This window comes from Phoxinus phoxinus (genome assembly GCF_949152265.1).
Source record: "Phoxinus phoxinus genome assembly, chromosome: 6".
In the NCBI taxonomy this organism is placed as follows: domain Eukaryota; kingdom Metazoa; phylum Chordata; class Actinopteri; order Cypriniformes; family Leuciscidae; genus Phoxinus; species Phoxinus phoxinus.
Genome location: NC_136881.1, coordinates 41,422,129 through 41,535,425, shown reverse-complemented (window position 1 = coordinate 41,535,425; position 113,297 = coordinate 41,422,129). Strand labels below are relative to the sequence as shown.

Genomic DNA, 113,297 nt, shown 5'->3' with positions numbered 1-113,297 from the left:
GCTAATATAAAAAACATACAAAAGAGTGTCGGGACAATGATAGACTGTGCATGTGCATTTATCACAACTTTACTAGTGAGATATTGGTTTGCTTTATCCAGCCCAGAGTCGTGACTTTAGCAGTGACTGGGGCAATACAATAATCTTTTCAGATTAGATTTGAGGACACTGATTGCAATTTACAATATTAGTGATATAACACAAGAGCTCCCATGAAGCGTTCATTTATTAGTGTTATAAAGTCTTAAACTCTGACCTTTTCTCTTTGTCTTTGAAAAGGTAGCAATCTGCACTCGCACATGACATTGAGTGTCATTTTGTCAAGCAAAGCAAAAGTCAACCAAATCTTAGACTTTTTTACTTATTCCCTCCACTTCTGCAGTTATCTTTCTCTAGTTGCAGTCACTCATTTCCCAAAGTCATCTTGAATGTTACATTTCAATACAACTCAAACATTTTGAGAGATCATCACATAAGCCGATTTCATAAATTGAAGTTGATTTTCCTAAAATGTTTTTGGTTGAACTCACCATTATGGTGATCAGTGTTCACTTTGGTTGGGCACTTGAACTTCATATATATTATTGCAACTATCTGTCTAACAATGCAACAATAAATCACATTTATTTGGTTTCAAATGAAGATCATAAAAAATAGGCTGCATTTAAAAGGTGACCCTAACTTCTAAATAAACCTTAGTTATTATTACTGATTTAATTGGGAGTTGAGTAGTGATGGGATTTATGGCTCTTTGAGGGGATCCGGATCTTGGCGATCCGTTCATTTCAAAGAGCCGTTCAAAAGAACGGCTCTTTTGGCTCTTTTTAAATATTTAGTCAGTTTTAAGAAGCCAACTTGGGGGCATCTCAGTTTATCCTGGAAATAATCACTGGGAGGAATGATGAGGTGAGATTTGTAGTCAAATAATAAAAATTCAGATATCACACACCAATATCTGAGTTTGAATTATTCTGAAATATTGATTATTACCTCATTTGTCATGTGTGGACTATATTCCATAGGGTTCCACAACATCCCTCTGCTTAGAAAGTGACATCACTATTTTGGATTTACCTTTAGTACAAAGTGTGTGTGTGTGTAAAGCTATGTTGACTTATGTTATTCATACAATACCTAACGTTACTCACAAATAAACATCAAAAACAAAGCCGGCTGCAATGAATATCTGTGCAAAACAGCTTTTACTACAAACACTTCCACACAAGAACATTTTGATAAAAAACTAAAAATATTTAAAGTTTTAAATACTAGATAAAATTAGAATAAATAAAATGGAAATGTCTACATACAGTCCACTATTACTACTTTTACTACTGTAAACTTTGCAAATAGGACATCACCGGATGATCGATGATGTGACTTATATGGTTATTTTTGTATGATCAACTCTGGAAATATTCCTTCATTCAAAAAACGTAATTTGATTTAAGGATGGAGATTGCACAGGAAAGTAAAGTGAGTGAGTGAAAGCAATTGGGACATTGCTTAATTTGTATTATCTTATTGGTGTCGTGCTACAGACATAATTTAAATATTAAGCAGGAAACAGAAATCCGATCAGTTATCCAGATACAGAGGCTACTTAATATGAACTAATGTAAACGCATGGTGTCCTGATTGGCTAATGATCCGATCTGCTTGATCAGATCATGGTGATCGCATGTTAATGCCAGTGTAAACACAGCCTTTGTGTGCATCTGTGTGAAACACGCATAGGAAAAAAAGAACGACAGAAAGAACGGCTCGCCTCCAGCCGCGACTCGGCTCCCATCGTTCATGTTTATGAGCCGTTCAAAAGAATCGGTTCGTCACAACTCTAGAGTTGAGCCACCTTTAAAAAGCAATGTATTTATGACTTATCTCACGACGTAAACTGATATTTTATTGTATTTGTGTCACAAACACCTTGTGAATTTTTTTATTGGGTTAATATAATCTATATTTCTGACATCTAAAGATTGATCATGTTTGAGTCACACACACACTTCAACATTCAGCATGCAAAACCCAACAACAGTGGTCTCTCAATAAGTCAAGAGTAAACTAACTAAGCATTTATCTGTACAACATACTATTCTTATTTCACTTTACTTGTTTTTATTTTAAGGCAATCTGTTTGCATGCTTTTTTAAGTAATTCTAACTAAATCGATTTTACACTGTACAACTTACTGTAAGCACGTTGTGGCAAGAGAAAATATGATCAAGTAAGTCGGCTACTTGGTGATAATATCCTAATGTAGCGGTCTGACATCATCCACGGTCTAACATCTGGAACCAATTTGACATGATCACAATATTCCAGGAATTACAGCAGGAGATACTTTTAGCATTTATTTAAATATTCTCCACCATTTGGATTGAGAGAGAGATTGAGGTGAGAGGACGCTGGCACTGTCTGTTGCCGCTTCTCCCTCAAGACAACGCATTTTGTGTATTATTTTTTGCACTCTAGAATACTTTCTACAGTCACTATCTGCTATCTACCAGGTAGTTTCTTTTTTCGGATTATATGGATGTATGGATTTTTTGTATCATACCTGTTGTTGCTGGCAATCTTCTTCGTACAATGCCGAACAGTTCCTGAGCTGTTGCATCAGAGTTTTTATTACTGTTTTACTGGCCCTGTGGTCTTGGTATCACTCATCGACACCAGCATCAAGATCGTCTAAACGGACGATCGTCTAAACGGACAACACTTCACTGCCAAGTTAGCCATCGCCGGACAAGGTAACATCTCCCCGGCTTAGCGAGCAGCCACTTGCCAGCCGGCTGGACAATCTTCGGATCCACACTGTAGCGATATGACGCTAAAGTACTCCATCCCGCAACTGCTTAATTTAAGGCATAACAGCAGTCCAACATATATCTCAGCCATTAAACAACTTAAACTTCAAAGCCGACCCCGCTACATCCATAGAAGCTGCCGTAGAAAATTTGTTTTCTCCCAGTCTAGTGGCTCCATTCCATCTCTCTGGTCAGCCGAGCGCATTGTCGCACGGCATCTACGTCATCAGAACGCCCCTCTACTTGGAATAAACAGCGTTGGGAAGGCCACTTGCATAAGACCCGTCACCACGGAGCAGAACATAAAACGTGGAGTGGATTTCAGTCTACTTCGCTCTCTACAGTACACCACTCCATCTAACATCAAAATAGAACTGTTTAACACACAGTCCCTCACAAATAAATCTTGTCTTATACACAGCCACATATTGGACAGGAATATTGATATCATGTGTCTTACTGAGACCTGGCATCAGCCAGAGGGATTTTTTGCATTAAATGAAGCATGTCCTCCTGGTTATCAATACTTGGAGAAAGCCCGCCACTCCGGTCGCGGTGGTGGACTAGCAGTACTACACCGCAGTGACTTAAAACTCACCCCGCTGTCTCTGCCTGAACTGTCCACTTTTGAATGCCTGGCTTTCAGATGTAAACCACCTTTCACTATGACTATCCTTCTCATTTACCGGCCTCCTAAGCAAAATCCAGCCTTTATATCAGAGATAAATGAATTTCTCACTTCACTCTGTACCACATCTGCAAACATCGTTATACTTGGAGATTTGAACATTCATGTTGACACCCCCTCCTGTCATCCAGCAGTTGATTTCTTACAGCTATTGGACGTTCTAAATCTCAAACAGTATGTTGACGTCCCAACACACAACAGAGGACATACACTTGACCTGGTCATTACTGACTCTGCCCCAATTGAAAATCTGCTGGTATACGATCTCGGAGTGTCCGATCACAAAGTCATCTCAATGGAGGCAAATTTTTCTCATTACATCAAACCAAAACGCCAAATCCATTTCAGAAACATAAAAAATATCAATCCAGACACTTTGGCTTTGGACCTCCTGCAAATCCCATCAGCAACATTTACATCAGTAAATGAATCAGTGGATTTTTATAACAGCACCCTGAGCAGTGTTTTGGACCTCCACGCACCTGTAAAAACACGAACAGTCACTTTCTCGCGTACATCTCCCTGGTTCACTCCAGAACTACGGAAAATGAAAACGGCAGGACGTGTACTTGAGCGGCGTGCTTCAAAAACTGGACTTACTGTTCACAAAATAGCCTATCAAGAACATCAAAAGGCCTACTCAATGTCACTAAAAAAAGCACGGACACAATTCTACTCAAACATCATCAGTAAAAATCAGGGAAACTCCAAGCAGCTTTTCACTACCATAAACCATCTCATCAAACCACAAACTATTTCACACAATGACACATCAGAAGAGAAATGCAACAGTTTCATCACTTTCTTCAGGAAAAAAGTTGAGAGCATCCGCTCTCTCCTCTCCAGCACCCCTGCTCTGTCTGTCCCAACTGCCGACCCACTGCCTGGGACTTTCCAGCCTCTCTGTTGTTTTTCTGAAGTCTCTAAGCAACAAGTTGAGGACATCATCGGCAGGATGAAAGCTTCCACCTGTTCGCTGGACCCTTTTCCCACAGCCCTGGTGAAAACACACATCAGCTCTCTTAGTCCCTTAATAACCAAAGTCATCAACCATTCTCTACGCACTGGTCATGTTCCATCTGCTCTTAAAACTGCTGTTATCAAACCCCTTCTAAAAAAACCCACTTCAGACCCTGAAGTTCTTGCAAACTACAGGCCTATTTCTAACCTTCCATTCTTGTCCAAAGTTCTAGAAAAAGTTGTTGCTGTCCATCTTCAGGATCATCTAAATTCAAATTCCCTTTTTGAAAAATTTCAGTCCGGTTTCCGTTCCGCCCACAGTTCCGAAACAGCCCTGATCAGGGTCACAAATGACCTGTTGATGGCGGCTGACACCGGCACACCATCACTCCTCATCCTACTGGATCTATCAGCAGCTTTTGACACGGTTGATCACAATATCCTCCTTCAGCGCCTCCATCATACTATCCGACTCTCTGACACTGCTTTGAGCTGGTTCCAGTCCTACCTGTCTGGAAGAACAGAGTATGTTTCTTTGGGAGGTGTAAAGTCTGAGACGCATACAGTCACATGCGGTGTTCCCCAAGGGTCGGTTCTTGGCCCGATTCTATTCATCATCTATACTCTTCCCCTTGGCCACCTAATCAACAGGCATGGAATATCATTTCATTGCTATGCCGATGACACTCAGCTGTATATAAAAACCAACCTCATCCCATCTTCAGCCACTCTGTCATCATTGAGCTCCTGCCTTGAGGAGATTGAGGCATGGATGAAGGCAAACTTCCTACAGCTAAATAGCTCCAAAACGGAAGCTATTTTAGTTGGTACATCACACCAGGTCCAGTCATCACCAATAACCCACATCTCTTTCTCTGGTCAAAACATACCACTATCATCGACAGTCACCAACCTGGGCGTAAGATTTGATGCTCAACTCACATTTGACGCCCACATAAAACATCTGTGTAAGACCTCCTTTTATCACCTAAGGAACATTGCTAAACTCCGTCCAACACTTGGTCTGTCAGATGCTGAAAGGCTTGTACATGCTTTTGTATCCTCGAGGCTGGACTACAGCAACGCTCTCCTCTTTGGGATTCCTGGAAAAAGCCTTCAAAAACTACAATACATTCAAAACAGTGCTGCAAGGATCCTAATGAGGATAAGGAAATATGACCATATCACTCCCATCCTTCACTCACTCCACTGGCTTCCTGTCTCTTACAGGATTAACTATAAAATCATCCTACTTACCCATCAATGCATTCATGGCAACGCACCCCCCTACTTAAAGGAACTACTCACAAAACAAAACTCTTCACGCAACCTCCGCTCTGGAAACAAAGCACTTCTTCAACCACCCAGAACTAAGCTCCGCACTATGGGGGATCGAGCCTTCTGCTCAGCCGCACCGCATCTTTGGAATTCCCTTCCAGAAAACCTAAGGGCTCCTCAAGCCATAGCCAAAGGACTAAAAACCTATCTTTTTAAGCAAGCATTTTTTACTTTTTGCTAACTTTTTATTTTATTTTATTCTTCGCGGTTTTTAAACTTTGTTTATACTCTGTAGCACTTTGGGATTGTTTTTAACTATGAAAAGTGCTTTACAAATAAAATATATTATTATTATTATTATTATTAAATATTTATTAAAAGTATTTAAAGCATTTAGCGAGTATTTATAAAGAAATAATAATAATTGTACTGAAAAGTTTAAACTTGTTCATTGAGACACACTCAAAGCTCAAGAATCAGCGCGTGAATCTCAATAACGGTGCAATGCTTTATGCCGCAATGCATTCTGGGCTCATCATACAAAACACATCAGTGGCTCCCAGAAATCATTGCGGCATGAAGCATGTCACCGTTATTGAGTCATTATTCACACACTGATTCTTGAGGTTAAAGTGAAACAGTATCAAATGTGTAGTTTTCACTTCAGTAGTCACTGTTGGATGTCATGCTGTAGGAACATTACTATAATCAATTATTTGAAATTAATAACACACATGATGGCCTAGACGAGATCAGCTGATCAGAGCACTTCATGAAAAAAGATATCATCATTATCATCATCATCATTTTCATCATCATTGTCATCAAGTAGCTGACATCATCTGATCACATCTTGCCATAACAAACAATTACAGCAGCCAGAGGAAAACTAACATCAAACTGTCCAACTAAAGCAAACACTGATCACCATAACGCTGATGTCAAACCAAACTATTAATTTCAATAAATCATCAACATCTAAACCTCTGTTAGCCCTCTGGGGTCTGAGGTGTGTTCTGGGTCCTGGTGGTGTTCTGACATTTGTGCTTATTTCTGTTACTTGTGACATTTTCATGGCTAAAGTCTTATTACACTGCATTCAGCACAAACTCTGCTACAATAATATGTGAGCAGCATGTATGCAATTTTTGTTAGTTTTGAGATAATGACGTTTATGCGTGGTTAGTGAAAAAATCACAGTGATCTCTCCATATGATCACATTGTGAGTTCACAGTGAGCTAAAAGATAACCTCACAGCGCACTCACTGTGTGCTCATATTATGGCCACAATGTGACTCACTCCAGGTAGAAATGTAATTGGACGTGGACTCCAACATCACTCAGATATTAAATATTGGTTGAAAATGAAAATTGGGTTGACGTCTAAACATTTAATGTTAGGCTCCAACGTCATTAAACAACTCCACAAACAGCATTACCAGCTTCACTTTACTAACCAGATTTACTTCTGGCATATGTGTATACAAGTTCTTATATGCTTGTTATCATCAGGTGTCTTTAATAATGGTCAACCATCACTCATTTAATCACTTAATTATCTCATTAACTTTAGCTCTGCTTCAGTGTTCATTTAACACTCCTGAGTGTGGAGTCATAGAAACTCTCAGGAGAGATCATATAACACTGGAGTTTTTGCTGTGATGATACTCTTTCCAGTCACGCCGTCCCATAAGCTGTCAATCTTGCATTGTTGGCCTCTATGAAGCACCTTTGATACTTCCTTACAACAAATGCCATAACTGTTTATGGCATACAATAAAAATCACAGAGAATATATAGTCATTCTCTTCGCTGCCAGGCTTCAAAATACAAGCTGCACTGACAGTGAACTATGGAGAAGATGGCCGTATTCTCTGTTTTAATTATTTTAGCTTGTCTGCATGTCCACAGTGTTAGGAGTGCTATTGGTAAGTCAAATGTATTATATCTATCTATCTATCTATCTATCTATCTATCTATCTATCTATCTATCTATCTATCTATCTATCTATCTATCTATCTATCTATCTATCTATATATCTATCTATCTATCTATCTATCTATCTATCTATCTATCTATCCTGTCTGTCTTTCTGTCTATCTATCTAGATAGTAACTTTGATTTGCTGCTGTGCAACACAAAAGTAAAGATTTGAGAATGGCAGTTGAGCCAATTTATAAACTAAATGCTTAATTTGTTTTGATTATTAACATTATATATTCATGTAGAGTGTGTGTGCCACTAAATACAATCATTTATCTGTTTGTTAAGTCCTGAAAACAATGGCTTGTTGTTTAAGGTTCAACAGAGATAAACTGTGCAAGTGGAAGTAATATCGCTGTAGGACTGGTCGACGAGGGATATGAAGGTGAGATATGCTCACATATATAATATACAGTTTTTCTCAGTCGCTTTGGTGCATTTCTCACATCACTATTTACATTTGCACAACAGTTAATGCAGTTCTCAAAACAATTAGTACAAACTGCAAAACCTAGTTGATAACCTGCAAAAGCGTGTCACTTGCTCAAAATGGATAGCTCATTCATCAAAAGCAAGTATTCATGTCAATGAAAGTGTCAGTGTCATCAAGATGAAAAGTCTTGACACCATTGCTTATGAACAAGATAGTCAAATGGCTTTGTCATGTTTTCATTATGACAGTTTACTCTGTAAATGTTTTCCAATGCAAAAAAGTCAGATATTGGTGACACCTGAAAATGCTCAAGACAGCACTATATACTCTTTGCAATTCTAATTTGTTCACAGCATTGTGCAAAAGAAAAAAATACACCCTTATTTACAACAAACATAAACTCCCTTTGGGTAGAGCTGTGCACAACTGTAAACAATATTGCAGTACATATTGGAACTGAACATACAACATACATAGTACTGTAATCATTAATTCACAACCAGACCATCACAGCGAATATCGTCTCTTGCAATGCAATCCAAAGCAACAACATGCTTGCTCAGATGGTCTCCAGTTAGACCCCTCTCATTCTCAGGGATTATGTCCCTGTAAAGAGTGTCTAACAAAGTCAGCAGATGTTGTGTGTTGTATGGAGCAAGACTGGGGATATGCCATTTATACACACCTGTTCTCCCGACGAAATGTTTGAATAATTGAATTTACAGTGGTTCTCCCAACATTTGGCTGCACCCTTCGACCAGCCTCAGCCGTTGTGAGGCCGTGATTGACAACATGATCCACAATTGTAGCCCTGATTTCATCAGGGATCCGCGCTTGGCCTCTTCTTCCCCTTCCCCTTCCCCGTCCTGCACCCGCACCCGCACCCTCACCCTCACCCTCACCCCTCTTCCACGAGGCTGGCCTTCCTTTTCTGTGTCACAGTATTGTAGAAATGGTACTATGTCCTGCTTAAATTTTAAAAAGATTACATTTTTTTTGTAAAATTTGCTTGACAGATTTTGAGTTCAACATTTTTGTATGTAATGACTCAAGCAATGAAAGGAGGACTATTAGTTTTATATGGAATGACTATTCAGCATTCACAAGTATAGTTAATTTTGACTGACATGATATAAGCAAATGATAATGTTAGAAAAGAGCAGAGAGTTGTATGAAAGCAATTGATGCATGTCCAAAAGCATTTGCAATTTGTTCGAAGGAATGAGAAACTGCTACTATGATGTGCACAAATGACTAAATGTTGTGGAGGTTGAACTAACTGTTGTGCAAATGTAAATAGTGATGTGAGAAATGCACCAAAGCTGAAATATTATTTTATTATTTGTTTTTTATTACAATATTTCATATAAAAAAAATGTTTTATTAATTTTAATTTGTTGTAAATAATTAGATAAAGGACCTTAAATGGACATTAAAGAGTATCACAAGTAATGCAAAACAGTACTGACACTGTGTAGTATTTACACTGTTAGCCCGGACAAGTTGAAATCTACTTAAAAAATGTGTTTTAGATTGTGTGTTAGAATATGTATTTAAATGTGTTTACAGGAGATGTAGAGATTATCACTAATATCGGACCCAATGATCGTCTGGCTCTGGAGAAACATATGACTGCCAATATTCATACAATGTTAGAGCTGGTTTACTCTGAGGGAGACTCGACCGCTACTGTACGCACCACCAGACCCCTGGATGCTGAAGAAATCAAGATGGTCTGTTCCACACTCACTGATCCTATAGATATATATATATATATATAGATAGATAGATAGATAGATAGATAGATAGATAGATAGATAGATAGATAGATAGTATTGCATTTGATTGTTTCATATAGTGTCTCTTTGTATGTTTTGTTCTTTCTAGTCGTACACATATTTGACGTATTGCATCACCTGCTTCGGAGGGGTATGTTTATTTAAACAATAACATCATAAAATAAATAAATAAGGCAAAGTATTATATAAAGACAGATTCAGCAAATAAACCTTTTCTATAAAGTCTTCCTTTTCCATTTCAGCGGACAAACTACCGGATAGTAAATGTTATGGATGTCAATGACCACCCTCCGATCTTCCAGAGCAAGACGTACAGCGCCACACTGTCAGAGGTGTGTATACCGTCACATCTTTATACAGCTGTAGTGTGTGTGGCCTCTGAGGGCCCATCTCTAGTAAACCGTGTCTTTCATTCCAGTCAACGGTTCCGGGTTCAGATGTGCTCAAGGTGATCGCTACTGATAACGATATAACTATAGGATTCAATAGAATTCATTATTCTATACTGGTGAGTCATGAACAATTCCTATATATTTTATAAACACAATAAGCTTCCACAAAACTGCATTACTGTTGAATGTGAAAGTCCTACATAGACTAAATGAGTAAAACGGCATCCTACATTTGACAGTGTTCAAGCCCCAAATATTGTACTGTACCTTACAGATGCTATAGGGTTCTTATCTTGGAAATTCTGCACTTTAATTATATAAAAAAACCTAAAGCTTATTTCGCTAAAAAATTATAATTTTTTTTTTTTTTTTACCAAACTTTCTGTTAATCCATCAGACCAGATTTGAAACCAACAAAGCTGTCAATCTATTTAAACACTGAATATGTTTAATCTCAGAGCTAATGCATTCACTTTTGCAAAAGAAACTAAATAAAATGAAATAACATTGTATAAGCTCAGTTTGTCTATATGAATTTATGCATGTCCCCATTTTAATTCCTCACTTCCTCTCTGTTAACAGCCTCCGGTACCAGCTGACTTTACAGTGGCACAGGACGGGGGCATCATATTGATTAAACCTCTGAACTACAACAATGTTCAACAGTATATCTTCACCGTGGAAGCTAAAGTAAAGACAAACCCTCTGACATCCCAGATAGCAAAAACCATTGAAATAATGTTAAATCAATGTTAACGTGTCAATGTTAACCGCTTTGATTCAACTTTAAATACATTGTGGAAAGTTGAAGTATGTCAACATTGTTGGTATTCATTTGGTGACTCTTGATGTCTGTGTTTGTTTAAAAAAAAAAATTCTCTCCCACAATATATGTACAAATCAAAATTGTGGATGATCTGTGGCAAGAAAGTATTGTTGGCAAATATAATATATTAATAACAAATAACCTCTTTTGATCAGGGATAAAATTAATGAACTACTCTACTTTATGATATGATTAAGTGTGCGTTCTTTTAGGCACCCAAAACGCCATTGTCGTGTAAACGAACATACAAAACACATAACACTGTTTTCAACCAAAAACTTAAAACTTTTTGTGTAAATAACCCCTAAGGCTGTGACTAAAAGTCTTGTGTTTCTCTTTTCTTCAGTGATTCTGCTTGTTAACAGCAGGTGTTCATCACTAATGCTCAATCATCACTTAATCAGTTAATTAGCTCATTAACTTTAACACTCTGTAGTAGAGTGTGACCATACACTGTAAAAATGAAAACATAGATTTTATTTATATTTAATTAATAAAAATGAGGCAACAGATTACAAGCAATATTATTAATTAAATTTAACAAATTAGAATTGAGTAAAAATTAATCAAATTAATTCATTAAATGTTAACCATTTAAAATGAGTAAAATTTACAAAATATATGTTATTGCCAACATTGAAGACACCTGATGTTAACAAGCAGAATCACTGAAGGAGAAAACCATAATTAAAGTCACCATTATGGAGATCAGTGTGTGTTAGTTGGGCTCTTCACCCTTAAATTATTAACTTTAAGTTTTGTTTGGCTGCTGTACATGAGTTATAACAGCCAGATGAACAAACGGTGATCTGATGATGTTGGTTGTGTTTTAACATAATCATTATTTCACAATCATTTGACCTGAATCACTGAACTCAAATGGAGTCCTATTTGTGACTTAATTTAACTTTAGTAACTATAGAAGTAATGGCCGTGTACAATGTTATCCAAATAATTTCTAAAAAGTTTCTTTTGTACAAAAAATAAATAAATAGACATCATGAATCAGCCTGTGCATCTCAACAATGGTGACATTTATATAGCATGTTGCAGTGCATTCTGGGTTGCACCAATCAAAAATCATTCATGGCTCCCATCATGCATTGCTGCATTAATAAATAATGAGGTTATGATCAGAGGTTGTCACCATTGCTGAGAATCATACGCTAAATTTTGATGTCTGTGTGCGTCTAAAAAAAAAAGACACATATATCTTTTATTATTATTGATTTGATCATTTGGATTTCATTGTAAAGGCTAATAATATTATGCAGCTAGAATTACTAAAATAAATGTAACTCATAAATTGGACTGTACATGAGATCAGTGATTCAAGTCAAATGATTGTGAAATTACGAAACACAACCAACACTATCAGATCAACGTTTCTATTTGTTCATCTGCTGTTATAACTCATGTACAGCAGTCAAACTAATTTTTAAGTTATTATTTTAAGGGTGAAGAGCCCAACTAAAACACACACTGATCTCCATAATGGTGACTTTAATTATGGTTTTCTCCTTCAGTGATTCTGCTTGTTAACATCAGGTGTCTTCAATGTTGGCAATAACATATATTTTGTAAATTTTACTCATTTTAAATGGTTAACAGTTAATGAATTAATTTGATTAATTATTACTCAATTCTAATTTGTTAAATTTAATTAATAATATTGCTTGTAATCTGTTGCCTCATTTTAATTAATTAAATATAAATAAAATCTATGTTTTCATTTTTACAGTGTAATTTTCATGAAAATATTATAATAATAGTAAATTCAGTGGTTGGGTGAAGTTTAATGGTGAAGTAAATGACTGAGCTGAGAAACTTTTTTAATTAGGTTAAAATAAGTCACAGTTGGGACGGTGCTCTACAAATCCTCTAGTTAGGCTATTAGGGGTATTTTTAACCCAACATGTGTAAGTGAGTTTGTTTTCTTGCAGGATGTAGGAGGACTCCGTGACACAGCAACAGTTACAATAACAATTGAAGATTTTGACAACCAAAACCCTTCCTTTAGTCACTGTCTCTACAAGGCATCCATTGAGGAAAATCAGGTAAATGACATCAAGAAAAGATTGATGCTTTAACCGCATGTCTGAGCACACAAAACCCTCTTTCTGTCCATGCACAGGTAGGACACTTCTCAGGCGTCACTCCTGCGGCCATACAAGCTCAAGATGGAGACAAAGGCATCAATGCGCCTGTAGTTTACAGCATAACAACAGGTACCCTCAACAACACACTTACATGGCATACGTCCTAATCTAAACAATAATGAAATGTACTCACAATCTGCAAGTTTCTGATAATAACAAAGCATATATTGTAAATGTTTTTCCAGTAATTCCAAATGAATTTCAGAACAGCTTTGAAATTGACCAAAAGAGTGGGGTCATCTCTGTGAAAAGAGTACTAGACAAAGAGGGAATAGAGCAGATTGCGGTTTTCATTCAGGTAGCAGAAGTCTCTGAAGACATTCATGAAAACCATTCGGCTGATCTGAATCTGAAGTACTTCAGTACTTTATTTGAATATATTTTCTAAACAGTGTTTCCTTGTTAAAACAGGCAACTCAGCAGGATGATGCCAGTAAGACAGCTGATGCTGTGGTTCTCGTCTCCATTGTGGATGTGAATAATAACCTGCCGAAAGTTGACCGTTCTTCTCGCCTGGCTTAATACATGAGATGATTTGATAGATGACAGACGTTTTATGGCTAATTTGGTTCTCCAAATAAGCTAGTGGATTTGATTAAAATATCTGGATTAAGTTGTCTGAGATTACCATATATTGATACTCGAAACCATGATCAGCAATGCAGTGATTCCTGACAGCAAGACAGCAACGTGATGACATCATATAATTAAGATCAAGGAAACAGTTAAATGACCAAAAAGTTATAATAAACAAAAAAATAGGTAACCAATTTTCAAATGATTACCAATTATTGTCACATTTGTTTAGTATTTGTACATTTAGTGTCTTTGCATTTTTCAATGTCAAAAGTATAGTAATTAGCAGTTAATTTAATTTTGAAGCAGATTTTCTATATATGACAGCATTAATTCAAGTTTATAAATCCCTTAAGTCTTAAGACATGGCTGTTTAAATTAGTTTTGCATCATAAAAGTGTTTTGAGATTTGAGAAGTGAGTCTGCTTCTCCTGCGATGCATAAAAGCTGTTCAAATTCAAATGAATGCACAGGTCAGACAAACTGTGTACGACTGCAATAAAATGAGATAATTATTCCTTCACAAATAAATATGTCACATGGTTTTTGGGTTATGTTTAATGTTCTTGTTTTCATGTCTTTTATTTTGTAATTCTCACAGTCATGTAATTCCTGTTTGTCATGTGATTCCCTTGCCTTCATCTGCTTGTCTTGTGAATGTGTTATGTTCTGATTGGTTGTTTTAGTCATGTGTTCTCAGTTACATTTACATTTACATTTACATTTATTCATTTAGCTGACGCTTTTATCCAAAGCGACTTACAAATGAGAAACAATAGAAGCAATTAAACTAGCAGTAGGACAACAGTATGTAAGTGCTATGACCCTTCACAGTACAAACCAACGCAAAATTATAATATTTTTTTTTTTTTTTTTTTTTTGATAAGAAAGTGTTAGTAGTACTGGATTAAGTGCTCAAGTGCTGCCGAAAAAGATACGTCTTCAGCAGTTTCTTAAAGATGGCTACAGACTCAGCAGCTCTGGCTGAGCTAGGCAGATCATTCCACCAGCAGGGAACAGTCATGGTAAAGGTCCGAGAGAGAGATTTCGTGCCTCTTTGGGATGGCACCACCAGACGCCGCTCACTTGCAGAGCGCAAGTTTCTGGATGGCACATAAGTCTGTAGTAATGAGTTCAGGTACAAGGGAGCAGTGCCAGTGGTTGTTCTGTAGGCAAACGTCAGTGACTTGAATTTGATGCGAGCGGCAACCGGCAACCAGTGCAATTTCGTGAGGAGAGGAGTGACGTGTGCTCTCTTCGGCTCGTTGAAGACCACTCTAGCTGCAGCATTCTGGATCAGTTGCAGAGGTTTGACAGTGCAAGCTGGGAGACCAGCCAGGAGAGCATTACAATAGTCCAGTCTGGATAGAACAAGCGCCTGAACAAGGAGTTGTGTAGCATGCTCTGATAGGAAGGGCCTGATCCTTCTGATGTTGTACAAGGCAAATCTGCATGACCGGGCAGTGCTAGCAATGTGGTCTGTGAATTTCAATTGGTCATCAATTACAACTCCAAGGTTCCTGGCTGATCTTGATGGAGTTATGGATGAAGAGCCTAGCTGGATGGTGAAGTTGTGATTAAGTGCTGGGTTAGCCGGGATTACAAGTAGCTCTGTCTTCGCAAGGTTTAGTTGAAGGTGGTGGTCCTTCATCCAGCCAGAGATGTCTGTCAGGCAGGCTGAGATGCGAGCGGCTACCGTCGGATCATCAGGCTGGAATGAGAGGTAGAGTTGTGTGTCATCAGCGTAGCAGTGGTAGGAAAAGCCATGTTTCTGAATCACAGATCCTAGTGATGTCATGTAGATGGAGAAGAGAAGTGGTCCAAGCACTGAGCCCTGAGGCACACCAGTAGCTAGATGTAGGGTTTTAGACACCTCACCCCTCCACGACACCCTAAAGGACCTACCTGAGAGGTAAGACTTGAACCACAGGAGTGCAGTTCCCGAGATGCCCTTCCTCTTTAGGATTGACAGGAGGATCTGGTGGTTAACTGTGTCAAAGGCAGCAGACAGATCCAGCAGGATGAGAACTGAGGATTTAGAAGCGGCTCTTGCAAGTCTTAGTGCTTCGATTACTGAGAGCAGAGCAGTCTCAGTTGAGTGTCCGCTTTTGAAGCCAGACTGATTGTTGTCCAAGAGGTTGTTCTGCGTAAGAAAGGAGGAGATCTGGTTGAAAACGACTCGTTCAAGTGTCTGTGCGACAAATGGAAGGAGGGATACCGGTCTGTAGTTTTCTAGATGTGCTGGATTTAGAGTGGGTTTCTTAAGCAGTGGGGTTACCCGAGCCTGCTTGAATGCTGTGGGAAATGTGCCAGTGTGAAGAGAGGCGTTTATGATGTGTGTGAGTGCGGGTACAACAGAGGAAGAAATAGCTTGAAGTAGGTTAGTGGGAATAGGGTCGAGCGGACAGGTAGTAGGTCGACTGGAAAGAAGGAGTTTTGAGACTTCTGTCTCTGAAAGCAAGGAGAATGAGGGTAGAGTCTGTGTGTTAGCTGCTAAAATGTGTGTGTTAGTTTGTGGATTGGTAAATTGTCCGCTGATGGTGGTTGTTTTATTTATGAAGAATGTTGCAAAATCGTCAGCTGTTAGGGTTGACGAAGGAGGAGGAGGAGGAGGGTTAAGAAGAGAGGAGAAGGTTTTGAAGAGCTTGCTAGAGTCAGAAGAATTGTTAATTTTGTTGTGATAGTAAGTAGTTTTAGCATTAGATATGTTAGCAGAGAAGGAAGAGAGGAGGGATTGATAAAGACCAAGGTCAGTAGGATCTTTGGATTTGCGCCACTTCCTCTCTGCACCCCTGAGTTTCGAACGATGTTCACGAAGAACATCAGATAACCAGGGGGCAGAGGGAGTGGCGCGGGCTGGCCTGGTGGAGAGAGGGCAGAAGTTGTCCAAGCAGGATGTTAAAGTGGAGAAAAGAGTATCAGTTGCATTGTTAGTATCTAGTGCTGAGAGCTGGTCTGGAGGAGGAAGTGTGGATGAGACCAAAGAGGATAGGCAATAGGGTGAGAGTGAGCGTAGGTTACGCCGAAAGGTGACCTGTGGAGGAGTGTGTGTTGTGTTCTGGGGCAGATTGAGATTGAGAGTGAGGAGGAAGTGATCTGAGGTGTGCAGTGGAGTGACTAGAGAATGGTCAGTGGAGCAGTAGCGTGTGTAAATAAGGTCAAGTTTGTTACCTGATTTATGAGTAGCTGTAGTAGATACTAGTTTGAGGTCGAATGAGGCAAGCAGAGTGTGGAAATCAGCAGCTTGAGGTTTTTCAAGGTGGATGTTGAAGTCTCCAAGAACTATGAGAGGAGTACCATCCTCGGGGAAGGATGAGAGTAGTACATCGAGCTCTTCTAAGAAACTGCCAAGCTGACCTGGGGGACGATATACAACTACACAATGGATTTTAATAGGACTAGTGATGGTAATAGAATGTGATTCAAATGAGCTGTTACACATGGGTGGTAGATTATTAAATTTCCAATCGTTTGAGATGAGCAGACCAGTACCTCCACCCCTTCCAGTCAGACGAGGGGTGTGTGAGAAAGTGAATTTAGTGGAGAGGGCAGCCAATGTGGCAGTGTCCTCTGGTCTGATCCAGGTCTCAGTCAGGGCCAGAAGGCTGAGACCTAAATGACTAGAAATAGATGTAATGAAATCAGCTTTGTTTACTGCAGATTGGCAATTCCAGAGAGCAATAGGAATCGAAAAAATTGTACTAGAAGACATTGGAAGGGTACGCAGGTTGTTAGGATTGGAATGCCTCTGACGTGTGGCATTGGATTTACGCATGTTAGTAATAGTAGGGATTAGAAGACACATGGTGTAAGAGCTCACAAATAGAAAGATCAGGTGAAAGTTGATTAGAAAAGAGAGGAAACGATAAAACAAATAATGAGAAATTACTACTCAAGTGCCTTGCCGGTGTCCTTGCTCGGTGGAGTCGCACAGGTAGAGTCGTTGGTCTTTACACTCTTCGGTCTTCACACGATGAGGGCTTCACGCCGCCGCGACCGCTGCCGCGGAGCACTAAGCCTATTTATACACGCCTAATACCTGATTGTTTAATACAGCTGGCCACGCCCACTGTTTAGCCACGCGAAACTCAAAAGTCACGACACAAACAAACAAATGCCACGTGTGCGTGCGTTTTACCAGAGTAAAACACAGCAAACAAACACAAAGTTTCCTAGCAACAAAGAACCGCGCTAAAATCGACTGAGAAAAGTAAACACTCACACACAGATGTCTTCTCTTGCTGTTCAACTGCTTCTTCTAACAACTTCTATTGACTAGCTGTTTTTAAATGCTTAACTGGCTTATGGCCACGCCCACTGTTTAGCCACGCGAAACTCAAAAGTCACGACACAAACAAACAAATGCCACGTGTGCGTGCGTTTTACCAGAGTAAAACACAGCAAACAAACACAAAGTTTCCTAGCAACAAAGAACCGCGCTAAAATCGACTGAGAAAAGTAAACACTCACACACAGATGTCTTCTCTTGCTGTTCAACTGCTTCTTCTAACAACTTCTATTGACTAGCTGTTTTTAAATGCTTAACTGGCTTATGGCCACGCCCACTGTTTAGCCACGCGAAACTCAAAAGTCACGACACAAACAAACAAATGCCACGTGTGCGTGCGTTTTACCAGAGTAAAACACAGCAAACAAACACAAAGTTTCCTAGCAACAAAGAACCGCGCTGTTTTGTTTTGTCCAGTTCTGTTTTGTCGTTGGTTAATTGTCTTGTTTGTTGTCTTTTTAGTCATTATTCTGTGTATAAAGACACATATCTGTGTATACATATGTTTGCTTTGTCTCCTGTCTAGCTTTGTTCCCTGTAAGTTACTGTTGGTAAGTGTCATGTTCATGTTTATGTTTATGCTTATGCTTATTATAAATCAAGCCAAGTTGTTTTTTTTGGTGGGTTTTTTTTCATGTCAATGTCAATAAAACTGCACGTGGGTTCTTCAAAATTGCCATCAGTGGATTTCCAGAAAGCTAGACTTAAAACATGGACCCAGCAATATGTTGCACTTTCATCAGAGCAACCTCACCATAGAGCAGTATGTTGATGAGTTTTGTGAACTTTGCTTTTGTGTGGATTTTAAAGATGTGGCTTTGAAGGAAATATTCAGGCTTGGTTTAAATGAGCACATAGTCTGTGTGATGCCAGACAATACCCCAGACTGGCCATTGGTTCAGTATATTAACTTTGCCTTGAGTGTTTCTTAATTTACTGTAATATTTGTGGATGAAGAGCCCTGCAAACCAGAGTTTTCCATGGCCAGACTGTCATGTCAGGATTTATTCATGTCACGACCACCATACCAGAGCCTGTTCACATCATATCTGCCAAGCCAGGGCCTAATGTCGTGGCTGCCAAACAAGAGCCTCTTCAGGACATGGCCTCCACTCCAGACTGCAGTGTTCATTTCTATAACTGTGACTATATCAACATGCAATATCGTTGACAAATAGACAAGACTGAAATGTGGATAAAAAAAAAAAAACTTGTTTTCGAATAAAGGAGACAAATGACGTTAGATTAAGTTTTATTGAAAATGTTTGGTTTGGCTTGATATGCAGTGATTCTGCTTGTTAACAGCAGGTGTTCGTCACGAATGCTCAACAATCACTTACATATTCACTTAATTATCTCACTGCAACACTGTCAATGTTACTTTTTACTCTTTACATTGATTCAACATTGTTTTGATGGTTGTTTGCTGTCTGGGATGTTATTATGGGATCAAATTCCCACCAAATATATAGCGGTCACGTATAAAATAATAATAAGCGTGAATCAAAAATTTAAAAACACATGTACAAATATATTGCATAAACTGAAAAAAAAAGCAAAATGATCAGAATAGCAAACAACGTGGTCACGGATCAAAATATAATAAGCGTGAATCAAGAAATAACAAGCATGAATAAAAACTTTAAAAACATTAAAAGTTATTTTGCACAAAACTTAAACTTATGGTCATGCTTTCTTAAAAAGTATGTTTTCCTTGGTTTTATTACTGTGTACTTTGTGCTTTCTTGCATTTTCTGCTCATATTTTACTCTTTTTTACGCTTGTGCTGTTTTTCTCTTCGCTCTTCTTTCTATGTTCTGTGCTTGCTTTCCCAAATGTTGCAGTTCGAGTTTCATGTAAATTAGGGCGGGCTTAAGCGTCACCATTGGTCCACTAGTTCTAGATTGACAGCTACTTCTCTAGCCAATCAATCGAAGAGGGGAGTTGACATCACACCAATGCAACTCGTGGCTACTGATGCTTATAGGAGTACAAGCTGTTTATGTTTGTACAATTTCTTCAATTCCATTATAATATACTAAAATGTTATTTTTCTAATACTTTTATATACTGTTCAATTTCTTATTTGTGCTTTGTTATGTGCATTTATTAAATTAATTATTTTCGCTTGGCATACCAGCATGATTAAGTCACCGCACACTTCAGTGGGTGGTGCGTGCCCATGATGCACTTCATTCTGAGTAAATATAACAACAAAGAAGCACTGCTTCCAGGGGAAGACGGCTAAAGCTATCTGAACTCTGGACATAAATAATTAAATTCATATTTTTTGAGATACATGAGAATCTTAATGTGCACACTTGTAATTGGTGTTAAACAATATTACTTGGCTCATGATGTCAATATAAGGCTGCTGTAAGTAAAACATCCTGCAGTTATGAAACATTAAAATTCGTTGCAAAAACTAAAACGGCCATTGTCTGAAGACTTTGACCTGTCACCGCTACGCATTGCCTGCCTTTTTTTATGAACCTCGCCAAATTTGACCAGATTATTGAAAATGATTGTGTTACAGAGAAGATATACAGAAACCAGTTGAATTTAAAGGTGCTCTAAGTGATGTCAGGCCAAGATATTTTTTGTCACATACAGCAAACATCTCCTCACTATCCGCTAGCTGCCTGTCCCCTGAACACACTGTGAAAAAACGCGGTCTCTGTAGACACCACAGGCTCCACAAACGGCAACAAAAACAAACTGGACTAACCCGTCCACGAAACATAACAAACAGTGTTCCAGCCAATCACTGGCAAGAAGTATTTGAGGGTGGGTCTTGGGGGTTAGTGCGCGTGCACATGAAGGGGGTGTGTGAGTGAAGGAGAGGGAAGCATCAAGAGGGAAGTTTGAATAATGGCCGACACACGACCAAAGAGACGACGTTCCGTTGATCAACTTACAAAGAAGAGGGAAAAGGATAAAGAACGCGCGAAGTACCGAATTTACATCGGTAAAGCGTTCGAAAGATGGCGAGAACTCCGCCGGCAGAAGGGCTTCAAGTCCAACGTTCAGGTTACTCTGTTTTTGCTTGACAGGTTGGTAACGATCTTTTTTTTTTCTTCTAAATTGACGCTTATGTTCGCCAAACCCACACGAGGATATAATTAGCTTGAACTATGCAGTCAGCGTTAACTTTGGTGAATACAACATATGTTAGTAGCAGCTAGCGATCAATCTGTATTGTAAATGATCAATCAAATTAATAGTATGGCGACAATTTATGTGAATGGTTGTTTTTATCCACTGTTTGTTATGAATTTGAATGTTCATTTATTGGAGACGAGATGAGGAGGAGGGAGGGTCTAGCTAGCCTCCGTTTTGTTTGACAATAGTTCGAACGTCAACAAGAAGTGACGTCACCCACGATCGCTTAGAGCACCTTTAATACAGTGATTTATTACAAACGTATTGTGTTTACTTACATAGCTACATAATTGCATATTACTTTAGGATTAATGTTTTAAATATAGTTATTTGAATACAGCAACATCTCCATCAGCGATAGGTAACGTTTCTAGAGTGCCGCTGCATGTCCTGCAGAGTTTAGCGTCAACTCCGATTAAAAACCTCACCTGTCTTAAATATCCTACAGACGATGATTAGCTGGTTCAGGTGTGTTTGATTAGGGTTGGAGGAGCTAAACTCTGCACCCAGGACCGACATTACCCATCCTTGTTATTGATTAAATATGAAAGGAAAACGGCCAGTAGATGGTGGCAAGTTAGCTCCAGAGACTCCCAGTAACACACTCCTCAGATCATGTTCATCACCTGTCAAACAGTTCATGTCATTAGCTGGAGCTCTTTATGATTTATAAATGTTTCTGTGTTTTTTTTTAACAAGCCTGCTCTTAACCCGTTCATTTGATTGTTGAGATGTTGCTTTTGTATTTGTGTCTAACACAATCTGTTAATGTGTAATGCTCTATCACAAGCACATTGTTCCTTCATGCTTTGTAAACTTTTCTGGTGTTGAATGTCTCAAATGACACATAAAGAATATTAGAGTCAAAAATGTTTAAAGCTATTAATAAAAATATACACATTTTAAAGCCTTAAAACTAAAAGCTAAACACATAAAAGGGTAAAAATAATTAGTTTTAGGCTAGACTAGCAAAGGTTATACATTTGTGTTTCTCTGCTGTATACAGATATATCCTTTCATTATTTAAAGCTACAATATGTAAAAATAATGTTTATGAATGAGTGAATACATTAATGTTTTTATCATGACTGTGAAATAGGGCGCAATTGCTAATAAGAGACCGATATCAGCGCACACGCGAGTCCCGCGGATATAAAGGAATAAGGACATTACCGAACTACCCACAGTTTATTAGACGAATTAAACTTGTGAGGTAACGCAGCGCTGTTCCACTAAACTGCATTTGAGTGTGTTGAAAGTTATAATGTTATTCTATGTGTTAGTTTGTTGGCTTTATGAGACTAGCAGTAAGCTAGATCAACATTAGAATAACACAATGATCATATTGTAACATTTCATCATGTTGAGCTATATAACATTGATTAGTTTTCTGTACATTTGCTCACCTGTCTAATAAAGTACATGCAAGAGCGGCGTCTCTGTCTAGTCCAAGTTAGTCACGGACGTGGAGCTCTCTGTATCTCGAAAACGCCACGCTGATATTGATCCTCGTTTTAGTTCTCCTTTTGTCCCAAAGTCTGCTAGCCATGATCCATAATGTTTGAACGACACAACAACAGCGTGAGAGCTGCTAGACGTAATGCCGTTGTCCACGTATGTCGCCATGGTTACTATGGCAGAACAAGCGTAAACCAGGGATAACGCGGATATTACGCCAGTGACGGGCAACGAGTGAACATGGACGAGCCATTATTTAAATTTGTAATTTCTCTGAAATCAAAAATCTTTGTAAACTTTTGGGATATTGTAAGTACACAACTGCAGGAGATCTATATCACACTGTGCAAGTGATTTTTGGAAAATTATATCCAAAGCATATTATAGCTTTAATCAAAAAGTAAAGACTCTGTAAAACTCGATACTATCTGAAAACTTAACTTTTGTGGACATCGATTACATCAAAACATTAAAGTAAACAACTCAAATGGTTTAAATTAGATAACACAAAGATTATTTACTTGGGGCACTCAGAAACAAAGCAAAGAAAATGCATTTTCCAAATGCAATCGTGTGCATTTATGATGATTAATTTCTTCAATTTGATTAAACACACCCGCTACAGACACAGACCCAAAGTGGAGAAGTTGTAGCGTGCAATATATTACATAATACATTTCCATATGGAAAACTATAGTGCTTATATTTTTCAATATACTGCAATATTTGTATTGACCACGTATGGCATATTGATACATGAATACAAAATATAGCATTACATGTAATATTCATGAAGTTTTATCCTTTACACACACACACACACACACACACACATTCACATAATGAGTTACAGCAGATTTCTATTTACATTTGGGTAAAATATGGATTAACCCAAACACTAGGTTTCATTTTTAAATTAAACTTTTAACCCAACAGCTGGGTTTGTACATATTTTACCCAAATTTGGGTTGAACCCAACTTGTTAAAAAAAACATTGTCTTTACAAAAACAAATTATAAAATAAAACATGATAAATAAAAATGCATTTGACAAATATTTTTAACGTTTTTATGTTTCCAAATGTTTTTTTGTTTGTTTTTTTAGGATTGTGCTTGGAAATAAGTAACTATCCTTAATTAGGCTTATTATTTAGCATTTTAGGCTCATTTTAAGCACAAAGTATGTGTTTTCTGCTAATGCAATTTGTTTCTTCTTCTTTTTTGTGTGTTTAAAATTGTGCTAAACAGTCACGCAACGTGTTGAGGCCTGTAAAGCACATATTCTACAAACAGTATTACTTTAATTTAACATGAATAGTGTATGTTACTACTTTGAAAGCGATAACTACGTAGCTTTTGATAATAGCGCTCTGTCTGCACTCCTCTCGTTTAGATTATTGTGTTCTTCGTGAAGTAGCGCGCGTGACCATGTAGAGGCAGTGTTGCTCGCAGCGTCCTCTGCTGGTGAACATAATCACTACACGATTGCGCTGATATAACCTGCAGGATGCTGCGCTGTCTGGCTGTATTTTCGGGTTGTTTTAAACGAGCTGAAAAACCATGGTTCATTTCCGTAAGTGTTCTAGTTTATAGTTCTAGTAAGGCTTAGCTGCATGCTGATTTCACACATCATTTCACACTTAACCTTAAGATCTGCCAACCCGATCTCACGGCAATTCGTACAAATTTTACGAGGTGGCTAATTCGTACCAATTCATACGACCTCACTCGTACGAATTTGTACGTTTTTTGCTAAAACGTACATATTTTACGATTTGCCAAAATCGTATGAATTTATACGAATGACCTACCCCTGACCCCGCCCCTAAACCCAACCGTCACGTGGGTTTAGACAAATCGTACAAATTCGTACGAGTGAGGTCGTACAAATTCGTACGAATTAGCCACCTTTTATTCACTCGTACAAATTCGTACGAATTGGTCGTGAGATAGCGTTGGATCTGCCCTTGTATAAACGCAGTTGTATAAAGTTAAAAATATACCATTTTAAACTTCAGGGTCTCTTTTGCCAATGGGTAATCTAGTTTGATTTGTGCAGAGAATAGCACGACCATTGAAGTTGTTTGTGGTTCAGTCATGATTCATGCCAACAGATTATTTCCGGTTTCGATTTCGCGAGCGCGTTTGATGCGTGTGTGTGTGTGTGTGTGTGTGTGTGTGTGGGTGTGTGTGTGTGTGTCTGTCTGTCTGTCTGTGCAGCGAGAGACTTCTCAGAAAAGCGGATTCTGCCATCATCTCGAAATAATAAATCATAATCTCTACTCTAAATAATTGTGGTAACTGCATAGACCCATGTTCAGTTAAACATTTTCACATCAGCATTAAAATGTCTTTAAAGGGAACAATTGACTTGTAGGCTACATGGCTGTTGACTTATTGAAATATAGTGAATAAGAACAGGAAATGTGAACTCAGTCCACTTTGCGTTGTCACCGCAAATCATAATCAAGTTTAGATTTTTGCATGTAATAATAAAGGAATATGAATAACTTTTAACTGACCTGATTGCACATTTGCACATTTTCTATTAAATATGTCTCCCATGCTTGTCCTACTTCTGTACATCTTCTCTTCCTCCATATCTCACTTTTTTTGGTCTTAAAGCTACAACAGAAGTGAGGGGCGGAGCTTCAACAATCATAGTTGTGCCCACATGCGTCATTTTGATCAGATCGATGCACAATATTTAACAACAACACTTTAAAATAAATTCCCTTTTTCTGTGATCATGCATATATCTAATGGTTAGCCGTATAGGCTACACCAACTACACACAGATGTGGAAAGTGAAAAACACTTCTATCTTGCATCTTTTGCTTGTCCATTGGAATGCAGAGGAGTTTGTCACACAAATGTATGTTCACAAACAGGGTTTGAAATTAAGTTTTCTACTCACCAGCCAATTCGGCTACTACTTTTTTAGTAAAACAACAAAATATAAATTAAGCCCAATGGAAACACTAATCACTGTTATGGTGACTTCAAATTAAACATCTGAGTTAAAACTCTGTTAATTCTCAATAAGAACTTCTGTAGACGTCTGACAGAAATAAAGTCAGTCTGGTTAGTAATAAGTGAAGCTGGTAATGCTGTTTGTGGAGTTGTTTATTCCTCCTCTGCTGAGATCTTCACAGATTTAATGTCTTCTTTTCTCTTCAGTGGATTTCATCTAAGGCTGTGTCTGAAGTCAGTTGTAGTTCTAGTGTGTCTGCTCGTCTCTTTTTCTGTTCTCTTCTTTCCTTCAGTGATTTTGCTTGTTAACAGGCTTATTAAGGCTGAATTAACTCCATATTTAATATACACAAACTTTGTGGTTCAGATAAGGTCCTGTTCTGGTTTATTTGTTTGCTCTTGGCTGACATGTGGCATTGCTATGGTCTGCTTGTGGCCCAGAACTGGCAAACCAAGTGCCGTCATTCCTCGCTGCATGTGTGCCAGATCATCTTTCCACAGGTGCCAGATGTGGGCCGGATCTGGGACGTGAACATGTTGCTCTGTGGGTGTTATTGGCTTGGAGTCTGGATCTTGACACTTGGTCCTGGTTCAGTTTCAGTGTCGGAGTCCTGACATCCACGAGCCATACACTTCTGTCAGTCTTGTGTTTTCTGTTTGAACACATGGCGGATTAAAGTTTGTTTGTCATGTGCTCTTCTGTTTTTGTGTGTTTTCTTTGAGCGCTTGGCATTGATTGGTTCATGTGCTCTTCTGTCTTGGCTCTTTCTTGAGTTCACACTTACATATAATTTGAAGGGGTAAAGTTTAATGCGTATTTGGCGTGCTGTCCGGAGGGAGGGCTCCGAGCTCGGAGTTCGGCCCGAACCCAGAGTACTCCCCCCTATGTAAGTGTTTAGGACTAGAAGCGTGGAGAAGGGGTGGTGGAGGGATGCTGCAAAACTGTCAATGGGATGAGGTGAGACTGCTGAGTGTATATATACCTTTTACCATTGATTGCTGAGTGCTCTCCATGTGTTAATTATCTGAACGTGCTTCTCCCGAACCTTGTTAATAAAACATAATTTGTTGTTCCTGTGTATAATGTGATCCTCTGTCAGTTTGACCTCACCTGCTTGTCATCTGATTATTAGTTAATTTGCCCCTCCTCCTCTCCCTAGTTTTCTTCCCTTTGTGTTTGCTGTGGATGTTTTCCTAGGTATCTGTCGTGTCTTGCCTGCCTCACCCCATTCCCATCACCGCCAACCCTGGATTGTGTTTTTCCCCCACGGGGTAGTTTATGTTTCTCTTTGTTTTTTTCGTTCTGACTTTAAATAAAGCCCATTCGTTTCTCTGGTTTGTCTCTTTTCTTCCTAAACATAACAGACTGGAGCAGCAGCACAAGTGTTTAAATGCAGTCGACCTGATAACTTTACTTTGTCGAGTTTGAAATCTTCCTTTCACTTGTATTGACTCCACACCTCTTTTCTGTGTGGGATTGCGGTGCTATTGGATTTTGGATTATTCCGGTGGGAGCAGCTTTTATTGATTCATTCCCAGATAAAGCGTGTGAAGTGAACACAGATGCAGACTATAAAGTGTGTGATTGTGGGGGACCGGGCTGTGGATAAAACAAAACTTCTGATCAGCTACACCACTGGTCATTATCCAAGTGAGGACTGCACTGTGTTTGATAGATATTCTGTATATGTAACGGTGGATGGGAATCCAGTGACCCTGGGACTGTGGGATACATCAGGACAAGAGGATTACGACAGGCTTCGACCACTTTCCTATCCTGAGACGGATGTGGTTTTGATCTGCTTCTCTCTTGTGGATACAGCCTCGTTTGAGAACGTCCGTGAAAAGTGGTTTCCAGAAGTCAGACATCATTGCCCCAACACTCCGGTAATTCTAGTCGGGACTAAACTTGATCTGAGAGACGACAAGGACACCATTGAAAGACTGGGAAAGATGAAAATGACCCCCATCACTTACACTGAAGGTCTGGCTTTGACCAAAGAAACCGGAGCTGTGAAGTACCTGGAGTGCTCAGCATTAACACAGCGAGGCCTTAAGACGGTGTTTGATGAAGCCGTCCGGGCGGCCCTGGACCCGTCCCCAGTGACGAACAGAGAGAGAAAGTGTTTCATCGCCTGAACTGACTGAACACACGGCAATGTGAACTCACCTGACAGGAGAAAAGCAGAGGATGATGGGAAATGTGTGTTGGGGAAGACGAAACTAAATGCCATTCAAGAAATAATACATACTGTATATGTGCTGTGATAATTAGATTTATTGGTTTAATTTATGATTTATTGGTTTAATTTATTAATGACAAACGTACTAATACATCTAAGTTGTATTGTTGGTGTTTTGATTTAATCAAGTATAAATTGGTTTATTCAAGTATATTTTATTCATGGGTCAGTAAAAAATAAGAATGTCCGTGATGAAACATTAAAAATATGTTATTTTAACCCATCTTTGTGTTCATAAATATTTGCAACAACAAATGTATTTTATTAAAATTGCACCTTGAATACACTGCTTACACAATATAATTGTTATTGTCAGAAATAAATATCAAACATATTTCAAAATGAAATATGTTTACAAATATCGTGAATTTTCAAAGTCACATATATATATATATTTTTTTTTGTGTTCTTTAATATATGACCTCAACAAAACCTTTCATAAGCTCAAAATATGTATATTTACAAAATATATGTAATTTTGGATAACTTAGTAGATCCAGATCACATGTACAAATTTATACACTTTGGTAGAAAGTGCATCAAATATCCACTAAATGTCCCTGAATCAATAACCAACCTTGGACTCCTGAACAAAATGGTTTCAAAAGGCTCTCCTTAAAATGTCCACTCTTGAACTGCACTTATGGTTGCATGAATATTGAAATATTTGTTGTGTCAGTATGGCTTTATGATGGATTATAGCTGATTATTTTTTTATATAATGTAGTGCATTATACCATACATATAACTTCAAAGTATAGCTTTACAGTCAAATGTATGTACAATTCTGTGTCTTAAAGTTCATTTTCAAATACAACAATTAAGTTACGAACTGAATATTAAAATACGATCTTATCAGAATAAAGAACGGAATGTTTTTGGGAGGGAAAAGTTGCATTTCAAGAATCTGTTTATGTCTCATCCATGAAGAATAATTCACACATCAACCACTAGAGGACCCTTCAGTCCTGTATAACCAGTAAAGACACTACAGCCCTAAACTGCACGAGGTTAATAACTAATCAGGTTTATTGAAGCATTAGCAGTAGTTTTAAGAACATGCAGAGTACAACATGAAGTGGAAACTCTTTGAAAAACACTTACATTAATACATAATACAACATAATACTCTATCCCCCGGATTCACAGACAAGGCTTAAGCCCCAGACTAAAATGCATTATTTAGCTGTTTGAACTGAAAACAAGTTGCGCTGACATATCTAAAAATATGTCAATGACATTGTTTAGTCTCAAGAAGAACACCAGTAATGTGTTTTTCTACGGCAACTTTTATAAAAGCTACTTAAATGTCCTAATTGAACTGGCCTAATCCTGGCTTAATCTAAGCCTTGTCTGTGAAACCAGGCCTATAACTCATTTGACGCTGCTGTAGATTACTGAAGGCTCTTCCACAGTTTGTACATTTGATTGCCTAAAAAACAAACAAACAGGACAACAATGATGAATGAATGATTTAATGGTTACAGCTCAGATTATATGATCTATTCTGGTTAAACTGGTGATGGTTAAGATAGGGCTGGTTAAGCTACTGTTTAAACTAGTGCTGGATTATAAAGTGCTGGTTAAGTGGGTGCTGGTTAAGCTGATGTAGGTTAAGATGGTGCTGGTTAAGCTGGTACTGTTTAAAATAGTGCTGGATAAGATAGTGCTGGTTAAGTTGGTGATGGTTAAGCGGTTGCTGGTTACGATAGTGGTGGTTAAGCTGGAGCTGGTTAAGATGTGTGTAGTGCTGGTTAAAGTGGGTGATGGTTAAGCTGGTGATGGTTAAGCTGGTGCTGGTTAAGATAGTGCTGGTTAAATTGTTGCTGGTAAGTGGCTTCTGGTTAAGATAGTGCTGGTTAAAGTGGGTGATGGTTAAGCTGGTGATGGTTAAGCTGGTGCTGGTTAAGATAGTGCTGGTTAAATTGTTGCTGGTAAGTGGCTGCTGGTTAAGATAGTGCTGGTTAAAGTTGGTGATGGTTAAGCTGGTGATGAGTAAGTTGGTAGTAGTTAAGTAGGTACTGGTTAAGTTGGTGCATGGTTAAGCTGGTGATTGTTAAGTTGGTACATGGTTAAATTGTACTGGTTAAGTTGGTGACTGGTTAAGATAGTGCTGGATAAATTGTTGCTGGTAAGTGGGTGCTGGTTAAGATAGTGCTGGTTAAGTGGGTGCTGGTTAAGATAGTGCTGGTTAAGTTGGTACATGGTTAATTGTATTGGTTAAGTTGGTACTTGTTACGTTCCACGTGCGTTTCGCTGGCGTGGGAATGTTGTTGTTGTTCTGCTCGCTGATGCACTACACGTGTGTTGTGCGTTCATTGAGTTTTCTTTCTGTTTTGGCCCACCTCTAGGTCGCTGTGACTGGCTGACTCATCTGCCAGTCATCATTAGGGCGGAGTCCAGAACCAATCAGAGGCAGTCCAGCTGGTTTAAGAGAGACGGCGGGTTCATTCATTGTTGAGCTCTCTCCCTCTCTCGTGGCAGCAAGTTGTTATGTGCTGAGTTTTTGTATGCTCCTTAGCGAGTTTGTTTGTTCAAATCTAGTCTACTCGGAGAAGTGTGCTATGTGCCTAGAGTTTGTTTCTATTTAGTGACTTGTTTGTATTACGTGTGTATCACTATATGAGAATATACATTTCAGCTATAAAGCTTTCCTGGGAAGGAACGTCAGGTCAGTATATCGCGATATACATTCTGCCCGTAGCTGTTTTTGTGTATATACACACCAGGTAAGAGGTGAGCGCCACCCCTTGTATTTTTATTATTAGTTAGGTTATTTAGGCGCCGGATGCGCGAAGATATCGGTTTGTTTTCTGCATTTTTCTTTGGTTAGGCTTAGGGATCAGGTAAGGATTGTTTTGTTATGTTTTGTTTTTTTCCTTTGGCGCCACTTAAGTTCTTTCCCATTTTTCTTTATTTATTTGTTGCATTGTACATAGCGCACAGACACTTAATTGCTTTGACTGGATTCAGTGGCTTCGGCTTATTGTAAAATAAAAACTCCAGTCAAATTTCTCTCTCAGAAGTTGTCTGTCATGTTTCCTTCCACCACATTTTACCCACCAGTAGTATTTTAATATCCTTAATGTTATGTATATTTCCTAGACACTTTAATATCGCAACAGTACTGGTTAAGTTGGTACTGGTTAAGATAGTGCTGGATAAATTGTTGCTGGTAAGTGGGTGCTGGTTAAGATAGTGCTGGTTAAGTTGGTGATGGTTAAGATAGTGTTGGTTAAGATAGTGCTGGTTATGTTGGTGATGGTTAAGATAGTGCTGGTAAAATGGCGGCGCACATAGATGCTGCGGCTCGGTGCTCTCTCAGTTGGTGCTACAGTTTGCGTTGTTTTTTTGTGTTTATATATGTACTGAGTGTTTTCTGTCAGGCCAATAACATATACGGTCGGCATGATCTCCTTAAGATAGGAGTCTGTTATGAACAGAATATTACAGCCAAGTTTCTCCACACACACAATATACCGGAGGAGATAGCACGGCACCCCGGCTCCTCGTGGATTATTATCCCCGCCGGGAAGAGGCGAAGGCAGCGTAGAGAGAGGAGGCAGAAGCGGGGCTGCAGGGCTGGCCCACTCGCCAGGCTACGGAGGCAGCCACTTAAACCTCCACTTCCCAGCTTGTTTCTCGCTAATGCTCGATCACTTGTCAACAAAATGGATGAGCTGAGGCTGCAGATTGCAACTAACAACACCGTAAAAGACTGCTGTATTCTGCTTTTTACGGAGACCTGGCTTCACCCACTTATCCCGGACTCGGCGATGGAGCTAACAGGCTATACCGGGCAGCGACAGGACAGGACACAGAGCTCCGGTAAGAGCAGAGGAGGGGGGCTGTGTGTGTACGTGAATAACAACTGGTGTACTAACACAGTAACTGTGGACAGTCACTGCTCCCCGAACTTGGAGTATGTGTCTGTGAAATGCAGACCCACTTATCTCCCGAGAGAGTTTTCTGTTGTCATGATAATAGCTGTTTACATACCACCGGATGCTAATGCTAAAATGGCTAGCAGTCATTTGCATAGCAGCATTACCAGCCAACAGAGTAGATATCCTGACGCTGTACACATTATAGCGGGGGATTTCAATCACGTAGACTTGAAATCAGTACTCCCTCATTTATATCAACATGTTAAATGCAAAACCAGAGGAAATAAAACTCTGGACAAGGTTTACTCTAACATCAAACTTGGTTATAGGGCTAAACCACTACCCCACCTGGGGCAGTCTGACCATTTGTCTCTGCTGTTAATTCCTGCATATGCCCCCCTCAGGAAAAGTACACCCAACATCACAAAAACTATAACAATTTGGCCTGATGGAGCCATCCACCGGCTGCAGGACTGTTTTGATAGGACCAACTGGGATGTGTTTTTACATCAAGACCTGGAGATGTTTACGGACAGTGTACTGTGTTACATACGTCACTGCATAGGCACTGTTACCGTGGAAAAACAGATCCGGGTTTATCCCAATCAAAAGCCCTGGATGACTAGGGAGGTCCATCGGCTGCTGAGGGAGAGGAACACCGCCTTCAGGTCTGGTGACCAGACCCTTTACACAGTGGCCCGGGCTGACCTGAAAAGAGGCATCAAAAGGGCCAAGTTGGATTATCGGCGGAGGATTGAGGCATACCTGGGAAGTAATGACAGCAGGCAGGTGTGGCAGGGAGTCCAACAGCTCACCAATTACAGGTCCACTTTAGGAGCAGCTGAGGGTGAGGCCTCGCTGGCAGAGGAACTGAACACTTTCTTTGCCCGCTTTGAGGTGGAACCAAGTATGGCAGCGACACCACACCTCACGGTCCATAGTAACTTCACCTTCACTGAGCTTGAGGTGAGGCGTACACTACAGGCCGTGGACCCGAAGAAGGCTGCTGGGCCAGATGGCATCTCTGGGCGTGTTTTAAAAGACTGTGCGGATCAGCTGGCTGGAATCTTTATGAGGATTTTTAATCAGTCCCTGGCTGAGTCCACAGTTCCACCATGCCTGAAGTCCTCCATCATTGTCCCCCTGCCTAAAAAACCTCATATTTCCAGCCTCAACGACTACCGGCCAGTCGCACTCACCCCAGTGGTGATGAAATGCTTTGAAAAGCTGGTCCGGGGTCACATTACATCATGCCTGTCAAAAAGCCTAGACCCACACTAGTTTGCATACAGAGCTAATAGATCCACAGAGGATGCTGTAGCTACAGCCCTGCATGCTGCATTGTCCCATCTAGAGCAGCAGGGGAGCTACGTACGGATGCTATTTGTGGACTATAGCTCTGCATTCAACACCATCCTCCCTCAAAAACTGATGAACAAACTGATGGACCTATGCATTCCATACCCCACCTGTATGTGGATTAAAAGCTTTCTCACTTGTCGCACCCAGAGGGTGAGAGTGGGCCATCACACATCTACGGCCCTTAGTCTCAGCACCGGCTCCCCACAGGGCTGTGTATTGAGCCCCCTGCTGTACACTCTCTACACGCACGACTGTACCTCCACCCACCACAACAACATCATAGTGAAGTTTGCGGACGACACTACAGTTGTGGGGCTCATCACTGGAGCAGACGAGTCAGCTTACAGAGAGGAGGTAAAACATCTGTCGGTGTGGTGTAGGGAGAATATCCTTCTCCTTAATACTGTAAAGACCAAGGAGCTGGTGATTGATTACAGGAGGGAAAAGACTGACATTGCACCACTCATCATCAGCGGCGATCGAGTGGAGCAGGTGTCGGACTTCCGTTTTCTGGGTGTGTACATTGAGGAGGGTCTGACATGGAGCGTAAATAGTGTGAAGGTGCTAAAAAAGGCCCAACAACGTCTACACTTCCTGAGGGTCCTCAGGAGAAACGACATCACTCAGAGACTGCTGTTATCCTTTTACAGGTGCTGCATATAATCTATCTTAACATACTGCCTATGTGTGTGGTTTAGCAGCTGCACTGTAGTCCAGAAAAAGGCTTTCCAACGGGTCATTAATACGGCAGAGAAGATAGTTGGTTGCCCTCTGCCTACAATGGTTGACCTTCACAGTGCTCGCTGTGCCAAAAAAGCTCAGAGCATTATCAGAGACACTTTCCATCCCGGCCACTCCTTGTTTGAACTGTTGCCATCAGGCAGACGATACAGGACAATCAAATCAAGAACAAACAGACTTAAAAACAGTTGTTATCCGACAGCAATAACCACCCTTAATGCCATAAAAAAACATTCATAAAACAATACTATATAGGCCGAGTTAGATTGTGCAATAACTATAATTATGACAAAATGAATGGTGGCATGTGTGTGTATCTCTAATAAGGAGTTTTTTTTTTTATTATTTATTGATATTTATTGATATTGATTTACTGATGCACTAACTGTTTGGCACTTTTAAAATTTCATTGTACAGGTTACAATGACAATAAAGGACTACTACTACTACTTAATATAGTGGTGGTTAAATTGTTGCTGGGTGGTGGTTAATATAGTGCTGGTTAAGCTGGTGATGGTTAAGATGGTGCTGGTTAAGCTGGTGATGGTTAAGATGGTGCTGGTTAAGCTGGTGATGGTTAAGATGGTGCTGGTTAAGCTGGTGATGGTTAAGATAGTGCTGGTTAAGCTGGTACTGTTTAAACAAGTGCTGGATAAGATAGTGCTGGTTTAGTTGGTGATGTTTAAGCTAGTGCTGGTTAAGATAGTGCTGGTTAAGCTGGTGCTGGCTAGGCTAGTGCTGGTTAATATAGTGGGGGTTAAATTGTTGCTGTTAAGTGGCTGCTGGTTAATATACTGCTGGTTAAAGTTGGTGCTGGATAAACTGGTGATGGTTAAGTTGTACTAGCTGGTACTTGTTAAGTTGGTGCTGGTTAAGTTGGTACTGGTTAAACTGGTACTGGTTAAGCTGGTTAAGCTGGTACTGGTTAAGTTTTCTCTCACCTCACTGCAGCATCAGGCTGATAAACTCTTACATCGTCATGCTGACATTCATTCTCCTCTGCTCTCTTCGTCTCTGTCTTTCTGTAATGTTGGACAGTTGCGTACTGGACCTCCTCAGCATCTCTGGATTCAGGACTTTTTCCTTTGACATTTTTGGGTTTCACACTGGCATACAGAGCGTCACTGGCTGAATCCGGTTCAGAAAGAGGCTTGTCATGGACTGAAACTGTCTGTGACGCATCAGAATAAAGATCATTCTGAAATGCAAGACAATTTGTAATTAGTTGGCTCTCTTCAAACTCTCTGGTCCGGCTTTCTCATTACAACTTAAAGTTTGTCTCGGCTAACTTTTTAATCTAGTTATTATTAAGACATGTAAATCAGTTTGATCTGAAGTGTAGATTCTCAGTTTAAAGCAGTTTGCCTCAAACTTTTCAGATTAAGTGCCAGATCAGATCAAATAACATCAATGTATTGATGTAAAATACAGACATATAATTGTACAGCAGAAGAAAGTCACAGAATCAGTATGTTATGTGACATACACTGCTGTGCTGATGTAAATGCTAATGGTTATCAAATGATTAGACAAAAATACTTTTTTACAGTAAAATACTGGCAACACTGTTGCCAGTATTTTACTGTTAAATGTACAGTTCTTTACTGTAATATACAGTTTGTTACTGTAAAAATGCAAGAAATTAAAACTCGAGTTAAAACTAATTTCACTTGCAGAAACCGACTGCCTTAAATTGACCAACTGTCATTTAAATGTATTAACTAAAATGTATAATGCATTAAATACACAAGCAAAGTATTATTGTGAACTTTCATTTGAAACCACTAAAAAAACTTCAGTACATAAAAAGATTTCCACTGGACCAGCAACTTCACAGTCACCACCTGTTAAATAAAGCAACATGCAGAAAATCATCAAAGTTTCTAGATCCTCTCCTGGGGCCTCATTTATAACCATTGCGTACGCACAAAACAGGCCCTGAAAGAGGCGTACGCCACTTCCGACGCATAAGTTGTGATTTATAAAAACAAACTTGACGGGAAAATGTGCGCACTCATAAATAGGCTACAGTTTATATAAAACAATGATTTAAACTATGTTTTTTTTTCTGATATAAGCATTTATATTAAATATGCCATTCTCATTAACGGAGTTAAACACTTAAACTACATGACATTTACTGAAAAGTAAAAAAAAAAAAATAATAATAATATATATATAGCCTATAAATATTTGGATGCAATGCTCTTGAACACTTTTCCTCTGGCATGCTGTGTTTCAATGTTTTAAGAGATTGCTTATCACGAAAATAGCAGATTGTGCAAATATAATGCACAACAAGGTCTATCTGTTTCCAATAAAAATCAATTAAAAATACTATTTGGTCAGTGGAAAAGATTGAGAAAAAAATGTATTGTACACTATTTGATTTATTTATTCAAAAACAAGGCAGGCTACTAAATTATTTTTATTAATGTAATGTGAGGGCACATCCGTATTTCATAATTTCCTAATGTCTTGTAGGCCTACCGTTAAACATGTTATCACGTGGATGAATAATCATATGTAAATGATATGCAGATGAGGATATGGATAGTAAAACTAGGCGTTGTAAGCTCCATATATGGTTATTTCGGGGAGGAGACGCATGTGCGCACAATCTTCCGTGGAGTGGGATTTATAAAATGAATTCTGCGCAGGTTCTGGCGTACGCACGGTTTTATAAGTCTGAATATTTTTTTGCGCAGGCCATTTTTGGCTTTCAGGAGCACGTACACTTTTAGCAAGGATACTACGCACAGTTTTATAAATGAGGCCCCTGGACTGAAGCACAGGCTCTACTCTTCAGCACAATGGTGACCCAAAAAACTACATTTTACTGTAAATTACTGGCAACAAATATATCATGTAGAAACACAGATATATTACAAATTAGAACATGCATCTCAACAATGGTGGGAATATATTTTTTTTCAATTATTATTCATGCAGCAGTGCATGCTGGGAGTTTTATACTATCCTGGAACCCAGCATGCATTGCGACATGAAACTTTTGTCACCATTGTTGAGATTCATACGCTGATTGCTGATGTCTGTGGAGTTAATACAATTTTAATGCACTATATGATTTGAATATTCATCAGAAGACTCTATTTCAGAAATATTGCTTGATTTCATGTTGTAGAATATCAGATATATGGTAGTATACCCAACAATTCCTGTATATTACTGAGTTAATGGAAAATGGTATGATATTGTAAGAATTTGGTCTTTAAGGGCTAACAGTGCAGATAATGGCTGATTTTCTGCTTGTGAAGTCGTGTTGTGTCTGGATGATTTACCTCTTTCACTGTGAGATCTTCAGCTTTATCACTCCTTTGTTTCTTTCTGTTATAATCACAGACATTAACAAAATATGAATGCTGTTTTTAAAGATTACTAATAAAACACACAAGACATTTTCTTCTACATCCGACCAAAACTGAACTTGTACAATCACTGCAGTTTTTTATTGAACTCACATAATGAACAGGATTAAGATGATGATGAAAATGATGATGATGAATAATCCTCCAGAAGCCGCGGTGATCACAATCACATTCAGACCAGCAACATGAAGAACTGAAAGAGGAAGATCATCATGATTAACTCTCCAAACTGATGAATGATGAGAAGATACAGGAGTGTGTTAGTAAAAGCTTCACCTGTGACAGTTACAGCGTCTGATCTCTGAGATCCATGTTGATTGTGAGCCTGACAGTAGAAGCGTCCACTCTGTAGTGCACTGAACCTCTGTCCAGATCCAACAGCTGAGGTTTCATTCTCCTTAAACCAGCTGAAGTTCAGAGCCGGAGGGTTTGAGTCACTGATGCAGTTCAGAGTCACTGAATCTCCCTCCACTATTACACCAGATCCACTGATCAACACTGAGACGTTCCTGGGAGGATCTGAAAAGGACACAATTACAATTCACAACAAATATTAGAAAATTATGAGTTTGAAGTTTTTGAACAATGTGCATGCGATCATTAACTCACACATGACGTTTAAAGTCACAGCATCAGAGTATTTCTCTCCATGTTCATTGATGGACTTGCACTTGTATTCTCCACTGTCATCAGAGCTGATCTTTGAGATGATGAAGATTCTTCCAGATCCTACAATCGTTCCTCCTTTAATAAAGCTGAAGTTCAAAGCCGGAGGTTTTGAGTCACTGATGCAGTTCAGAGTCACTGAATCTCCCTCTACTATTACACTAGATCCACTGATCAACACTGAGACGTTCCTGGGAGGATCTAAAGACAAATATGAAAATTCACAACAAATAGGAAATTATGTATTTGAAGTTTTTGAACATTGTGCAGATGATCATTAACTCACACATGACGTTTAAAGTCACATTATCAGAGTATTTCTCTCCATGTTCATTGATGGACTTGCACTTGTATTCTCCACTGTCATCAGAGCTGATCTTTGAGATGATGAAGATTCTTCCAGATCCTACAATTGTTCCTCCCTTAAACCAGCTGAAGTTCAGAGCAGGAGGGTTTGAGTCACTGATGCAGTTCAGAGTCACTGAATCTCCCTCTACTATTACACCAGATCCATTGATCAACACTGAGACGTTCCTGGGAGGATCTAAAGACAAATATGAAAATTCACAACAAATAGGAAATTATGTATTTGAAGTTTTTGAACATTGTGCAGATGATCATTAACTCACACATGACGTTTAAAGTCACATTATCAGAGTATTTCTCTCCATGTTCATTGATGGACTTGCACTTGTATTCTCCACTGTCATCAGAGCTGATCTTTGAGATGATGAAGATTCTTCCAGATCCTACAATCGTTCCTCCTTTAAACCAGCTGAAGTTCAGAGCCGGAGGGTTTGAGTCACTGATGCAGTTCAGAGTCACTGAATCTCCCTCCACTATTACACCAGATGGACTGATGGACACTGATACGTTCTTTGGAGGATCTAACAGAAATATACAAAAACACTTACAATCAAAGTTAATTTGACATCACTGACTCATTATTTCAGCAGATGAACTGAAAGAGATCACATGATTCAAGATCTACAGGTGTCAGGTACTATTTACAGTACATTCAGCATTTATTTATGTATGACTGGTTCTACCCCAGTCAACACTTTGATCTCACAGTGATCTCTCCATATGATCACAATGTGAGGTCACAGTGAGTTAAAAGTGTAACCACACTGTGCACTCACTGTGTGCTCATATTATGGTCACAATATGAGCTCATCCCAGCTAAAAATCTTATTGGACGTGGACTCCAACATCACTCAGATGTCAAATTTTGGTTGAAAATTAAAATTGGGTTGACGTCTAAACATTTTTCTGATGTCAGGATCCAACTTTATTAAACAACTCCACAAATAGCATTACTAGCTTCACTTATTAAAAAAAAAAAAGAGAAAATTTGAGAAAATCTCAAATTGTAAGCCACCATTATGGAGATCAGTGTTTGCTTTAGTTGGGCTCTTGACCCTTATATTATTAACTTTAGATTTTGCTTGTCTGCTGTTACTGATCAATAACAGTCAGGAAATTGTGATTTGATGGTGTCGGTTATGTTTTGGCATAATCATATTGTGATCTGAAATGATCAAAACATATTTAGATAGTTTGGTTTAACTTGTTAATACAGCATCTCTATGTTTCTAAATCATATGATTTTCAGTATTCCTAATATAATCCAATAATAGTTGTTCTGATCAAAATCACAGACATCAATAATCAGCCTGTGAATCTCAACAATGGTGACAAGAATAAAACATGTTGCAGTGGCTGCCACCAATCAACTCATTAATGGCTCCCATCATGCATTGCAGAATTAATAAATTATGATCTGCTTTGTCGAAGTAATTTCCTTTTCCTAATTGAATATTTTGCTCATCACCATTGTTGAGATGCATAGACTGAATCTTCATGTCTGTGTGTGCATAAAAGGAAGATTTTTTTTTTTTAAAACAACTTTAAAATAAATTATTCCGTATATATTTATCAAAAATTCTGGATATTTATGTAGAATCACAGTTATGCTGTAATAAACAAGAATTAAGGGTTCATGATCAAGTTCAAATTATGATTGTCATAACATAACCAATAGATCACTTTTTTTCTTTGTTCATCTGTCTGTTATAATAACAGCAGGCACACAAAATCTAAAGTTAATAATATAAGGGTCAAGAGCCCAACTAAAGCAAACACTGATCTCCATAATGGTGGCGTACAATTTGTGATTTTCTCCTTCAGTGATTCTGCTTGTTATCATCAGGTGTTCATCACTAATGCTCAATCATCACTCAATTAATAACTTAATTATCTCATTAACTTTAACATTGAGAGTTCATTTAACACTCATATTTTAACACTTTACACTCTTGAGTGTGGACTCATATAAACTCCCAGGAGTGTTAATTTAACACTGGAGTGTTTACTGTGTATATACTTCACTTTTTCTCTTTCTTTAACAAACACAACAGCCAGAGACAAACTAACATCAAATAGTCAAGGCCAAAGAACCCCACTAAAGCAAACACTGACCTCCATAATGGTGACCAAACCAAACAACTACTTTCAAACCAACTTCGACATCTAAACCTCTTTTAAGAGGATCAGTCCTGTGTCTGCTGGGAAACTTCCCGCTAAACCCTTATAATAATGTTAGGGGATAATGTTCTATCAATGTAATCACTAAACATTTTTAAAATGTTTTTAGAGACTGTTATCCTACTTTTTAGGAGAACATTCTGGTAACAAAAATAAAATTAGCTACAGAAACCATAACATAATATAATGCTCTCAAAACATTCATAGAACAATAACATTTCTAGCTGGGATGAGCTCATTTTGCGGCCATGAGCACACAGTGAGTGCGCTGTGAGGTTACACTTTTAGCTCACTGTGAACTCACAATGCTCACGTTGTGACCACATGATGAGATCACTGTGAGATCACCGTCTTGACTGGGACTCACACTGATTTGATCCAGTGTTAGAGATAGGCAAGTGTGCTAACAAATATGCCAAAGGCCGCAGCTCCTGTTACATATACAGTATTTAAGTTATATAGCAGTAGTCTCCAACCCCAATCAAACACACCTGAACAACATAGCAAAAACCCCAGTGTTAAATTAACAAGTGATGATTGAGCATTAGTGATGAACACCAGGGGCCTGTACCATGAAGGTAGCTGAACAAACTCAGAGTTACAGGATTAGTTTTGAGTTGACAAAACCAAACCGATGCAATCAGGCTTTATTGGTACCATGACGCAGTTCATCAACTTTCTCTGTCAACTCAGGCTTTGATCTTAAGTTATGATTACTCCACGAGCGCGTGCACATACCAAAGTGACGTTGGCACCGAACAACCAATCGCGTTCGATATGTATAGAGCGAGAGCGATATATTTTTTCCGCGGAGGAGCAAGCGATAATCATTCAGTATTACGATTAATTTAAATATGTATTACAAGCTCGAAACAATACGGTCTCTGCTGCCAAAACAAGAGAAGACTGTTGAAAGATTGCTGATTGCGTTAATGTGTAAGCTAAACAAATACGTTCTATATTCATGTAAAATTATGTATAGGCTATGAATGTATGTGTGTGTGAAATATAGCCTATATTTTTATAATATATAAAAAATGTGCATGTATATACTAATAAAGATTAATATTCATTGATTTTTAGATGCAACTCCAAACGTTCTTGGCAGCAGATAAAGACAAAATATAAAAAAATATAATTCAAAGTAGTAAGTATTTACACACAACCTTTTATTATTTTTGTAAACATTTGATCACAAATACTTGTTTGAGGCAAACCGAAAAAAGAGTGAAATTCAGATAACCGGTGGAGGGCCACTCCTCCAGGATACACTGAGTTGGCTCTGATAGGAATAAGGGACAGTCGATTATGGAGGGGATTACAGGTGCTGTACAATCTGACCCTGTGCTGGCTCCTCTAAGCAAGTAACACTGGGTACGTGTGCAATACATTACTATTTTAAGTTTGAAATATGGCTGACTATGTTCTGCAGTCGAGGGAAATGCAGTGTCCCTGTTGAAGCCAGCACACACACACAGTCTCGCACACAGAGGTCAGTATGCAGCAGACACAACACCAGGAACATACTTTACAACAGTTATGCTTTATATTGGCCTACTTTTATTTATTAGGGTGGAGGAAATGATGAAGACACTCTGTCTGTGTTCTGAGACAGTTGCTGAGGTGAATGCAATGGGCTTTTTATTAAGGCAAACATTTGAATGTGTGGCATAAAACAGGGACTGGCCCTTACACATCTCAGCTAGACTGCAAGGAGCCTATAGAGCTAGACTGCACACTAAAGGAGACTGACTGTGAGCTGAAGAGGCTCCACATTTAATAAATAAATAAATTAGAGATCAAACAGCTGGATAAAACTGATCTCAGTATGTGAACTTATTTAACCAAGTAACACTTTACCATGAAAATGTATTAATGCAACTTCCTCTTGCTCTCTCTCGAAGACAGTTGAAACGTAGGATGCCAAAGGTCATCTCTAACTTCACTCTGGTTTTACTGAGGGCCACATTGAAGCGGTTCTGTGGCCCTGTCTGAGGGTCATGATAGGCGGTTATTGTGTAGGTTGCAAATTAACAGTGTTTATACTGTACCAAATTTAACTTGCTTTCCTCAAAAGCCACTTCAAGGTTTGGTATTATTTGAGTGCAGTGAACTCAATTTAATTGAGTAAATATTACTGTTAGGTTTTACAGTGTGCTGACACAACACAGACTCGCAGAAAGTAGATCATTGTTGTATCTGTTAATGTTAGCCTACTATTAATTTAAAGATTCATCTCACAGAAAATAATAATTTCACATGTTCACATCATCTCTACTTGAACATTACCTAAGGGTGAAAGGACTTTCTATTAACATAATCTGCCTCATGTTCTCCTAGAAGTGGAGATTGCAACATGTGTGTCTATTGCTCCAATCACTCTAGGGAATCATATCATACGATTAACCGAATAATAATAAAAAAGATTTAAAATAATTCTTAACATGTACTGTAGTACATTTGTGAAATTTGCTTTTTGAAAGAAAAAAAAAATGTTCATGTGATGTCACCCTATCAATATATCTTAGCGGCAATTTTATAAAAGCCCTCTTTTATGGACATGGTCGATATATGTCCGGGGAACATTATAAATGAAACTATTTATGTACTCCTGCAGAGCGAGGACCACCTTGCGAATAGTTAGACAAACCCCCTAGATTCTGTGCATCACCGATCGTGCAAGTATGTACCACTTGCAAAAAAAACGCGAAACAATAACATTTGCGGTACAGTAATGAATTCGACGTGTTAAATTATTTATGCGCGGCTCAAGAAGTTCGCAAAGATAAGATATTCCTTCCGCAGAAAATCTGTATCTTTTATACAAACTTTCAGGAAAGGCAAGGGGATTTTGTCTGGCTAAAAACTCTTTCTCTACGATGCACTCGTCTAACAATTTGCGCTGAGATGTCCACAGGATTTGAAAGAAAATGTAAAGCCATTGCAACAAACACTGGGAATTAGTTACGTCACCTATATGTTTCTTTGCTCACAGCTGATTGGTCAAACTTCAGTCTGAGATCTCGAATCCAGAACTTAACCTGCCCCGGAGCAGGCTAGCCGTGCAGCGTAAGATACCATGGCAACGAACACCGATTAAAGCCGAGCTGCTTTCATAGTACCTAAAACCCAGGGTTGGCGGAAACTAAGCTGAAACATAGCTGGCTAGCCACCTAAACCGGCTTCATGGTACAGGCCCCTGCTGTTAACAAGCATAATCACAGAAGGAAAGAGAAACACACGAACTACAACTGACTTCAGACACAGTCTTAGATGAAATCAACTGAAGAGAAAAGAAGACATTAAATATGTGAAGATCTCAGCAGAGGAGGATTAAATAACTCCACAAACAGCATTACCAGCTTCACTTATTACTAACCAGACTGACTTTATTTCTGTCAGACGTCTACAGAAGTTCTTATTGAGAATTAACAGAGGTTCAGATGTTGATGTTTTATGATTGGTTTTAGTTTGGATTTAGTTGGGCTCTTAATCCTTGACTTATGTTGATTTAGTTCTCTTTCAGCAACTGCAGTTGTGTTTTAACTAAGTGCTATGGTGCTAACACTCTTATTTTGTAAAGAAAATAAATCAGTTGAATGAGATTGTTTGTGACTTACCGTTGATTGATGAAATATGATTTAAATCTGTACTTTTTTTAAAGAGTTTTAAAAATGTTATTTTTAACATTGCAATACATAAACACATCAGTGAACAAATGGTAAACAAATATATTTTCAAGTGCTAAAACATTTATATGCAAGAATTTTTCAGACACACTAACACATCAACACTCATCATGCGAACATCAACAATGGTGACATCCAACAAATAAAATAATTCAGCTGCATGATTTATTTGTGCCGTAATGCATGCTGGGAGCCATGAATGAGTTCTGTATGCACCCATCAAGCACTGCGGCATGAAAAATCTTACCATTGTTGAATTTCATATCTGATTATTTAAATGTATTAAGGATAAAACACACTTCTGATCACTGATTCAATTTCAGGTGTAATAAGGGAAGTTAAGCCACTTTATGATGATGTCACCATAAATATCTGCATTTAACATCATCTGATCTGAAATAGTTTTCTGAACACACGGTTAAAGCAGCCAGAGAAAAAGTAATACAATTATCAAGGGTCAAGAGCCCAACTAAAGGAAACACTGATCACTTCACATGTGTGTTCCTCTTTCCTTCAGTGATTTTAATCATTAACATCAGGTGTCGTCACTAATGCTCACACTGAGCGCTGTTAATGAAACACAGGGCATTTTGTTGTATATCCAACCCGATCTCACGGCAATTCGTACGAATTTTACGAGGTGGCTAATTCGTACCAATTCATACGACCTCACTCGTACGAATTTGTACGTTTTTTGCTAAATCGTACATATTTTACGATTTGCCAAAATCGTATGAATTCATACGAATGACCTACCCCTGACCCCGCCCCTAAACCCAACCGTCACGTGGGTTTAGACAAATCGTACAAATTCGTACGAGTGAGGTCGTACAAATTCGTACGAATTAGCCACCTTTTAATCACTCGTACAAATTCGTACGAATTTGTCGTGAGATAGCGTTGGTATATCATCCAACCTTAAGCCTGCACGATTTTAGCCATCCTATAAGATCATTACAAATCACAGTGCGACATGGATCTTTTAATAATCTTGGATATGACATGTATGTAGTAGGGCTGTTGGAACGAATTCCGAAATTCGAATATAATTCGAATATTAAAAAAATCAATACTATTCGAATGCTGAAGTTACTATTCGAATATTGCTTTTTTTATTTTATTTATTTTATTTTATGATATCTTGCCTTTCTCGCCAACTTGGCTTACACAGGCATGTGAAAATGAAATGCTTTTGTTTCGTCTGATAAACAATTAAAAAATTGAATCGTAACACAATTGTGCGCGTTATCCACGCTGCATCGTCATAACAATACTGTCAATAATGGCGGCGAGCAATGTCTCCATGGAAACGGAGATCACCACTCCTGACAATTTGAGAAGCGATGTGTGGAAGGTGTTTGGATTTCAAATCATAAATGGGAAAATTAAATCACAAATAAAGTCTGAATGAAATATCACTCCTCAACTTGCAACCTTACTGTGCGTTCACACCGGACGCAAATAGCGCGTCAAATTCGCGCCTGCCGTGTCTAGTTATACACTTGACCACTTTTGTGTCCTTTCGCGCCTGACGCGCTATTCGCGTCCGGTGTGAACGCACCATTAGGGCACATCTGACAACACTACACCATGACAAGCTATAGGCGATCTGTCCAAGGAACCGCTGCTAAAACAGGCAAGAATGACTTATTTTCTTCTCTTCATCACAGGGCTTACCAGCTGTCTGCTGTCCTAGCCGCGCAACAATCACTGACAGAGTTGTGAAAATCTGACACAACATCAGACAACTGATCAGTGGAAAAATGTCCATTCAAGTTGCCAAATTAAAGTCATTCATTTTGTTCCGCTGTTTTATTGTTAATAAAAAAACGCGATCACCCGTTTCTAAATGTTTATTGTAATGTTAGCTGTCCCTCTAGTGGACAGAACGTGTAACAACAACCAAATGCTATAGTGGCATTGACGATCCATAAGCCTGTGTAATGTCGCAAATATTAATAATAGGATGAATTTGAGCATTTAATATTCGAATATTATTCGAATATTATTCGAATATTAAATAAAATATGGAATGGAATTCGAATAGTATTATAGAGGAAGATTGACAGCCCTAGTATGTAGACTATATGATGATGACACCTATTGACTCGTAGGCTATGATGTAAGTTTCTACAGAAGAATAAACGTCATCAGTGTGCGCTAGATGTGAACAAATAGAGCAAGATGAATCACACTTTGGCAGTTGTAGTTTTAATGTGTTCTGAAAAAGAGGAAGTAGAGAAAGAGAGGAAGGGAAAAGAGCTTGAGGTTAGCAGTTTTACGTTTTAGCGCCTTGTTGTATTTGTATTGGCTGGTCAGTAGACGTAGGTCGTAGCAGCAAACATACTGTGAGATAATCATGCTGAATATCTGACACTGTCAGACAAGTATCGTAGGCTTTCTTTGGTCGCAAGATCGTGACAACGGCCGTGTTTAAACCTCTCTCTGTACGATGAAGGACCAGCGATAGGAACAACGACCACAGGAATCACAAAGATTGTTTCATGATGGCAATCTTTCGTCTGGGACAGCCGACAATCGTGGAGTGTGTCCCGGGCTTTAGCCAGAAAGTTAGTGACCCTTAAAAGTTGAAGGACATTCGAGGAATGTTTTCTGCCAACATTATGAGGGCATTTAAAAAAAATCTGCAATGTATAAGTAAAACTTTTTTTGCTGACCTTTTGAGAACATTATTAAAGACCAGATAACGTTAAATAAACACTCCATTAACGTTACTGGAAGAACGTTTGTTCATAACTTTGGGATAACTTTTCCAAAGTTATGAGAATGTTCCCTGTTAGCTGGAAAGCACTGCATAGTGAATGAAAAGACTTGATCTGAATCAGATTTTTTTTTTTTTGCTTTTCAGAAATATATTAATAAAATATTAATACTCACACGTGACATTGAGCTGAACAGCAGGAGAGATGTGAGTGTGTCCGTCTACAGCACAGCTATATCTGCCTGAATCCTCTCTTCTGACTGGATTGAGGGAGAGTTTGTTACTGAAGTTACTCTCAGTTAATATCTTCAGTGAGTTTCTGGACCAGATGAATGTTGCTCTGTCAGTCAGAGCGCAGCTGCTTTTACATGTCAGAGTGACTGAATCTCCCTCTGTCACTCTCTCAGGAGACTCCACCTGAAGATCTGAACACAACACACACATTATATCTAGTGCTGCTGTCACACACTCATTATTATTCAACATAATGCACAGAAGAAGAGATAAACCTCACCAAACTCACCTGTGACAGTAAGAGTTACTCCTGATTTACCAATCCATTTGTCTTTATCAGTGATGAATCTGAAATAGTACATGTGTTCATCCTTCAGTGTCACATGACTCAGTCTGACGGTGTTGTTCTGCTGTTTATCTCCCAGATACTGAAGCCTCTGACTGTATTCAGGGTCATTAGACAGATCTGGAGGCTCAAAACCGTTTATTACAGTAGTTTTGGTCCAGAACGCTTTCTTGATCTGATGTCCAGTAGGGTATGTATAAGTGCAGTTCATTATCACTGTTGAGTCGTTTAGTGCACAGATGTGTGAAGGACTGTAACTCACACCCCAATCAGCACTAGAAACCCCTGAAACACAGAATTCATCAAGATGAAAAGGTTGTTTTATCAGTTAAAACCACCCATGAAAGCATGTGAAAACGTATTATACAAAAATGGTGGCTCATGAAATAAGAAATAAAGGCTAATCTCTTTCCCTGCCATTTACAGAATTGTCTGGCTTTCCGTGTTTTCACTGTTATACAGAAATAAAGAGAGGAGTAAAGAGTGCATAATCTTTGGATCAAAACACAGGAGAAAAAAGGAACAGAAACAAGTGATACAATTATTGCTTATGCACTTTTTTGTTCAAAATGTTGCTGTTTTTTATGAGACTTACATTCAAGTGTTGATAAAAAAAATAATGCATGAAGCTAATAAAAAAGTGTTAAGCAAAGCATCTGTCCTTTCCTTTGATATATTGCATGTTCAGATACTCATACAACAACATATTTTGTGGGTCATATTTTTGTATTATTATTATCAACAACGCTGGCAGTGGCTGGCAACTTAAAAAAAAATGCTGTCAGGGAAAGAGTTCAAATCTAATAAAGGATCTCAGTATATAGTTCTTCATTAGCTTTAAAATCGCAAATAAAATTGATGATCTGGTGCTACACAACCTAACTTCCTGTTTCAAAAGGGAAAAAAATCAACAAAGCTGCTCATTAATCACTAATTATGGGGTCTTCGATAATAAAATAAAATAAATAAAATCAGAGTTTCTAACGTGAATGTAAGAGAGACTCACCGTGAATCATGAGCAGAAAGATCAGAGGAAGAGGAGGAGCCATTCTGCCCCACATCAGCATAACATATATCTATAATACAGCATTAAACATCACTTATAAGCTCATAACCAGTGTGTCATGATTCATGTGTGTGTTCCCCTGTCTTTTTGCATCTTTGGTAGTTCCCAGTCATGTTTAATGTTTAACAGTGTCCCCAGGTGTTTTAGATTAGCCACGCCCCCTCGTTATCTTGTTTAGCTTGTTTTCCTGTGTATTGAAGCCCTGTGTCTTGTTCAGTCTTTAGGAGTTATTGATGTTGTATTTGGTTGTCCTGTTTTCTAGTCTGAGTTTAAGGGGGCTTTTACACTGGGTTCATTTGCTGCTGTCCGATCCAGAGCGCAATGTTTTCCGGCGCATGATAGAAAACAGAATGCGGGTCAATATATTGTGTTTTTTATTAATTCGGTGCTATTATGCGCAGCTGGGTGAACAAAATAGGTTTACTGTGTGTGTGTGTGTGTGTGTCGCATAAGGTGGTCTTATGCTGTTGACTCTTTTGAGGAGACAGTGGATTTCCAAATTTGCTTCCCTGATTCCACGTGCTATGCGCAAATACACTGCAGGCTCACTCTCGCTCGTCTTATCCAAGGTAAATCATCAACACTACCATCCCTTACATGCGTTTTATTTAACTTAATACATCATAATCAGCTAAAACGCGTGCGCAGGTCACTTTACTTGCCTGAACAAGCGCGCACCCGAGTCTGTGTTGCTTTCACATTCACGCGAACCGCGACATGGTTCGTGAGCAACTGAACTCAGACCACCTCGTCCAGGTAGTCTCGGGTTCGGTACCCCAGTGCGCACCCGGATCCGCATGACAGCGTTCACATTAACGATTTTTCATGCGAACCGTGCCCTGTTCCGAACCAAACTGCCAGTGTGAAAGCAGCCTAAGTCTGAGTTTATCAAGTTCTGAGTTTTTTTAAGAAAAGACTGCTGCACGTAGATCCTGCTTCCTATGTTTCAACTGCATCGCTACACAGTGTCATCACACTAAACAGCTCTTAGTGTTAATAAGACATTTGCACATCTAAAGATCATTCATGCACAACATCAGTGTGTGTAAATATAACTGATCATTAGATGAACAGAAGATATTTCTCAAGTCAGGAATCATATGTGTGATATGAGCTTCATCTATAGAAATAATCACCAGTTTTCATTTAAATAAGAGTGTGTTTGTCTTACCGTGTTGAAGCTCATCAGATCATCAGCAACCAAATGACTGACTGTATTAACTCAAGCACTTTAGCTTTACAGAGAAGGACTTTGTGTGGTTAACACTGTTTATTAATGACCAGTGGTGGAAAAACCTGTTTTTCGTTCAGAAAGAGGAAACTCTTTTTCCTCTTTTTTTTTTCTGTTGCCCCTACTGGACATTTTTCATTTTTGTGTGTCATTCATTTAAACACTTATTTTTTTTAAATATATACTTTTCTGTTATTGGCTGGATCCCAGATGCATTTTAATTACACGATGCTAGATTAGTTTAATTTCGTGTCTGAAGATATTTTGTCGTCCTCGTTCACTCTTGCTTGGATAATGTTTATATATATACCCATTGCTCTTAAACTTCAACAGCCAATGGTGTACTTGAAGACATCAGCTAGATTTCATTTTATAATTTCATGCTGAATCATTAACACATTACACAGAAACATCTATCACATAATTATGCACATAAATAATAAGATACATGAGACAACCATCCTAAGGTACAAATAGGAACTACTCAATTACATTGGTGACTTTGTACAAATGCTGATCCTGTACTCTTCTTATGTGCAGTGGATTCATCCACAAACATTGAGAATCACAACAGTCATACATAACAACAGCTTACAAAAGTATATTAACCTCTTGCTTCACACCTTCCATTTGAGCCCAAAATAGGAAAATGACATGCTTGAACTGAAATGTTTGTCTTTCCTAAACCAGCTGGAGTATGAGCAGAGTCCCAGCCAACCCCAGATAGTAAACTAACTCCAGAACGGATCCGCCACGGAGGTACCACAGACTCCGGGGCGGATCCGCAAAACGGGTCCGGAACGGAGTCCACTTGCACAGCGCAACGAATCCGGAACAGATAAGGATTGCGGATCCAGACCAGATCCTACCCGTATCCACTGATAAAGCAGCTTATCCGCGCGGATCCGATCTGGACCCGTTCAAGCAGCGGATGCACCGCGGATCCGATCTGGACCCGTTCAAGCAGCGGATGCACCGCGGATCTGATCTGGACCCGTTTACGAAGCAGCGGATCCGATCTGGACCCGTTTACACTGAAAGAGGCAATGATGAGTCCAAATGCAAAGGAATGGCAGGAGGCGGCTGACTTGGAATATGAATCACTGCTGGAAAATAAGACATGGGATTTAGTGAAACTACCAAAGGATCGGAAGGCCATAGGATCGAGATGGGTGTTTAAAGTCAAGCATCATAGTGACGGACGGGTGCTTGGTTCTGCAACACAACAAACACTAATGATCAACAGTCACCGAGTCGGCAAACTCATCATAGCCATATCTCTTTTCTGATTCTGCCACCTTCTCTAGCGGTTTCATCGACAGGAGCATCGACTGGGGTTCTCTCTTCAGTTTTCATGATAACTTCATTCTCCGAACAAGAAATGTCCACTTCTTGTTTCAAGTCTAAGTCTGACACGTTGAAGATCACATCAGTTTCCAGTGTAGTAACAATTGTAGCATAGCTTGGTGGCAATCTACCCAGCAGTGTTACAATCTGGTCCTCCTCTTCAATCACCGCACCTATTGCCCCTAGCTGGTCAGTTAGCTCCTTTGTTCGTTTCAAATGTTCAGTTATGTTTTTTCCTTCCTTCATTTCACATCTGAAGTATTTTTTTTTCCAGAAACAGCTTGTTTGCAAGAGTGTCTCTCTCAAAATGTCCTTTTAGCATGTCCCACGCTTCCTTAGGGGTCTTACAGCTTGTTATCAGGTACAACTGAGGCGTACTCACATTCAGCACCAACACAGAAAATGCGTTTTCCGTTTTTCAAATCCTGCTCTTGCCTGTGCATTTGCTCCTTCTGCCACGTTGTCAGTCTCCATCACCAAGCCCCATAGTCCTTTAGCTTTCATCAAATGTTCCATTTGAAATTTCCACGTTGCCCAGTTCTCTGGTCCACTCAGCTTTTCAATAAACAGTTTATCCTCCATTATGAGTTCCACACCACTGATATTTCACACAAAAAATCCTGTGTAAAAGTACCTCTTTTTTGCTTTAGCGAAGATCTGGGCCCATAACCTATTGAAGTTGCATGTGCTTTTTATTATATCCAACGAAGAAGAATGAACAACATAACTGTAGTGACACAACTAGATGGCAATACAACAGTGACACCTATTGGTAAATTACTATATTACAACATTTAATTAGTTGTGTTCCGATCTCATTTTCATTTCAAAGTAATCAAATAACACAAAGTGCATAATGCAATCATGACATATCTGACACTGCACAGTAAATTACCCGGTGTTAAATTCTAGAGAGAGAGAGAGAGAGAGAGAGAGAGAGAGAGAGAGAGAGAGAGAGAGAGAGAGAGAGAGACTCCTGATGTATTTTCCTGTAAATCAGGGCTTTTCCTGCAGAGCTCTGTTTACTTTCAGATTTACTTTGGCCAATAATAAAAAAGCCTGAAGGGACAGAAGGATGGATTTCTTGCTCAACACTTCCCATGAAGAAAACAGAGGGAGCACACATGGATAAGGTAACAGCACCAACACTTCCAAAACAATTTGGTTTACAAACAATATTTTTTAAATAGTTTTTAGTGGATTTCATAATTTTGTATCACTTTCTGCTAATCTTCACACATTTGTAAAAGCGACTGATGATGTCACTGAATTATGTCCGTGGGTTTATAGTGTTGAATTGTTCTCGCCGCTATTGTGTAAATGCTCCAGAATTTCCAGGTCGACGCCTCTGCTTTTCTTGGCTTGTGTCTTAATGTCATTGTTTTTTACATTTTTGTTTGTTTTGTCAGTTTTTTTAGAATAAGTTTATTAAAGTCGCATTCTTTCATGATGATCCGAATGCTTTTCATTATTTTCTTAATGTTAAAAACATGAAAAATGTATGTTACGACCCTTTAAATATATTAATGTATAGGTTTACATCCTATTCATTGTAGGTACTGTAAGAAAAAATGATGTGGACGTCGAAGATCTCAAAAATGAAGTTTATTACAGCAAAGTAGTGGCAAGGTACACAAAAGCACCTTGGGTTCACCGGCGTCGGAATGAACCCAGATCATCCAAATCTCAAACCTTTTATCCTGGTACAGTTTACAACTCTTAATGCAAATGAAGTTGCTCTTATCGTGACAGCTGTGGTCTGTATGTTAATGAAGTCGAGACACCCCCTTGTCTGAGAAGATTCTCTGTGTCCCATTCCCATTCTACAATTGATTACCATTTGTTCAGGATATGATCAACCCAAATGGTCAACTCTTAATGTAAATGAAATCAGAACAGCAAAAGGTTTAGATGATACAATCTATCTGAAGTGATCACATCTTTGATCTTCTGTTAGAACGGTCAAATGTTTTACGGTGACAAGCTATTTGAAGTCCCTGTAATCAAAATGGTCGTTGGTTGCCCTCTGTGATACTATTTATTTACATATTACTGAGATTGGATGTAATTGTCTCTATATGATAATTAAGCTCTTTTAAGTGAAGGAACATTCTGATATAAATGTATATATTGGAGTGGAAGTTGGATCGGGGCAGACTATAATTTCTTACAGACCCCCTTGTGATGCTCTTGGCCCAAAAGAAGCATCAAAACCACTCCCTTTTCATAGATAACACCTCCCTTTCCTGGTGGGCAGGTGCCTCAGTGGCGGCGTAGCCCTGGCTTAGGTCGTTCCCTTATGGCCATCAGATAATCTTACCCATGTTTGGGATCTACGCCTCCTGCACACCGAGTTATGGCTCTACTTCACTTGAGCAAAATTATCATAGTTTGTGATAATTAAATGTACTTTTTTTTTTCTTTTTTTTTTACCGAGGTAACCAAGAACCATCCACTTGGAACATTCAATATTGATCATGGAATTATCTATAATCTAACAATAATCTAATGTTTAAACAGAATACATAACATAATGCATTGGCAAATAATAAGAAAGATACATACACATAAAGCCGTTTTAACGGTTACATTTTCCAAATTAAACCAGAATAGGCCACATCTTTCACAAATAAAGGTGAAATAAAAAAATAAAATAAAAAATAAAACATCTCCATCATGCATTTGTTTAGCAAAAATCTTGTCTTTCTTCAAGGCCTTGTTGGGCTCTCACAATGTCAAATGTTCAGTGGTGTTCTCATCAGTGATGTTAGAATATTGTTTAGTTTTGATAACTCAAATAATCAACAATCAATAGACAATAGTGTGTGTGTGTGTGTCATTTTGTGTCCGTGTGTGTGTGTGTGTGTGTTTCATTTTGTGTCCGTGTGTGTGTGTGTGTGTGTGTCATTTTGTGTCCGTGTGTGTGTGTCATTTTGTGTCCATGTGTGTGTGTGTCATTTTTATCAGTGTGTACATCCTTTATCCACTTGTTTTCCCTCTATGTGGAGAAACTGCTGTCCGTAGTCTCTGAAACGGTTTGTTTCTGAAATCTCCTCTTTCACTTCCCATTGTCCATTTTTCTTTTTTTCTTTTTTTTCTTGGACCATTCTTCTAGAAGAAGCAGTCACTGGTGTTGTTCAAGTCTGTGCCTCTTCATCAGTTCATTCCATCCTAACTTTTAGGTCTGTAGTTCTGGATCTTGCAGGTCTGGATATCTCTATTCTTTTCTTTTTCTTGAGAAAATCCCCTGGCTCCACTTCCTTCTCGTCCTTCAAACGACCAGATCACCTTTCTCCAGGAGGTTACACATTTCAGACAAACATCTTGATGCTTATATCTGAAACTATAATCAAAAGAAGAGGTTGCCCCCCTTTCCCCCACAAGCATCTTTTCACATTCAAACATCAAAGTCACAGGTTTAATCAAATGAACATCAAACATCAGTAATGTCTCAAAAATAATTTCAAAATTAATGTCATTTAAACATTTATTATAAATTTCAACTACATATCAACGCTAATAAAACATGCTTCAGAAGGAATCGCGCCCCTTTTGATAGTAAACCATTTTCTAAAATATGTTACTATCATAAAAACTCATTCTAATTTACATCAGCATGTGCTTGTGACTGAGTCATGTTGCTCGTGCAGTGATATATTTGACAAGTTGTGAATTCATTCTTCATTATTCCCTTTCAACAGTGCTAATTCTAAATTGCCTATTTTCTTAAGCAAACCACGATAGCCCATTTGTCCATTTTGCCCTCTTTTGTGTGAAAAGTGACACTGTCTTGCCTTGTGCCCTATCATTCCACAAGCAAAACAAACAACTTCCTGATCTTCCTTTCTTTTCTCCAAACAGTGCCTTGCAATGTGACCATCATTTCCACATGCATGACAGACAAAGCTTTGAAGAGGTCTCTCATTGTCTTGACAATGTCTAGCAATATGACCAGCTTTTCCACATGCATAGCACAGAATAACACCTGAATTTATTCTTGCAAATCTCCTTGGTCTATGATGGAGACCATTAGATAATGTAGAATATTCTCTCCCACTAAAGGCAGCAACTGGATGTCTAGATTTGGCAGCTTTCATTTGACTTTTTGCATTAGCATTATTGTTGTAAAACTGTGTAATTTTAGCAATAATGTCATTATATTCAGACAGAGGTGTCACAAACATCGTCACAGCAGAACGGGTGGATGAGTCACATTTGCTAATCAAAGCAGTCTTGAAACTGATATCATCCTGAGTAATATCAGAATTGCCACTGAAAGTCTTAAATGTCTCCAGTAATCGTTCTGAGAATGCTGCTGGGTGTTCCCCTTTTCTCATTTGCATCTCAGATATCCTATCCCAATTAACTGACATCACACCTAGGACATCCAGCAGTGCCTGTTTCCTCTCTGACTTAGTAGCAGTTCTGTTCTTCACTTTCTGAGTTAATGCTCCAGACAAAGTGTCAGGCAAACACATTCTTAGCAATACGCATGCATCACCATCTGTAAAATTGTAAACTTCAGAATATTCCTCCAAGTTTTTCAGAAAATCTAATGGGTCGTGTTTGGCAGGATCAAATTTTCCAATATTCTTGATCATAGTTTCTAGTTCTGTCGGATTAAATCCTCGGACTATAGTAGAGGTCATTGGTTCTTCCCTTCCTTCACTAGCACGCACATTCGTAGTACTATGGACTGGTGCCATAGGAAACCTGACTCTACAGTCAGAGTATTGGCTACTGAATGACTGAGAATATTTTTCCCAACCCTCAGCCCTGTCTTCCTGCAAATTTGGCATTTCTGGCACTGGGTTACACAATGTGACACCTAACAATGTCTTACTAGGGTTTTTCTCAGTTGTGCCATTCTTTATCATAAACTGACAAGCCGCCTTCGCTTCTTCCAAATTGTTGGACAATGTTTCCACAGATGATTTAAGCATACTATTGTTAGTTCTAAGAAGTGTAATCTCATTCTGCATCTTGACCTTTTCATCTTTCCATATCGTTTCACTAGCCAGGTAATTTTTTGTAGAAATTACCCCAACACTGAGTCGCTCATTTTCAGCCTCTAGCTCATCTTGTCACGATCCACACTCAAGGAGACAAGGGAGAAGATCCAAATGCAGTAAGTGCTTTTATTTGAGGGAAATCCGTTACTCACAATCCAGTCCAGGCAGAGGTCATAACCAGGGTAGCAATCAAACATAAACATACAACGGGAAATAACAGACGCAGAACTCAGAAGTGGCGTGATAATTACAAGGACTCCGTGACACATACTAAAACAGACAGGGTATATATACACAGGGAATAGACAATGATAATGGGGAAATGGCTGAGTGCAATGATCAGTGATAAGGAACCAGCCGAGTGCAATGAGAAGACAAGGATCGTGGGAAATGTAGTTCAATAGTGTGATGGACACCGTGGGGAAGGAGGACATCTAGTGGTGACCCAAGGAACATAAACCAGACACTGTGACATAACCCCCCCTCTACGGAGCGGCTACCAGACGCTCCAAGACGTGACCGACAAACAAGAGTCCAGGCGGAAGGTGGAAAGGTGGAGGATCAGTGGGTGGGATGGGGGGCCAGGTCCATGGAGGAGAACAGGAGCAAGGGGGAACGGATTAAGCGGCGGCCAGGGCAAAACAGACAGTCCATCGGGCGGCCAGAGCGAAGCAGACAGTCCATCGGGCGGCCAGGGCGAAGCAGACAGTCCATCGGGCGGCCAGGGCGGAGACGACCCCTCGGGCGGCCACGGCGTTGAAGACCCCTCGGGCGGCCACGGCGGTGAAGACCCCTCGGGCGGCCACGGCGGTGAAGACCCCTCGGGCGGCCACGGCGGTGAAGACCCCTCGGGCGACGACCAGGATGAAGACGACCCTTTGGATGGCCACGGCGGTGAAGACTCCTCGGACGGCCACGGCGGTGAAGACCCCTCGGGCGGCCACAGCGGAGAAGACCCCTCGGGCGGCCACGGCGGAGACGACCAGGGTGAAGACGACCACTCGGGCGGCCATGGCGGAGACGACCAGGGTGAAGACGACCACTTGGGCGGCCATGGCGGTGAAGACCAAGGCGGGACAGGGATCGACCCTGGCTCAGGAACAGTCACAGACACCAGCGGCTCAGGAACTGCAACAGACACCACCGGCTCAGGAACTGCAACAGACACCACCGGCTCAGGAACTGCAACAGACACCACCGGCTCAGGAACTGCAACAGACACCGCCGGCTCAGGAACTGCAACAGACACCACCGGCTCAGGAACTGCAACAGACGCCACCGGCTCAGGGACTGCAACAGACGCCAACGGCTCAGGAACTGCAACAGACGCCACCGGCTCAGGAACTGCAACAGACGCCACCGGCTCAGGAACTGCAACAGACGCCACCGGCTCAGGAACTGCAACAGACACCACCGGCTCAGGAACTGCAACAGACGCCACCGGCTCAGGAACTGCAACAGACGCCACCGGCTCAGGAACTGCAACAGACACCACCGGCTCAGGAACTGCAACAGACGCCACCGGCTCAGGAACTGCAACAGACGCCACCGGCTCAGGAACTGCAACAGACGCCACCGGCTCAGGAACTGCAACAGACGCCACCGGCTCAGGAACTGCAACAGACACCACCGGCTCAGGAACTGCAACAGACACCACCGGCTCGGGAACTGGCTTGACGTAAAGCTCAGGCTCGGCAGACGTGACGTGAAATCCAGGCTCGGCAGACGTGTGTCCCCTCCATGCATGCAGTACTGCCAATGCATAAAAAAGGAAAACAGCCCTCTTGGCCATGGCAGGATCCACGGGAACAGCGTCTGGCACAGGAACCGTCTCTGCATCGGCAGACGTGACGTGGACAGTCTCTGGAACGGCAGACGTGACGTGGACAGTCTCTGGAACGGCCGACGTGACGTGGACAGTCTCTGGAACGGCCGACGTGACGTGGACAGTCTCTGGAACGGCCGACGTGACGTGGACAGTCTCTGGAACGGCCGACGTGACGTGGACAGTCTCTGGAACGGCCGACGTGACGTGGACAGTCTCTGGAACGGCCGACGTGACGTGGACAGTCTCTGGAACGGCAGACGTGCTGTGCCTCCTCCACGCACGCAGCACCGCCACCGCATAGAAGAGGAAGACCGCTCTCTTGGCCGTGGCAGGACTGATGGTGGGCGGCTCCGAGACAATCTCAGGGACGACAGCGGGCTGCTCGGAGGGGACGGCCTCCGGGACGACAGCGGGCTGCTCGGAGGGGACGGCCTCCGGGACGACAGCGGGCTGCTCGGAGGGGACGGCCTCCGGGGCGACAGCGGGCTGCTCGGAGGGGACGGCCTCCGGGTCCTTGGGGAGGCTGAAGGTCTTCCTCCTCCGCCGTTTCTGACGAAAATGTGCCGGCTCTGGACTGGACGGGCACCACGGCGAACAGAGCTCTGGGCTGGGCGAAATCAGCGGTGGGTGGAACTCTGGTCTGGATCTCACCAACCCAGGGCCGAAGAGGGGCCAGAGTGGGGAATGGTGTCTTGGATCCTCTCGACCACCTCCTCCACTGCGGCCTCCACGGGTCCCACAAAACTTTACCAATCGGGTCCCCTCAAAAAACTCTCTTCTCTCCCGCTCAGTGGCTGGGGAATAGACATTGAGAGACATACCGCTGGATCATGTGTGACGGAGTCCTTCTGTCACGATCCACACTCAAGGAGACAAGGGAGAAGATCCAAATGCAGTAAGTGCTTTTATTTGAGGGAAATCCGTTACTCACAATCCAGTCCAGGCAGAGGTCATAACCAGGGTAGCAATCAAACATAAACATACAACGGGAAATAACAGACGCAGAACTCAGAAGTGGCGTGATAATTACAAGGACTCCGTGACACATACTAAAACAGACATGGTATATATACACAGGGAATAGACAATGATAATGGGGAAATGGCTGAGTGCAATGATCAGTGATAAGGAACCAGCCGAGTGCAATGAGAAGACAAGGATCGTGGGAAATGTAGTTCAATAGTGTGATGGACACCGTGGGGAAGGAGGACATCTAGTGGTGACCCAAGGAACATAAACCAGACACTGTGACACATCTACTCTCCTCCTAGTTACTTTATATGAAGCATAAAGAGCTTGAAGCGCATTAGCAATTTTCCCATTTTTGTCCTTAGGCATTTTGGGATCATTTTCAAACTTAGAGATAGCCCACTCATATGGTTTATCAACAATATTTTCTATTCCATCAAACAATCCCTGAGAACCGTGTTTAGCGATGTATTTAACAATCATTTCTTCCATTTTAAAGTTATATCTGGGTTTACAGTAACTTGTGTATTCACAACGTCTGATTTAAATGACTGCGTTATCTAGATGCTTTAAGATATTCATTAGTCAATTTATTCCCAGATTGTATGCAAATGAACACAACCAGCATACTGAGCGAACCTTCTAAACTTAATCAAATTCACAGTCCTAGGACCTTAAATTTTACACAAAATTGTTTAGGGAAAAAAATTAAGATTAAAAACACTGTCACAGTACGTCGGACACAACCGCATTACGTCGGGTTCTTGTGTTTTTTCATTTATTTATTTATTTTCCTTAAAACAGCTTGATAAATCCCAGTACTTCGACCATAAACAAATTATATCAAAAAACTAACACTGTCACAGTACGTCGGACAAAACCACACTACGTCGGGTTTTTATGTTATTTTCTTAAAACAGTCTGCTTATCATTACTTCTGGCATAAACAATATCTTGCTCATCAGTACTTCGGCCAAAAACAATATAAAAAATTAACACTGTCACAGTACGTCGGACAACCACACTAGGCTACGTCGGGTTTTTATGTTATTGTCTTAAAAACAGTATTGCTTATCAGTACTTCGGGTTCAAACAATATTTATTAATTTTAAAACAATGCCACAGTACGTCGGGCAAAACCATACTGCTTCGGGTTCTTTGTTTTAAACTTCACAAAGTCACGGCACATCAAACTCACTAGTCTAGCCTATGCTATAACACACAATAGTTGTGAAATAATTCTGTGACCACACTGCGTCGGGTCTATTCAATTACTTTAGAATTTCCTCAGAATCATTACAACAATCAGTTTCAAGTACGTTAGAAACCTACACATTTGTTTCAGTTACTTTAGAAACAACCAATCTAATATAACTCTGCCACCACACTACTTCGGGTTATTCAGTTACTTTAGGATCTTAACAGAATTATAAGAGACCAACACCAAGTTTCAGTTACTTTAGAAACTTTACACTTAAGCACTTTGTTTCAATTACTTTAGAAACAACAATTCCAATACAAGTCTGCCACCACACTGCTTCGGGCTTATTCAGTTACGTTAGAATCTTAAACAAAATTGTACGGAATAGGCTTAAAACTCCTCCTGCTAATACTGAATAAACCAAGTTCGATCTCTTCTGTCCTTAATTTTTCTTTTCTAGATTCTTTTAAAACGAGGAATTCCTTGACAAAAACAGCATAAATGAAAGAAAACAGCTTTTTCTTACCTTTTCTCTTCTTTGTTGGAAATCCGTCGACTGGGCTGGCTCGCCAATGTAAGAAAAAATGATGTGGACGTCGAAGATCTCAAAAATGAAGTTTATTACAGCAAAGTAGTGGCAAGGTACACAAAAGCACCTTGGGTTCACCGGCGTCGGAATGAACCCAGATCATCCAAATCTCAAACCTTTTATCCTGGTACAGTTTACAACTCTTAATGCAAATGAAGTTGCTCTTATCGTGACAGCTGTGGTCTGTATGTTAATGAAGTCGAGACACCCCCTTGTCTGAGAAGATTCTCTGTGTCCCATTCCCATTCTACAATTGATTACCATTTGTTCAGGATATGATCAACCCAAATGGTCAACTCTTAATGTAAATGAAATCAGAACAGCAAAAGGTTTAGATGATACAATCTATCTGAAGTGATCACATCTTTGATCTTCTGTTAGAACGGTCAAATGTTTTACGGTGACAAGCTATTTGAAGTCCCTGTAATCAAAATGGTCGTTGGTTGCCCTCTGTGATACTATTTATTTACATATTACTGAGATTGGATGTAATTGTCTCTATATGATAATTAAGCTCTTTTAAGTGAAGGAACATTCTGATATAAATGTATATATTGGAGTGGAAGTTGGATCGGGGCAGAATATAATTTCTTACAGTACTGTATATGGTTGTTTATTGGTTGTTGCAGGTGTTGCTATGGTGACATCAGTCAGAATGACTCCTCCTCTTCCTCTGATCTTTCTGCTCATGATTCGCGGTGAGTGACTGATGTTACAGCAACACTTCACTCTATATTCACTGATCAACGCAATATTATTTATATAATTTTCAAAGTGTTTCTTTATTTGCCCTTACGGAATGAAAATGTATTTCCATATATTTATGATCAATATAATATATGGGAGAATAATATATTGTTTAAATAGTGTTATATATTACAATACATTGAAAAATACATAAGGAATTGACACTTTTCATACATTGAATAATGCATTTACAATATATTGTACAGACACAAGTACATAACCACACTGTTAACCCTGTAAGAAAAGGCAGAATTCTGACAATATCATACCATTTTCCATTCAAACAGTAATATACAGGAATATACTGTGAATTAACAGCGCTCAAAGTCGACACTCAGAGGCTGTTTTCCCAATCACACCCTATACCCTCATTCACTATTCCCTACACTAGTTCACTAATATAGTCCACTTGAATGAAAAGAAGTGTGAATTGAGACACTGATGAACACCTGATAAGCAGAATCACTGAAGGACAGAGATCACTGAAGGACTGAACTACAACTGACTTCCAGCCACACTGAGTGTGAAACCAGTTCACAAACCAGTTTAACATTGTTTCTTTCATGTACAAAAGTTCTTGTTAAGAAATTAACAGATATTTAGTTGTTGATGTTTCATTGAAAATAATAAAGTTTGTAGTCACCATGATGTAGATCAGTGTTTGCTTTAGTTGTGGACTTGACCCTTGACTTATGAAAAAAAAAAAATTATCATTGTTACTTATTACTGTAGTTTTTTAGGGATGGTAATGTAACTCTTTTGATTCATGATTCAACTCTGAGATTTAGTGACTAAACAGGCAATATGATGATTTTGTGAGAATTGAGTTTGTTATCATAATCAATATAGCCGCAATCATTCACAAACTGTGTGTGCACAAGTGTGACTTACAAAACACAATTCAAACAGCAAGTAAAATCTAATGTTTAAAAGTCAAGGGTCAGCATCTCAAATAAAGCAAACACTGATCTCTATAATAACGTCAAACCAAACATTTTCAATGAAACACCCTGTAGAGAGGGACCGCCTGAGCAGTGTTGATTTAACACTGGGGATTTTGCTGTGTATATTGTGGATATGCGTTTATTGTAAATCTCTGTTCCCCTACACCCCTCCCCCAATATGAGCCATAATGTATTACCCGTTTAAAAAAGCACCTTCTCCACAAGGTCAATATAACTGATAAAACAACATTTTCATCTTGATGAATTCTGTGTTTCAGGGGTTTCTGGCGCTGGTTGGAGTGTGAGTTACAGTCGTTCACACATCTGTGCACTAAAGGACTCAACAGTGATAATGAACTGCACTTATACATACCCTACTGGACATCAGATCAAGAATGTGTTCTGGACCAAAACTACTGTAATAAACGGTTTTGAGCCTCCAGATCTGTCTAATGACCCTGAATACAGTCAGAGGCTTCAGTATCTGGGAGATAAACAGCAGAACTGCACCGTCAGACTGAGTCATGTGACACTGAATGATGAACACATGTACTATTTCAGATTCATCACTGATAAACGTGATTTGAAATGGACTGGTTATCCAGGAGTGACTCTTACTGTCACAGATGACTTTGGTGAGGTTTATCTCTTCTTCTGTGCATTATGTTGAATAATAATGAGTGTGTGACAGCAGCACTAGATATAATGTGTGTGTTGTGTTCAGATCTTCAGCTGGAGTCTCCTGAGAGAGTGACAGAGGGAGATTCAGTCACTCTGACATGTAAAAGCAGCTGCGCTCTGACTGACAGAGCAACATTCATCTGGTCCAGAAACTCACTGAAGATATTAACTGAGAGTAACTTCAGTAACAAACTCTCCCTCAATCCAGTCAGAAGAGAGGATTCAGGCAGATATAGCTGTGCTGTAGACGGACACACTCACATCTCTCCTGCTGTTCAGCTCAATGTCACGTGTGAGTACAGATTGAATTTGTCTTTTAACATAACTGGAGATTGTGGTTGAATGAGATGATTTGAGGTTTTAATTTTGTCCCTTTTAGACCCTCCAAAGAACGTCTCAGTGTTGATCAGTGGATCTGGTGTAATAGTGGAGGGAGATTCAGTGACTCTGAACTGCATCAGTGACTCAAACCCTCCTGCAGAAATCCGCTGGATTAAAGGAGAAACGATTGTAGGATCTGGAAGAATCTTCAACATCTCAAAGATCAGCTCTGATGACAGTGGAGAATACAAGTGCAAGTCCATCAATGAACATGGAGAGAAATACTCTGATCCTGTGACTTTAAACGTCATGTGTGAGTTAATGATCGCATGCACATTGTTCAAAAACTTCAAATTCATAATTTCCTATTTGTTGTGAATTTTCATGTTTGTGTTAGATCCTCCCAGGAACGTCTCGGTGTTGATCAGTGGATCTGGTGTAATAGTGGAGGGAGATTCAGTGACTCTGAACTGCATCAGTGACTCAAACCCTCCGACTCTGAACTTCAGCTGGTTTAAGGAGAATGAAGCCTCAGCTGTTGGATCTGGACAGAGTTTCAGTGCACTACAGAGTGGACGCTTCTACTGTCAGGCTCACAATCAACATGGATCTCAGAGATCAGACGCTGTAACTGTCACAGGTGAAGTATTGCAAGAGCAAACCTGTATAACGCCCCTTAGTCTGCACTGGTAATCTTAACTGATAATGTTTCACTCTTTCAGTGCATCCTAGATCCAGTTGGCATGAAGTTTTTGTGATCACAGTGGAATGTGGAGCAATATTCATCCTCGTCATCATCATTATCGTCGTCATCCTGTTTATAATGTGAGAACCACAAACAACTTTGATAATTTCAATTATAGTCATCCATATGCTGTTAATTTCTGTCATTATTACAGAAAGAAACGGAGGAGTGTTAAATCTGAAGATATCACAGTGAAAGAGGTAAATCATCCAGACACAACATGACTTTACAGAAGCAGAAAATCAATCTAACAGCCATTATCTGTGTAATGTGTTTTAATGACCTGACCTGACAATAACAAACATACAGTCCGATTCAGAAACAAAAAACAAACGACTCAAATGAGTTGTTTCTAAATATATATATATATATATATAATGCTATAAATTTAGCTTATATTGACTGCTCTATTTTGTGATATAAGTCCTTCTGTCTCTCCTGTAGATCTCTGATCCCAATGAAGACACATATACAGCTCTAGTACACAGAACCAATCCTGAGCTTTGTGGGCGGAGCCACATATGATTGACAGGGATTGACCCTCATTTGTTCCCTTTGACGCTCAGCGAGATACTGACTGCTATTGTGCGGACTGATGTAATGTATGTTTAATTTTGTTTAATATTTTTTTGAGTGTAATCTTACATTGATATTTAATACTCTTTTTCAGTATTTTTGGTCTTATGTTTTAGGTATGCTTAGAAAGCAAAAAATATACTTCTTATCAGTATTTGAATGCATATGTTTTTATTTATTTTTTCATTTTTATTTTTTATCTTTATGTATTTTAATGTTTTGCCCCCACACATCAGGATTTCTGATCATAAATATTCAACATGTTGAATATTTATGATTTGTGATCAGGGCGGCTCCGACGTTCTTCAGAGCAGATCCAATCACATTTAACACACCTCACACCACAGGAACATTAAAGTGTGGACCTTCTTGAATTATTGACTAAACAATTGGTTTTCCTCATGTACAATGTGTTCAGTGACAGATGCCTATTGGGAAAATAAAAGATAATCCAATTAATGACAAGAAACTAACATGTTCAGTATAATACATTTTTACTTTGTATATGTGGGCCATTTTGCAAAAATGAAGCAAAAAACAAATCAAGCCTCACGAGTGAGCATTTCCTGGTACCCCGTTAAACGATTTACACTTTAACCCCTCCAATGTTTAAACCCAAATACAGCCTTGAACTGGAGACAACCAGTTCCCAGCAGTTGAAAACATTTCAGAGAATTAAATTAGAATAGCACAACATGTTTAGGTAGCAACGTTTAAAAATATATAATAATAATGTTGCCATTATTATTGTCTGTGTTTGCACAACTTGCATCATTAAGCCAGTAGGTGGCGACAAGTGACTGTCTTCATGAGTGAACAATTGAACCATTAAATTAACAGATTAGTCCAAAAACATTGATTCATTTAGGAAAGAAAAAGTAGGCTAACTGAAACTTATATTTAATTCTCATACTAATTCCTTATTTGCCTCTGGACACAGAAGAATTGCATTGGTATTTGATTGAAATGTAACATCTGTGCAAAATAATCCTTCAATCATTCATTTAAGGCCATTCCCATTTCAAATATGTGATTGTGTATTGTCAACATAAGCATACAAAAATTCAGCATTTCAATTTTGTAGTGTGGATCATTCATTGCGACATTTAAACTGATCCTCATGTTTAAGAATCTGTTTTCTGCTTGACAAAATAACTTCTGCTACTGCCCACTGACATGCTTTTAAAGCGCCACTTCCCTTCAGTGGTTCTGCTTGTTAACATCAGGTGTCTTCAATAATGCTCAGTCATCACTTTATTAATCACTTTATTATCTCAGTAACTTCAGCACTGACATGAGCACATGTAAACTGAGGATTGTTCATTTAACACCGGGGATTTTGCTGTGAGAGAATGTTAGAGGCAAAACGTACACAGCAAAACCTGTTTAACTAGACCAGCTGATCTCAATGACTGTTGTGTGTTTTACACACTGTTAAAATGGGTGATATCTTTCTGAATAGATCTTCACATAAACAATAAAACATCCAGATTGTGTCTATATAAGCACTAATTGATTAGCTAGTAAATAAAATAATAGACATTATTATATAGACAACATTAATATATGTGTGCTGTCAGGTTATTAAGTTTATGATCAATGTGATTGTGAAAGTCTTATAAGCAAACTTCATTGACAACTCTTTTCTTAGTCTTTGAGTTTACAAGAGTCTATTGAATTGTGAATTTACAAACTAGTGGACTTCAGATGGTTTACAAAAACTATAAATGGCATCAACAAGAAAATAAAAACAGAATTGCATCATGTTCCGGTACAACAGTGTTTACTCAATGTAGTGCACAACAGATTTGAGACTCAGAGTTTTAAGCAATCGTGTGTGCTTTGGTAGTTTAAATGTGGCACATTATTCTCTTTGCATTCAAATAATGCATTATTATTCTTTTTTTTGTCCCAGCAAACACATTACATCAATGTGACATCAGGAGTACTGTACTCCAGCTAATCCAACATCAGTCAGACGTCATATTTTGATTCAAAAATGAAAGTCGGGTTGACGTCTAAACCCAACGTTTGTTTGACGTAAAGCTCCAACATCAGACAGAAGTTGAATTTGTTTGGAATAAGAAAGACTGAAATACCCGGCAGCACATTAACTCTCTGAAGATCTCAGCAGAGGAGACAAAACACTGATCACAATACTGGTTACAACCTAAACTATTATTTTCAATAACAAAATTATCATCTAAACGTCTGTTAATTCTCAATAAAACTTCTGTACACGTGTGACAGAAATAAAGTCAGTCTGGACATCAAATACACAAGAAACAGACTTTACATCAGTCCAGACCACAATGATTGTCACTCTCTCACAAAGAGTAAAAGAGAACAAATGAGTATTGATGTGGCTGCTGAACTGGTTTGTATTGGTTGTGGTCTGAACAGATGGGTAAATTATTCCACAACTATACAATAATCCATTTTCTATGTCTAGTCTAGATTGATATCTGAACATAGGCTTCTGTCACTCATTTGACGCTGCTGTAGATCACTGATGCATCGTCCACAATCTGAACTGTTGATCGCCTACAATATCAAAACAAACAGAAGCACAACAATATTACAGATGATATAACATGTGCTGGTTAACCTGGTAATGGTTAGGTTTGTACTGGTTAAGTTGGTACTGGTTAAGGGTTAAGTTGGTTCTGGTTAAGGGTTAGGTTGGTACCTGTTTGGTTTGTACTGGTTAAGTTGGTTCTGGTTAAGTGTTAAGTTGGTTCTGGTTAACGGTTAGGTTGGTACTGGTTAGGTTTGTACTGGTTAAGTTGGTTCTGGTTAAGGGTTAAGTTGGTGCTGGTTCAGGGTTAAGTTGGTGCTGGTTAAGGGTTAAGTTGGTGCTGGTTAAGGGTTAAGTTGGTACTGGTTAGGTTTGTACTGGTTAAGTTGGTACTGGTTAAGTGTTAAGTTGGTACTGGTTAAGTGTTAAGTTGGTACTGGTTAAGAGTTAAGCTGATACTGGTTAAGTTGGTGTTGGTTAAGGGTTAAGTTGGTGCTGGTTAAGGGTTAAGTTGGCGCTGGTTAAGTTGGTACTGGTTAAGGGTTAAGTTGGTGCTGGTTAAGTTGGTATTGGTTAAGTTGGTACTGGTTAAGTTGGTGCTGATTAAGTTGGTGTTGGTTATGTTGGTAAGCTGATACTGGTTAAGCTGATACTGGTTAAGCCGATACTGGTTAAACTGGTGCTGGTTAAGTTGGAGCTAGTTAAGGGTTAAGTTGGTTCTTGTTAAGGGTCAAGTTGGTACTGGTTAAGTTGGTTCTGGTTAAGGGTTAAGTTGGTACTGTTAAGTTGGTTCTGGTTGAGTTGGTAATGGTTAAGTTGGTGCTGGTTAAGGGTTAAGTTTGTACTGGTTAAGTTGGTGCTGGTTAAGTTGGTAGTGGTTAAGTTGGTTCTGGTTAAGGGTTAAGTTGGCACTGGTTAAAGGGGTGGTTGATTGCGATTTCACTTTTTAAATTTTAAATAGTGTGTAATGTTGCTGTTGGTGCATGAACAGTATCTGCAAAGTTGCTGCGCTGAAAGTTCAACGTAAGCAGAGATATCGTCTTTTAAAAATCAGGAAGTCTAATGCCTACAAAAACTATTCGAATGGGACTACAACGAGATACTTCCCGGGTTTTATACGAAACTAACCCATAAATTTACATCAACCCTCCCTCCGGAATATGCAAAAAAGGGGCGTGGCCATATTTCTGCGGCGTTGTGGAAGAGGAAGAATTATAGTGGAGAGCTGTAGCCATGCCGTCGAAAGTGTGTTATTTTCACCCAGCTGTCAGGTCTTCTGTGTTCGGATTCCTATGGACGCTGTAGTTCGTCAACAGTGGCTAAAATGTATGTTTGATTATGTTCCTGAAAATTACAATCGTAATTTAGCTCTCTGTGCTGCGCATTTTACGGAAGACAGCTTCCAGAATCTCCACGAATTCCATGCCGGATTAAACAAGAAACTGTTTCTAAAACATGAAGCAGTTCCAACTTTAAAACCAGAGGCAGCCGTTGTTGGGCCACAACCTGTAAGACTTAATAATTTTAAATGTATTTGCATGTATAATTTCAGACGTAATGTTTTAGTTTTATCAGGGACGTAAACAAATGCCAGCGCTGGCCACTTAGTTATGCTATTTCGTGTGTCTATGTCAAACGCGTACAAACATTTTGGACCTGAATTTGTAAATATGTACTAATTTTGTAAATGTATTTTCCATGTATACTTTATGACGTCATTTTTCGATTTGATCAAGAACGTAAACCAATGCCAACGCGGTTTGTTTATAGTAGTCAGTAGTTCGATGCTATTTTGTGTGTATAAGACACACGTGTATAAAGTTCAAAAAATATATATGTAATCGCAACAGCAAACTTCAGCTGCGGTATTACTCAATCATTTATTCAGTTATATTAAAGTCAACCGGTCGTTCAAATGACAGAGGAGAAAGCGGCTTACAATAAAGGTGAAATTTATGACAAATAAGGCTAAAAAAAAAAAAAAAAACGAAGACATGTTATATTGCACCCCATAAACATAATCATGCAAAGAAAAAAAGCAGTAAACCACCCCTTTACGTTGGAGCTGGTTAAGGGTTAAGTTGGTACTAGTTAAGTTGGTGCTGGTTAAATTGGTGCTGGTTAAATTGGTGCTGGTTAAAGTTTAGGTTGGTGCTGGTTAAGGTTTAGGTTGGTGCTGGTTAAGTTGGTAGTGGTTAATTTGGTGCTGGTTAAATTGGTGCTGGTTAAGTTGGTAGTGGTTAGGTTGGTGCTAGTTAAGTTGGTAGTGGTTAAGTTGGTGCTGGTTAACTTGGTAATGGTCAAGTTGGTGCTGGTTAAGTTGGTAGTGGTTAAGTTGGTACTGGTTAAGCTGGTTTAGTTGGTGCTGGTAAAGCTGGTACTGGTTAAGCTGGTTAAGTTGGTGCTGCTAAAGCTGGTACTGGTTAAACTGGTGCTGAATAAGTTGGTGCTGGTTAAGTTGGTGCTGGTTAAGTTGGTGTTGGTTAAGTTGGTGCTGGTTAATCTGGTGCTGGTTAAGTTGGTGCTGGTTAAGTTGGTACTGGTTAAGTTGGCACTGGTTAAGTTGGTGCTGGTTAAGCTGTTGCTGGTTAACCTGGTACTGGTTAAGTTGGTGCTGGTTAAGTTGGTACTGGTTAAGCTGTTGGTGGTTAATCTGGGACTGGTAAAGCTGGTGCTGGTTAAGCTGGTACTGGTTAAGTTGGTGCTGGTTAAGTTGGTAAAGGACCTTTACCAACTTAACCAGCACCAACTTAAGCATCACCAACTTAACCTTTACTAAAGGTTAAGTTGGTAAAGGTTAAGTTGGTGCTGGTTAAGCTGGTACTGGTTAAGTTTTCTCTCACCTCACTGCAGCATCAGGCTGATAAACTCTTATATCATCATACTGACAGTCATTCTCCTCTGCTCTCTTCGTCTCTGGTTTTCTGTGATGTTGGACAGTTGCGTACTGGACCACCTCAGCATCTCTGGATTCAGGAGTTTTTCCTCTTAATTTTTTCGGTTTCACACTGGCATACAGAGCGTCATTGGTTGAATCCGGTTCAGAAAGAGACTTGTTGATTGTAGGAGAAGAAAAGGACAATGATTTTCAGAAGTGAAATAATCAAACTGCTGATGTAAATATACTAATGATTATCACATTATTGGAAAATAAATCTATATTAAAACTATCAGAAATTTGAATGAAACCATGTTAAAATATTTATTTATTTTCAAGTGTCAAAAAGTGCTTGTTTTCTTAATGCGTCACACCACCTGAGGGTGCTGTACATACAGTTTGAGAATCACTTTTAGTTTATGGACCTTTTTACTGGATTGTATTGATAAAGACTAACAAATGACAATGTTAGTTTCCCATCAGTCTGTACAGTTACAGTCTTGAAACAACAACAACAACAAAAAAAACATAGATTTTCTGCTTGTGAAGTCGTGTTGTGTCTGGATGATTTACCTCTTTCACTGTGAGATCTTCAGCTTTATCACTCCTCCATTTCTTTCTGTAATAATCACAGACATTAACAACATATGGATGCTGTTTTTAAAGATTACTAATAACAAAAATTTGATATTTTCTTCAACATCAGACCAAAAGTGAACTTATACTATCACTGCAGTTTATTATTGAGCTCACAGTATAAACAGGATGATGAAGATGATGATGATGAATAATCCTCCAGATGCCGCTGTGATCGCAATCACATTCAGACCAGCAACATGAAGAACTGAAAGAGGAAGATCATCATGATTAACTCTCCAAACTGATGAATGATGTGAAGATACAGGAGTGTGTTAATAAAAGCTTCACCTGTGACAGTTACAGCGTCTGATCTCTGAGATCCATGTTGATTGTGAGCCTGACAGTAGAAGCGTCCACTCTGTAGTGCACTGAACCTCTGTCCAGATCCAACAGCTGAGGCTTCATTCTCCTTAAACCAGCTGAAGTTCAGAGCCGGAGGGTTTGAGTCACTGATGCAGTTCAGAGTCACTGAATCTCCCTCCACTATTACACCAGATCCATTTATCAACACTGAGACGTTTCTGGGAGGATCTAAAGACAAAAATGAAAATTCAAAAATTTTCGATAGAGCTACTGCTTTATATTAGATTTATAATATACATTTTATACTGCTTTTTATATTAGATATTTATATTTAAATATTAGAAAATTATACATTTTACGTTTTTGAACAATGTGCAGATGATCATTAACTCACACATGATATTTAAAGTCACAGGATCAGAGTATTTCTCTCCATGTTCATTGATGGACTTGCACTTGTACACTGTAAAAAAAATCCCGTATTTTTTACGGAATAATGCTGGCAACTTTGGTTGCCAGAACAATTCTGTAAAAAATACATTAAAACTGTAATCACCTTTACGGAGCAGCATGTAAGTTTTACATTTTAAACTGGTATATTTAACAATGGATTTCAGCAATATTGACATGGCCATAAAGTTATTGAACAAATTCCTTCAGTAAGAATTGAAAACACCTGATGTTAACAAGCAGAATCACTGAAGGAGAAAACCATAATTAAAGTCACCATTATGGAGATCAGTGTGTGTTTTAGTTGGGCTCTTTACCCTTAAATTATTAACATTAAGTTTTGTTTGGCTGTTATACATGAGTTATAACAGCAGATGATGAACAAAGAGAAAAGGTGATCTGATGGTGTTGGTTGTGTTCTAACATAATCATTATTTCACAATCATTTGACCTGAATCACTGAACTCATATAGAGTCCAATTCATGAGTTAGGTTACTTTATTATCTATAGTGGTACCGTCATTGTACACCATAATACTATTAACTTTTACAATGTAATCCAAATAATTTCTAAAAAGTTTCTCTTGTTCAAAAAAGAGTCACACAGACATCAATAATCAGCCTGTGAATCTCAACAATGGTGACATTTATAAAGCATGTTGCAGTGCATTCTGGGTTTTACCAATCAAAACTCATTCATGGCTCCCATCATGCATTGCTGCATGAATAAATAATGAGCTTATGATCAGAGGTGATCTGTTTGTCACCATTGCTGAGATTCATACGCTAAATCTTGATATGTCTGTGTTGCCAAAACATTTTTTAATATGGATACATATTTTTTTATTTGTATTTTTATTGATTTTATTATTTTAATTTCATTGAAAAGGCTAAACATATTATGCAGCTAAAATTAATAAAATAAACCTAACTCATATGAGTTCAGTGATTCAGGTTAAATGATTGTGAAATAATGATTATGTTAAAACACAACCAACACCATCAGATCACCTTTTCTCTTTGTTAATCATCTGCTGTTATAACTCATGTACAACAGCCAAACAAAAACTTAAAGTAATAATTTAAGGGTAAAGAGCCCAACTAAAACACACATTGATCTCCATAATGGTGACTTTAATTATGGTTTTCTCCTTCAGTGATTCTGCTTGTTAACATCAGGTGTCTTCAATTCTTACTGAAGGAATTTGTTCAATAACTTTATGGCCATGTCAATATTGCTGAAATTCATTGTTAAATATACCAGTTTAAAATGTAAAACTTACATGCTGCTCCGTAAAGGTGATTACAGTTTTAATGTATTTTTTACAGAATTGTTCTGGCAACCAAAGTTGCCAGCATTATTCCGTAAAAAATACGGGATTTTTTTTACAGTGTATTCTCCACTGTCATCAGAGCTGATCTTTGAGATGTTGAAGATTCTTCCAGATCCTACAAACTTTCTTCCTTTAAACCATTTGATTTCTGCAGGAGGGTTTGAGTCACTGATGCAGTTCAGAGTCACTGAATCTCCCTCCACTATTACACCAGATCCACTGATCAACACTGAGACTCTATTTGGAGGATCTAACATAGACACAAATTCAATCTTTAAATCATCTCAAACAAACACAATCTATGTGTTTTTTTTTTAAAGAACAATATAATCTGTACTCACACGTGACATTGAGCTGAACAGCAGGAGAGATGTGTGTTGAGAAAAGGTTGTTAGGGAACTATTTAAACTAATAGTTACGAAGGTTAATATTGATAAGTTCAAATTTAGTAAGTTAACATTTAATACATAACATTAAGATTAACAGTTCATGTTACAGATACATATGTGGTTAAAACATTCTGTGTCATTTTGATTTGTGAATTGACTTCATTACCCAGGATGCCTTGAGCAATGGTAAAGGTCACGTGATGCACGGGAAGGTTTGTGAATGGCTGGTGGATTCGACAACGGCCATCTTGTGAACGATTTGCTGAACAAGCTCACGCTGTATTTTTTACTTTCGTTTTCCTTTTATTCATTAAACGTATGAAACGAAGCAACGTCTCACTTCGTTATTCCTAGTTTTCTAAGACGATAAATGTACAACATTTTTGGTGCCGAAAACCCGGAAAGCAGAAGACTATGAGTGACGAAGAGCGATCGACCGGTGTGGAACAATATGAACGGTCCAAAAGAAAGCGTCGGACCATACGGAGTTCCACAACGAGACTGCTGAACCAGATCGACGTTGAATTATTAAAGGAAGACAAGGATATCGATCGTGTGCGGGACATGTTAGCCGTGTTGTCAGCAAAGGAGGACAGTTTGCGCGAGCTGGACACCATAGTGGAGGAACACACTTCACTGGAGGACGTGGAGGCGGAGATTGAACTCGCAGAGGAATACAGAGACCGCGTCATCGAGATGAAAGCGCGAGCTCACCGAGTGATCCGAGAAAATGAAACTGTGAGTAACCCACGGCCTGCTCAGTCAAGTGATGGTAACGTTAGCGCAAATAAACCAACAGTAAGACTGCCCAAGCTACAAATTGAGAAGTTTAGCGGAGATGTTAGTGTGTGGCAGGAATTTTGGAGCCAGTATGAGACTGCTATTCATAGCAACATTGCACTTTGCAAAAAAGAAAAGTTTACCTACCTGAAAACTTATCTTACTGGAACAGCTGCAAAGGCAGTAGCAGGACTCACACTGACAGACAGTAACTATGATGCTGCAGTTGATATTCTGCAAAGCAGATTTGGAAGGAAAGATCTCATTGTAAATGCTCACATGTCAAAGCTTCTGAATCTCACTCCTGTAAAGAAATCATCGGATGTCAGTGCATTAAGGCAGTTATATGATGACTGTGAAATTCAAATCAGAAGCCTAGAGTCATTGGGAGTGGTATCAGACACCTATGGCGGAATGTTGTGCCCAATATTACTCCAGATGATGCCAGACGACATGGCTCTTGAATACAGCCGTCACAGAGGGGATGATGATGAATGGAATGTGCCTAATGTGTTGAAGTTTCTGCAGAAAGAGGTTCAGAGCCGAGAGAGAACTTTACAAATGATGAAATCATACAACCAGAGAGAAAACCAGTCTGCTAACAAAACATGCAGCAAATCATATTCAGCCAATGATGTGAAATCAAAGAAACCAAGCATGCCATCTGCAGCTGCACTACACATTGCTGACCAGAAAATGCTAAACTGTCTGTTCTGTGATAGCGCTGAACACAAATCTGAAAAATGTCCAGACCACCCGGTGTCAGCACGCAAGGAAAAGCTGAAGAAGCTTGGCAGGTGCTTTGTGTGTCTGGGGACCAAACACATCGCCAGGTTTTGCAGGTCAAAGTGCAGGTCATGTGCCACATGTGGAGGCAGGCATCATGCAGCCATTTGTGAGAAAAATGAAGCATCTCCACCTGCTGCAGCTGCCAACATTGACACTGTTATTTCCTCAGTAATTCCCCAAGCAGAGAAATGCAAACCTGACATTGAGAACACTGTGCTGCTACAAACTGCCAAAGCATGGGTCGTAGGACCCACCAGCAGGAAGATGGTCCGCTGCTTGCTAGATGGAGGCAGTCAGGGGAGTTTTGTGCATGAGAATGTGGTGAAGGCGCTGCAGCTACCTGTTACTAAACAAGGGACACTTACTCTTCACACATTTGGCTCCTCTGCTCCAACAACGGTGAGTCGCAACATAGTGAAGCTCAGTTTGGAGAATGTATGGGATAATCGGCAGGGAATTGAAATTGAGGCAGTTGTCACCCCCAAAGTGTGCACAGCTCTGATGAAAGTGCCTGGTGAACATATACAAATGGAAATGAAAAACAGAGGTCTTCAACTAGCAGACTGTGCTGGAGATGATAAACCTGAGCTTGCTGTGCTAATCGGCTCTGATTATTACTGGCAGATAGTATCAGGCAGAGTAGAGAGACTGACAAAGAGCCTAGTGGCACTGGAGAGCATTTTCGGATGGGCAGTGCAAGGCCCAGTAGCAGTGTCCAGCATGACAGAGACAACCTGCATGCATATTCAGCTCAGCGATGACGCACAGATGGATAAACAGCTGCATGCATTCTGGGAGCTTGAGTCCCTGGGCATCACAAATGAGAAGTCTGAGAGCTCAGAGGATGTAGAAGCGTTGCAGCGGTTCGAGGAAACCTCCATCTTCAAGGATGGGCGTTACCAAGTGGAGTTGCCATGGCGACAACATCATCCTCCTCTTCAAGACAATTACCGCATCGCAAAAAAAAGACTGGAGAGTTTGAAAAGGAAACTAAGCAAGGATGTCACACTCTACAGCAGATACAATGAAGTTGTGGAGGACTACTTAAAACAAGGAATGGCTGAGGATGTGCCAAGGGAGCATGCATCACCACCAGGCAGTCAGATATATTACTTACCTCATCACGCTGTATTGAGAGAGGATAAGGCAACAACGAAACTGCGGGTTGTGTTTGATGCATCATCCCACGAAGATAGAAGTCCCTCACTAAACGACTGTCTTTTAACAGGTCCCAATCTGAATCCAGATCTGTTGAGTATTTTGATCAAATTCAGACTGCATGAAATTGCATATATGGCAGATATCAAGAAAGCATTTTTGCAGATATCACTCTCAGAAAGAGATCGGGACGCTGTAAGATTTCTGTGGTTCACTGGACCACCAACAGAGGAGAAGGATGTGACGCTGCGCTTTCTCAGAATGACGAGAGTGGTGTTTGGAGCTTCGTCAAGCCCATTCTTACTTGCAGCCACCATAAGGAAGCATTTAAGACAGTACAAGCTCGAACACCCACAAGTGGTAGAAGCCCTCAGCTCCTCACTCTATGTCGATGATTTCATTTCAAGTGCAAGTGGGGTGACAGAGGCACATACAGTGACAACAACAGCCAGGAACATTATGTCTGCTGCAGGCATGGAGCTATGTAAATGGATGACAAACTCTCCTGAACTCAAAGAAAAATGGAAGGAAGGCTTGATGGATTGTGCTGTGCACCCAGAGTCACACGTGTCTGTGCTGAAGGTGCTGGGTATGGTGTGGAGACCAGCCACTGATGACTTTGTGTTCGACCTCAGGGGGCTGCTTGATATTCTGACAGAAAAAGAAAACACAAAACGAAGTGTTTTGCAGTCTTCTGCTCGCATTTTTGACCCTCTAGGATTCCTGACTCCTTTTACCATCAGGACTAAGTGCTTGTTCCAAGAGATGTGGGAGAGAGGGCTCAAGTGGGACGAGAAATTGCCACCTGATCTGACGAAGAAATGGCAACAGTGGTGCTCCGAGCTCCCTCAACTGCATCAGCTCTCAATCCCACGATGGTATCAAACACACATACCACGGCAGGACGGTCAAGAGTTAAGGCTACATGTGTTCTGTGATTCGAGTGAAAGGGCGTACAGTGCAGTCGCTTATCTTCAAGGAGAAACAAAAGAAGGAGAAGTGACCGCAAGCCTGATTGCATCCAAGTCCAGAGTGGCTCCTCTCAAAAGGATGACACTGCCACGCCTGGAGCTAATGGGTGCTGTAATAGCAGCCAGGCTGGGGAACACCCTCATGAAAGCACTGCAACTAGACAAGACGCAACTCAGACTATGGACAGACTCAATGATAGTGCTGCATTGGATTTGTGGTTCTGCTCAAAAGTGGAAACAGTTTGTAGCAAATAGAGTCACGGAAATCCAGTCTCTAACTGATCCACAGTCATGGTCTCACTGCAAAGGAAAAATGAATCCAGCTGATCTTCCCACCAGAGGTCTAACTGTGCAGGACCTGAAGCAGAGCACATTGTGGTGGAATGGTCCTTGTGTTCTGATGTCAACTGATCAGTTAGAGAACACTCAGGAAGATGTTCAGGAAGATGAGGTAAAGTCTGAACTCAGATCCAAATACCAGATTGCTGTACAGCTTGTTAAGCAAGACCAAGACTTCTTAAGCCCTGTTTTAGGTCTGGAGAAGTACAGCAAACTAAAGACAGTGCTCCGGGTAACAGCCTGGATAAAGAGGTTTATCACCAACACCCGCTCAAGCATAAAAATCAGTGGTGAACTGACGGCAGAAGAGCTGAATGAAGCAAATAAAAACTGGATAAAGGTGATTCAGAACCAGAGTTTCAGCTCTGAAATTGATCTGCTAAAAGCAGGGAAATGTCCCAACACTGACTCCAGAATCCGAGAGCTAAAACCATTTCTGGACGAGGATGAGCTGCTCAGTGTGGGAGGAAGGCTCCAGCATTCTGATCTCTCTTACAGAGAAAAGCACCCATGGATTTTGCCCAACAATCACCGATACACAGAAATGTTGGTGCAGTATGAACATGAGAAGATAATGCATGCAGGTGTACGAGACACTTTAGTGCAGACAAGAGAGAAGTATTGGATTTTGAGGGCACGACAGGTAGTGAAGAAGGTTGTGTCCAGATGTGTACTCTGCAAGAAATTCAAAGCAAAGGCTGGACAGCAGATTACCGCGCCACTGCCAAGAGACAGGATAACAGAGTCACCGCCATTTGAGATCACTGGTGTGGACTTCGCAGGGCCACTCTATGTCAAGACACAGAACGTTATGACAAAGTCGTATATAGCACTGTTTACTTGCGCTGTAACCAGAGCAGTGCACTTAGAGCTGGTCTCAGATATGTCCACAGAGAACTTCCTGTTAGCGTTGAAAAGATTCATCTCAAGAAGAGGATTATGCAAGGTGATTTATTCAGATAACGCCAAGACGTTCAAGAGAGCTGATCAAGATTTGAAGGAGCTCTGGAAAGGCATTAAAGATCCACGGCTACGGGAGTTCTTCTCAGAGAAAGGCATCACCTGGAGGTTCATCGCTGAAAGAGCAGCCTGGTGGGGCGGATTCTGGGAGCGGCTGGTTAGGTCAGTCAAAGTTATTCTCAGAAAGGTGCTAGGCAGAGCTAAACTCAACTTTGAAGAAATGTGCACCATTCTGACTGAAGCTGAAGCCATAATAAACTCGAGGCCGCTCACTTATGTGCATAATGATGTGGATGAGCCAGAGCCACTGACACCTGCTCATTTCTTGGTGGGTCAGAGACTGACCTGCTTGCCTCCTAAGCCATGTGCAGCCGAGACTAACCATCCAACAGCGAACAAGGAGGAGATGAACAGAAGGTGGCGTTACAGGCAACGACTTATGAACAACATCTGGAACAGATGGCGGAGAGAGTATTTGCTGAATCTGAAGTCGGCTCATCGCTGCGATACCCCTCAACCTTCGTTGCTGAAAGTCGGAGATGTTGCGCTCATCGGAGAAGATAACACCCCAAGACAGAGCTGGAGGCTAGGAAGAATTGAGGAACTGTTTCCAGGTCGTGATGGCCTTGTGAGGTCATGTGCAGTTCGCACAAGTTCAGGGACTGTTCTGCGGAGACCCATCCAGCTTTTATATCCTTTGGAAATCATATAAACTGTGGTTTATGGGGGGGAGGATGTTGAGAAAAGGTTGTTAGGGAACTATTTAAACTAATAGTTACGAAGGTTAATATTGATAAGTTCAAATTTAGTAAGTTAACATTTAATACATAACATTAAGATTAACAGTTCATGTTACAGATACATATGTGGTTAAAACATTCTGTGTCATTTTGATTTGTGAATTGACTTCATTACCCAGGATGCCTTGAGCAATGGTAAAGGTCACGTGATGCACGGGAAGGTTTGTGAATGGCTGGTGGATTCGACAACGGCCATCTTGTGAACGATTTGCTGAACAAGCTCACGCTGTATTTTTTACTTTCGTTTTCCTTTTATTCATTAAACGTATGAAACGAAGCAACGTCTCACTTCGTTATTCCTAGTTTTCTAAGACGATAAATGTACAACAATGTGAGTGTGTCCGTCTACAGCACAGCTATATCTGCCTGAATCCTCTCTTCTGACTGGATTGAGGGAGAGTTTGTTACTGAAGTTACTCTCAGTTAATATCTTCAGTGAGTTTCTGGACCAGATGAATGTTGCTCTGTCAGTCAGAGCGCAGCTGCTTTTACATGTCAGAGTGACTGAATCTCCCTCTGTCACTCTCTCAGGAGACTCCACCTGAAGATCTGAACACAACACACACATTATATCTAGTGCTGCTGTCACACACTCATTATTATTCTACATAATGCACAGAAGAAGAGATAAACCTCACCAAAGTCACCTGTGACATTAAGAGTCAGTCCTGGAACACCAATCCATTTCTTTTCAGGTTTATCAGTGATGAATCTGAAATAGTACATGTGTGAATCCTTCAGTGTCACATGACTCAGTCTGACGGTGCAGTTCTGCTGTTTATCTCCCAGATACTGAAGTCTCTGACTGTATTCACGGTCATTAGACAGATCTTGAGGGTTGTCACGTGTTTTGGTCCAGAACGCTTTCATGATCTGATGTCCAGTAGGGTATGTATAAGTGCAGTTCATTATCACTGTTGAGTCCTTTAGTGCACAGATGTGTGAAGGACTGTAACTCACACTCCAACCTTTATCATCACTAGAAACCCCTGAAACACAGAATTAATCAAGATGAAAATTTTATTTTATAAATTACAACAGACCATGAAAACAGCCTTCATACATTGATTATTGATGTCTGTGTGTGTCTAAAAGTTGTTGTTTAAGTAAAAAATTTGACCATCTGATCTGAATCATGGCAATGTTGACACAGTAAATTCAGTGATTCTGTTTGTTATTATCAGATGTCTTCAATAATCGAACAATCATCACTCAATTAATCACTTAATTATCTCATTAACTCTAACACTGCTTCAGTGTTACTTTTAACACCCTGCTGGTGGTTCCCATATAAACACCGAGCGGTGTCAAATTAATTTCAAGTGTGTATGTCAGGTTAAATTTGTAATTATGATTAACACATGATTAGTGAGGGGAAATACAGGTTTGACAAGTTGATGTATTGTTTTGTATGTTTTGCGATACCTAAAGGCAGAATATAAGATGCAAAAGTTCGTTATTTTCAGTCCTCACTTAAAACTGCTCCTCCCCCCAAACGAATCGCTTGACGTCATATGAGGGAGACGTCTCCCCAGGTCACTGAGTTGTGTTGATAATTGTACGAGTGATAGAGCGAGATAATTAGTGATTAGGACATTTATTTATGTAGTTAGTTAGTTATTTAGGGTTAGGTAGTTAGTATACGCAGGCGTATTTTCACGATGGTGAATTACTGCGTTCGTGCTGGGTGCAAAAACACTGTTAAAACCGGTCACAGAGACAGTCCATTTTCCCCCAAAAAGCAGGTCTGTGTTTCGTGCCTGGGTCAAATTTGTTCGGTATCCAAAACTTCTGCTTCGGTATCCAAGACCTCGGTCATTTGCAGCGCCAATTTCACTGAGAAGGACTACGCGGTTGGAGATCTCATGAGTTATAAAATGGGATTTAAAACCCGAGTGAGACTGGTAGCTGATGCGGTGCCTACGGTGTATGCTACTGTAGTAGAAGCTGTCGATCGCACCCGCGCCTCACACACACACACACACACACACACACACACACATTGCAATCTTGATTGCAACGGGCCAAAAAAAGAGATCGGAGCGGTCCCGACAGCCTTCCGAGCAGACGAGAGCAGTCTTAACACACCACACACACGGCAGGAATATCTGATCAGATTATTTTACCATAATCGGAGCATCCTTAAGATTGTCGGAAGGGGTGAAGCGGGGCTAAAATCGGCCTAATTATCCTGCCGTGTGAACCAGCCTTAACTGTAGGTGTGTACTCTCACTTATCTCAACCTCATGAAGATGTTTAGGAAACAAAAGCTTTTCATGTATATTTAATCTGTCCTCATATATTAACCTTAAAAACACACACAAAAATGTAATTGTGTGTGTGTGTGTGAGTATACACACAAATATATATATATATATATATATATATATATATATAAACTTTGAAACAAAGTGTATTATGAAAAGCGCCATGCAAATAAATGTGAATTGAAATGAATGAAAACTCAGCAAACATAGCATACATAACATAGATTATCTTTCCTTGAAAACAGTGCCTTGTTATAGCGTATAATATTATAAGCAAATCTTCTCAGAATCTTTTGACTGAGAGATAAAAATAAAATGATCTCAGTGTGAATTACTTCATCAGCTTTGATGGAGGATGATGCAGAAATAAACACACCGAGTTTGTGTAAAATCTTAGCAAAGGAATAGTCATGCTGCACTATCAAATAATCAAAGACATTGCGAAAATAATCACTGATGATTTAATTAAAAACTCAGTGATATTAAATGTGAGTATGTGGCTTTTATTTAATGTCTATCCGCTCTGAGATTGTGCTAACAAAGTCTTTTGACACATAAACCTCTACGATATCTCCACATTGTCTTCTGAGAAAACAAGCCAGAAATAATCATGATGTGGCGATACACTGATGTTTGTCCAATCAAATGCTCTGATGAGTGAGAAAGTCCCTCCTCTAAACCACAGGACAATGACTAGCCAGTAGCAAATTAGCAATTCATGTTCAAGACTGTGACGTCACTAAAAACTACTGAATATTTATAAAATAGACATGCTTCTAAAGTAAATACATCAACATACCACAGAAAACTGCTAATAATCATCATTATATGATCCAAACATCAGAAGAAAAGGAAATACTCTTTATAACTAAATCGAGCAGCAGTTGCTTTAGCGCCTCAGAGGTTGAAATGTAAGAGAGACTCACCGTGAATCATGAGCAGAAAGATCAGAGGAAGAGGAGGAGCCATTCTGACCGACATCAGCATAACATAAATCTATAATACAGCATTAAACATCAATTATAAGCTCATAAACAGTAATCACCCTAAACAGCTCTTAGATATTTGCACATCTGAAGATTATTAATGCACAACATCAGTGTGTGTAAATGAACTGATCATTAGATGAACAGAAGATATTTCTCATGTCAAGAATCATGTGTTATATGAGCTTCATCTATATAAATAATCATCGGTTTTCATTTAATTACCAATGGTGTTGAAGCTCATCAGATAAACAGCAACTAAAGGACTGACTGCATTAACACATGCACTTTTGAATCTAAAGATCGATTAGTAAATGATGCTCTTACCCGTTTACCAACACTCATGACCAGTGACAAATGAACTAAACAAAACCAGTGTTGGGTTTTTATGTGGTCAACACGTTATATTTAACACGAGGATATGACACTTCACCAGTGCTGATAGCGGAAGCAAAGTTTAAGCATGGCAACATCAGAGACAACATTAGACTAAAGTGTTAAAGTTAAACTGGTGAAACTCAGTCATTATAATGTTTTCAAACTTATGTGCATATTTAATGCACTGCGAGGAGGAACGTGGAGTGAGGAAGCTTCCGGAGGAGCCACTAGGCTGAGGGTCTCTGGTGGAGGCGAAGGTGGGCGGAGCCGACAGGACGAGATGAGAGAAGAGAGGCGGAGCCGACAGGCCGAGATGAGAGAAGAGAGGCGGAGCCGACAGGCCGAGATGGAGAGAAGAGGCGGAGCCACAGGATCCTCTAGGACAGGCGCTGCTAGTGATTGCATGACCTGCGGCTCGACGTCCTGGCAGGGCTTCCCCAGAGACGGTGCAGGGCTGCAGACATCTAGTAGCGATGGGGATGAAGGACTGGCTGAGCATTGTGGTGACGGAGAGAGGAGACTTGCTAAAGCCACAGTCACAATGACACAATGAGTCTATGCAGGTTAATGAAAATAAACGCTCCCAGTCCAAAAACAGGAGATGGGTCCACTGCAGAACCGCAGAACCATACGTCATAGCAGTGTGAGGACGACAGCGCCAGACTAACAGTCGGATGCCAGAAGTGGGCGGAGCAAAGCGTTATGTTATTTTAAAGATTTTTTAAAAACGATTTAATGGAAAATATATATATATATATATCAAGTACTATAAAATATACGAATTATGTTTTGTCCTATTAACAAAATACAATATACTAGCTAGGCCTATAATATTAGTCGTTTTTTAAAAGACTATACTTTTTAAAATTATACTTTTTCCATTTGTTTTGTTGTGTCAAATGATTACAAATATTCAATAGTAATTAAATTAAAATACAAAATCGAACTAAAAAAAAAAAATGTAAAACAAAATCAAACCAAAGAAAATAAATCTTATAAAAGTTATGCAGGCACACATTTACCAATAATTGTCAAGTGACAAATAAATAAAATGAATAAAAAACTCCATGCGTTAATCCTGAGGCGCCCTTTTTGTTAGCAGTTAGCAATATTTTTAAACCGTCAAAATGGGACAAATTGAATAAAAGAGCCTTTCATGTTTTGTTTCTAGTTCAAAGAAGACATGGAAGATTTTCTTTACGAGTGTCATGACGAAAGGCGCGTCAGGATTAACGCATGGAGTTTTGATTTATTTTATTTATTTGTCACTTAACAATTATTGTTAAATGTGTGCCTGCATAACTTTTATAATTTTATAATTAAAAAAAAAAACTTTATTAAAAAGAGAGATTTATTTATTAAAAGTTATAATAAGAAATAAATAATAATTTTATTTTTAATAAGTTCAATTAAGAATTGTTTATTTATTTATTTATTATTCAAAATAATTATGTTCTTAAGAAATCTTTTATAAGTTTTAATAACTTTTATTATATTTATTTTATTTGCTAGCATGAGTCAAAAAAATATTTTTTTTTTTAAAGATTTAATGGAAAATATATATTATATATCCCCGCGGTCGCTTGGGATCAAATTTGCTGTGGGTCTGGCTGGGTTCTGAATCGGGATGCGACGCTCTCCAGACACCGAATGACGTTTCTCTCCAGTCCAGCGCTGTGGTGTCTGGGTCGTCAATATGGTGAAATTTTGCCCCGATCCGGAACAGGGTCTTTAGGGTCTCGTCGTCCAGGCAGCTGGTGATGACCAAATAAAGAATATCCTTGACAAAAGAAAAAAAGGTATGGCTCTCCTGAGCGAGGACGACAAACTTAGCCCGTTCGTCCATTTTGGGTGGTCCGATCATCAGTCACGTGTGGTTTCAGGCAGACAGAGGAAAGCAGAATAATAAAGTTCCAACATTAAGTTTAATGACGAATATCCAAAAGGCAGGCAAACAGGCAGGGCAACACACACTTACGGTAACAGTGATCAGAATGTGAGGGACCAACTTATATAGCCAACACAAATGAGGATGATTATGGAACCCAGCTGACACATATGAACTGATAATGAGGAGCGGGAAAACTGAATAAATGAACACATGATGAACATGAAAACAAACTAAAAGTCCATGATAATGAAAGTAACTGAACATCATGGTGACAGTTGCAGGGTAAGTGTGACATCTGCAGGCTTTAAATTAAAGTGGTGCTTGTTACCCTCATGTTTCATAGATACAGGGCAAGTACAATAAAAAAACATCCACACAATCTAACATCACTGACTCTGAAACCTTTATTTGAAAAACAGATTTACAACAATAAAGATTGTGTTCAAAGTACAAAGTTTATGTTTTGTGTGTGTAGTCAAATTCTTTATTTTTATATTTAATATTATTTATATAAAAAAGAAAATAAACATTGTACATTAATTTGTTCTACAGTGGCCTAAAGGGACACTTCACCCATTTGCATTAAGCTTTGTATCGTTAGAAACCCAGTCATATTTTTTAATGGTCATGCATTATTCCCTCATTTTCCCATGAGAAATAAGGATTTCAATGTTGCAGTTCCTGCTTATAATGATGTAAAAATCGTCATTTTGCATCATTCTAAGCAGGAAGTCAAATATCTTTGTAGAGGGTTGAGACTACAAACACTCGTTCCTCATTTATCCAGGGGGAGGGACCCACTCACGCTACAGACCTATTACAGATCAGTGGGTGGGACTTCACTTTCTGAAACTAAAAGCAATATCCTCCATCTTGTTTGGAAGCTAAGCTAACAGGCGCTGTGGAGCCAGATGTGAAGTTACGACAATGGCGGAAGGTAACTTACTCAATATAATATAGAAGAAGAGGATTTAGAAAGTTCGTGGCTACTTTTACGAGCCGCAATATAGCGATGAGCAGCTGAGGCTGATGGAGGAACAGGAGGCGCCGGCGGCAGAAGACCTGCCTGTCGCGGACAAGTAGCCTGCACTGGGGTGGACTGAGGCGGACTGGGGCGGACTGGTGGTGTCTGTGTGCACATATGGACACAGATATAGAGTCCGTCTGCTTCAAAGAATTTAAACGATGCCAATTTCTCCTGGAAGAAATTTCTGAATCAGACGAGGACACGGACGTTTGTGTTGTGAACCATCCTAGTTCCGCACCGCATATGTTCTGACTGAACATCCCAGTACCATGCAATAATTCACCATTTCGAAAGAAATACAAACGAGGAGTAATTCACTAATGAGTTCGCCAACTAACATTAATGTTTTGAAATGAATTTCAAGCTCTGGTGGTTAGCTAGCTTTGTAGACGGAAGAGTGATTTCTCTGATAGGCGGATACCTCATACGCGCCGTTCTTGATTAGTGGGAGTGGCTTGCGGAGCTTTGCAATGTGGTGCATTGTGGGAGTTGTTGTCTAGAAGGCACCAAATTCGAAAATTATTTGACATTTCGACTACATATATGACCCACTTTCAATAAAGATTAATGTTCCCACGAGTGAAATGCTCCTTTAAACAACTGACATGTACAACCACAACATCTCAAGTGTAGGTGTCGTTTTTTTTTACTGTCGTAAAAACTTGTTGGGGACTCTCAGATACTTGAGGCTAGTAGATCAACGACATCACAGCAGACGGGACATTCTTTACAACGTCTTCTTCATTCGGGTTCAAACAGCGTGAGGGAGCGCAATAATTACATAATTTTAGCAGATTTTTTTTTTACATAAAGCAATTCGTTACATCGCGAGAACTGATATCACGCGATACTTCCTGACGCTGCGGCCCGCCGGCCCAAAGTTGCAAGTGTGTTTTTTCCGCTCACAGGCGATAGGGGGGTGCGAGGCCACCACCATTCAACCCGAAAAAAGTAATATAACCATTCCAATGACCCCGAAGCTGTTTAAGGTAAAAAAAACTGCACAGTTCACCTTTAAATTGACACATTTTTGAGAGTCAACTTAAAATAAAAGTTTTATTTTAAATTAATTGTGTTATAGAGTAAATAACTTAGGGGATTTTACATGATTTATTCAGGTAGATGCCATGAAAGAAATCAGGCCTTAACTGCTCAAAAATATCATGTGTAATATTATTACCATAATTTTTTTTTTAGGTAAGTAGCACATCATTTTTTTACACTGTAGTCATGAGGACATTTTCTTCTTCATTGGTGATATGGAGAAGCCGGATCTCCCGCTTATGGTCAGATTCTCATATGCAGAAGAGTCTGACCGGTGAACAGCCGGTCTGGGATGGACAGTCTATGGGAAAAACACATTGATTATTTGTTACCCGAGTTTTAAATCAACCAACTCTTTTGTATGTGTAGTTTTTGATATTTCATTTACTGTGAGTGTGTCGTAGAGGTCAGATGATCTGGACTTGAGGTCAAGAGCTGCATATGAGCCTGTACTGGGATCAGCGTCCTATAGGGAAACAGAGATACATGTATTATATACACTGTGTGTATATCATTTAATTCTGTAGTTCTTTGATCAGCTCACCTCACACTTGTGTATTGCAGATTGTCTGTTCATTATTTTTCTCGTACTGTCAAAAAAGGAAACATAGATAGATAATTCATAGATAATTATGACATATCCTTCTGCATTAGTGTTTAAGTAAATTATATGTATACTCTTTATTATTTCATTTACATTATAAATAGTATGATAATTATGAAGATGATGATGAAGAATAATCCTCCAGATGCCACTGTGATCACAATCACATTCAGACCAGCAACATGAAGAACTGAAAGAGGAAGATCGTCATGATTAACTCTCCAAACTGATGAATGATGTAAAGATACAGGAGTGTGTTAGTAAAAGCTTCACCTGTGACAGTAACAGCGTCTGATCTCTGAGATCCATGTTGATTGTGAGCCTGACAGTAGAAGCGTCCACTCTGTAGTGCACTGAACCTCTGTCCAGATCCAACAGCTGAGGCTTCATTCTCCTCAAACCAGCTGAAGTTCAGAGCCGGAGGGTTTGAGTCACTGATGCAGTTCAGAGTCACTGAATCTCCCTCCACTATTACACCAGATCCATTTATCAACACTGAGATGTTCCTGGGAGGATCTAAAGACAAACATGAAACCCTTAAATCATCTCATTTAAACACAATCTCTAGTTTTTAAAAAGATTCTGTACTCACACGTGACATTGAGCTGAACCGCAGGAGAGATGTGAGTGTGTCCGTCTACAGCACAGCTATATCTGCCTGAATCCTCTCTTCTGACTGGATTGAGGGAGAGTTTGTTACTGAAGTTACTCTCAGTTAATATCTTCAGTGAGTTTCTGTACCAGATGAATGTTGCTCTGTCAGTCAGAGCGCAGCTGCTTTTACATGTCAGAGTGACTGAATCTCCCTCTGTCACTCTCTCAGGAGACTCCAGCTGAAGATCTGAACACAACACACACATTATATCTAGTGCTGCTGTCACACACTCATTATTATTCAACATAATGCACAGAAGAAGAGATAAACCTCACCAAAGTCACCTGTGACAGTAAGAGTCACTCCAGATTTACCAATCCATTTTCCATCTTTATCAGTGATGAATCTGAAATAGTACATGTGTGAATCCTTCAGTGTCACATGACTCAGTCTGACGGTGCAGTTCTGCTGTTTATCTCCCAGATACTGAAGCCTCTGACTGTATTCAGGGTCATTAGACAGATCTGGAAACTCTTCATGTTTCTCTTTATCTTTTGTTTTGCTCCAGAACACTGTCATGATCTGATGTCCAGTAGGGTATGTATAAGTGCAGTTCATTATCACTGTTGAGTCCTTTAGTGCACAGATGTGTGATGGACTGTAATTCACACTCCAACCAGCGCTAGAAACCCCTGAAAAACAGAATTCATCAAGATGAAAATGTTATTTAATCAGTTCCAACAGATCACCAAAACTTTAGAATACTTATAAACAGTGACTCATTACCGGGAATATTATAAGTGAATCTTCTCGGAATCTTTTTAGTGATAAATGATCTAAGTGTGAATTTCTATATCAGTTTTGATGGAGGATGTTGCAGAAATAAACAGAAGTGAAACCAGAGCAAATAAATCAGTCATGAACAACATGCAGCCCTCTAAAATAATAATAAAAACATGACAATTTAGTAGAAGAAAATGTCTACAGGTCCTTCTCCAAAAATTAGCATATTGTGATAAAGTTCATTATTGTCCATAATGTAATGATAAAAATTAAACTTTCATATATTTTAGATTCATTCCACACCAACTGAAATATTTCAGGTATTTTATTGTTTTAATACTGATGATTTTGGCATACAGCTCATGAAAACCCAAAATTCCTATCTCAAAAAATTAGCATATTTCATCCGACCAATAAAAGAAAAGGGTTTAACATACAAAAAAAGTCAACCTTCAAATAATTATGTTCAGTTATGCACTCAATACTTGGTCGGGAATCCTTTTGCAGAAATGACTGCTTCAATGCGGCATGGCATGGAGGCCTTCAGCCTGTGGCACTGCTGAGGTGTTCTGGAGGCCCAGGATGCTTCGATAGCGGCCTTAAGCTCATCCAGAGTGTTGGGTCTTGCGTCTCTCAACTTTCTCTTCATAATATCCCACAGATTCTCTATGGGGTTCAGGTCAGGAGAGTTGGCAGGCCAATTGAGCACAGTAATACCATGGTCAGTAAACCATTTACCAGTGGTTTTGGCACTGTGAGCAGGTGCCAGGTCGTGCTGAAAAATGAAATCTCCATAAAGCTTTTCAGCAGATGAAGTGCTCCAAAATCTCCTGATAGCTAGCTGCATTGACCCTGCCCTTGATAAAACACAGTGGACCAATACCAGCAGCTGACATGGCACCCCAGACCATCACTGACTGTGGGTACTTGACACTGGACTTCAGGCATTTTGGCATTTCCTTCTCCCCAGTCTTCCTCCAGACTCTGGCACCTTGATTTCTGAATGACATGCTAAATTTGCTTTCATCCGAAAAAAGTACTTTGGACCACTGAGCAACAGTCCAGTGCTGCTTCTCTTCGCTGTTTCTGGTTCAAAAGTGGCTTGACCTGGGGAATGCGGCACCTGTAGCCCATGTCCTGCACACGCCTGTGCACGGTGGCTCTGGATGTTTCTACTCCAGACTCAGTCCACTGCTTCCGCAGGTCCCCCAAGGTCTGGAATCGGTCCTTCTCCACAATCTTCCTCAGGGTCCGGTCACCTCTTCTCGTTGTGCAGCGTTTTTTGCCACACTTTTTCCTTCCAAAAGACTCCCCACTGAGGTGCCTTGATACAGCACTCTGGGAACAGCCTATTCGTTCAGAAATTTCTTTCTGTCTTACCCTCTTGCTTGAGGGTGTCAATGATGGCCTTCTGGACAGCAGTCAGGTCAGCAGTCTTACCCATGATTGCGGTTTTGAGTAATGAACCAGGCTGGGAGTTTGTAAAAGCCTCAGGAATATTTTGCAGGTGTTTAGAGTTAATTAGATGATTCAGATGATTAGGTTAATAGCTCGTCTAGAGAACCTTTTCATGATATGCTAATTTTTTGAGATAGGAATTTTGGGTTTTCATGAGCTGTATGCCAAAATCAACAGTATTAAAACAATAAAAAACCTGAAATATTTCAGTTGATGTGGAATGAATCTAAAATATATGAAAGTTTAATTTGTATCATTACATTATGGACAATAATGAACTTTATCACAATATGCTATTTTTTTAGGAAGGACCTATATATGCTGACAAAGTCATTTGACACACAAACCTATTCCTCAAGGGAGCCAAATCCTGTTCCTGGAGATCTACCTTCCTGCAAAGTTCAGATCCAACCCTGATCACACACATCTGTCTGTAATGATAAAGTGCTTCTGAGGATCTGCATTAGCTGGTTCAGTTGTGTTTGATCAGGGTTGGATCTGAACTTTGCAGGAAGGTAGATCGCCAGGAACAGGATTGGCCACTCCTATCATATCTCCACAATGTCTTCTGAGAAAATGAACCAACAAATATTTTTGTCTAATCAAATGCTCTGATGATGAGTGAGAAAGTCCCTCCTCTAAACCACAGGACACTGACTAGCAAGTAGCAAATTACCAATTCATATTCAAGACTGTGACGTAACTAAAAACTACTGGAAATTTATAAAATAGACAAGCCCATTGACATGCCTCATCCAAACTTCATGCTTCTAAAGGACATACATCAACATGCCACAGAAAACTGCTCATTAAACACTCATTATGCGGTCTTTGAAAAAAAAAATGTAACATTAACTCACCGTGAATCATGAGCAGAAAGATCAGAGGAAGAGGAGGAGCCATTCTGACCGACATCAGCATCAAATATATCTATAATACAGCATTAAACATCAATTATATTATAAACAGTGTATGTTCATCACCCTAAACAGCACTTAGTGTTAATAAGATCTTTGCACATCTGAAGATTATTCATTAACAACATCAATGCATGTAAATTAACTGATCATTAGAAGAACAGAAGATATTTCTCATGTCAAGAATCATGTGTTATATGAGCTTCATCTATATAAATAATCATCGGTTTTCATTTAAATATGAGTGTGTTTGTCTTACCGTTGTCGCTCATCAGATCATCAGCAACCAAATGACTGAACTGTATTAACACAAGCACTTTTAGCTTTACAGTGAAGTGTGTGAAGTGTGGTTAACACAGTTTTTTTACACACAGCTGCAGAATGCAGGGATGACGTATATTTGTAGCCATTTTAGCACTTCCGGGTGCATCGTCCTGAAGTCATGTTTTTTTTTTTTTATGGGTTTTTGGTTAAATGCTTGATATTTTCAAGATATTTTCATGTTGTTTTTTTCTATGATATGAAATACACATGCAATACACAGGCAGTGTATGATTTTTGTACAATCTTTTACATGTCTTGAAAAAGGGTGATTGCTAACAAGTGGGTAAATGGGACCACAGAGGTTGTCTTGGACATTAATCTGTCACGGTTCAGGGTGTATCATGGGCTTCCCCTGTTGTCTGTGTTTGTCCTGACATGTTCTGCAGCTCATGACCTGGGCAATCAGCACTGAGTTAGCAGCGCAGTGTGCAAATCACAAGCTAATTGCCGTGATTGCAACACCTGTCACTTATATTCTCAGCTGTGTTTCAGGAACTGCACTCCAGTGGTTCAAGTCATACCTCTGCAGGGTGTCTTGGAGGGGTGAGATGTCAAAGTCACAACATCTAGCTACTGGGGTTCCTCAGGGTTCAGTGCTTGGACCACTTCTCCTCTCCATCTACATGTCATCACTAGGATCTGTCATTCAGAAACATGGCGTTTCCTATCACTGTTATGCTGATGACACACAACTCTACCTCTCATTCCAACCAGAGGATCTAACGATAGCTGCTCGCATCTCAGCCTGCGTGACAGACATTTCTTGCTGGATGAAGGACCATCACCTTCAACTCAACCTTGCTAAGACAAAAACTGCATGTTGTCTCAGCCAACCCGACACTCCATCACAACTTCTCTATACAGCTAGGTTCATCAACCATAACCCAATCAAGGACAGCCAGGAATCTTAGAGTTGTGATTGATGATCAGTTAAGTTTCACAGACCATATTACTACAACGGCCCGGTCCTGCAGATTTGCCTTATACAACATTAGGATGATTAGACCCTTCCTATCAGAGCAGGTCACACAACTCCTTGTCCAAGCGCTTGTTCTCTACAGACTGGATTATTGTAATGCTCTCTTAGCGGGCCTTCCGGCTTTCAAGCCTTTGCAACTGATCCAGAATGCAGCAGCGAGGGTGGTCTTCAAAGAGCCGAAGAAAGTACACGTCACACCTCTCTTCGTCAATGCTGGCTGCCAATAGCCGCTTGCATCAAATTCAAGGCACTGATGTTTGCCTACAAGACAACCACGGGCTCTGGACCAATATACCTAAACTCAGTAGTTCAGACTTATGGCCCTCCAGAAGCTTGCAAGTCAACGATCCCTCGTGGTGCCATCCCAAAGAAGCACAAAATCACTCTCAGTCTGTACATAAAAACACACTTGCTTAGTGTACTGTGCTAGACTAACTGAGACTTGTTACAGCACTTGCATATTGTCGCTTTGGATAAAAGTGCCAGCTAAATTATTAAATGTAAATTAAATTTGTCTGCCCCCATGTTGTCAGTATAATTTGTGCTCCGTCTCATGTGTTATCTGGACTGTTCCGTGTGTGTTACTTGTGTCTTACCTTTTTTTTGCTTCTGTGCTCAGGATGCTTAGAAGAGGAGTTTCTGAGCAGGTCGTTCTGTCCAGTTGGGCACTGCATCTGGGGAAGTCTCCACCGCCTGTGTGTCTGCTGTTGTTATAAGGACACCACTGGAGTTCATACATTCCCTTATATTCTCAATGCACGTCACTTCACGTTGATGCAGATGTCATGAAGTTTTCTAAACAACTTTGGTCACTCTGCATTTGAGTCCTCTGTTCATGTACCTGACAGAATCTACTAGTGTTGGGTCCGAGTCCACCTTTGTCGAGTCGAGTCCAAGTCCTTAACAACTGAGTACAAGTCCAAGTCCGAGTCCGAGTCCGAGTCCGAGTCCGAGTCCGAGTCCGAGTCCAAAGAGGGCCGAGTCGGACTTGAGGCCGAGTCCTTAACATCCGAGTCCGAGTCGAGTCCGGCCGAGTCCACAAAGATTTAAATTATTTGAAATTGACCTTTCACAAAGACCCTCTTGTAACCCTCTTGGTTACTGTTGCTACGTCCGACAAGCCATTCCTCTCTCACTCCACATGTTCTCGGTCGGATAAAAGAAGACACTGACAATGTGCCAACAGACAAGACAGAGCAGGGTACTTTTGGTATGAAATAAAGTCTCAGCTTTCAAATTTTGTAATTTTTATGAAATTCAAACAATAAATACTGTTTTGTGGTGCTTTAATGTTTAGGCCTCAGTTCAAGCAGCACGTGAACCGATAATCTCTTCTAGTTATAGCACAAATTAAACATAAATGAACATCAGAACTGCAAAAAGAAATCGATACACACCATTTTTCAAGTTCAAGTCCACTGACTTTAATCTACTAACTGGTTTGGTTTGTTGAACAAAAATGGCGTGTATCTGCATTATAATTGGTCAGATCAACTGTCAATCAAATTCCGGCGAAAGGTCTCAACACTGAGCTCTTAAATTAATATTTTAAACCTTACAAAATGATTGCAATGTATAGTTACAGTCATACGTTTGTTTATTGTACATTACCTATTGTACATCTTTTAGAATCTGCAAGGTAATGCTTAATAATGCAACACGATAAGAGCCAGGGGTAAACTTTTGAGCAAGATGATGATGTTTACATTTTTCTTATTTTGTTTTACATGCTAATATCTTATTTATCCTCTGAAGGGTTGGACTAAATTAATGAATGCATTTTTAAACAAATAAGAACAATTTACACCAATGATCCAGTTCAAAAATGTACACCCCTTGGCTCTTAACGGATGCTTCCTTCTTGTGCATCACTAAATGTTTGCAGGGTTTGTAATAGTTTGTGTATGAGTCCCTCAGTTGTCACCAGTGTGGAAATATGGATCTTACAATCATAGTCACTGCTAGTAAGGAGTCAAATATGCAGAAGATGCTGGAAAAGCAACGAATGTGAGGAGCAGACCAGAAACCAAGCAGACAACAGGGTAAAATTTGAGCAGGCTTTATTAACTTAAAACAATTCGAAAATCCTAATTTAAAAACTTCTTCTTCATCCTCGATATCCAATGGGCGGTGGGGGAATATCACCCAGTATAACAGGTACAGGGGGCTCACGGCTGTGAAGGGGACGTCGACTGGACAGCGGACAAAAACTCCAGATACGGTTGGCGTCCTCCCAGGATAACGGTAAGTTATAAGCAGGTAAGTACTCCGGGTCCGGTTGGCCTCCTCCCAGTATAAAAGGTGCAGAAGGCTTAACCCTCTACTGCATAGCGTTGCTCTCAGGCAACGGAAAGTGTTTTTAAGTTTAATTTCCAGTACATGTTTGTTTAAATAATTGCAACCAATCAAAATGGTCAAATGATTGCTATAGAATGGTCCAATAAGGTGTGGGAGTCACTATCAAGCATCATTTGAAGGCGGGACTTCCTTTTCTGACATGTGGTCACAGGAGCACATGGTGTGAGAAGAATGTAAGATTATTTGCTCCAGTAATCTTATTTACAATGACATGAACTGTAAATAAAAAATATATGTATGTGCATGAAGGTGTAGAGAAGCCGTTTGTCAAGTTTTATTAACTTTTTTTTAATTTAGCATGTTTAGAAATTCAGTTTTTCTTCTTGTTGCCTCAGGGCAACGCTATGCGATAAGGGGTACTTTTTATGAGGTCTTTGCTGACAATGTGTTTGGATGTTATCACAAATCATTACATGTTATTTGTGCACAATATGGTAAAATAATAATAATAATAATTAAATTGTACTTTTACAGGCTAGTGTTCAGTGCAATAGCAATGCTAATGGTAGATGTGTCTTTCTTGAAGGCCAAAATCAGTGTTTTTGCTTTTTCTGCACTGATGTTTTACAGGAAAATGGATGCAGGGACATTTTATGGTAGAAAGGAGCGATCAGTCAGAATCATACCCAACAATGGATTTATTAGTGAGTACAGTGAGCTTGAGGAAAGTGACAGTGATGAAGAATGGACCCCAGAAAGAGGTTTGAGAGGCAGAAAAATACATGTTTAAAGCCCTTTTCTTATATTTAGTAAATTCTAAACAAAAGGCATTTTCAAATCTCTTGATTTTCCTAATAAACGTTGAGACAATATTACATTTTTCTCTATGATTTACTACCTATACTGCATAGCGTTGCCCTGAGGCAACAAAATAAAATCTGCTCAGGGGGTGGGTTTTTAATTTTTTTTTTTTTTTTTTGTTAATCTGTTATCTTAAATCTTCAAGAAAATAAGATTAAAAAATTTATTTTTATGCAAAAACATAATTCATGCATTAGAGGGTTAAGGCTGTGGAAGGGGCGTCGACTGGACAGCAGGTAAGTAGTCCAGGTACAGTTGGCTCTTCCCAGTATAACAGGTGCAGAAGGCTTACGGCTGTGGAAAGGAGCGTCGACTGGACAGCAGGTAAGTACTCCAAGTACGGTTGGCTCTTCCCAGTATATCAGGTATGGACGAATTTGGAGGGACGGCGGGAACGTTGACCGGGTGGCAGATGGGCAAGTCCAGGCAGTCGTCCAGCTCCTAAAGTCGGGCGGGCTTAAAATTCACAGCCACTTAATTACTTCCTCGGAAGACTCCAGACTGTAACACAAGGCAAGACCGATGGGCACGTGACAGAACTCTGTACATTAGGCATGCAGCAACTTCACTTCAAACACACACGGTGGGACACAGCATTTCCACACGTCACTCTCACCCACTCCGTGGAATTAAGGCCACGGCCCACCTCCTCCCCAATGTCTTGAGAGCGTGTGAACCGATGAGTCTCCCGAGGGGAAAAACCCGCCGATGGGAAGCTGGCTAGAGGAGAAAGTTCACTGCCTCGCTCTGACCAGTGGGGACTGTGAGAAGAGAGAATTTGGCGACAATAATCACGTATCACAACAACTGTCCTCACATTCAGGCGTCTGGACTCCTCTTCTATTCCACCTCTTCTCATATACAATATATTGCGGTGTAAGTCAACATTCAATACAGCCAGTGAAAGGTTGGTACTTATCTTCACCTAGGTGGGTAGACTCGATGCTACTTTGTATATGGTTTCGCCCTCTACCTCTCTGTTCTTCGCCACCCAGTTCTTCGTAGCAGACCCCCTTCCACAGAGCGATCTCGCCAGCCGATTCGACCCACAGAAATCTCCCAGCCCACCTCGACAGAAACTAAAAAAATAGTGCGTAGCAACACCCCAACACGAGAGACCTCTTCTCTGTCTCCCCGCTCTGCTTTTATCTGTCTCTCCAGGCTACGTATCCCAATCATCAAGCAGCCGCTTAATCAGCCGCAACTGCTGTCACTTTGCCATCAGCAGCTGCTGTTACCATGGTAGCGACGCACCCGAGGCTGGCTTGGTGTTCTGTTAAAGTCGCTCCGGGTGGAAACGTCCCTCCGCTGACTTTTTAGTTCCGCCTCTACTTCGTCACCTTGTGACACAACCATTTAAAAAAAAGAAAAAAAGTTGTGGATTATTCAGGTAATGACACAATATTAATATGTAATATGTAATCTGTCTTTATTTTGTGTTTGTATTTTATTTAGGCTATTAAACATCTGTTATGTGAAAAAGATTTTTCAGGGCAGTAGGCTACTAAATAGAAACAATGTGTGTATGATCCGTCTTTTTAAAACAATTATAAAATAACATTTTGGAGATTCTGCAAGGTGTATGTAAACTTATGACTAAAGTGTAAATGTAACAAAAATGACAACATTATTAGACGCCAAAATGTTGCTATGGTTATCAAGTTTCTTATGTTGCTATGTGTCAAATCATCGCAATTTCATGACTCAAAGGACACAAATTAAGTGGATTCAATCCCACATTTAAATGCAGTTATCACTCTTTATAATTTACAGTGTGAACGTAACCACTATTCTCAAAATCTAATAAATGATCTTTGAAGGTCTTCATCAGCTTTGTAGAAGGATGAAAACAGCAAAGAAATCAGCCATGAACAACATGCTGCTCCGTCAAATAATGCAACAAGTGACAGATTTTTATTTATTTTTATTAAACAAATGTTCACTAAAACAGGCCCAAAAAAGGTAATGTCTGCCTATAACTTCCTGTTTCAACAATCATTCGTTTTCATTTAAGTATGAGTGTGTTTGTCTTACCGTGTTGTAGCTCACCAGATCAATAGCAACCAAATGACTGCTTGCTATTTAGACTGATGGACTTTGTGTGGTTAACACCGTTTTTTTTTTTTTAAACACACAGTGGGATAAATGTCTCTGTCTCTCCTTCCCCCCTTGAAAAAACAACATCACTGAGATGAAACTCTCTAAAGAAAAGCAATTTTCTTTTCAAGTTTATAAAATTTGTTTTATATATATAGTTTGTATTTTTCTGTTCACCCTCTTCATTGTCACCATTATGGTTTGTTTAGTTCATGGACTTTTAGTTTGCATTTCTTCAGTTCCTGTTATCTGTCACTATGGTCACCATCATTATGAGTTAATCTAGATCAGCTGTGTAGGCCTACCCTTCATTATCTCATGTGTGCTTGCCCGTTGTACTCATTCCATCTCACATGGTCAGATCACCATTATGTTTAGTTGTGTTTGCCATTGCCTGTCTGAGGTATTGAGATTAAACTCTTCAGTTTCTGAACTGGATCTGTCTGTCTTCATCTTCCTTCCTGAAACACAATGTGACAATCATGAAGTTAGCTGTTGTTTTTTCACTGCCTGTCTGTCACCCCCTGCTGGACATCTTTGGTTATTGGGTCTCGTGATTCACTCATAGAAGCGCTTCCGTACAGCAGTGACGGTCCTTCAGCTCCTTCAAGTAGTTGGTCATACTTTCTAATGGTCAGAACTCAGGCGAGTATTATGTAACTTTTTTTTTTTTTTTTACTTTTCTTTCATTCACAGAGCTTTAGGGACTTTGAAAAATCCTGAATGGGAAACTGACTAATCCAAATTTATATTCAAATTGCACAACATCATTTGTGAACTGCAAATGAAATACAAGCAAACACATCAATAGCCCTGTCCCAAATGCCACTCTTCTCATATGCACTTTTGTTTTTGTGGACTTAAGGCCCAATCCCAATTCTACCCCTTTCCCCTTCGTCTACCCCTAACCCTTCGCCTTCCCCTTCCCCTTGACCCTTGAAACAGAGTGGCAAGGCGTAGGGGTGAAAATATTCCCCTAAGAAATGGGACACCACTACTACACCGTTACACGTCATTATACGTCGTCGCCTACGTCACAGGAGATGCGCCGATGTTTATCACAAACTTCCAAGATGCACAGGACTTGTTTTCTGTGGTGTTGTATTAACACGTTGGAGGTACAGACCTATGTTTGTCCTATTTTGACCTATTTATTTATTTACTGTGTGAAACTGTGTGAAATACGACATTGTGTGGCGTTCATGTGCGTTCAACTCATAAATACGATCTTTACGAGATGACTTGAACGCACCAATAGCTTGTGTGCTTTGTTCGGGGGAGAAGAATTTTTTTTACTAACGTTTCTTTGAAGGAACTGACCGTAAATATGAACACAAGATTGAATGTAACATAAAGCAAATCATTATTTGTCGTTAAAATACTTATTAAAGTCAACAATTCTTACATTTATGGTCTAATTTTTTGCTTGCGCAGCCATTTTGCGTCTGTAGCCGGTGTATGCAGTGACACTTCTCATACCCCTTCGTTTGAAGTGTGGTCCCGAAAAATCTTCGTTTGAAGGGCTATCTGGCCCCTTCCCCTTAGCCCTCCCCCTCCAACCAAAAGAGAATCGAGACAGCCCTACCCCTCCACGTGCACGAGCAAAACAGAGGGGAAGGGGTAAGTGAAGGGGTAAGGGGTAGAATTGGGATTGGCCCAAAATGGCTGCCGTGTGCATGTGTCTGTTAAAAGCCCACTGAAGTGCCTTGGAACGAGTGGCTTTGTATGATGTGCTGACGTAATTTCCACCAAAACGAGTATGGGAAGGCTGCAGACCTGGAGCCAGTATATATATGACCCAAGCAGTTTTACGCCCCTGGCAGTTTTACGCCCCTGTTGTTCCTGATGCGTCCAGTAGGGGGAGGCTGTACAGCGACACAAATTGAGGTATTTTTTAATCTTTTTTTTTTATGAATGAATGAATGAATGAATTTATTTTGTATTGCAAATGAAAGGATACAGACATTAACAGTAAGAAGAGGAAAGAAAACAAAAAACAAGGGGGGTATACGGACATCAAAAGAGATTGAATTAGGCTACACAAATCAATACAATATTACATTTTGTCAATAAAAAATTAAAGGTTCTTTACAACAGACTCAAGGATATTATTTGTTTTAGAAACCTTTGAGTTTAAAGGTTTTGCCATTGGATGGTTCTGTCTTTATGCAGATGAAACTTGCCCAGAATTTACCAAAAAGTTCAGGACGATCTGGCTTAAACTAATCTTACCACGTATGTAGGACACTGTTTTGTAGCTGTATGACGACCAATAGAGAATAGTACAGCAGATATTAAATCGAGGATCCATATGATTACACGGTAGGCTACTGTATGTCTAATGGTCTAAATATGGTTCATATCTAAATGTAACCAAATTCACAACAACATATTTCACTTCGTCTCCATATAAAAACATACAGTGAATAGGCCTATAACTGCAGTAGGTCATATCATTACTTGTCATAACACGTAGTTGATCCAACTATGTGTATTTTTAATTTTTCAATTCACAAAAACAAGTCTTCTGTAGGCTGAGTGAAGAGAGTGAACACCGACTGAATATCTGCATCTATTTTTCTATTTTAATCCGTGCGGATCTACACTGTAGCGTTTATATTTAAATGAACAAAAAACCTAAAATTGTCAAGTCTATGGACGGGTTATTAATGTGTAAGCGTCGATTTAATGATGTTATTTCACAGTATATCCCCCTACTGGACGCATCAGGAACAACAGGGGCGTAAAACTGCGTGGTGCGTATATCTACCGGCTCCAGGTCTGCAGCCTCCCCATATAGACCAAAACCGGAAGATGAGGCAGGACACATTAAGTGGCCCCTCCCCCTTTTCAAATAGCCAATAGCGTTTAGTTTACCTCACAAACTGCAAGTCGTACTTGACAGCACCATGGAAGCGAATCCGAGAGCTGATGATACGTTGGATTTAAAAATAGAAGTGTTAATCAATTCTAGCCATTTCATTTTTAACCAACGTACACTTGGAAAACGTAATAAAACTCAAAGCATTTTATCAACATGTATGTGCTTTTGATGTCTTTGACACAGACAGCGTTCTAATCTTTTGTTTCTATAAATTAAGTGTAACATTTATTAGTCTATTCATGTAAATTATCAACCTACACCTATATGTCCTTTACATAATCATGCAAGTGGTACTCACTGCAGTCAAATAACATCCAGCTCCACCTCTCTGGACATCTAATGGGGTGGAGGGATAGAGTTGTGGGTAGGGTTAGAACGCTGCCTTAATGATTGGCTGACGCTGGTCACGTGAGCATGACACACGCATGTGATGCTGACGCAGGAGCAGCCAATCTGACGTAGAACCTGGAAGCGCTACACTGTGTTTACTACATCAACAATGTAGGAACATTTTTGAATAAAGTCGTTATTTTTGTTTCGTTTTTGTGCACAAAAAGTATTCTCGTCGCTTCATAAGATTAAGGTTGAACCACTGGAGTCACGTGGACTATTATTAACGATGTCTTTACTTTTCTGGCCTTGAAAGTTGCAATGACATTGCTGGGTATGGAGGGCTTTAGAAAGCACTCGGATTATATTTAAAATATCTTAACTTGTGTTCTGAAGACGAAGGAAGGTTTTATGCGTTTGTAACGATATGAGGATGAGTAATGACCAACTTTTCATTTTTGGGTGAACTAACCCTTTAAAGATGCATAAATGCCACTTGGAATTCGCCATTTGTAATCTATCATGCAATTCTCTGAAAACAGCACACATTACAGTTATTCTTTAGAAATAAAACTATATTATTGATTAATTTCATAAGTGTAAGTGCTTGAACTTGAACACAAATACTGTATGCGGTAGATAATTTTCCTATTTAGCACCTAAACTCTGAAACAGTCTTTTCTAACATTGTCCGGGAAGCAGACACACTCTGTCAGTTCAAATCTAGACTAAAAACACATCTCTTTGGCCTAGCATACACATAACACATTATCAATTTTTATAATTCAATGTTAGGCTAGTAAACCCTGATGTACTCGTTACATCATAAGAAGGATGACGTCTACGCTAATATTAGTCTCTCTGTTTACCGCTGTCCGCCGGATCCAGGCCGTATCGAGATCTAATGACGCAGTCCTGAAGTGTCTCCGCTTTGAAGGCCCCCTTCCCTTCTTTTTACCTCTGTACATATAAAACGTTGTCAAAATAATTCCAATTCGCATGGATACACGGAAGCGACCAAACATTCTGTATTATACAGGCCAGACAAGTAATTCCGCAATTTCAATTTGTAAAGAAAGACTACTCGCCCGCGCACATATATATTCAAACGCACATACCTATAGACTGAACACGTAATGTGCATGTGCACACTGTCAGCGTTTTCACAGATTCACATTTATGAAGTTCATATGGATTTGATAACATCAATAAAATAAAATAAAACTTGTACCTTGGAACCTGTTTCAAAGTTTGCGTTCTTGAGACACTGTTGTCGTGCAAATGAATGGCCAGAATGCATTGAAAGTTTTCTATTTTCAGTTAAAATAGTGTTGTGCAAGCGGACCCTAAGTTAATAACTAATGATCTTTGCAACGGAAGTGAATCAATCAAAAACTTTAGCTGGACAATAACTTTATTCTAGATCTGCTGTAAAGCCAGAACAATCTCTGTTACTTTAATTTGCTATTATCACTGTAAAGCTGCTAAAGTATTTTTCTGCTTACTGCGCTTTTCATCTTTTCCTTCATCCTGGCTGTGATTCCGTGTTTGAGGTCCGAATGTGTCTTTAATATCTCTGGATTCAACATTTTGATAAATGTCCTCTGAATCCATTATTTGCTGTCTGACAGTACGTCTTCACAGATGAACTGTGATATATAGAATGATCAGTAGTGTATTTACAATAGTGTTAAACCTTGACAGGAAGTGGTTTCATTTCACACTTCCCTGCAGTTGTTTTTATATTGTACATTTAATAACATGTTATCAGCTTCCAATGCCAACAAGAATAATCTGTGGACACTAAAATAAACTCCTTAAACAGGCCAAACTGGACCTTTCCATCAAGATGTAATTTATTCTTACATCAAGATGTTGGATCTGGCTCACTTGGGATGGCTCAATCCGAGGGGCAGGATAAACGGTTGTCTTTAAAATTCCTTATGCACGCAATAGGATAGCGCTACAACCAACCAGAGCAACGAAGAAGGTGACATAGTCAGAGCGACAAAGATACGGTCCGAACACATCTTCCTTTTTAAAGAATGACTCAAGTGTCCTTTGTTCTTTTCTCAAAGAGTCCTACAGCAGAGCAGATTCGAAAGACAGCTGTTCGCCAGCAGCCATTCTTGGTTTTCAAGTAGCAAGGAACTGTCGTCATTATGTTAAGCCTGCCCGCCGACTGCAGGGTTGCCAACTCTCACGCATCTGGCGTGACACTCACGCTTTCAGCATCAATCTCACGCTCTCACGCGCACGCAAGAAATGTCACGCTAAAATCCATTTTTCTCCCCTCTCGATCCGTTAATTCTCTGTTGATGACTAGACTAGACCACAGTGTATTAATGACAGGAGAGGAGCCCACAGCTGTAACATCTGCTTACATCGTTCTCACTGCAGTATTCTCTGATCGTTGATTCGCTGAAACCCTTGCTCCTGATACGTCAGTTGCGTGTGAGAAGTTCAGAGAGAGTTCAGAGCATATGTTCGGAATCGGAGAACACACTGATGCGCGTTTGGATGACAATCAAGGTAAGAAGAAAATAAAATGGTGTGCATTGTCACTACAGACGTAGCCTTGCTTAATCAGTCTGTGTGTCGAGAGTACAGACTTCAACTATAGTTGCAAACGTTGTCTGACGTGCGTTATGTGGGCTAGCTAATGTTAATTGCTCAATAAAATAGGTTCATGGTACAAATTACATTTTGTTAGATGAGTATGTTGAAATATTTAAAAAGAAATAGACAGCAGGACTATGAGGAGACTCATTCCATTAACTGCAGGAGCAGGAGCATTTATAGTCGTGCTTGGTGCTGGACTGTATTTTTGTGTTTGAGAAAACAAACCCTAGAGCAGGGATGGGCATCTCGGTCCTGGAGGGCCACTGTCCTGCAGAGTTCAGCGCCAACCCTGATAAACTCCTGTCTGTAGCTTTCTAGTAATCCTGAAGACATTGATCAGCTGGTTCAGGTGTGTTTGATTAGGGTCCCAGTTAGACAGCAACCATCAAAATAATGTTAATGTGTCAATGTTAACTGTATTAAATTCAACATCTCCTTTGCTCCAGCAATTAATGTAGAATTTTTATTTATTATTTTTTATCCATAAATCAATGGTCATGGCGTTGAGTCAATGTTACAATGTGATGTTGACAATGAAACCAATGTATGTGTAATTTTGGGATGAAATCTTAAAAAAAAATTGTGGGAGCAAAAGTGACACATTAACATTGATTTAACATTGTTTTGATGGTTGCTGTCTTTCTGGGACTCTAATCAAACACATCTGAACCAGCTGATCAATGTCTTCAGGATTACTAGAAAGCTACAGACAGTTTATCAGGGTTGGAGCGAAACTCTGCAGGACAATGGCCCTCCAGGATTGAGTTTGCCCATCCCTGCTCCAGACAAAAAAAATGTGCCGTGACACATTTGAAATCAAAACATCAGATTCTTCAAAATTAGAACAGCAATAGTGTGTAAAATATGTTTGATTAATAATATTGTATGGTTAGAAATATATTTTATAATAACAAGAAAACTTTTTTGGTTTAACATTTTGGATTATACTAGCTAAATAATTGTAAATAAGATAAATGAACCCGTATGTTGTGCATTATGTATGTATGGTGCATTAGACTGTTGTAGGATTGTGGCCTGTAGGTGGCGCTGTCAGTGTCATTTTCATGGCTTAGTTTCATCATCACTATAAATGACAAGACAGCAGTTCTTTTTTATTTGTGTTCACATGTTGATCAATTAACGGAAGTCAGGATCTCAGTTTTCCTCCAAATTTAATTCATGAGTTCATCATTTGTTGTGTTTGTGGTGGGAAATGCACTGATTAATTTTTTATTTTATTTTATAAAAAAAATGTTGCACAGTTACTGTTGTCGAGAAACAAGCATTAAAGTGTCTAAACCGAAACACAGCTTTGCATGTTAGTTATTCCAAATGTTAATATTGTTGTCAGAGAGCAATACAAACAAATCCAAATCCACTGACTGGGCCTACCTTTTAATAATAATAATAATATTTATAAAAATAAATTAAAAACTCAGCAGGTCGCTACCAGCATGTCTAAATGAAAATTATCAAAATAAAGGTAAAACAAGCAGCTGCTCCTTAGGCTATCGGGTTCTTTGAATAGGCCAGTGGTTCTCAAAGTGGCGCGCCCCACTGGTGGGGAATAGAAACGTGACAGGTGGGGCGTTCCAAACGGGAGGAAATTTTCCTTTTTATGCCTTTAAATGTTTATCCAGACATCCCAACTGTCCAAGAAGTTCCGGGAGTCTCGGATTTTGTTGGGGCGATGGGGGCAGGTGGGGCTTGAAAATTCCGCCTTGTCCAAAGTGGGGAATGACCGAAAAAGTTTGAGAACCACTGGAATAGGCTAACCATGAAGGAAAAGTAGGTCATTTACTGATGAGGGCTTCAGCACACTGCATCTTTGCTCCAGCATGCGACCACAAATGGTGAAAGCCCGTTCGGACGGTGCGCTGGAGGCTAGGACACATCGTCCATGCTGTCTATTTTGAACTTGAAGCTTGCCGGGAAGGAATTGTCTCTAAACAAGTGTACGTGAGATTAGGCCACGCCCTACCCCAAACGACAACATCCACAAGTTTAGGCTGCTTAAAACTTTTTTATTGCTGTCAAACAGAATCTCCCTTACAACTACAAATTATTTACGCTACTTCATACGCTTGATTACGCTAATCATTTATATATTTTACTTTACACTCATATTTAATTTGCGGGAGTGCAGCGTATCATCCCTCCCGCCCGCTCCCGCAATGACCTTTCAAAATTTGTCCCGCGCCGCACTGTTTTGCGTTGCGACCCGCGGGTCCCGCAGACCTCTAGTTTGGTGTCCCAGATCACCCTCATGCACATCGTGAGAAACATGTTGTGAGTTTATTATAGCAATGAGACAATAATGACAATTTTACAATTCCCTTCTAACAAATTTATATGAAGATCAGATGACAGTTTTAAAAAAAGACATAAACCTCAATCAAAAATACATTCACAATAAGAGTAATTCACTAAAATAATAGAAGCAAAAGCACAAGAAGACTGGATGAAACTTATTTCTCACAAATACATTTCTTCCCTATAATGCATGGCGCATCATTCCAGTTGTTCACAGGGCCTCCTCTAGGATTCAGTTCAATGCAATCCTCATTTGTACCTTTATGGCTATTTGGCTCACCTCTGTCCCAAAACCTGAATAAAGTGTGTCAGATTTTCAGTTATTCAGGAACCCAGATGTTCAATGAAAGTGTTTATCCATTCAGCAAACAACAAATGAGGAGCTTAACAAGCTATTCATCATAAAAGAGCCAACAATATTCACAGCATCACCCCAGCTAACAGGGAACAATCTAATAACATTGGCTAACATTCTGGGAAAGTTCTCTCAAAGTTATGAACAAACATTCTACCAGTAACGTTAAGTGTTTTAATATTGAGGTATTGAGTGTTTATTCAACAAATACCTGCAATTGCTGAAAGAAATTAAAGGATTAGTTTACTTTCAAAAAAATAACATTTGCTGATAATTTACTCACCCTGATGTCATTCAAGATGTCCATGTCTTTCTTTCTGCAGTCGATAAGAAATTTAGGTTTTTGAAGAAAACATTCCAGGATTGTTCTACACAGAATGGACTTCAAATATTCCAATGTTCAAAGAAGGTTCAAATGTCCGTCTCAATGCAGCTTCAAAGTCTCTACACGATCCCAGTCGAGAAATAAGGGTCTTATCTAGTGAAACAATCTGTCATTTTCAAAAAAAAATAAAATACATATATACTTTTTAACCACAAATGCCCGTCTTGTACCATCTCTGAGATGTGCCACGCATAACGTCATCACGTTGGAAAGGTTACAAAAAAATGTATACAAATTAAAATAAATGAAAACAAAGATGTCGGATGATTTTGAAGTTGGTGGAGAAAATGAGAGATGGTACACAACGGGCGTTTGTGGTTAAAAAGTATTTCCATTATTTATTTTTTGAAAATGACCCATCGTTTCGCTAGATAAGACCCTTATTTCTCGACTGGGATCGTGTAGAGACTTTGAGGCTGCATTGAGACATTTGATCCTTCTTTTGAACATTGGGATAGATGGTTGCCATCGAAGTCCATACTGTGTAGAATCATTCTGGAATGTTTTCCTCAAAAACCTTAATTTCTTTTCGACTGAAGAAAGAAAGATGGATATCTTGGATGACATCGGGGTGAGTAAATTATCAGGATTTTTTTTTTTTTTAAAGTGAACTATCTTTAAGTAAAGTCAAGGTGAAGAGACCAACTAAAACAAACACATGTTTCATATGAAACATTTCAACCTCTTCTGAGATCTTCAGAGATTTAACATCAGTTATCTTGAGTTCTTAGAACTGTGGCTGAAGTCAGTGATAGTTTTTTTTTTCTCTTCTGGTTTCTCTTTCCTTCAGTGATTCTGTTTGTTTACAGCAGATGTTCAAATGTTTTAAATAATGTTTCAGAAACATCATACTAACATTTAAACAACCTTCTATTAACATTCAGGAAACTGAACATTTTTACGTTCCTGGAATGTTACAAATCAGTAATTTAAGTTGAAAGAATGTTTCAGGAAGATCATAACCTTAAAAAAACACGTACCTCTAACATCCAGAAAACTTGACATTTTAACGTTTCCATAACCAAAACAGAATTGAAATAGAAGGATAAAAAGGATTTAACAAATGCATTCAAAGTGTTTCTCCAAGAGTGTTGTATGACTTACCCTTGATTCAGTGCTGAATTATCCACCCATTTCATGATCCCCTCAGTCTCAGAATCTGACAAACCAATCCACGCACCAAACCACACATTCTTGACTAATGAAGTTACGAGTCTCTGTGTGTGAAAAACAGGAATAAGTGTGATTTCTCTCATTGATTAACAAATACACACACACACACACACACACGTACACACTCACCTGCTTCTCTTCAGTGTTGATAATGACCAGATCAGCTCCTCGATCTCTGCAGAACTGCCTGCAGTCAGACCAGCTCTTCTCCTCACTGGATATGAAAACCCTGTCATTTTCTTTCAATAAACAGGAAACACGTTGTTCATTATTTGTGTTGTAAAGTGAAAATAAACATATAAATCCATTTGTACAAACCTTGTGTAGATAACTTCCTTATTTCAGTCTCTAACTCCAATTTTTTCTGACTCAAAGAGTTGAAGTTGTTCTTCAGTTGGTCTTTTTCAGTCATTAGATCAGAGTTCTTGTCCTGTAAGCTGTTGATAGTGTGATTGAACTCTTCAACTGTGTTCTTGTAACTCTTTAACAGGTCTCTCTCTGCTGTGGTGGTGATGTACAGTGTAATGAAGACCAGCAGAAGAACACAGATGAGCCCGAAACACACTGTCATCAACACCATACACCTGCTTCCTCCTAAGTAATCAGGTTTTTGTTAGATAAATGATAGAGTTTAAACAAAAAAAAAGTATTTCCTTTTATAATGACAAATATCTGGAATTCCTGTTCTCTAAAATATGGAACATTTCATATAAAATCAGAAACAATTACAGTTGTTATACAGAAAACAATGATTGAAACTTTACGTAGCATTTATCAACACCTCAAACATTAAAACACCGTCTCTGTGTCAAACAAAAATTTCTGCTTACTTTGCTTTTGATCTTTTCCTTCATCCTCACTGCAACTCTGTGTTGGAAGTCTCAATTTGTTATAAATATCACTGATTAGAAAAAGGGGCTTTGATTCCATTATTAGCTCAAACTCACAGTCGTACAGTATAGTACAGTACAGGATGTGTTCACAGATGAGGTGTGCTCTTTAAGATGTGTGCCACGTTTTTAAATAGTACCAACACAGGAAGTGTTTTTTTTTGTCAGATCAGCAGAGGTGGGTAATCCAGGGGCCAAAGAGTAAAAGTCCTGCCACATGTTTATTCCACCAATAAACTCGTCAGCTGATTTCACTAATGAGTTCTCTCTCCTGTCTGAATTAGCAAATCCAGGTGATTGGAACAAAATACTGAGGAGGACTTTTACTTTCTGAACCTGGACTTTACACCTCTGCATAGCAATGCTACATATCTGCCAAGAGCATACAGAGGTTTAACTCTAATGTGTTTCATTTAAAGTCACCATAACAGGGATTAGTGTTTCCATTATTTGGGCTCTTAACTCTTATTACATCTTTTGTCACTTATGGCTGTTGTGACAGATGACAGTGTGTATGTTAAACACATTTGCAGCAGCAAAGAAAGCTAAAGTAAAATGAGATCAGTGTTATTTTAATCTAACAATTATGTTTTCACATTAACATTCTCTTACACTCTGTATTACTGCAACATGAGATGCAACAATATTATAACAATAAGTAAGAAGACTACAAACAAACATGAGCCCAAAAAATCAGCTTTTTATGAAACACACAGGCATCAACAATCAGCGTATGAATCTCAACAATGGTGACAATCAAAAGTACTTTGCTGCAATGCATGCTGGGTACCAGCATAGTACAAAACTACCAGCATGCATTGCAACATTAATAAATTATGCAGCTGAATTGTCCTATTATTTAGTTTAATTCTAAATATTTGCTTTTATTTTTTGCTGTTTTTTTGTGAATTAGTAGCTTTTCCGTGATGTACTGAATCTGTTTATCTAAATATTTGTGGTTGTCACCCTTGTTGAGATTCATACACTGATTGTTTTTATCTGTATTTGTCAGTGAAGGCGAAATATTTTAATAAAACCTTGTCAAAAGTTGATTTAAACCAATTGTTATTTTGCTGGTTCTCATGCTGCATTAATACAGAGTTTATTATGTGACTATATTTGTTGCCCTTCTTAATTCTTAGATTGAAAACCTCAATAAATCAGGCTATTACGTGACGATTATAAATCCATCAACATGTAATCACCATCACCTGATCTCATTTCACTTTAGCTTTCTTTGTTGCTGCAAATGTGCTTGACAAACACACTGCCACAGCAACTAAACAAGCCAAGTTATTTCATATGAGTTAAGGACCCCAAATAATGGAAACACTAATCACTATTATGGTGACTTCAAATTAAACCCATTAGAGTTAAAGCTCTGTTAATTCTCAAAACAACTTTTGTAGACACACTCAAAAAAATAATAATGTCTAAACATAAGATTTATGTATTTGAATTGCATATATAATTTCCATCCATTTGGATTACATAGTTTTAACATAAACTAATTAATAATCTGAATGTTATTCATATTTTTAAGTCATATATAAATTAAACAGATAAGATTTATGTAATTGTATTAATAAACTGAATGTGATTCATATTTGTCAGTCATATGTAAATTAAATGGGTAAGATTTATGTAATAGTACACAGAATAACGCCCATGTTAAGTTAACACTGCTCAGTGTTCATATGTCTGCACACTACAGAGATAAAAAGAACCATTGAAGCAGTGTTGGAGTTAATGAGATAATTAAGTGGTGATTGAGCATTAATTATGAACACCTGCTGTTACCAAGCAGAATCACTGAAGAACAGAGAAAATAATAATTTTTGTGTTTATAAAAATATTTTTTTAGTGCTGAAAAGCTTTACTCTATTGCATTACTTGGATGCACACAAACAATAAGAAACAGTGTATGAATCTCAACAATGGTGACAATCAAACAAACATATCCTGATAATCAGATCAACTCTACAAAAAACGACAACAAATCCAGCTGCATAATGTCTTAATGCTGCAGTGCATGCTGGGAGAAATGGGTGAGTTTTGATTGGTGCATGCACTGCAGCATGCAGCATTTCATTGATTGTCAACATTGTTGGGAATCATACACTGATTATTGATGTCTAAGTAACATCATGGCAGACAAAGTTTACTTTAAAATGTTTTTAAAATCTTTTTTTAATAAACAGCATTCTTCTCATGCTGTAAAATGTAATGACTTTTACTGTAAAATAATATTACAAATTCAAGTCCGTATAAGCAAAGCATTAGACACTGTAAAAGTTCAGGGATTAGAGCAATTACATGACGATGCCTTGTCTTCACCATTAAACAATCAATATCCCCTGACCTCATTTTCTCTATAACCTTCTCATTTTTCTAAATCAAATGTGCTTTATAAACACACAATTACAGCAGGCAGAGAAACCTTTACACAAAAAAGACAAGGTTCAAGAGCCCAACTAAAGCAAACGCTATCCACCATAATGGTGACATTTAAATACAACTATTGATTTCATTAAACCGGAAATTAAATAAAGTCAGTCTGGTTAGTAATAAGTGAAGCTGGTAATGGTGTTTGTGGAGTTGTTTATTCCTCCTCTGCTGAGATCTTCACAGATTTAATGTCTTCTTTTCTCTTCAGTATTTAATCTAAGGCTGTGGCTGAAATTATTCCATATTTAATATACACATTTTTTTTTTGGGCTACGATAAGGTCCAGTTCTGGTTTATTTCTTTGCTCTTGAGAGATATGTAGCATTGCTGTGCAGAGGTGTAAAGTCCAGGTTCAGTATTTTTCTCCCAGAAGCTCCCTGTAAAAATGAAAACATATATTTTATTTATAACTAATTGATAAAAATGAGGCAACAGATTACAAGCAATATTATTAATTAAATTTAACAAATTAGAATTGAGTAATAATTAATTAAATTAATTCCTTAAATGCTAACCATTTAAAATGAGTAAAAATTACAAAATATATGTTATTGCCAACATTGAAGACACCTGATGTTAACAAGCAGAATCACTGAAGGAGAAAACCATAATTAAAGTCACCATTATGGAGATCAGTGTGTGTTTTAGTTGGGCTATTCACCCTTAAAGTCCCTGTAAAGGCAATTCTAAAAAAAAATTAGATGACGCACTGGAGCCCCTGAGCTCCTGGACACGCCCCTACTTGATGACGCACTGGAGCCCCTGAGCCTGGTCGCTCTCTAACAATATAAACAGAGCACATTCGCATCAGTTTGGCGCTCAATCGCGAGTTACTGTCAGTACTATTATTACTACAGCCTACAGTTTGCTAGTTAGCTATGCCTTCGTCACGGAAATGCGTACTACCTGGATGCGATCATGTACGAAACAGATCGGTGTCCTTATTTACATTTCCTAAAAACGATCACATCAAGAAGAGGTGGATTAATTTTGTGAAGAGCCACCTTGATGGAGAGCTGAGGATCACCACCAAAACCCGCCTCTGTAGTGATCATTTTACACGGGATAGTTTTATAAACTTTCGTCGGAGACAACTGGGATGCTCTGATAATCCGCTGTTACTGGTGAATGTGGCCGAACCGACTATCTCCCGCCTCGGCCGTCATCCTCCCGTCGCGCCGACACCTGGTGCCATCCTCGGCAGTGCGTGCCCACCAATGAGGGTAGGCTGCCTTGTGTGCTTATGTTATAATTATAGTAGGTAGTCCACAGTAAGTAGGCTACTAAATTCTGCAACACTCTAACGTGATTTTTTTTGTTTATTTATATGATCAATATGATTCCTTAGCCAAGTAATTTAAACTATTATCTGTTCACAAAGCAGCCCCTTCCGACCACAAAAGAGACAGAGTCTTTCATGCATAAAGTCACTCGAGAAGTTGGATGTCAGTCAGACAGGTTTCAGCAGGTTTCAGCGCAGCCGGCGGACACGCCCCCAGCGTTTGAGAGCAGAGACCACTGCTCATTTTTTCAAGATTTTAATAGCTTATTTTATGTACTTGCCGGCTTTTTTTATCATTCAAATTTGGCTGGGTGGCTAATAACACATTTTTCTGTGATATGACAAACTCAGAACACATACTTAATTTTGACTTTACAGGGACTTTAAATTATTAACTTTAAGTTTGGTTTGGCTGCTGTACATGAATTACAACAGCCAGATGAACAAATTAGAAACAGTGCTCGATGGGGTTGGTTGTGTTTTGACATAATCATTATTTCACAATCATTTGCCCTGAATCACTGAACTCATGAGTTAGACATAGACATCATGAATCAGCCTGTGAATCTCAACAATGGTGGCATTTATAAAGCATGTTGCAGTGCATTCTGGGTTGCACCAATCAAAACTCATTCATGGCTCCCATCATGCATTGCTGCATGAATAAATGAGCTTAGAGGTGATCTGTGTGTCACCATTGCTGAGATTCATACGCTAAATTTTCTGTGTGTGCCCAAAAAAAAATTGTATACATATTTTGTATTTGTATTGATTTGATTATTTGAATTTCATTGAAAAGACTAACAACATTATGCAGCTAAAATTAATAAAACAAACCTAACTCATAAATTGGAATCTAAATGAGATTAGTGATTCAGGATAAATGATTGTGAAATAATGACTATGTTAAAACACAATCAACACCATCAGAT

The 113,297-nt window shown here is 39.4% G+C and overlaps 7 protein-coding genes and 1 long non-coding RNA gene across 8 annotated transcripts; 3 read left to right on the top strand and 5 right to left on the bottom strand.

The window, feature by feature from the left end:
• The first annotated feature begins 10,007 nt into the window (after positions 1–10,007).
• On the top strand, positions 10,008–13,726 carry LOC306999712 (cadherin-6-like). Its single transcript, XM_079614610.1, has 7 exons — positions 10,008–10,080; positions 10,193–10,282; positions 10,369–10,458; positions 10,925–11,032; positions 13,112–13,225; positions 13,303–13,396; positions 13,513–13,726. Exons 2-7 carry the CDS (start codon positions 10,220–10,222, stop codon positions 13,713–13,715), a joined length of 672 nt encoding a protein of 223 aa, XP_079470736.1. The 5' UTR covers positions 10,008–10,080; positions 10,193–10,219; the 3' UTR covers positions 13,716–13,726.
• A 2,213-nt stretch (positions 13,727–15,939) lies between these two features.
• Positions 15,940–17,967, bottom strand: LOC307000558 (uncharacterized protein; the record flags this gene model as incomplete). Its single annotated transcript, XM_079616201.1, has 3 exons — positions 17,396–17,967; positions 16,051–17,260; positions 15,940–15,976 (listed from the first exon to the last, which is right to left on the bottom strand). The coding sequence occupies exons 1-3, from the start codon at positions 17,706–17,708 to the stop codon at positions 15,940–15,942; spliced, it is 1,560 nt and encodes a 519-aa protein (XP_079472327.1). The 5' UTR covers positions 17,709–17,967.
• Positions 17,968–27,058: 9,091 nt separating this feature from the next.
• Positions 27,059–28,386, top strand: LOC306999715 (ras-related C3 botulinum toxin substrate 1-like). The gene has a single exon (XM_079614615.1). It carries the CDS (start codon positions 27,347–27,349, stop codon positions 27,920–27,922), a length of 576 nt encoding a protein of 191 aa, XP_079470741.1. The 5' UTR covers positions 27,059–27,346; the 3' UTR covers positions 27,923–28,386.
• Positions 28,387–29,039: 653 nt separating this feature from the next.
• On the bottom strand, positions 29,040–40,944 carry LOC307000557 (B-cell receptor CD22-like; the record flags this gene model as incomplete). Its single annotated transcript, XM_079616200.1, has 9 exons — positions 29,040–29,458; positions 34,958–35,214; positions 37,319–37,364; positions 37,499–37,598; positions 37,682–37,924; positions 38,015–38,272; positions 38,358–38,615; positions 38,701–38,958; positions 40,932–40,944. 9 exons carry the CDS (start codon positions 40,942–40,944, stop codon positions 29,401–29,403), a joined length of 1,491 nt encoding a protein of 496 aa, XP_079472326.1. The 3' UTR covers positions 29,040–29,400.
• Positions 40,945–52,289: 11,345 nt separating this feature from the next.
• LOC306999700 (B-cell receptor CD22-like) lies at positions 52,290–65,337 on the top strand. Its single transcript, XM_079614586.1, has 9 exons — positions 52,290–52,386; positions 61,482–61,550; positions 62,822–63,178; positions 63,268–63,516; positions 63,604–63,858; positions 63,943–64,185; positions 64,268–64,370; positions 64,445–64,490; positions 64,735–65,337. Exons 2-9 carry the CDS (start codon positions 61,490–61,492, stop codon positions 64,813–64,815), a joined length of 1,395 nt encoding a protein of 464 aa, XP_079470712.1. The 5' UTR covers positions 52,290–52,386; positions 61,482–61,489; the 3' UTR covers positions 64,816–65,337.
• A 2,015-nt stretch (positions 65,338–67,352) lies between these two features.
• On the bottom strand, positions 67,353–82,423 carry LOC307000556 (uncharacterized protein; the record flags this gene model as incomplete). The annotated part of the gene is made up of 15 exons (XM_079616199.1): positions 82,368–82,423; positions 79,822–80,163; positions 79,560–79,723; positions 78,255–78,338; positions 78,129–78,203; positions 77,355–77,482; positions 76,660–76,755; positions 75,143–75,225; positions 73,045–73,238; positions 71,599–71,659; positions 71,190–71,432; positions 71,016–71,106; positions 70,836–70,881; positions 70,228–70,436; positions 67,353–67,410 (listed from the first exon to the last, which is right to left on the bottom strand). The coding sequence occupies exons 1-15, from the start codon at positions 82,420–82,422 to the stop codon at positions 67,353–67,355; spliced, it is 1,929 nt and encodes a 642-aa protein (XP_079472325.1). The 5' UTR covers position 82,423.
• A 4,567-nt stretch (positions 82,424–86,990) lies between these two features.
• Positions 86,991–87,559, bottom strand: LOC306999723. The gene is made up of 4 exons (XR_013797910.1): positions 87,465–87,559; positions 87,312–87,357; positions 87,156–87,233; positions 86,991–87,068 (listed from the first exon to the last, which is right to left on the bottom strand). It is a non-coding gene; the product is annotated as an uncharacterized lncRNA (long non-coding RNA).
• Positions 87,560–105,796: 18,237 nt separating this feature from the next.
• On the bottom strand, positions 105,797–108,831 carry LOC307000878 (uncharacterized protein). The gene is made up of 5 exons (XM_079616806.1): positions 108,576–108,831; positions 108,064–108,339; positions 107,875–107,984; positions 107,677–107,789; positions 105,797–106,126 (listed from the first exon to the last, which is right to left on the bottom strand). Exons 1-5 carry the CDS (start codon positions 108,673–108,675, stop codon positions 105,988–105,990), a joined length of 738 nt encoding a protein of 245 aa, XP_079472932.1. The 5' UTR covers positions 108,676–108,831; the 3' UTR covers positions 105,797–105,987.
• Between the last annotated feature and the right edge of the window lie 4,466 nt (positions 108,832–113,297).

Bases quoted from the DNA above. Each gene is read 5' to 3' on its own strand.
- LOC306999700 (XM_079614586.1), top strand. From the start codon at position 61,490: ATGGTGACATCAGTCAGAATGACTCCTCCTCTTCCTCTGATCTTTCTG. The intron at 63,179-63,267 runs GTGAGGTTTATC...TGTTGTGTTCAG, and splicing joins TACTGTCACAGATGACTTTG to ATCTTCAGCTGGAGTCTCCT. The intron at 64,186-64,267 runs GTGAAGTATTGC...TCACTCTTTCAG, and splicing joins AGACGCTGTAACTGTCACAG to TGCATCCTAGATCCAGTTGG.
- LOC306999712 (XM_079614610.1), top strand. From the start codon at position 10,220: ATGGATGTCAATGACCACCCTCCGATCTTCCAGAGCAAGACGTACAGC. The intron at 10,283-10,368 runs GTGTGTATACCG...CTTTCATTCCAG, and splicing joins ACAGCGCCACACTGTCAGAG to TCAACGGTTCCGGGTTCAGA. The intron at 10,459-10,924 runs GTGAGTCATGAA...CTCTGTTAACAG, and splicing joins GAATTCATTATTCTATACTG to CCTCCGGTACCAGCTGACTT.
- LOC307000878 (XM_079616806.1), bottom strand. From the start codon at position 108,675: ATGGAATCAAAGCCCCTTTTTCTAATCAGTGATATTTATAACAAATTG. The intron at 107,790-107,874 runs GTGAGTGTGTAC...TTTCACACACAG, and splicing joins TCAACACTGAAGAGAAGCAG to AGACTCGTAACTTCATTAGT. The intron at 106,127-107,676 runs GTAAGTCATACA...CACTTTATTCAG, and splicing joins AATTCAGCACTGAATCAAGG to GTTTTGGGACAGAGGTGAGC.
- LOC306999715 (XM_079614615.1), top strand. From the start codon at position 27,347: ATGCAGACTATAAAGTGTGTGATTGTGGGGGACCGGGCTGTGGATAAA.